Consider the following 144,179-nt stretch of genomic DNA (forward strand, 5'->3'; position numbering starts at 1 on the left):
ACTGCTGGGAGCACTTGCCATCACGGCAGTGGCGCATCGCTTAACCACTGCACCAAAAAGGGTACGAAGACTCCTGGTGATCTATGAATGTAAAGTAGAGAATTACCTGTATATATGAGAATTTACACATTACGCTATTAGAGGCTAAAGGTGAACATAAAGTCTTATATTCTCATATTTCCAGTATTCAGTGTGTTCTAGTTTACACCAGCAAGGTTCAGGTCACCAGCCATGATAATTTTACTTCCAAACATGTGCTTGAGTATATAATAGAGAGCCAAGATAGGTTCCTCCAAAATTCTAAAGTGTGTAGATGGTATCCATGCAAGAGACATTCTTGCAGATGCAGCTTGCACCACACAGCTTCAACACGAGGGACATCTGCCACTACAGAGGAAGATTCGCTTTCTTTCAAAAATGCAACACACCCTTCCATTGATTCTACTTCCCCGCACACAATCGCATATCCGAGTGGAATAACTGCAGTCTAGCTTGCATGGCAAAACGAGGTTGAGACTCTTGGTCAGACCACAACGTGGGCTGCAGTTTGCCTGAAGAAATAGATGCGTGTTCAGTAAAGGTTCGTCTTTGTCAGACCAGAATATAGTCGGCAGTTCCAAACCTGGCCAACGTAGCAAGCAGAAAAAAATTAAATTTTTTACATACTAGCCCAATTTTAACCCTTGTGCATACGTGCCTTCATATAAATACCTTGAAGCTTGGCATAATTAAAATCACCGCCGTACTCTCAGCTATCTAAAACGTAATCTTTGAGATGCCCTGTTAGCCACTTAAAAACTTGCATATCAGACTTTTGTTCTTCCCCAACTTGAATTCACGTTACCCATGTGGTCACCACACCAAGCCTATTTAATACAATCATTCAAGCGAATTCACACCTGCAAAGCACGTTTTGTGACCACAAAATATGAACAGCAATCTAGCATTACTAATGTGAAGTTATTCCTATCACTCACTAAAGTTACTTACAAACACTAGAGTTACGTACGAAGATTGTTTTGCTTTGTCTAATACATAAAACAAACCACAGTCAGGCATCCTACTAACCTTCCCCTAGCTGAACCACATTGTGCATCCCATAGTCTTTATAAAGACTGCAACTTTAGGCACTTATTCAGTCGCACCACGGCTGTTAATTTGACAGCCCTCCCGCAAGCCATAAGCTGCTGGAATGATATTTCTGATCACACCGCTTTCATTAATGACCCTGCAGTCTTAAATCACCAAGAGCTGCTATGCTTTTCTTGGTTTATTATGTGCTGTTTTGTACTTTGTTAGTCATGTTTTAAATGTTCCTTTAAACAGCAGAAATATAATGTGTTGTGTACTATTCTCCAAAGCCTTATATTGTACTACATATGATTTTCTGCACCACGTGCAGTTCTGTAACTTCTTTCCTACACGCTTGCCTTTTGTGTAACCCATATATGTTGAAGCTTCAGAAGTTCGAAAAAAAAAATGGAGAGACGATTATGAAAGTGGGTAATGTGAAATTTGAGTGCAGCTCTTCAAACGCCACTTGCTACCACTAGCAGGTGACGTGTTACGCTGCTAGCCACCTTCCAGTTGCCCATTCCTCCTCTCTCTCACTGGCAGGTGGTGTTTCGCTTTGCTAGTACCAAGCCAAGAGTGGAGGAATGGGCAATCAGTTACGCAGATGGTGCCAAAGACGTTGAATGCAGGAACATGCACTCAAGAGCTTCTCTCTAAAAAAGTGATGTCCTACATGTATGCTGCTTTTTTCTGTCTTTCGCTTTCTGTGTATGCCCTCCGCACATAATACTCTTATTGGAAACCTGTGAGTGTTTTGTCTAAATGAATCTCCTGTTGAGAATTTGCCATGGAAGGGCAATGATTGCTTTGGCTAGGTGCACAGCAATTTATAGCACAGCTACAGCATAGAAGTTAAATGCACGAGAAATTAAATGGCGAGGCAGTATAAGCAGCATCAGCCCTAATTCTTTTGCAGTCTAACGAATAAAAGGGTCCCAGATTAAGCGTTGGAAGGTGGTGGAAACACCCATGGTCGTATTAGCACAAATGTAATTGCTGTGCATTTTTTAAATGACAAAGTATGTGATTCCCACGCATAGCAATGTGTGAAAGAGTGAAAACTTCATTGCGCAGTCGATATGACAGTAGAAGTTCTTGGCACACTTAAATATTGGCACCTCACAAACAGTAGCACAAAACAGCCCATTATTGCCTTTGCAAAACCATGTTAACTGAGCCCATGATGCCAGAGGAATATCTGCGACGGAAAGGTGCTGTGGTAAGTGCCCACAGACATCATGGGCACAAGGTAATATCTAGCTATGTACTTTGGTTCGTAGTGGCTTTCTCTTTTATTTGCTGCCGAGAATTACATTGGTAGTGGGGCCTTGTTAGGCTCAGGCCAGCTGCCTTTGACTTGGCCGTCGAAGTCCATGCTCTGTGCAGTACTGTAAATAAATAAAACAAACAAATGCCTTCGTTTGAATGCGAAAAACTAGCAGGTCTACCAATATCCCGAACTCTCCGCGATATCCTGGCGTGATCGTTCACGTTGCGTACTAGTGAACGATCCTACAGTTTCGCTGTGGCACTATTATAGATTGAAGCCCAACTGAGCGCCGGGAATTCACATCCACACAACTTCCAGTGCAAAGTAGCAGGCACGCGTGACAGGCAAGGCGAAAGACTCGCTGCACAGTTCTTGAACTGAGACAACTTTCAGTGCAAAGTAACATGCAGACACGAGAGGCAGGACGAAAGGCTCATTGCAGTTTTTTTAATTCACACACAGAAATGTAACACCCAATGCTTGGTGTAACTCATCGGACCTGACGTTTAAAATTAATGAGCATCAGTGCCGTCAAAGGCTTGTATTTCGTGCACTGCTCATCTTCCACCATTTCAAAAACAGCCTGCTGGTACCTAATGTTCAAGTAAAAGCATAGCTTTCCTCCACTCTTGCGCTCGTTGCTCACGCACTTATCTGTCATGTAAGGCCAGCTACGAAACTTCAGTGCCATATTTCCAACAATCGTACGCAATGAATCACTTGATATACCTGAAACGTTCACCTACCTTTTGTAAGCTGACGTCTTGCGAACTATTCGCGACGTTTTGAAATGTAACACAAGCAGCATGGAGGCGGCCATCTTCTCTACCGCTTTTTGGTCCCCTAGCGATCAACGCAAGTACTGCCATAGCAAGCATATTTGAAAACAAAACAAAAACACATGTCGAAATGCATGCCAGCACTTTTAAATGCTTGCATTTTAGCTTTGATAACACTGAATAATGTACACACCGCAGGTGGCCAAGATTTCACAACTATAAAAATGGTTTTTACGTTTGTAAATTTGCAACACAATGGTTTGCAAACAAAGTTGGCTGCTGATGATGACACTAGCCCAACTACGCTTTTGGTATAATTGGCGCGGCGTTTGAAAACGTTTGCCCCATGCTCCATAAAACCATACATTAACAAAGACCGGCCTAAGGTGCGCAATCATCAAAGCAGTACAGACACATTTCGGCTGTATGTTCTGCGTAAGCATAAGACATAAGTGAATATAAACTGCCACGTAGAATATGATTAGATCTAGTAAATAATTCCAGTGAATTTCTTCTTATTCTGGTTTCGCTGTCTAGCATTCGAATAGCAAAGTGGACTAGTGCAATTATGTACACGTTACGTAGGCTTACAAAACCAATTAGAATTACAAAATATTTAGTCGGCATGGACAAAAGTGGCAATCCGTATCTACTTGTGTGCTAAGCACCGTTACCAATAAGAAAACATGCAACTGATGGTTTAATGTCCGTGCTTCTTCAGAACTTTGTTTTCCTAGTAAATGGTTCATTGCTTGCTGCCACATCGCCAAGCGTAGTCCTTCGAGGCGGTGTAATGTATGCTGAACGAAATCTAGGCCTGTATAGTTAGAAACCTGGGCAACGAATGTAACGCTTAAAATTGCTCCAGCCATACTCGTGGCATACCTGTGTCGTGCTCACACTTTTATGCAAATGGACAGTTTACTTCACTTTGCATGAGTGATATATGTGCATAAAAACAAATCAAGGGCCTTCATTATATTTATACTCTGTGGTGCTGTCATCAATATCGGCAGCTTCTCGGCACTACAACTATGTTACGCAGTGAAGTGATTTCACTGTATTGTGCAGGCACTGATTTAAGCATGCAGTCCTGATTGCCCTCCTTCTAAATAACTGGTTTTGATTTTCTCAGGCGTTTAATAGTGCATACCACCTTGCCTCGAAATTCTTCCCCCTTCCTGCTTTCTATTCCTTCCCACCTGGCCGTGGAAGATGCATGCATATCTGCAAGGCCATCCCCAGTTCAACCTTTCCTTTCACCAGTTGTTTTTGAAAACATCAACGTTCCCATTCCTGTATATTAACCTGACATTCACTGGCACATTTCAAGACGTGCAATAAATGAGTGTAAGTGCGCATTTACACAACTTTTAGTAGGCCGTTTCATTTTCCTGCAACTAATGCCACCTGCACTAAAATGAAACCACTGGTGCAGAGAAGAGCAGGCACTTAAAAACCTTTAGCCTGATAAATCGAGGTGCCTTTCCTTATGAGGCAAATTCAAAGGATAGTAATGGTGCTCAGCGGGAAAAAGAAGCACCTCATGAATGCCTAGAGAGAGCCACCCTGGGAAGTGATGAGTGAAAAATGTAGTTCTGAAGACATTACATGGCTCAGCACATTAAAAATTGTTTGTGAAACAACTATTTTCATTTGCACCAATTTTGTACTGCGCAGCATTAGATTTCATTTACTGCGCCTGGCAGCTAGGTGCTGAGTGACGAATTGTACAAATGGAAAGCAATGTATCATGAATGAATACAACATATGGTTTCTGAATTAAAAATTTTTAACTTTTACAAAAACACGCGTACAACCGAGAACTGCGGCACAGCTACATACTCCCAACATGTGCCAGTTCAGACAAAATATAAACACGCCACCACACACATCAATGTATATGCTGCCAAATGGTCACAAACAGTTTTGCTCAACATGAAGAACTGTGAAAGCCTTTACAATAAGAGCTGCAAGCGATTAGCATAAAAAAAAAACAATTTAAAATTTGTTCAGTGCATAAAGCTGCACTGAACATAATTTCAAGTTCGACTTGTACAAGGGTGCTTCCAGTGGTAGTAGTGGTGGGCTTGAAGAGTTGCACGAATCATGGAGTCCCTCCTCCATGGCACGAAAGCACCCGATTCCACGCCGTCTTATTGTTTTTTACATAGCATCTGAAATCAAGCTGCTGTGCAGTTGACCTAAGTGCGCAGAAAAATTTGAACGAAGGCAATGAAGACTACGTGCCTGCCGAGCAAACTAGCAAGGAGTGTGCTTGGTAAGAAATCGACGAAGACAACTTCTTCTGTTTTGTTCGGCGCTTACTATCTATGACAAAACGCCAAAGGACGAAGTGTTGCAGTATGTGATGTGTGGTTGTCTGTTGCTTTTCCTTTGGGAAATAGAAGACGACCACAAAGTGCGATTTGCTGGGAAAAATAAAGTGCTTTGCCAGCATAAGCGCATTTTGTTTATATGTAGCTGTTGCACAGAGGTGACCGCGGGAACCCACCCCCTCTGCGCACTAAACTAGCAGATTGCCTTCAACACCCACCGCACGCATATGCTTACCATCGGTTGTGTGATGCCGACGTGCGCCTCGTTACCAACGGCAGCTTAAAAGCCGCCCGTGGCAAATAACCGCAGTGCACATATCACCTGCCGTCACACCAACAGCGCGCTCGCATGCGCACCTCCCAGTTCATCGGAGACTTCGTCGTACAGCCACTCCACAGTCTGCTTCTACAGTAGAAAACGGCGCCGAAACAGCTCGTCTGGCAAGTCAAGCGCGTCTTCGTGCACCCTCCTTCGCCACTGGTCCCGCCGGGGTAGCCGCCTCAGTAGTATCGCAGCGTACACTGCCGCCATTTTCTGTCACAAACGCAATGGTGAAATTGACTGCCTCGAGATGATCACAAGAAACTGTCAATTTGCGCCTGCATAATTAGGTGTGCAACTCCATCACTTCTGCCACATCCGTGACGTAATCTGCAGCCACCCATGATGAAAAAAAGCAAAATGGCCGCCGGCCACGACACACCAATAGGAGTGAGGCTAACTGACCCGTTTTTGAGAAGTTTTTGATAACTTTGCTATTTGACAGTTCTGTGATACGGCCCCAGGAGTCTTGAAAACAGTATCAGCAGAAAGCATGGGCAGTGCCCAAGACCGTTCTGTGCTTGCATCTAGAGGGACCAAGTGATTTGGAAATGACTACATTGAGAACATGTCACAATGTGGGCAGGTGAAGACAAGCACAGTCATTGCCATAGCATCATTACAACGATAATTGGAGCATGACTACAAGGGCACTGGAAACGTCAGGCACTTAAAAGGGAATTCATTTCAGAGCTAACATGAGTCTCTACTAATATGGAAATATATTAAATTATGAGAATGACAAGGAGACTACGCCATGCTTTCACCTGTAGTGCTTCATGCTAACTAGTCATATTTCTCACAAGTTAGCTTAAAAAGCATAAAAGGCAGCCCAACAAAATTCAGCAGCAAGAAACCTTACTGGACTGTTTGAATTGCTAATAGAGTTTTGAAATCCACAGATGTAAGGGTGTGTCATAAGTGAAAAAGAAAGGAGGGATGAGTAAAACAGTGGAACGAAGAAAAGGCATGTTAATTGGCACATGGCACTTGAGAGAAAGAGAAGAGGGAAGAAAAGAGAGTGCAGTGGTATTTTTGGAAGAGATGAAGACGACGACGTCGAAACTGAAAACAAGGCGGAAGTAGAAGAAAATGAAGTGGACGTATAAAAGGAGGGATGGAAGTGAACAGGAGGAGGAACATTCTAGGAGCGGACATTGGCGCGCTGCCATCAGTTGCTGCAGGAGGTGCTCGATTGCGAGGCCTACTGACCAGGCGTGGTCCCCACCGGCTGGTGCACCGGTCCTGTGGATCGCGACGTTGACCCTGTCTTCGGAACATGGGCCCTGTGTCAACGCCTCTGGATCGACGACTCCACCAGCGGCTGTTGCTACCTCTCAGACCTCGTCACCAGTACGAGGATGCTCCAACGCCGACATCCAGCTAAGGCAACGTGGCAGCACCGCCTCCCTTCACCTAATCCTCCTCAACACTCCTCTCGTGGAAGAGCGGCGTCGCTTGAAACAAGGTACCACCTGGGTTTTTATCCGAATACCGCATCCAAGATATCATACGAACCACCCGCGTTTGGAAGCAAGACTGTATGAGTGCGACTTAGTGGTTTACGCCTGAGGACCATTAGTGTGATAGGACTACGGTATTTTCTGTAGCATTACCTTGGTGTATGTGTAGTGCGCTGCTTTGCTTGTTGTTCATTCATGTATAAAGTGCGTCTTGAGTTTCCCCTTCGAAGCCTTCTCTCTGCTTTATAGGCTTGCACACACAGAGCACTTACCATTCCACATCGTAAGCACACTTTTGTGTGACAGGGTGCAAGGCTTATAGGAACACATCTCTGAGCTATGTGGTCAGTGTAAACTCTAATGCACAGCAAATGGCTGCATAAGATTCCAATGCAGATCGCACTCAAAAACGCATGAGAAGAACCAGTGGGAATGTTACAGGGCTGACCAATACGTAAAGTATGGTTGGATGTGACAAAATCCTTCCTGAGCCCCAGTTTTCGATACCACTTTCCAAGAAGTCAGAGCAGCTCAGAAACTGTGGTGGCAGAAACACACTCAACATGTAAACACTTAGCGTCATATTTCTTGATGAACAGACATTGCCACGTACACAGAACAGGTAGGATCGTTCAACCAATGCTACCCACATTGACATTCCATAAGCATTACTTCTACCCTGCTATTTAACCCTTCTGCCTCTGCACTACAAAAAAGACATGAGGGGAGGAACTGGGTCAAGAAATGTGCAGAGCTAAAATTTTTGTATAAAAGGTAACACCTGCACACCATTACACTTGTACTCTTTAAGCAGTTTCTACAGTTGCAGTACAGACACAACAGTTGTAAACGTGCAGTCATTCACTAAGTTCACTCAGTACACATCACATCGCAACATGTCACAATAATTGAAGTGACCCCTCCTTCCCTTTCTGAAAAACAGAAGTGTAATACCAGCCTCCTTCTCTACCCAGGCAGTGACATGCAAGGCACCACAGCAGAATGGACACGGGGACAATGCTTGTGAACCTGATTCATATTAACCTTGAGAAATTCTTGTATCCTGGGCTCGCCAAATGAAAGGTGGTGCTGGTTTTGCAGACAGATTCCTAAGAATCTCAAGACAACCGGGGTACCAAGTTAAGAATAGGCATGTTCTTGGAGGCAGGTCCAGTACTGACTGTTCTGTAGCCTGAAACGTTGAAAGAGAAAATTGCACAAAACAGCTGCGAGCCATGAAGATCTTCTGAAAGGCTGCTATGCAGTGCAGGGAGCCAAAGAGGAAGTGGTGCTGTTGTACCTGACTGCCAGAGGCATTGATGCTTTTTCATTAGGCATCTATATACTAGGCAATGCTCTCCATGGCACTTGATTCAAACAGTGTCAGTCAATGATAGGCCTGGACGAAATACGTGTGCACCACAACATTGCAAAAGGGCGCAGTACCAGGCTTATTTTGCAGCAGGAGGCAGACCCCACTTACAAAGATGATGTGGCGGGCTAGAGAGCTGCAGCGGAGGCAGCAGTTTAAGTCTGCTATATCGCTCAGTTGAACAACAAACAGCTTCACGCTTGATCAGCCTGAACAAGGGAGCTGGAAAGGGCACTCACATGGCTGTGACTGCAACGGTTCACTCAAGCACAAGGTCTGGGTTGGCCAAGTCTGTACATAATGTGGAGCCATGTTACGGTCTGTGCAGACTGCAAGAAAGATGACTGATGATCAATACTCGTAGTGTCCAACAGGTGTGTTGGACATCTGTCAGTAATTTGCAGCTTGGTGTAAGCATAATGGCAGACCAGCAGACAATTGGGTTGTACCTTGTAATCAGCTGGTACTGCCAATGTGCTTGTCGTTGATGGATGCATTCATGATTGCACAGCTCCATGGGTCCCAAGCCAGGTGCCTGCTACCTTGTCTGATACCGGTTGTTGGCTGTTCCTCGAAGTTTACTGTCGGAAATGCGAACCACAAAGCAAACTGCAGCATACATTAAATTGTGATTCAGATGAACAGTTTGCTTGTGACAGTTTGTGAACAGTGGCAAGCTGTATGATACATGGTCGCTTGTATTTGTGGAAAATCTGGAACCAGGTGCTGCAGGTGACAACTTTGGTGAAAGGGCACTGCAAAGTTCTGCAAGTGCTTTGGCTGCATGAAAAGTATTCGACTAGTGGCAACATGGAGCACTACATGGTTGTGGGGTGCCGTTATTCCGAAGCAATGAAGACGTAGCTGCGCCATAAGTTTATAAAACAGCTTGCCATTCGCAAGGACATAGCTTGCAGGGAAGTAGAATTCCACACTTTCCAATTGTTCTTCCCATCCAAGATTTCCAGCTTGCCAATGCAGGCTGCCAAACAGGCCAGCACAACGTTAGTGGATGTGAATAATCCTTGTCATGCGGGGTTGAATGTCCCAAAGCTTCATACGAACTATAAGCGATGCAACAGTGGAGAGCTCCAGATTAATTTCAACCACAGTGGTGGGAAGTTCTGTGAAGATTAAATGCAAAAATGCCACCATGCTCTGTGGTGTCAATGCATGTCAGAAAACCTCAGATGATGTCAACAGATTCCAAGGAGCAGATTTAGCTCAGAAGCATAGCAGAAATAAGTCTCACTGTCACTACAGCACCCACTGCTATGAGCACTGCAAGTAGTAGTGCAGGTCCTATGGCCTGCAGCACTCGTAGCAGTCCCCATTCACATGGCCCTTTGTACCGCAGTGATGGCACGCGTAAATGATGTGCCTGGTTGGCACCCTTGAGAAAGAAGCAAGGATGCCTGGTCCATACACCTTTTCCAGGCTCCTGACGAGGATCTCAGCCAGCTCCTCCACTCCTTCACCAGCCGACAGATGGTATCCATCACCAGCAAAAAGGTGCTTCTTTGGTGCTTTAGCTGCATCCAGGAAGCGATGCTGAAAATAAAATAGAATTTGTTCAGAAATAGGGCAAATTGAGGCAATACGTGAAACATGGCATGGTATCTAGGGTTAATGTCCCAAACTGACTTGAGCTATGAGGGCTGCTGCAGTGGAGGGTTCCGAATTAACCTCGACTATTTATAATATCACACAGCAGCACATCGGTGCCATTTTGTCACCGGGCTCGGTGAGCGCCCTAGGCAGTGAGCAACCAGCGCGGGGAAACATTTAAAACATCACAACAGTATAGAGTTACAGTAAAATTTAACCTTTCTGGTACATTTTCGAAGTAAACAACACATGAACAGGCAGAAACAAAGCAAACCACATAAACACAGCACTTGCTTAAAACAGAATTATTTCAAACACGTGAAACTTCTGGCATATAAAACACACATCAGATCAAAACCTTAGTACGCCCGTCCCCTCTCTAACCCACTTCAGTTACACCTAACAAACATGCTCGAATAAATTCAGAGCCATGCCGTCCATTTGGTGCATCATGCATAATCTTATTCCATCAGCGTTTCATCTCTGGAGGACAGCCTTGAAAGCCTCTTACTTTGACGCCGCATTGCCAGCCTTTGTTTACATTGTGCATCGCACCCACGTATCTCACCCTGCTGTGTATCCGTTTCAGATAACTTGCCCTGTTGCTCACACAACAACATTTTCAGGATCTTTTTTCCCCCAAGTAATTGTGGACTGCAATGCCCTTCCCCATGAAGTCACCGCCATCACATGGCCATTTTCATTTCTCGAAGCTTTGACAATGCATTTGCAAAGGCAATGCTTGTACTTCCATTTTTTTTTCTCAAATATCTGTAACCCCCACCTCTCTGTAATAATACCTCCAGAGGTGGTCTTTGAGGAAAACGAAGTGAACATAAAATGCATTTTCACTTGTACTTCTATTTTTTTTTCTCAAATATTTATCTGTAACCCCACCCCTCATGTAATAATACCTCCAGAGGTGGTCTTTGAGGAAAACGAAGTTAATGGTTTATGGTTTATGGGGGTTTAGCGTCCCAAAGCGACTCAGGCTATGAGGGACGCCATAGTGAAGGGCTCCGGAAATTTCGACCACCTGGGGTTCTTTTACGTGCACTGACATCGCACAGCACACGGGCCACTAGAATTTCACCTCCATCGAAATTCAACTGCCGCGGCCACGATCGAACCCATGTCTTTCGGGCCGGCAGCCGAGCGCCATAACCACTCAGCCACCACGGCGGCCTGAAAACGAAGTGAAGATAAAATGCATTTTCAAAGGCAATGCTTGTACTTCTATTTTTTTCTCAAATATCTGTAACCCCACCCCTCATGTAATAATACCTCCAGAGGTGGTCTTTGAGGAAAACAAAGTGAAGATAAAATGTCCGAATATATATTCATGGCAGGTCACCAAGCAGGCATGCTAGGATAAATATTTTAATACCTGCATGTGCCCCTTAGCTATGTGAGCTCTGTGTCATGATAGCGAGCATGCACTGATACAGTCACCACCTCCTGCAGCAGTCTTCTGAATTTCTATAGTTTTCTGCTCCTATTTACCTTCATGTTTTTGAGAATGAATCTGCAAACCGACATATGCACCCACTGGTACTGCAATGTGCTGCCATGCATCCTTCATGGCCCTGCAGTTTTAACCTTGCAGGCAGGCCAACTGAGAGTTTTATGACACCAGCCACTCTATCAAACGTACTACTTGCCGTGAGTGAGAGACAAGACCCTGCACTCCTCTGAACACTCACTCAGTTAACAGATATCATGATTTTACATATGTTACCCAGCATTTTAGGTGCTGAAAAACCAATCTTAACATCGGTCAACTTCTTGAGAATGTGTGGCAGAGTGTGAAAGTAAAGAATGACAGCAACAGTGTGCTCTGCCCTCTTTTTTAAAGCTGTGAACAACCTGCATTCACAAAACGTGATGGCTGCAGCACATTTTCTTCAATGTAAATGAGAATATAAGTTGGGCAACTGGCGCATGTCACCCGCATACATAGCTGCTGAAAACTTTCGTCCATTTCGTCAGGGCAAGACCTCTTCAGAGAAATGTAAACAATACATAATCAATGTTCTTTTCATGACTTTGCAATGTGCGCAACTGGATAGTGAAAGTAGTCGTGTCACCATGCGTTATCATGAGTTGTTACTAAAAGTTCGTGAAGTGAGCACACGTGTGGTATACTGCATGCAATCATTTCTCATGCAGCAAGCAGTTAGTATATGCTTGCAAGTAGTTGAGAAAGTATGCCAACAAGGTGGAAACTGCTATGATGAAGGATGACTGCTTTGTAGTACCTGTGGGTGCATGCCTCAATTTGCAACTGTTTTGCTAAAAAAAATATAAAGTGCAACTGATAGAGTAAAATATGGAAGCTGAGATGACAGCAGCAGGGGGCGAAGACTATGTCAATGCATATGCTCAGTTTCTCTTTCACCAGAAGAGGCCGGAAGTTACAGCCACATGCGTTATACAACTTTTTCTAGACTGTTTTTTGTTTCGCCACGAACAAACGGAGATTGCCTGTACGCCAAATAAATGTTGTTGCAATCCAGCACCATGTTCATCTGGTCTTCTACTTGCCTTTCTGTGGTCTGTTCACTCCAAAGGCGTACAACAAGACGAGCATGTCGGTACTCACGTCCGGGTTCAGGATGAACACAGACGGCATCCGCTTAAGTGTAGCCGTCAGTCTGCGGTTGAGTAACTGGTGACGGCGGTTCAACCAGCGACGGCTCGCCTCGGCGTCCGCCGTGATGAACCAGCGTGGCAGGACCCCTTCACCACGAGAACCACAGGGACCACGTCGCGTAGCAGCTGCAGGATGAGGGCCTAGGATGCGAAATGATAATTCAGACTCATTCCTGAAATCGGCAGAAGTTCGACGCGTTGTACAACCACGTACATACCTTGATGTTGTCGCAAATCTCCTGCGGACTTGTGTTGGGCCTCGAGAGGTCGTTGCCTCCCACGTACACTATACACAGAAATCTGCGCGCAGCAGGTTGATGCGCCGCGCAGCGTTTGCAAGGCGCAAGGCGTCGTAGCCGCTGAAGCTGAATGTGCAGGTCTCGACCGACGGGTGCAACCGTAGACGAGACCTGCACAAACGCTTCAGCTGACAATCACCAACGAGCACTCTTCGCAACGCCATGATAGATCGTCACTGGGGGCCACTGAAGTTCGCGCGTGTAGAAAACGTGGAAAAACGCACACCAAACATTGTTTGGGGACATCTGAAAGGCTGCGTTTTTATGGAGGAAAAACGCTAAGGCGCCCGTGAGCTGTGCGATGTCAGTGCACGTTAAAGATCCCCAGGTGGTCGAAATTATTCCGGAGCCCTCCACTACGGAACCTATTATCCTTTCTTCTTTCACTCCCTCCTTTATCCCTTCCCTTACGGCGCGGTTCAGGTGTCCAACGATATATGAGACAGATACTGCGCCATTTCCTTTCCCCAAAAACCAATTATTATTATTATTATTATTATTCATCTGAAAGGCTACAGGGAACAGGCAGCGTCAGGTTTGGTTCAGCTAGGGACAGCATAGGGGCGGTTTGGAGTTGAGTTCAGCTCGGTATTCATTCGGACGCCGAGACACCGCCTTTCACTAACGCGCTCTTTGCACGCGATCGCGAGCCACAGACGCCTGCCTGTTACCTGGTGGCACGCGTTCCCAACTTCTATCACATAACCCCGAGTTTCAGTACCTGTCCCCCCCCCTCCTCAGGGAATCATCTTGGTAGCGTCCAAGCCTCTCCCAGGCCAATACGCACGTGTGGACGCGTCCTTCAACTTTTTAGGTGCTAAGCAGTTCGAAGAGAGTTCGCTTGTATAACCGACTGTGAAGATGCGCAACTTCAAATTGCGCCTCTTGAACTTCGAGGAGCATTACGCTCCAACGGCAACGAATGGTAAGCCTGCACCTACATGTTCTACTAGTTCTTTCTAAGCGTTAGCTGTTCAGTAGTACTGCTCACGGCTACAGGAAGGCATGGTTGCGTGACTCTGCAGGACGGCATGCATATTGCGCGCTGGCTGCACCGGGAACCTCACTTTTTCTTGGAACGTAGGTGAACAGCTCCGCCTGAGTCGTCCCCAAACAAAGGCTTATTGCGGGTTGTTGCAGACCAGCCGCACTAAAAACCGATTCCTAAGCGTTTTGTAAATAGCGAAAAAAGCTCGTTTCTGTTAGTCAGGCTTGGCAGACTTCCTCGCTAGATTACACGGAAGAAATTTTTTTTAAATTAATTTTTTGGGTAAAATGCGACCAGTGCTCAACACTGAAGCGACAAATGTGAGGGCTAGATGTTTTTGTACACTGTGTTTTTGCCCGTGTTTGTGGGATGCTGAATGAATTTTATTGCATCACCTTTGCGTGATAGAACCTCGGGATATTGACGCACATCCCATCTATGCTTTAGCCTGGACTCCATGTACGCGAAAACTCACGCGAACGCGAAGGCGACGGCGGCGGCGACGGCTGGCGTTCGCTCTGTCGCTTGTGGTCATCAGTTTCTTGTGCGGAATTGAATAATACATTTCTTCGATGTCAATCGAGAACCCGTACATTTCGGTCGTTTTGAACCCTTTTATCTCAGACGTTACTTCTTGAGACTTCCAGATTCTAAAAGGATCTTCTACCCTCAACAGGGAAAGTTGCTTGAACAAGTGCTCTTACACCAGCTTCTGCCACGTGTCTGCTTCTGAAACGATGGCGCGGAAGGGGGTACCGATTTTGTGTGTTTTTGCGTTGAAAAACATCGACAAGGTGCAAATCTTGGTAGATTCTACCTTGGAATACAAACGGCTCATATTATTCTGTTCAAGAAGCACCTTGACTCTTCTTTTAGCTTGCTTCAGTTCTTTCTTCTCGACCTTGCGAAAATTATTGTTGATGGCTTCTAATGCTCTTGTGTTGTAGCTACCGGAATCGAGCACTACAAAGCCGCCCTCTTTATCTGAAAGACATAACTTTAAGTTATTCTCCTTAAGCTCTTTTACGGTCTTTTCAAAACTATACTTACAATGTCCGCGTTCCTTTGAACGGGCCAAGACGTCAACACCTTCAGCCACAACCCGGCTAACGCCCTCTTCATTCGCTCTTGTTGCGACATGCCTGATAATGGCGAGCTTCTCTGCGGCGTGAAGTTTTGGGGGTAAGGCAAATTTAGGACCAAGTTCCAGTACTTCTTTTGAAGAACGTGAAAGCTGCACAGCTCCTATTGTAACTACTAAGTTCTTGCTTGTCGTATGCAAAATATGTATGCGTATGTCGTATGCAAAATATGTATGCAAGGCCGGAAGAAGCATGTTACGACAAGCAAGAACTTAGTAGTCCAGATCGCAGATGCCAGATCGCACACCGAACAAGATTCAGCGAGTGTGTTAAAGGTGTGGTTTATAATATCCCTCTGGCCTGTGGAAAACAATATATAGGACAGACGGGAAGGTGCCTTAATGATAGGATAAGAGAACATGCATCATCGCTATCAGGTGCCCCAAGCAGCAATCTAGCCCTGCATTGCAGAGATTACCAAAACACGAGAGGGCTGCAAACTAAAAGGGAAGCTCTCTTCGCGAATGCATACGAATGTGAGTACGACATTATGTGCCTGACGGAAACGTGGCTAAACTCATCATGTTCAAGTGCGTGTTATTTCTCAGATGAATACACTGTTTTCAGGGCCGATAGGGTGTACTCTGACAAGATTAAATACGGGGGCGGAGTTCTGATAGCCTGCCGTTCTGTGCTAAATGCATTTAGGAGACCAGACCTAGAGACATACGAAGAATGTGTGTGGTTGGAAATTCCAACGTGTGACAAATCGCACTATCTAGTCGGCTGTTACTACTTTCCACCAAATTCTGCTCCTAACGTTTTTACCGATCATTTTTTGGATATTGGGGAAAAAATTGATTTTTTGAAGTACAAGGTTCACATCTACGGGGACTTTAATCTTCCTAAGGTCGATTGGTCCACTGGTTTGGTCACTAGTGACTGCACAGCAACTCGAGAAAAAGCCGAATGTTTAATTGATTTTAGTAATTTTCATGGTTTATATCAATTTAATACAATGAAGAACTGTGCTGGAAACATTTTAGACCTAATTTTATCTAATGTGCCTCTTTTTGGCGTGCAAGCGGTGCGCGATCCTCTTGTTCTAGTAGACAAATATCATTGCCCGTTTACCTTGTCGTTCTTCTTGTCGTTTCGTGCAGTGCGTGAGATGGTGCCAGAAAAATTTAGATACGCGTATGGCAATTACCTTAGGCTGTACAATGATCTTCTGGCCTACGACTGGTCAGAATTGCTTGAGACTGAGGATGTAAACACAGGCGTTGAGCTACTTACATCAACTGTACAAGGTATAATGAAAAAATGTATACCTCACCGTAAATCGAAGAAGTGTAGATTTCCATGCTGGTTTTCGCACGATTTGAGACATTACTTGAAGAAAAAACAGAAGTATCACAAACTCTACGTGAAATCAGAAAGTGAATATTGGTACCAAAGATATTCATTGTGCAGAAAAATTGTGAAAAAACTGATTGCACGTGATGAAGCAGACTACTACAGACTTCTCGAACAGAACTTTAAAAAGGAACCAAGCAGTTTTTGGGATTTTGTGCACAAGCAAAGAAATGATAAGGTTAGTGCTGCTGTGATAAAGACGCGCGATGTCATCTGTTTTAAACATCAAGATGTGTGCCAAGCTTCTGCTGATCACTTCAGCTCTTGTTTTGTGCGCCATGATAACACAACTGCTGTTATCACTCTTCAAGACAGCGCTGACTGTTTAGCTTATGATATTGTCACCGAGCATGAGGTTCTTTCCGCGATTCAGAAACTTAAGCCAAAACTTTCAACAGGAATTGATGAAATTCCCAGCTTCATAATCAAAGGATGCGCTGACATTTCCGACCCTGTTTTGGCGCGTTTGTTCAACTTATCGTTGCGAACTGGTGTTTTCCCTCGTCATTGGAAGTTGTTAGTAGTTGTTCCTGTATTCAAGTCTGGCGATGCTTGTGATGTAAACAACTTTCGTCCTGTGTCACTAATTTGTTCTTTTGCGAAAGTTTTTGAAATGATTATGTGCGAACGCATGGGCTCATACTTCAAACAGAAGATCTCGATTCTGCAGCACGGTTTTTTGAAAGGTCGCTCTGTGGAAACGAATTTATGCAGCTTTCTTGATTATACTGGGCCACATGTATTTAATCGTGGTCAGGTAGATGCAGTCTACTTTGACATGACTAAAGCTTTCGATATGGTTTCCCATGAGGTACTTCTGATGAAGATGGAAAGATACGGACTTTGCCCCATATACTGCAGGTGGCTCAAAAGCTACCTTGGCAGCCGCCGTAACATGGTACGATTTTCCGGCTGTGTGTCCAACGAATTTCTGTCATCTTCGGGAGTGCCTCAGGGCTCCAACTTAGGACCGCTGTTGTTTTTAGTGTTTATTAATGATTTGCCGTTACATGTCAAGAACTCGAGAATTTTGCTCTTCGCAGATGATTTCAAATTATTCCGTAATATTGGAGATATTGAGGACTGCCGCCAATTGCAAGCTGACATTAACAACGTTGAGAATTGGTGTTTGATGAATCGCTTAAAACTGAATATTAAGAAGACTTCCGTTCTGTCTCTAACTTAGAAACGCGACACAGTTACGTTTGATTACACACTTTTGGCGGGTGAGATTTCTCGCGTGGCTCATGTTCCGAGACCTTGGTGTTGTTGATTCAAAGCTTGATTTTAGACTGCATGTAAATTCAATTGTGTTACGCGCATTGAGGCATATTGGTCTTATCTCTAGATTAACAAAAAAATTTCGACGGCACGAATGTCTACGCACTCTATACTGTGCCCTTGTGAGACCGCGTCTTAAGTTCGCGTCAGTAGCCTGGAATAGCGTATCTGTCGCCTATTGCACGAAAATTGAAAATGTCCAGCGTAAGTTCATACGCATCTATTATGATAGATATATTGGTCGCCGTCGTTTCTACGACAGGCGACGCATACGTGACATGCAGTTTCTGCAAAACGTCGTGCGCGGTTACATTAACTGTGGGACCTTACTGATGTCGCTGAATTTTCGTGTGCCGCATGCAAAAGCTGCAAAATGTTTCGACACATTTTATCCCGATTTGCACGCCATCTGTCCAATGACTCGTTTACAAATCTTATATAACAAAACGTTTAATGACATGGACATGGACATATTTGCCTAATTGCTGTTTTCGTGCCTGCTTTTAAATCTTTTGAAGTGGTGTTTTTGATGTATCTGACCTAGTGTGCGCTCGTTTAGGCCACTTGGCTGTTGAGGCACACTCAAATAAACATATCTATCTATCTAAACAAACATTGTAAAGAAAACAAAAAAGGCAAACAAGTGCGCAAGTGTGAGCCCAAGTTGCATGAAGTTAAAGTCATGAAAAGGTATGCAGACAAATTGACACGTGAGATCCTTGAGGCATTGGACAGCGGTGCGTCAGCACACCATCCATCTCTTTATCAAGAAATTTCCTTCTTGAACGAATCCCACGGGAGATAAAAGCAAGATCTTTTTGACAAGGAAACAAAAAGCGCGGTTTTTCCAATAAAAATTTTAGTTGACAGTCAGCCTCGTCTACGTTCTGTGTGTTCCTTTCTGTGTCTGCGTTTTGTTTTTTTTCGGCTGTTCCCACCAAGAAGTTGTATGGCTATGTTTGCGGTTTCGTGTCACCACGAGCTCGTTATCACGATAACGTTCGAACGAATTGAGTTGTAAGGAAAAAGAATGGTTGCATTAAATATAGGATCTGAAAATCTCGCAGTGAAAGTCATGAGGTGCATGTAGGGTAATAGTTAATTACAGCCAAAAATGTCCACAAAGAGGCCAGGGTCGGAGCAAAAGTGGCGCCAAATTTGAAAACACCAGAAGTGGGCGGAGCTAAAGTGTGGTGCCAAATTTGAAAAAGCAGATGATGATGAAAAACATTTATCGATCTGCTCCGATACATGTGAATAAGTTAGTGGTCTTCAGATGGTATCTTCTATCTTCCAGGGCTGGTGCCCTTATTCCAAGGCCCCACTGAGGGTAGCCGTCCTGCTTGCCCTACTAGTCCTACTAGTCCTCTTTGGACATTCAGGATGTCGCTGGAAAGCATCCTCTCCCACTGTTCCACACTTGGGTTATTCATTTTCCCCACTTGTTTTATTTTTTGGCATTCCCATGTTATATGGTATAGTGTCAGCTTGTTGCCGCACCATGGGCATATGTCCTTGTGTTGGGATGAGTAGATTCTGCTTAGAATGTGTAAGTTCGGGTATGTCCCCGTTTGCAGTTGCCACCAGGTGACTGCTTCCTTTTTACTTAGTTGTTTATGTGGCACTGGGTATCTCATCCTAGTGTCCCTGAAGTTTAAACCATCCACAAAAGTTTGGCCTACCGATTCTGGTTCCTCTATTTCGGCATCATGTCCGGATGCTCGGTATGTTGCGTATCCTCGAGCTATCCTGTCTGCCTCCAGATTTCCCTTGACACTCATGTGTCCCGTTATCCAAACTACTGCTTGTGTGTTTGGGTTGTTTTTGTTTGGGTCCTTCGAGCGGAGAATTCTCAATGCCTTTTGCCCAACTCTGCCGTTCATATAATTCTGGCATTCTGCCTGTGAGTTTGTTAGCATTGTTAGTGATTTCCCTAGTCTATTGCCTTCTGCTACCGCTAGAGCTACGGCCGCTTCCTCGGCTTCGACTACTGTGCAGTTCTTAATCGTTATGCTGGTGACCTCTTAGATTCGGGTCAACCATTGTTACTACTTTATGTTTATACCTTTCTTCTGCACTTGGACTCGAATATGTGGCGGCATCTACATATATACTGTATCAACTCGGGTAGGCAGCGTTCTTTGGACATACTCTGCCCTTGCCTCCCTTCTTGCTGCATGCAGGTTCGGGTCCATATTTCTGGGTTGGTGCTACCCTGGTAGTTCTCCGAACTTCGTCTGGTATTGCTGTCCTTTGGAGCTTCCTTAGGGTCGATTCTCCGCAGTACCTGACTATAAGTTCTCTTCCCGTCTTGGTTTGTTGTAATCTTTGGTACTGCGCAATTTCTTGTGCCTCTTGAAGCTCTTCAAAATTGTTGTGTGGTCCCAAGGCCAACAGTTTCTCTGTCGCTGTTGATTGCGGTAGCTGCAGCGCTGTTATCGGGGTCTTCCTTAGGATGGTGTTGATTTGTTGTACTTCGCCTCTGTTATAGTTCTAGTATGGTAGGCTTTATGTTACCCTGCTGACCATGAGGCTTTTCATTAGCTCGAGTGTCCGCCTCCTTCATGCCATATCTCTTTCTGGATACTCTGCTGATATTTCATTCTAGCCACCTGATTGGTTGCTAGAATGATCACCAGAGTATTCAGAAAGAGATATGGCATGAAGGAAAAACCGGAGGTGTGGACAGAGCGAAGCGTGCCGCCAAATTTGAAGACGAAGCTTGGTGCCAAGTTTGAAAACTCAAAATTGGCAATGATGGAACTTGATTAATTTAAGCAAACAGGGGAAAAGAGGGTGAGGAGGCATCAATACTTACGCATTCCTCCAATGTGGGTGCCGCAGTGATCTCATAATGGTTATAACAGTGGCAGCTGCTGCTGCCCATGCCACGCCATGCAGTTGTTTAAGGATGTAATGTTCAAGGGCGTTTCAAGGCACTTGACACCGGCTTAATGCGACCACACGCCCCGCCTGATATCACTAAGCGGGAAGCACGCGGCTATGGCTATGAGGACAAGGTTAGTCACATGATCAGGGGCGTTTTCGGCGCGAAATGATGCAGTGTGTTTCCCACTATCTTCTGCTAAACAGCTGCGGCTGTAATTTAAATCGTATCTGGACATTCTCTGACTGCCACTGATCGGTATATTATGTGCGGATGATAATATACTGATAATAATACATCACTGTACCAAATATAGACACAATGCACAGATATCTGACCTTCCAAAGCTCCATAGGGCTTCAGTGGCCGAGCCGGACAGGCAGTGGAACCGCACATACATGTACACAGGACATGAGAAGACATATTAAACATGCAATAATATTATAAATACAGATGCCCCCAGTCGCCGAAGTGTTTTCCTGAAAATATAAATGCGCACTTTTGTGCTAGCAGAATTAGAGCGCCTTTTTGTGTATCGTACTCGTGTCATTCAGCATGTATAAAACTGCACGAAGAAGACACAGAGGGAGGAGAACCCAATGACACGCACAAAACGCATCTGCACTTTCCGTAACAACTGGTGATGGCATTCGCTATGGCCAGCGTTGCACTGGCAGCAAAGTGCACGCTACAACTGTGCGCTCTGATTTAGATACGCACTCGATCACTGTGCGTCTATGCATAATGAGGCATTCAGTTTCCTTGGAACCGCTCAGAACAGCAAAGAAGTACAGGTTGCTTACTAGAAGATAAGTGATTTAAAAAAACAGCCATTTTTAGGCAAGAGTCATGATTCTTTCGCGATCATGGCGACGGCATTTATGGGCGCCTAAGCAGTTATGATAGAAGTTGACTTTAAAGTATGTGACTAAAATTTGCTAATTGACATTTAAATTTTAACAGTTCGGTGCTTGGCAGCAAGTAGAGAATTTAGCGGACATCAGGGCAGCTGGTGCTAGTTAGTAGATGTGTAAAGATGTAATTTCTTGTGGCTCTACGATGCTTGGAATTTCGGCCCTGCAGATGGATCCAAGGGGCGCTGGGCGGCTGCAGAGCTCGCATAGTCACCCCCACAAAGTGACGTTGGTCAGAGCGGATGCATCACGCTCCTTTCATGCTTTCCTTCTGGTTCGAGTGGCGGTATGCGAGGAATGCTCTGGCAGGGCCGGAGAGAGGTAGACGTGGCTGCGCTCTGCTTACGTGTCCCTTAGATACGTCTGAGCAGCTGAAATTACTCGAGTCACTGTACTAAGGGCAGTTTTATATTTCTGCACACCTGATAATTGATATCAGATGCCTTGACGGATAGCTCCAATTCACTAAATGCAAGCAACAGCCTAAGAGTCAATATATGAGTTCACTGACCTAAGTGTCTTAGCCTACAAATGAATTAAGGCGTCTACCAATTCCGTTGCTGTGATCCTAAAAGAATCATTCTATGTCAAAGAGCCGATCAGTACACTGGGTACAACTTCCCACCTCCAGAATTTCAAGCCAGAATCTATTGAACGCCATCCCTTCGGCCTTAGTTAGGAAATTGAAAGGCTTTTACTTGATACGTGAGAAGTGCTCAGTTTTTGTCTTTTACGCCACCTGTGTTGCCATGAATATCAAGGGGGAAGAGCGGACTTTGTACAATGCTCTATTGGGTTGGCTTGGAATTGTTTGACTCGTTTGTTCTACAAATTCCACGTATTAGAAAAATGTGCCGCCTGCTTTCATAACTGTGTACATTTTTTTTCAGAGCTTCGAGTTTCTTCTCGCTGGGTCATTGAGGTACTCAAGCCCTTTCAGGTATGGAGCTTGCATCGCCCGCGAGCACTCCTATTGCCTTTTGCTTGTCACCTGCAAAGTTAGTCATTGAATATTGTTCGTGCCTATTAACATTTGCATCCAAAAAGAGCAGTGTGACATGTCAGACACGTTATAAAGGGGGATCAGTATTTATAGCAGTCATTCGGGGTAATTGTCATGCACATAAATTTCAAGATGCTTGCAGTTCCTACACTGCATGCATTGAAATGCGGCAGCCGTTGCCCGGGGTAGGACTTGATGGCGGGAACTTCCACTTAGCACGTCGGCACCGCCACGACTTTGCCAGAGTGGCGTTAGCGTGTGTTTATTTATTGATTCAAAGCACAGTTCAAGTCCCTCTTTCGAGGGTTTTTCGTAAGGGGGGGGGGGGGGCGGTAAAAAGCAAATATTAGTCGCAACATAATACTGAAAAAAAGCCGACAAAAACAAACAGAATAACTAAATAAAAACATACATGCAATATTCTAGCTAATTGTGCAAAAAAATTTACAATGCTAGTATTATCACTACACTATGAAATGATAAGTACAGGTAAATCGCTGAAGTTAAACAAATGCATGGGCACAAAATTTTGGGGTGCATTTTGATTCATCGCAACAGGCGCATCTTCAGATAATAAAAATGTAAGAAAGAAAGGGTGACACCATTAGGACTGTGGGCATGGTGTTAGAATAGGTTAGGCATACGAACGAGTCTCACTGGTGCGGCGTGCCGCAGATCGTAGTGCGCCCGTCCTCCGGCAGGCGGCGCCCCAAACTTGGGGCCTTCGACGCAGCCTCCATGAACAATCCGCTAGGTTGAACGCGCGCACTGCTGGCTCCTTGCAATATATTAGGAGGGCCAATATAGCCTTAGTCGTAATAAGCCTAACACCTTGTGGTGCTTTATATTAAATGCTCCTCATGAAAATCGCAGGCCACAAAAGAGCTCTTCACTCTCGTTCGCTCTGAAAGTAAGAATTGGCGCGGGCTGTAACAGCAGCTATTCTGTGATACGTCTCAGTGTTCCTAATATTTTGTCCTTATATTTGGTTATAATGTGAGCGATGTTGCGTCTAATTATGCAAAACACTGTCTGTAAAACTGCCGACAGAGGACTTCTGGAAGTTGGCGTCCGGAAACTAGTGTCTTGTGTTTTCGTTTGCAGCTGTTATGTGCGCAAATTTCCGCGTAGGTTTCGGGCGCTGAATGTTGCTTTCATGCTTTAAAAAAAAAACAATGCTGCATCACCATTTATTTCACACACACATCTGCAGTCACAAAAGAGGCCAGCTATTACAGATTTTGCGTAACATTTGGGAGAGCTTCCGCAGCCGCTTTGTCTCATCAGATATGGCTACATTGCGCTATCTTCTGTTTAGTTCACACAAAAATGTGTGGCATAAAAAATATAGACGAATAAAGAATCATGTGTTACACAAGTTTAGCAAGCTTCCGCAGCTGCTGTGTTTTGTTTTTCGCATCAGCTTTTCTTTGCTTGCAGACCTGCCGCATTCACATTGCTATATAGTGATGCAGAAGACATGCCATCATTTCTTCTTTGTGTTCCAAACAAGGAAAAGAAAAATGGTAGCTTTCTAGCATGCTTTCTACTGTCAATTCATAGACATTTCTGTGAAAGGTGTGCTTCTTAAATGCAGTCTCGGCTGCTTGCAGTAGGTGGAAAATGGTCCTACTGGGGTGTAATAATCCACCTTGAGTTTTGCACTGAACTAGGGCACTTTCCTTTAGAGACTGTGCAGCAGCTTCCCCAATAAGGCACTCTCTACATTTTGAGCATGTTGTACTCTTCATAAGTTTTCGACACATAAAACCAGCGAGGTAATAAATTATACAGTCAATAACCTCTTGCTCTGTACATACATGATCAAAAACTTCTTCACACTCAGCTTCCGCGTCCAATAAGCCATCCAGATTTTGTTTTAGTAGCTGAAGTTGTGTCTTTTCTTTATTGTCAACCGTAAACGCAAGCTTAGTGTCAGTCAGTGTTAGTGTATGTGTATTATCGGCAGTTTGCACTTCGCATTTGCCAAACTTTCGCGGCTTGAGCAAACTATACACTGAGAGCATGTTATATAATTGCAGGAAAGTGGGCTTAAAGGGGTGGTCATTTTGGCCACCTACCTGTCGGATAATTCCGACGAAGCGTTCAAGCACGTCCTGATTGAACTTTCCCGTCAAGACATACCTGAACCCACACTCCTTGTGCAGGTACCGAGAGAGTTCCAGTGCAGATAAAATTGACACACGCAGTCCCTCTGCAGTCTGCTCGGTGAGGCAATTTTTACGAGAAATCTTTTCAGATAGTACATGTTGCTCCCACCTGTTTAGCCAATACAGTGAAGAAGCTAAAACTCTTAGATCTTTGCTCCCTACAGTAATGCCTTCTCGCGGGCAGTTTCGATTCAGGGCGTCAAAGAGGTCATTGAGTTTCATGGTAAACTCCACCGTACCTTTCACATTTTCTAATCCTTGCGTGCCTCTCCTCGAATAAAACTCCAGACCTTTTGCTACGCTCCGGCTGAACAACTGGGTCGCCAGCTCAACACGAATTTTTTTAGTGTTTGTTGGATTAATATGGGAAAATGTTAATTTAGGACAGACACGCGCCAGGCCGGGTTGCTTCGAATCTTCTACAAACAATCTGTCATAGTGCGCCCAGTGAACCCGTTCATCATTCACAACCAAAATCTTTTCTCGATGCAAGCGGTTCCGCACACATTTCAGGAGGTGAGGCACATCAGAAAAAACAAAAACATTGCGCTTGTTGTCAACAGAATGAGTAAAGGAGTGTTTAGTGTGCCGAAGAGCCCCACTCACTCCGAACTCTTTCCACATTAAGCGATTAGTAGCTGCCCCATCACACACAATCCCATCGACCAACGCGCCGGCTTCCTCCAGGAGAAAAATCGCTTTTAGTATGAGCTGTGCAAGTTTGGTGCCTTTTGTAGGACCCTTGCTCGCAAAGACAGCAACCGGCTGCGAGTTATGATCCCAAAATGCTCGAAATGTGAACACCAGTCCATGGTCGGCGAGGTCATCGCTGGTCGTCGCACTGTCACCAAAATCGCTTAATCCGCAATAAGTCATTGACTTTGAGTGCACTGTCATCTCTTTCCTTACCTGCACTTCATCGAACACTAAAATCTCGTGTCGCTGAAACTCGTCCTTGGTGGCCATTTTTTTTTAAATGCCGCAAAACATCGCGTGTCAAATCCGCACTTCACTCTCACCAAACTTAAATACTTTCGAACTGTGTGACACAATGAAGCGGTAAAACATCATTTGCTCGGAGGAAGGAATACGCCGATGGGCTGCGAATGTGCAGCAACAGACACAGCAAACGCCAGTCTTCTGTGTAGCGCCGGTTCTTTTTTTTGCGAGTTTGGCAGCTGCCAAGCACTCTTTCACTGCCGTCAGTTGTATTCCTGGTAGCTCAGCTTAGGAAAGCTTCGCTTCAATGTCTTCCCCAGAAGTTATCTGCAGGCGCTCACGAGCTTGCTTAAGCTCGACAGTGAGCATCTTCAACCGGTTGCAAAGGTGATTCTTTGATCTTTTGAGGGCATAGTTAGCACGCCTGAGCGCTGCAAGTTTTTCACGGTTTTGCAAGTTTTTCGCGGAGAAACGAGCACTACTGGAATTCAACTTCCGTTGCTTCTCCATTAGCCTCTCCTCGCGAATTCGGAATGTTTCTGAGAGGCTGAAGCACTTCTGGCAAACTGATCCACCGGCACTGAGGATTAGTGAACATTTCTTGTGGCGCCATTTATTATCAAAATCAAGAAACGCACTTTGCGGCTCAGCCTTAGGATACTCTTTGACGCTAGGTTCTAGGTCCTCCAGTACAAAGCCTTTGTCTGCATGCTCCAAAATAGTTTTAACGTCCTCCAAAGATCTCACAGAGCTTGTACATTTTAAATCCTCCAAAGAAACAACTTTGCCCATCACCACTACTCTCACCTCCATTTTGTCATCAATTTCGACCACCTTGGCAGCTATCAGAGAACCAGCAGGGCACATGCCGCCCCACGAGCACGTTGCTTCATTCATGTCTGATACGGTCATGTCGCCCGCTGATGCAGGATGTGAGGTAACCGACAGCAACTGGCTGGCAGATGTCTTGGAGCGTTTAAGTTAAAGAAAGACAACACTTTTGACTTCGTTCATTTCGAGCCGGTGAAAACCCCTGCATTTAGATGGCAGGCACGAGAGTGGAGGACTTTCGAACAAGCTTGCGAATGCTGAGATCGCCGCTGTTGCTGAGCTGCAATCGGATTCTTCTTCAACCGCTGTCACGTTGCACGCCTCAGCGGTAGTCGGCGAGGAGCTCATGTTAGCTTCTTCTGACAATTGTACACAAGGTTCGGCGCTCCTCATTTTTTTCGCTTCTAGCAGTTGCCTTTTGGCGAGTCGTTTTCTACTTTTTGAAGTCTTCGAAAGGTAGTCAGGGCAGTCAGGGAATTTCGTGGGCACCGCGTCCTTTGCCAACAACGCGCATCGCGGGACGCTTTGCAGCACATGCCAATTGTACTCTGCTGTCGAGGTTTCGGACACAAAACTGGGCTCAAAATGTCTCGCAAACGTAGTCAGTTGTTGGTAGAGCTCGGTCCTTTCTTGGTATAGCCCGCCGCCACAGCTGCAGCCGTTCGTCTTCTTTCGGCGCCGAAAACAGCGAAAACTTTTCCTTGCAGGATTTGTAGCCCGTATTGCAGCGTGGCACAAAACACTTTTTCCCCACACGCGAACGCAAAATGCACCAAAAACAAAGAAGCGTGGATATCAGCGAAAGGCACCGAGCACGTGCACAAGAGAAAAACGACGCGGACGACAGAAGAACTGACACGTTCCTTGCGGCAACCCGCCGGCCCTCAGCCACCTAAAGCAAAGCCCCCAACCGCCTCGCGCCATCTCTCGGCGGCCGGCGGAAATTCGTTCCTCGCTGTCGCCACTTGCTCTCCGTCGCGGGACGGCCCATTCACACACCTAACCTTTTCTAACACCATGACTGTGGGTTAAGTAACTTGTCATTCAAACCATGGATTAGCTCTTGAAATTTAGTTGTGTCCGATTCCGTACCTATATTTGATGGCAAATGGTTCCATTCGATGACTGTGCATAGAATGAATGACTTTCCGAAAAGGAATTCCTGCAAAATGTCCGGAATCTAAGCGTTTGAAGTTAAAGGCCAGCTTTTTTTATGGTGACAGAGTGACAGCGCATTCTTTGGATTAAGCTGTGTGGGCACCTGAGCCTTATATTGGACGTGCTGATTAGGAGGGAAGGGGTGTTTTTGAGAATAGCCTATCTCTGGATAGGCGACTTTGACATGCGAATGAGAAGGCAAGTGCAGCACAATCAAGGTGTGGTTATGACTTACTGCGTGTTATCAACGCTCTATATTTTCTGAAGCATCTGTCATTCTCTGACATTATGTTTTTTTCTTCGATGGATCACACTGTCCTGGCACTCAGTTCATCAAGCTTTCTTCATACTGTGAGGGATCGTACATTCTTGCATTTGATGTCTATTAGTGGTTTTTTGTACGGTTCATGTTCCACCCCAAATCAAGCATACACTTTCAATGGAAACATTAGGAAGAAACATTAGGAAGTGCCATAACACAAGCGTGTTGCAGCTTTAAGCTATGTAGCGCTATACACTTTTTGTGGACAGGAAGGAAGAGAAAGCTTCAAAGAAATCACTAAGTGTCGAGTACATGCTGCACCAGAGTCACCAAGGCCAGTTTGTCCGTCATCTGGTCCGATGTCAGCCGGGTGCGCTTGAATGGGGGTATGGAGTGCGGATTAAAGGGGATTAAATTGCTACATGGCAGGAATAAAGAATGTTTCAGATTAACGTGTGGTTGTGGGGAAATTGGAACATGCAGGATGGCGATGGAAGAATCAGGGTGCTCTCTTTGGCACCGAACGTTATTGATCAGCAAATACTAGGTTTTTAAATTTCATGTTTATCTGACATCGCGATTCCCCTAAGGCATGAAAAAAAACCAATGTTATGGAGAAAAGCATTTGAACTGAATGAAGCGAGAATAACCTATCTGATGTTTTTCCAGCTCCTGGAGCATTTCCGCTATGTATGGTATGAAGACAGATGTTTAGGGGAGGGAGCTAGTGGCAATTCTCGGCACTTACCACCTCCCCTTACAAATACAAATTACCTAGGATGCGTGTAAAAATATTTTAAACGTGATTTGTGGGAGACAAATGATGGTTTCAAGCTTTTTACTCAGTTCCTAATGCCAGCTTGTTTTAGACGGTGGGAACAGCAGGCTTGTACATCATTTCAAAGCATTGAGAGCCCACACACAATTTTTTCTCGCTCCCTGAAATCAGAAGGGCCCAAAGGCCTAGTGCGAAGCCCCAACTCTGAACTCGTTGGTAGTTAGGGGTCTTGAACCGTGTGCTCCGGTAAGCTTGGGAACACGCACGTGGTCTGATGACTTTCTGGAGCGTTGTTTGCGATGCTAAACTCACTCCTCTTATGGCGCCGCATCGCCTTATAAGCGATCAGATTCCAGCTAGGGCAATAACTTCGCCCCTATTCTATGTACACCCGTGAATTTCAGGTGCCCAAAGCTGCAGCAGGGAGCCAGAGCAGTAGAGTCCCTGGCAACGGAAGACCGCGTGCTGCAGTGGAACCAGCCTTGCAAGATGTGTGTCGCTTCGAGGAAGGTGAGCGAAAAGCTTCGCAGCGCCAGCTTTTCGAGCTGTCAGCGGGGCCGCAAGCTTGACCTTGGAAGTACCTAGAGTACAGCGGGGCCACAAGGTTGGCCTTGAATGTAGCTAGAGGTGAAACCATGAGCAAAACTGGTGGTAGTCAGGTTCGACACATGACGTCAGCTACAGAAGGCGATACTAGCTTCTGTTGCACCATCTATCTCAACTTTGACCTTTGACCTTGACTTTCGGTCAAGCGGAAAAGAGGGAAAGCATCTGCCGGCATCGCATGCGCAGGTCATGAAAGTGGATTCTGCATAAAACACTGCTGCACTTTGATGCGTTCAGCGGAACGTTAGGTCTGATCGATGCCAATCCTGCCATGGAGAGCGGCAGAAGTGCACTCAGCCACCGCGTTGCGGAGGGGAGGAAAGTAGGAATCCAAGGTATGCTGCCTACTCCCTGCCTCCCTGCGAGACGTCACACACCTTGACCGAGCGAAGCCGGAAAGCGGGGTCTTGAATCTCATGCGCAGGGCATCAAAGTTTGTTCTGCATAAAACACCGGTGAACTTTTATGCGTTTAGCCTAAAGCTAGGTGAGTGCGACGCGGAGCCTGCCATGGAGACCGCAAGTTCCTCAGCCACAAACGTAACCAGGGAGATGGAGCTTTTCGCTTCCAACCAGGGTTAACCAAGGCAAAACCATCAGCAGTTTTTTTTGGACTGGCAGAGATGCTCGTGTTAAGAAATATATACTAGGTGTCAATCAGACGGCAGCCATAGTAGGAAGGAGTGCGTGCGGGGCTGCGGCTGTCCTCTCGAACCTTTCTGTTGTTGTTGGGAAATACTTTCATTCTTTCTGTCAAAGCTGCCGTGAGGAACCCGCCCTAAGATGGCCGGGATGCTCTAATGCATCTCCCGGCACACAGCATACAGCATCACAAGCATACAGTGAGCTGACAGCCTGACCTGAGACAAGCGGCTAGTTGTGTGGATAATCGCTGGAACCAAGCGGCGCCTTTTAATGTGCACAAACTGCATGAACATTTCCTCTTGTTAATGACGACCAAAACTGGAATGAGCGGTAACAGTCGTTGGTGCCGATACCACGTCCTTCCTATGCGCCATTACCTATAGAATGTTACCCATAGCGGTGCCTGCCATTTTTTTCCCCGCATATCTTTTTGCATTTGCAATACCAGTATATACCTTTCATATACGTCAGTGGGGGGATGTCAGTATGTGCGTGTGTGTGGAATTTGGCTGCTTCAAGCGCAGCAATAGCCACGGTAGGATACTTCCGATGTTCCCGAGGTATAGCGCCAGAGAGCGAAGGCACGCTGAACACAAAGCAACGGGTTATACTTGATGCGTGAATTAAACCTGTCAGATTTGGCCATGGGAAGCGCAACCTTCAAGCATCGCACGCACCCCATGACAGGTGAATCTGCAATTTATATTGTCGACCGCGTGACAACTTTGAAATCTTCGCTAAGTAACCTCCCGGTTCGCGTTGAGATGGAGATCACCCAAGTACCCCGACCAGGCATATCCAGAAAATGCCTCATCGTTTCCCCTTGGTAGCAGCGCAGAGCATAATACAGTAGAATCTCGTTACAATGAACTTCATGGGACCGCCGTATTTAATTCGTTATTTTGAAATATCGTAGTACTGAAAAACCATTATATTCATGTCAGTAATGCATCACAATAACTAAAATTACGAACATTTGCAGCAGATTTATGTGTTGGCAAGTAAATAATAAACGATAACGCTGGGCGCAGTTTAAGTACAATTTATTGCTTGAAGAAGTCTGTTATCTTCTTCTGGCGAGTAGAGGACAAGCGCTGCAGGACAAACACCTCCACATCCTCGACCTTCCTGTGCACGTCATTGGGGACATCTTTGCAGCGCCCCTGGAATGATAGGGTCTTCTCTAGAAAAACTAGTGGTGAATTCCAATCGCAGGCCCGGAGCAGTCTGCACGCTATGTGACAGAGCGCCTGAATCCGGTGCAGAGCGCGCGACCTGAAATTGCGATTGAAGTACACTTGCTCTGGCCAGAGCATGTAGGGCGCCGCTGAAAAAGAACGTCACGTAAATTTCCGGTCGGATTCGCCGATTTCGGCGGAGCAGTCCCGACTGCTCCACGGAGCTATTTCGGCTCTGCAACCGCTCCCTGTCTGTGATTGGAAGACTCGATCCGTGCCTCAGATCTGCGTTTGGAATACATTTCCTCCGAATAGAGCAGGAAACGTTGCTCCAGAAGTGCTCCAACTCTGCGATTGGAAGTCACCATAGGACATCCGAGCCGGAAACAATCTTCCTCTTCTTGCGCTGATCCAGTGTCGGCATCATCTTCGTCGCTACTACATTCTTCTTGCTCACGCACTTGATTCACGATGTCTTCGGAGGTGAGCTCCGCGGATGTAGCTGCTGCGCTGTCGCTGTCCACATAATTCGAAAGTCGCTGTCCACGGTAGTTGCCCAGCCGCAGACGTTTTCTTGAGGGAGCCAGCTGCGACTCTCGATGTTGTTTTATGATCTTGTCCCGATCTTTGAGCATCGTTGCCATTGTTGACGGTGTGATGTCAAGCTCCCTGCGCAAGTCCACTTGCTTTTTTCCAGCATAACAGCTGCGACAGAATGTCTGCTTTTTCTTTAAGCGAAAACTGGCATCGCTTCTTTTTAACGCGGGGACCAAGAGAACTCATTGTCAGCAAAGCTAATGCACAACACAATCACAGCGCCGATAACTTTGCAGATCCTACCGTTCGCTGTCAACATGGTGACACTGCGACGATTGCGAGATTAAATTACATACGTTATTCTGAAATATTCGGTAATCTGAAATTCGTAGTACTGAAAGTTTTTTACATTGAAAATATAGGCATTTTGGCAGGGATTTAAAAAAATTCGTAAATCTGAAAATTTCGTTAATCTGATGTTCGTAGTAATGAGATTTTGCTGTAAAGGTTACTTATGACACCACGCGTGCAGTGAAAGCAAAACATCTAAAAGCATTGTAGGTTGTATGTCCATGATTTTTATCTCTTTTTGCTCTGCTTTTGGTGACTAAGTTGCGTAAGTCGATGCTGACTGCGACCCTGCAGGCGGGCTGTTGACCGACAAATTACCTGAATGAATCTATGGGCGGGTATAACTTGTCAGGTCAACTTCCTTAGTCTCTGTCCTCACCTGTGGTTTCGGCATTCGGTATGCTATACCAACCAGCCCAAGAAACATATGAAATGCGCTGGGGTGAGGCCGAGATACGGTATGTCGAGGGTGATGCAGCTGAGACAGCCGCGCTTCCTGATACAGCTGAGATAGCTGATGCAGCCGAGGATGATGCAGCTGAGACCCAGCCGTGCGCCGACTGTCTCTAGCAACCGTGGCTCACTGAAGTATTCAGCACTTTGGTGAAGTGTGTTTTGAAACCAAAAAGGTAAAAATGTGTTAACTCTTACAGAGAGTGCTACATTAACACAAGATTAGTTCCCCCAACTCAAGCAGCCTAATATCGTGAAAACTCTCCGCCGACCACTGCAAAAAAGGAGCACTTCGTCTCCAGACTGGTTGGCCAAGAAAGGAACGAAATGGGTACTTGTGGCAATTTTTACGCATTCATTCTCTAATTACAAAGTGTCGGATAATGTTATGTGTGATGCTTGAGAGCAGGCTGACATAATTGTATCTCCCTCTTTCCATCGCGTTGTGAGGGTCGATTGCTCCCACACTACAATACCTTTTCCTGGCGCCGAACACGCTCTGTTATGATCAGGTATGCTTTGTAGCGCTCGTGATTGGGCTGGACTGGGCACTTCAGGAGACACCCTAAATCAGAGGCCACTTAAGCTCCGTCTGAAGGCGAATGTAAGAAAGAAAAACCTAGGCACGCTCGTTCGTACAAACAGCACACAATATGCTGATGACTAAGCAGAAACGTGTCGTGGTCCCCTTGCCTCCCCTTATTTCGCACCTAGCCACTGAAAACACTAGACATCTGGTAAGAGACCGCAATGCAAGGACACTGGATCAAACACCTGTCATTCACTCGAGAAGAAATTGGTGTTTTTTTCAGCATTGTATTCAATATTTGATTGCTTTGAAACACCGAATGCATGAAACTGGCAAACAGAGCTGCGCCAAGCATAGGAACAAACAGCGCGCATTGGTTATATTGCACCCTCTCGGCGAGTCGGGGTGGTTAATTTAAAATGCTGCATACTAAATCGGAAAAGCAGACTCTTGCCCTTACGAGCTACTTTGAATGAACAAATTTTCGTTTTGTTTGCACGCGATACTAAGGGTCCATCTTGACAAAAATGTACTCGAAAGCGAAGGACTGGAAGTCAAATGGCAGACGCCATGTTTCGCAGTATATTATACATGGCCCTCTAGAGTTCCGCACTGATAGCTACATTGAGAACTCGCACCACTGTCTGCGTGAAGTTCTTGAGCAGTGCTTCATCCACATAGAGAATGCCAGAAGACGAGGCTTCTCATCTGCCTTCGCTAGTGTTCGGCCGAAAACGTGTATTCTGCCTCGGATGCGGTATGCATGTGGAGGCGTTGCTGAAATGCTGACCGCTGTACCCAGAATAAATTACTTCAAACGTGTAATTTTTCACTTCGATCAATTTAACGCCAGTGCCAATTAAGTGCCAGGCTTGTGTGGAATCTTTGACAGCACTTCTTTGAGGTTTCGCCGTGGGAAAGGTGGGGGAAGAAGGTATGAAGTTGGAATGGCGTTAGGATGGGGAGGGTTAATCTTGTCGAGGCGTGATGGCTGCTCAAGTCGATTAACCACCTGACCTGCAAAACTGTAGAAAGGAAAAGGACAGCTCAGGAGAAAGGAATCCTGTGGTGTGGAGCGTGGAGAGATAGTGCAGGATTGATAGGCTGTGTGTCTGGCTGCGTCAGGTGGCTTCAGGTGCCATCAGGTGGCTTGGTATATTTGGCTTCAACTCAGAAAGACGGTCTTGATGTTCATGCAATGAACGATAATCTGACAGCTATCATTACGGAGTGCGCAGTTGAAGTAGGTGGTAGCACGGTTCGGCAGGATACCGGCAAGTTTTTTCAGGTGACGAAAGATCTGATTAAAAATGCCAAAGCATAAGGGTGTCTAACCCTGCCGACTAATAGAACTGGCAGAGATATAGAAGTTAATAAATAAAAGGAAGGCAGCCGACATAAGAAAGTTTAATATGGAGGGAATAAGCGTGCTCTAAAGAACGGAGGTAGCCTAAAAGCGGTGAAGAGGAAACTAGGCATAGGTAAAAACCAAGTGTATGCGCTAAGAGACAAGGAGGGCAATGCAATTGGCAATATGGATAAGATAGTCAAACTAGCCAAAGAGTTCTACACAAATCTGTACAGCAGTCAGGGTAATCAGAACATTAATGAGAGAGTAGCGCATAGCAATGCGTCAACTGCCACTAGTGAAAGAGGAGATACAGAAAGCCTTAGGAGCAATGGAAAGGAGAAAACCAGCTGGGGAGTATTGGGTAACAGCTGATCAATTGAAGGACGGAGGGGAGATCGTGTTAGAAAAACTAGCCACCCTGTATACGCAATGTGTTATGACCTCGACCGTACCAGTAGCTTGGAAGAATACAAACATTATCTTAATTCACAAGAATGGAGACGCCCAGGACTTGAAAAGTTATAGACCGATCAGCTTACTATCCGTTGCCTACAAGGTATTTACTAAGGTAATCGGTAATAGAGTCAGGACAAACTTAGTCTTTAATCAACCAAATGGTCAAGCAGTTTTTCGTAAAAGATATTCCACAATAGATCATATTCACACTAACAATAAGTTGATAGAGAAATGGGCACAATATAACCAACCTCTATGTAGCCTTCATTGATTACGAGAAAGCATTCGACTCAGTGAAAACTTCAGCAGTCATACAGGCGTTGCATAATCAGTGTGTAGAAGAGCCTTATGTCAAAATACTGGAAGATATATATAGCAACTGCACAGCTGCTATAGTCCTGCATAAAGTGAGCAATAAAATTCCAATAACGAAAGGTGTCAGGCAAGGAGGCACATCTCGCCATTGGTATTCGCCTTCTGTTTACTGGAGGTATTATGAAGCCTGAGTAGGGAACAGTGGGGAATAAGAGTTAATGGAAAATACCTATATGATCTACGGTTCTCTGATGACATTCATTGTCTTGTTGAGTCACTCAGGAGGTGAACTGCAAATCATGATCAATGAGTTAGACAGGCAGAGCAGAACGCTGGGTCTAAAAATTAACATGCAGAAAACCAAAGTAATGTCGACAGTCTAGCAAGGAAACAGGAGTTCACGATAGGCAACTAGGTGCTAGAAGTGGTAAAGGTCTACTTAGGGCAGGTAATGACAGCTGATCCTGATCATGAGAGGGAAATTACTAGAAGAATAAGAATGGGCTGGAGCGCATATATATGGCAGGTTCTCCCAGATCATGAATATGAATGGCAATTTACCAATATCCCTCAAGAAAAAAGTGTACAACAGCTGTATCTTACCGGTAGTCACCTACAAGGCAGAAACATGGATGCTAACAAAAAGGATTCAGCTTAAGTTAAGGAGAATGCGGTGAGCCATTGAAAGAAAAATGATAGATGTACCATTAAGAGACTGGAAGCGGGCAGAGTGGGGAAGGGAACACAACGCGGGATAATGACATCCTAGTCGAAATCAAGAGGAAGAATTGGGTTTGGACGGCATGTAATTCTAAGGCAAGATAACCGCTCGGTCCTTAAGGGTAACAGATTGGATTCGAAGAGAAAGTAAGCGTAGCAGTAGTCGGCAGAAGGTTAGGTGGGCGGATGAGTTTAAAATTTTTGCAGGCAAAGGGTGGATGCGGCTGGCAAAGGGCAGGATTAATTGGAGAGACGTGGGAGATGCCTTTGCCCTGCAGTGGGTGTAGTCAAGCTGATGATGATGATGATGAATAAATTGTTCTGCCTTTGTCTTCTGTAGGCTCCTTGCTCTCAGCTCGATGACCATTTAGTCTGGTGCTCATTGATTGCCCGGTTTACTCGATATATTGTTTCGGACAAGAGGAGCATCGAAGCATGTCGATAACATTAGACGATGTGCAGTTAAAGCTTGCCTTTATATTGAACCTGAAGTCGCCTGTCGCGCCTCTAACAGTATTGCCACTTTTTAAATTATTTCATATGTCTTGATATTAGGATACTTCTACATGCCACGAAACGAGAGAATTGGCACTAAATGCTATCGCTGCGAAATCGCATTCTGAGCCTCTTTGCACAGGTACTCATCTATCAATACATGTCATCATGATCGAGAAGTGCTGTTATCTTCTTGATATTTATTGACATTAATAACCATTGTTATCATCGACATCATCGCTTTGTCTGCTTCCCGGAAAAGCTGCTCCCAGTAGCTCGCGGCATGTGGCAAAGGTGGGGCACTTGTTTCTCTTGAGTGGGGAAGGGAACACAACGCGGGATAATGACATCCTAGTCGAAATCAAGAGGAAGAATTGGGTTTGGACGGCATGTAATTCTAAGGCAAGATAACCGCTCGGTCCTTAAGGGTAACAGATTGGATTCGAAGAGAAAGTAAGCGTAGCAGTAGTCGGCAGAAGGTTAGGTGGGCGGATGAGTTTAAAATTTTTGCAGGCAAAGGGTGGATGCGGCTGGCAAAGGGCAGGATTAATTGGAGAGACGTGGGAGATGCCTTTGCCCTGCAGTGGGTGTAGTCAAGCTGATGATGATGATGATGAATAAATTGTTCTGCCTTTGTCTTCTGTAGGCTCCTTGCTCTCAGCTCGATGACCATTTAGTCTGGTGCTCATTGATTGCCCGGTTTACTCGATATATTGTTTCGGACAAGAGGAGCATCGAAGCATGTCGATAACATTAGACGATGTGCAGTTAAAGCTTGCCTTTATATTGAACCTGAAGTCGCCTGTCGCGCCTCTAACAGTATTGCCACTTTTTAAATTATTTCATATGTCTTGATATTAGGATACTTCTACATGCCACGAAACGAGAGAATTGGCACTAAATGCTATCGCTGCGAAATCGCATTCTGAGCCTCTTTGCACAGGTACTCATCTATCAATACATGTCATCATGATCGAGAAGTGCTGTTATCTTCTTGATATTTATTGACATTAATAACCATTGTTATCATCGACATCATCGCTTTGTCTGCTTCCCGGAAAAGCTGCTCCCAGTAGCTCGCGGCATGTGGCAAAGGTGGGGCACTTGTTTCTCTTGCCCTCTCCGTGTCTCCTCCCTTGGTTGTGTTCGGCATGAGCTTATGAGAAGTGCTACCGACATGCACCACACATTAGGTATGTAAGAGACTACACTTGGTTCCTACAGGTGGGGCTAGGGCATCGGGGCTCGAGCCAAAGAAGGTGAACGCCAGGTTTGAACTGTATTCAATCTAAACGGCGAATTGCGCAGAAACCGGTGCGGGCGCGAGCAAGCGGCGGAGAGGTAATGGTGGCGATGTGGCTCCGATACCGGTACAGCCTTTGTCCAAATTTTAGAGCACATGGGGTCTGCTTTTAATCTCTGTAGAGGGGCTTTTGTGGGGTCTTTTGAAGTCCGAATTTTCAGAACAGTGAGGTCTAGAATTACTATTCTCCCCACGAAGCCTGTTAATTTATAACAATCCACACTCCATGCATCAAAAGAGAGCTTCCTTAGCTGTAAACAGTGCACAGAGGGCATACTTCATCTCTGAAAGTTGCATCATTGCAGCTAGATAAAATTGACGCGATTTACGCTCCAAATTTTTGTATGTCGACAGCAGCCACTTGAAAGATGACTAGTGCGAGCGTTACCAGGACATACGTCCTAAGGTGTGCATGATGAGTTTCTCAGATATTGTGGTGCTCCCATACTCAATACTTTTTTTCGTCAAACGATCGCAGGGTAGACACAGGTGCCAACGATTAAAACGGCTTGCCTCCGTTCGTAACCTCCTCTCCTCAGGGAACCCCTTACCATGCTGCTGTCATCATCATTGCAGGAACTGTCATGTGAACTCGTGTCCTTTAAAGCATTGGGCTGTGCACGGCGATATATGCGCACAGGTGTGTTCCATGTGAGAAATGCTGCATTTGCTTGGATATTCAATAGAGACTCCCGCTTGGACTCTACTTTGCTTCACTGCAGTGGCGTCAGTTCACTCTTGACTGAGAAACTGTAGCTGCCAGGAAGCATTGGCACGGCTCATCATCAGGGCCGCATTGCATGCGTATTTTTTGTAATTTAAGGAAATACTTAATCTCGTGTGCGACATTTATCAATGCTCTTCTTTTGAATTCATTTTGTTTGCAGAAATGGCCACCAAAGGCTACTATCGCTGGAAGCCTGCATACTTCTCGGACTACACGAATGTCGGAAAAGATGGTTCAATTAAGGAAAGGAAACGTAAGTTTGTACTCGTTTTAAAAGTTAAATCATGTTAATTATAATTTCTCATCGCTGCTAGAACCTTAGCTGCGTTAGCATATGACTGATTTGTGGAAAGCTGTATCATCATTGTAAGATTTGTAAAATCAGGCGTGCAGTGCATCATTTTTATTGTGGGGTAGTTGAATAGCATCAAATTTCTAGCATGCCAAAACAGAAATTGGAGAACAGTTGGCTGTGTTTATACTTCTTGAAATGCGTGCTTTTTGGTTTTGTATGCTTTTGCCGACAGGAAGCCTAGTTGTGGCACTCGGCTTGGAGATGCTATGTGACCAGACATTGTATGCTCCGAAAACTTCTTATGCCACAAAAGAGTGTGATAAGGTCCGGCGACTTGAGTTGCTGACGCTGGCTGTAGCTCGGTGGCTCGGCATCTAGTCTGCTAAGGTTGTAAGCAGGAGGAAACGTTTCTCCGTCATCACTTCTGCCAGCCACGAGTAGTGTTGCAGTAGGAAGCACTGGGGAAGGCCCGAAGCGGAGGCGGGAGCAAGAGGTAGCGAGAGGGGGGGGACTGGGGGATTCGACATGCTCGAAACGGGAGTAATAGAGTGACTCTCCGCTTAATCTGTGGTCCCGGGTTCGTACCCCGGACCAGGATGAATTTTTCTTCAACTGCGAAGTTTCTGAGCAATTTGTATAGCTTTCCTTTATAGTCGTATGGCTGCGCATGGGTGGATGCCAGTAATGTACCCTTATTACAAATATACTCCACCTTCGGAGATTCCCCTAAAAATCTCAGCAGGTATATGTGTACTTTATTAATGAAACTCTATGCTGGAAGTTTCGAATCAGAAGCATACATAGCGAACACGTCTAAAATTGGCGCCTCCAACGCTGGTGCAGATTTTGTGGTTTCGGACAGCGACAGCGTGTCGTCAGCAATAAGATATAATTTATTAATGCTCATGACAAATTAGTTTTCAGGAAAGCAAAGGCGCAGTAACTTCATAACTTCCCAGAAGGCACCTGAACCTCACCAAAAGGAAAGGCAGTCAGGTGGGAGTGAAACAGGAAGGAGATAAGTGCGAACAAGAGCACTACATTTGACACCGTTGCACCGGATGTGTGAAATAGAGTATAGCTGCCCTTTCGCGGCAATCCGAAGCTAATGATGCACAACTTCATCTCTACCACCATGTGTTACGATGGGCAGACATTGGGCGGCCAGCCAACAGCGGCGCTGGAAAGCGAGGGTTCGCTTACTAAATACTGCGTGCGCCATTTTTATGCGAAAACATTGTTACGATAAATGATTGTGATGTATGTGTGTGCAAAATCCCAGGGATGGCAAGAATATTAGGGTGATGTCATCAAGCAGCCGTAAGACGCGCACAGCCAGCTGAGCACCACCACTTCAGACAATTATATACATGCCGTGCGCCTATATATATTCGCCTTTGTCCGACCACCATAAGGCGCTAGTTTTGCTGCGATTCGTGCCCAAATTGTAACGCAACCATTTGTCAAACAGCGTTTCGGATGGTGTCGTATGGTTTCTCGTTACATCTAGCTTGCATGTACTGGTCAATTTGGAGGCTAGCTTGCGACAGTGATTTGAACCGATGATGTAATAACCTTCAATTGCATGCCTTCCCAGACTTTCGTATCACAATTGTGGTGCCACCGCTCGCTGTGCAGTTCCTGGGGCTGTCTTAGACGCGCGTCTCTGTGTCCGGGAAAACACTAACTTATACAAAGGAACTTTATTACATGCATTAACACTGCACGTAAACATTGGACCCAGGCACAGTAATGCTTTTGCTGTCCAACACGTAAGCATTCTTAAGTACCTTTGCAGAATTTTTAGACACAAACAGATTATCGGGTATGTCAAGCAGTTTCATCAGTGTCCTGGCTTTTCCAACCTTTCGTTTTTCTTGTCGTGCAAGACCCAATCGCTGAGGCACACTGCAATAAAAAGCCTTCATACTTCACGTATGAAGGGTGCCCTGAGCTCTCTTAAGAAACCAAGATGCGGTGTTTGAACATCAAGGAGGATGTCTATATAGGCACGATCATGGGGAAAAGTACAGCTCTTCCCGGCCTCCTCTTTTTTTGTGCCCTGATGCACAGTGTTTAAACGCCCAATTTTGTAAGCGTAGGTTGTTCATTTGAGCCTGTGAAAAAGTCCTGGCTTGAGATAATAGGAAGAAAGTGGGCGTGCAATTATTTTCGGAGTAGTTTAGTCTCATTCCCTGCAGGGATCCAAGTTATCTTTGATGGATGTATTTGACGCGGAGATGCCCGTAACTAGCAGGAGCAATCTTTTCTTTATTCTGTCTGCAAGTAGTAGAAGCCGACAAGCCACCTGCGAGTCCGTCACAGTGTGGTAGAACAGGCCGGTAGCATTCCTGTACTGTAAAGCCAGCGATATCGCAGCCACTTCAGCCTCCAGTATGGTGCAGTTCTGTATGGAAAAGCTGACAAGTTCTTCATAGTTGGGTCCTTCTAAGGTAGCTACAGCTGCGTTCCCACGTGGAGAGGGATATAGGGCTCCGTCTACGTAGACTGCTCTACGGCTCCTTCGTGTGATTCGTCTTATGTAATGCACCATGGCTGTTCTTCGGCCTACATGTGAGTGGGCGGACATGTTCTTGGGTATTGGAGCTACTTGCATGCGAGCTCTATTTGTCAGAGGAATGAGGGTTGTAGTGGACTGTATCTGACTTTGTATGATTTGTCTGCCCGTTTCTGTTGTGACCAGACATTCTCTTTGGGGTAGGAGAACGGCCTCTTGAATTTCTTCAAAGGCGTTGGAAGCCCAACGCGTCGAGCTTATCGTTGGCAATGTATGGTGGCAGGCTGAGCGCATTCCTGATTGCTGAATGGATGATGGCGTCAATTCCGTTGCGTTCACCTTTGAGGAGCGGAAAGTTTGGGAGGTTGTATGAAACTCTGCTGATGATCAGTGCTTGTATGGGTCGCATAGTGTCCTCTTTCCGCACTCCCTTCCGTGTTCTTGTTACGCGATGTATCATCCTCGATACTTGGGTGGTTGATGTGTTCAGAAGTTTGAAGGCGTGTGACGCTCTGCGATCGGTCTGAAGACAGATTCTCAGGATTCTGATGACTGAGACTTCTGATTTGTGCCCCTTGAACTAGAATTTTTTTGGTTCTTCAGTGCAGTAGTTGTATCCTTTCATGAGGATGCCTTTGGATTTCTGCAGAGAGCACTGAGCCGCATTGCCTGGTGATATGCTCTACGCAGGAGGCAGCTTGTTGTAGCAATTATTCTTCTCGACGCAGTGATGTCGGCATACAGAGTGAATCCAATGTTTTGTATAAACTGTAATTTCCTGGCAACCGTTTTCATGGCGATGTTTAATAGGAGGGTTCAGATAATCGAACCTTGAGGCGTGCCTCTGTTCGGCATGGCTTGTGGATCCGGTCTTGTCTCCCCCATTCCTACGGTGGCCATGCGGTTCGATAAGAACGTTCAAGCATATTCGTAAGACCGTTTGCCGCAGTTGATGGTGGAGAACTCTTCTAATATTGCTTGGTGCAAAAGTTATCGAAGGCTCCTTTGAGGTCGAGTGCCATGATTAAGTAAGTGCTCCCCGCCTCTTGGGATGTTGGTTAAGACTTCTTCCTTGAGAAGGAGAGCGGCTTGTGTGGCAAGCCCACTATGAAGCCAATCATGGATGGGTGGAAGAGGTTTGTGGAGTTCGCTGACCTTTCCGTGAACTCGTTGGTCTTGTGTTCGCAAGGAAGACCGCTCTAGTGGGTCGGAAGTCGCCAACAAAGGGACCCGTCCCCGTCTCGGCCTCCCCTGCTTGCGGCGGACGTCCTCGTTTACTCCGCGCCGTCACGGGCATAGCCCGTCTTAAGCCTAGCCACGTACAGGTGTCGACACGCGTGCGTTGTCAAGGGGTTACTGAGGCTTCAGGAATGCACGAGATACGGCTGAGTATTAGCCGAGTGACCGGAAACCCACTATTCCCGTAACGACAGTCTTCTCTTGCATGCGGTGTGTTCTGTGAACAACTTTAGGGATTGTCTCGTCGGCATATGTTTGTCGCGTGTGCGAAAGAGATAACGGCTGGGCCGTGGGTGCCGTGGGAGAGGGTGGCCGCGTTTGTGCTGTTTGTGTATTTGATTGCAACCTCTCCTTTCCCAAATGTTTAATCAGCACTCTTTCCTCAATCTGGGATTAGTTGGAGGAAACCTTATTTTCCTTTCCCTGACCACTGATTGGTGAGGTGTGTCGCTTGTAATCTTATTGGTGGCTGTCCCCGCTAAGGGCGGAGACAGAGGGTTTAAAAACAAGTGCGCTGGGTTGAACGAGGGCTGAATTCGTCTGATCAACAGTTTAGTCATGTAAATAGTTTTCTCCTTGCTTTGTTTCTTCTTGTTTTATTTATGCTGTAAATAAATAGTTAACCTCCTTTCCTCGAGTGGGCCTATGGCAAGGCCATCCGGGCCCCCTGGTGGAGTAGCCGGTACTACTCTGCCAACCCCAAAGCAGGCTGCGCAGACCCCCGGGTCAGCGGGCCTCAAGACCTCTTCCCACAGGTTGAGGTCTAACTCAAAAGTCGGCGTGCATCCTGCACGGTCGTCCAGCGCCTCTGCTGAGGCGATGGATACGACCCAGGGCAGCCCCGTGCCGTCCTAATCGGACGGACGGCGGAGGTCTTTGGATCGATCAAAAAAATGTGAGGCTCTGAGTCAAGGGGCCAAATCAAAGTTAATCTAATTTATCTGCACACACGCACACAACATTAACATGGCTTTCATAATACACTGGAACTGTAGAGGTCTCGTAAATAACTATAACGGCATAAAAGACATTTTAAACACAATTTCTCCTATTGCTTTATGTGTGCAGGAAACCAATCTAGGCCCTCAGCACACAAAGGTGCTAAAGAAGCATACTGTCTTCCGCCGTGACCGAGAGGGGGCGAGCACTCTCGGGAGGCGTGGGAATCATTGTGCAACCTGGCGTAGCAGCTAGTGAGATCAAACTCAAAACTATGCTCGAAGCTGTTGCAGCCACCGTGGTTGGTTACAAAACCATTACAATTTGTAGCGTATATCTTCAACCACATCTCGAAGTAAGACAGCATGAATTAGAGTGCCTTTTACAGCAGTTACCAGAGCAATACTTGATAGTTGGCGATTTTAATGCACTCTTGTTTCTGGGGCAGTGAGAAAACCGATAGCAGAGGTGGGGTTATTGAGGATTTTATACTATCCAAAAATATTTGTTTATTGAACACCAATAAACCTACTTATTGCTCCCCTAGTTCAGGAAAAATGAGTGTTTTAGATTTGTCTTTTAGCTCTCGTTCAGTTTTTAACGATTTTAAATGGGATGTCTTAGACAACCTGTACGGAAGCGATCATCTCCCTGTTAAAATCTGCCTTTCATCCCCACCAAGTCACCCAGACAAAACCACGGTGTTGGAAGCTCAATTTAGCAGACTGTCAGTTGTTTAGAACAGCAGCCACGTTAGAGAATATTACGTTAGAAAATCTTAATGTAAATGAAATAAATGAAAAGTTCACAAATTGCATTCTTTCTGCCGCACGCTTGGCTATCCCCCAATCTTCAGGAATAGTACAATGCAACCATAAAACGTGATGGACACGAGATTGCAAAGAAGGAAAAAAACAACAAAATAAAGCTTGGAGTATATTTCGCTGATACCCCACACAGGAGAACCTTATAAACTTTAAAAAGCAAGAGCAAAAGCGCGGTACATACGTCAAAATGCCGAAAAATCATCCTGGCAGCGTTTCATTTCCTCGATAAACAGCCAAGTCTCTTCGAAAAAAATGTTGGAGGCAGTGCACAAAATGGATGGTCGCTACTCTCCATTCACAGCGCCTCTTCTGACCGCCCCTGGTGTACAAATATAAAAGAACAAGCAGACATATTAGGCGAACATTTTTCTACGATATCTAGTTCGTCTAACTAAATAGAATCATTTTTAAAATATAAAAACAGCCGAAAAAGAAGGACTGCCGATAAAGGGCAGTGCTCACGAAGCATATAATAGCCCATTTGCACTACAAGAAATTAACAGTGTACTTTCTTCGGGTAAACAGACTGCACCAGGACCAGATGAAGTCCATTACGAAATGCTTGCCCACTTGTCCGAACATGCTGTAGACTCGCTTCTGAAACTTTTTAACAAAATATGGTTATCAGGAGAGATTCCAGAGGCATGGAAAAAAGCCATTATTGTACCGTTGTTGAAGCCGGGAAAAGTACCTACCTCCCCTGGCAATTACAGACCTATAGCCCTAACAAGCGTACTTGCCAAATCCTTCGAAAGCATCCTTAACATTAGATTAAGGTTTATATTACAATCCCGTGATCTTCTTGACATCCATCAGTGTGGGTTTAAAAAGGCGTACTCTACAACTGACCATCTAGTCCGCCTAGAGAACACAGTTCGAGAAACATTTATACACAAGCAACACTGCCTTGCGGTCTTTTTCGATTTAGAGAAAGCCTATGACACCACATGGAGGTTTGGCATACTGCGGGACCTTGGAGACCTCGGAATCCGTGGTAGAATGCTAAAATGCTTGAGTGACTTTTTGACCAACCGTTCATTTCAAGTATGCCTGGGTGGCACTCTTTCTAAGAATTTCATTCAAGAGAACGGCGTGCCTCAGGGGTGCATTTTAAGCACCATGCTTTTTATAGTAAAAATGAATTCTCTAGCAAAAATAATCCCAAAGTCTATCATGTATTCTGTCTACGTCGACAATCTCCAGATTTCTTGCACATCCTCTAGCGTTACATCGTGTGAGAGGCAAATACAGATGACAGTAAATAAACTAACAACATGGGCAGACAAAAACTGTTTCAAGTTTTCTACGCAAAAGTCAGTAGCTGTTCTTTTTTCGCTTAGAAAAGGACTGCACACTGATCCCTCCCTGTATTTAAATGAAGTCGAACTATCAATTAAAGATGAGCACAAATTTCTAGGAATAATTCTTAGAAAACATAGCGCAAAAAGGACACGGACGACACAGAAGTGGACAGGACAGGCGCTAACTTGCAACTTTATATTTCGAAAAGCCACCACGTCTAATATATAGGAGCCGATCACCACCATCAAGCGATGAGCATGCGCAAAGAAGAGCACAATCAGGATTGCAGCGTGTGAAAAATAAGCAAAAAATTACGATAAAATAACAAAATGAAAACACGGTGCCGGGGGAACACTGAAAGAAAAGAGACATCGTGTACCGAAACTTGTCAATGTTAAGAACGCGGCAAAAAGGGAGATAAACAGATCGACTAAAAGATGAGGGGGAGTGTACAAGGCTCCCCACTGAGACAAGCACGTGGTGAAGAAAGACAGAATGACAATGGGGAAACAACATTGATGGGTCATGGCAATGGAAGTAAAAGATAGCAGAAATTTAGGCCAAAAACAGATAAGGGCTATGATACTATACATAATCGAATGAAAAAAATATTGAAAAAGTTTGAAACTAGGTTTTCTATGTTTTCTATGTTTTCTAAGAACTGTTACCAACTAGCCCAAACCAAGCTACTTCTAGGAATAACTTATGACAAAAAGCTCACATTCCTACCACACATAAACATACTCAAAAAGAAAGCTTCTAAATCTCTGAATATACTAAAAGTACTTTCATGAAAACATTGGGGTTCCGTTAGGACTTGTCTTTTACGGATTCATCGCTCTGTAGTACATTCTACATTAGATTACGGATGCATAGTTTATGGATCAGCGAGGCAATCTTACCTTAAATGGCTAGACCCAGTACACAATTTAGGCTTGCGTCTTTCCACCGGTGCATACAGGACGTCACCGATAAACAGTCTTTATGTAGAAGCCAACGAGCCATCGCTTACAGAGAGAAGAACCATGCTCACTTGCTCGTACGTTTTAAAAATCCATTCACTACCTAAACATATCTGTCACCAAATAGTCACAAAGTGCCCATCTAGAACACTATTTAACAACAAACCATTAGCTATAAGGCCACTTCTCCTGCGTTTTGAAGATATGTGCAAAAACCTCTGTGTAATGGATGCATTACCTGGCGTTGCTCGAAGACGTAGTCCACTGCTTCCATGGTTCAATTTTCCTCTAATCTGTGACCTCACTCTTGCACATTTCCGTAAAAAGCGAACTCCGCAGCAACATATATTACAAGAATTCCGTGCCCTTGAAGAAAAATACAGTAGTTTTACAGAATTTTATACTGATGGATCAAAAACAGATAGTTGCGTAGGAAGCGCAGTGGTGCGAGGAAATTCGGAGCAAATAGTAAGACTACCACAGTGTTCCTCCATCTTCAACGCGGAGTGCTACGCAGTATGGATGACCATAGAAAAAATACCAAGTGAGAACCTCAAAAATGCTGTTATATACACAGACTCCTTAAGTGTACTTAGAGCTCTCCATTCTAAAAATGCAAGCTCCCCTCTGCTTGGTGACATCATACACAACATAGTAACTGCCACAGCTCAAGAACAAATATAAAACTGTGCTGGGTCCCGAGTCATGTGGGAATAAAAGGCAATGAGAGAGCAGATGTGTGTGCTGGTAAAGCTCGTGGCAAGGAAATAATGAAAGTAAATATGCCGTTTAATGATTGCATGAAATTAGTAGCAAGGAAACTAAGAAAAAAATGGCAGTCGGCTTGGAACAATGAGGTCAAAAATAAACTACACTTGGTAAAACCAGTTTTAGGTGAATTTAAGTCGTGTGTGCACCAAGAACGTTTCAAGAAAGTGATCTTATGCCGTCTCCGAATATGCCACACGCACCTTATGCACAACTTCCTACTTACAAAACAAGACAAACCTGTTTGCCAAGAATATGGAGATGAACTCACGGTTAACCACATTTTATTTTTTTGTGTGGAACTGGAAGAACTAAGAAAAATGTATTTTACTGAATTTTATAATAAATGCATTCCTTTTCATCCCGCACTGCTTTTAGGAAATGATGCAATTGTTAATCTATCGTGTTTTTAGCTTTCTTAACGAAACGGGATTTCTCAAGAGGCTAAATTTTTTACCCACTGGTTTGTTTGAATTTTAGCACACCTCAGCCAATTTCTCATGCCTGAGAAGAAAGCTAAGGCTTTTATTTTGATTGGTTGGGAGCCTCGATGTCCTTCCGCAGCCAAGGAAGGCTATTGAGGTTACCCGGCCCTCTTTAAAGCTTTTACTTGTAGCCATTTATAAAATTTGTGTATGTTTTCACTGGGTAATAATAATTTTTGAGGGCCGCTAGAGCAAGGATGATTCTTGCATTTCTATAATATTCAACAAGACACTTTTCCTATACCTTGTTCTTGGCGCATGGTGGCCTCAGTTGCCTATGTGCCATAAAACACAACACTCCTTTCCTCGAGTAACGATGTTTGCGAGTTAGAACCACCGGGTCATCAAGAAACCCCAATTTCATCATCAACAAGGTGTTTCCTCTCATCACCCCTTGAAGGGGGAAACTCAACTAGGTTGTTGTGCTCGATGTAGCTCTTTAGTCTTGTCTCGTTTATCCGTTCGTAGTTTCCCCAGTCATGATGTTAGAGGTATGGGGCGTAGAGCCTCGATCGTTGGTTGTTTCCCTGGTTTGGGTGTGGCAATGGTATAAGCATGCTTTCACTCCTGGGGCATCGTGTTTTACAGTCATAAGGATTTGGTAATTCAGTGAGCTGTTTGATTTACTTGGTACTTAGGTTTCGAATCACGGCATTGATGATTTTGTCAGCACCGGCTGCGGTGTTCTTGGTACATACGCGTACTGCCGCGAAGACTTCGGATTCAGTTTGGGGGCGTCCAGCTCTCGGTTAGTCCGTACGGTATAAGGTAGTGTTTAGGGCGGAACGGTTGTGCCGTTTTTCCCGATGTATTTATCGTTCACGGCTTTCAGTAAGGTTTCATCATTCCCAGGCTAGGTGCGGGCGATGCGTCTCAGTGTTGTTTTTGCTTCCGAATTGGATTTAGCGGGGTGAATTAGATTCCTTAGGATGGCCCATGTTTTGGAAATGCTTGATATTCCTTTGAGTGAACTGCAGAGGCAGCACTGGGATTTTGACTGCCTAATTTGTTTTCCGCAAGCGAGTCATGATTTTTGTTTTAAACTCTTAGCAGTTACTGGTACACGAAGCCGCGTTGATTACACGCTCACTGTGGTGTCTGTGACGTGCGCGTTCACTGTCCAACACATCAGTAAAAAAAGACTGCGTTCTGTAAATCTTAGTGCCTCTCTTACAGCCGACGCTGGACCCCCTTCGTTTTTAATATGCTGCCGCGCTTCAGATAGACCAGCTTGCGGGCACAGACAAGAGTAGCATCGCGTTAAGTAGCAGGCCAATACATAGCTCGTCACTGTTCTTTAAAGAAGCACCCGATGCATTTCCTCTCTTTCATTCCTAAATATTATGGCTGTTCTGGCATGTTTGCTTTCAGAAGAGAGTACCCGCAGACCCTTCCTAAGGAAAAAAAAGCAATTCCCGGAAAGGCCACCTTCGAGTTCTGCCGATGCACTTCCGGACCACTGGGAGGCTCCTGCGAGCAGCGGTCGGAACCTGCCCGAAGAGCCATCCTCACGGGAAGAGCTCCACGACGAAAAACGTTAGTGTACGATTCGGGATTGACATGAGACTGGAACAGAGGCCTGCATGGAGGAGTGCATATAGTTATTGATACCGCAGTAATTAGAAGAACGAATATGCACAGGCCTCTAGCTGCTTGCTTCTCCAATCTATGATACATAAGGAGAATCCTTGTATTCATTCTTTTTGCGCACGCTGTTGCTCATGAAGAGGTGAAGGATTTCCTTGTGAGGTGCCCACATCGGAGGGCGTTCCTTCCCTATGTTGCGGCGACCGCGAATCACGTGACCGATGTTTCTCAATAGCCTTTAGTGGTGTGGGCAGGGTCCGGGCTGGAGTGTCACTTTTCTCTGCTAAGTGACGAAAGGTTGCTATCAGTATGAATAATTGTTCTGGTACATGCCTAGAACGTTGTGATATCGGCGGCAGAAGTTTGTGGGATGCATGCGTTCGAAAAAAAGTCACTATTTTTTAGCATGCCTTGCCACTCATTCGGCTCGTATCAGCGGATGGTGATGTACTATCGGCCAGAAATGGTTACGGGTTGCTGCTATACGGGAAAATTTTGTTTCCATCTAGTGCGGTACACTAATCGCGTGAAATGTCCGAAAGTGAGTGGAAAAGGCCACGTGTCATTAGCTAATACTGGGCGGTTGGGTCGTGAGCTGGTTCAACAGTAATTTTTTTTTTAGAGAACACGCATTACGAAAACTTTTGAGGCCGACAGTACCGTATTTACTCGAATCTAACGCACCCTCGATTGTAACGCGCACCCGTTTTTCGTGACCCCTCCCCCCGAAAAAAAAAGCTCCTTGATTGTAACGCGCACCCGTTTTCCTTCGCAAAAAAAAAGTACCACGCACCTCACGCTTTCATACACTAATACAACTTTGTCTCGTTTGGAAAAACAAAGGTTTAATCTCGATGCGCTAAAGTTGCGATAATAAAACACACACACAAAAGGAAACGGCTTATCTTGCCAAGATTGTTTTCACTCGTCGTCGCTGTCAGACAACTTCTTATCACTGTCGACGGACCAAAGCATTTCATCCTCGGTGCTGTCCATGACATTCGATATACCACATTTTTAAAGGCCTTGCTGACCATGGCAGACTGTATCGTGCACCATGCATCTTTCGCCCATCCAGTGAAGTCTTGCAGCGAGGGACGCTTAATTCTGTTGCTGGGAGTGAATTCATGGCTGCCATTCACAAGCCATTCGGTGTAGAGCGCCCGAATCCTGTCTATAACCGGCTTGTTTAAACAAACATCGAGCGGCTGGAGCTGCGATGTCATGCCGCCGGGTATCACGACAAGGTCGGTGTTGCGTACAGCGAGCTTGTCCTTGATGCGTTCGTCGAGATGGCACCTGAACGCGTCAAGCACAAGCATCGCACGCAGGCCCAAACTGCCGGCGGGTCTCTTGCGCCAGACGTGATCGATCGAGTCGGCGACCAAGTCCGTCGTCATCCAACCTTTTTCATTTGCGCGCACAATCACGCCACTCGGAAACACGATTCCTTTCGAGAGCGTTTTGCATCTGAATATAAGATACGGGGGCAGCTTGTGTCCATCCGCGGTGCAACAAAGCATTGCGGTGACGCATGTTTTTTCGTGGCCGGAAGACAACACGCGCACTTGCTTCGCCCCCTTCTTTTCAACAGTTGTGGTGGCAGGCATGTCGAAGTAGAGCAGTGTCTGATCGGCATTTCCAATCTGGCCGAGATGGTAGCCGTTCCTGCGGCGCAAATTCAAAACGTACTGCTGAAAACTGTGCAGATTTTCTTCATACTCCTCGGGCAACTTCTGGCATATCCCCGTCTGCCTTCGGAGAGAAAACCCTTTTCTCTTCATAAAATTTGACAGCCAGCACCTGCTCGCTTTGAAGTCGCTCCGCGTGAGCCCCCTTTGTAGGGCTAACTGCATCACCCGGACTTTGAGCAGATCAGTCGTCTTTGGCCGCTGCGCCGCTCGCTGCACTTGCACGTATTCTGCGAGCCGCTCTTCTATTTCGCCGAACCGGCCCTGCTTCGGTCCACTGAAACCCTTTCGTGTAGCCTTGCTGGCGAAAATCTTTTCCTTCTGCTTGCGTCAGTCCCGCACGCATGTTTCTGGAACTCCGAATGCGCGTGATGCGGCCCGATTTCCGTCCGTCTCTGCACGCATGATGACTTTCCTTTTAAATGCGGCATCATGATGAACTCGACGTATCTTCACTGTTGGCACGTCCATGCTGGTAGATCAGATGCAGAAGACGGGTAGACTAAGCACGAGGAGGACGCTACTGCAGCTAGGCTGGCTAGGCATAGACAGCTAGGCTCGAAGTGCGTATGAGGCGGCCATTTTGAAATGCCGATGGCGATATGATATCGGAGATTTAGTGTCGTACTCGATTCTAACGCGCACCCAATTTTTGGACGCGATATATCGGAAAAAGGTGCGCGTTAGATTTGAGTAATTACGGTATATATGTTTCCCCACAACTTCAGTTATGCGTTTTGGTCACGCGCCTTCACCAAAGGGTTGTGGTCCTTAGACCCGCATCCGGTAAAATTTTGCTTTCTGTAGTGAATTTCAGGATTTTTGAGCTGCATATTTGCTGCCACTTCTGAAATGCAAGTGTGATTTTAACAGTATTTTTTGGATAGACTTTGCTTTTTTAGTGGCAAGATAATTCACCAACACAGCTGCTACCCTTGCGCTCATTAACCATCTAAAAACATTCCTAAAATCTGGTCTTCTAGGTTACAACGGAAGCAGAATGGTTGCACGTGCTGACTGCACCAGCGACACTGCATTGGCCGACGTGAAGAGCGAGGTAAGCGAAGCATGCACAAACATTTACAATACTTTTTGGAGGGCTTTGACAGGTGCTTTCTATTTCTAAAATCTGCAATGACGGCCCAGAATGAACTAACCAAGCAGTAAAGCACTCACACCGTACGGCGAAAGGCGGCATTCGCTAATTGAAGGAGCATATGCGGGCAAGTAATAATGAGAGGGCATTAGTGTTTATGTAAGTAGCACAATCCGCCACGGACAGTGAAGTTCATTGATTGGCTGAGAGAGCTCACGTGACCTTGTGACGTTATCCCAACGTGCCCACCATGTTGTGAGCACAGCTATCTGCAGCTAGCAGTCTGAATATAACTGTTGATGAACTCACAATTTTTATGAAACTGATGCAAATACGTGAAAAATTTGCAGTATAAGTTGTGGCTTTAAAGCTTTAAAAGTGCCTTACGCTTCCCCATAGTTCCAATTTTTCCGTATTCTAACTGGCAAGCCTGTCAATGCATTTACTAAATACAGGTCTCCTCGCAGAATTCAGTAATGCATATATTGCGGATTCGTCGCCTCTATGCTTGATTGCAAGAAATTGAGCACTGACAAGCGGAGCAAACTTGCATTTCGACACCTTCAATGCGCCGAGAATCGCGAGACGATTGTCGCCGCCGCCGCTGCCTCCTTTCTTCACGGTACGAAGAGTTTTTTTAAGGCATACAGTTGAGCCTCGTTGTAACTAAGTTGAAGGGCCCGGCGGGTACTTCGTTATAGCCGTAGTTTCGTTGCAGCCCTTGTTGACCGAACTAACGACAGGGATCTTCATTACATCTCTATATCCATCGTTTTATTACAAACTGTTTCGTCTTTACGAGGTTCAACAGTATTTTGTTTGCTTTTTCGTGATATGCATGATATAAATTGGATCAATCTTGAAAAAAAAATGTCGAGTATATTTCATAAACATGGCGATACCTGCTTGAACGCGATACTCAATGCAAAAATGCATCACCTCGTGTGCGCGAAATCACCGGTAAGATCATAGCGCTACCCTCTTATGTTTTTATGTTACTTATTCACCACGCCGTGTACACGTTTTTGTGTGTTTTTGGCAGGTACGAGCTTCGGCCGATTCTATCTGCAGTACACTTCAGAAACGTCAACTTCACTCTTCTTGCGGGCTGCACGAGTCAGCCCATTTTCACCCGCGTTTTTTCCTTATTTGGGGAAGGGGCCCTACCAGTCCCTTAATAGCAAACGCGCGCCGGGATGACGACCGTGATTACGGCGCGAAACACTGCAATCCTAGCGCTAACAACCAGCGCAGAAAATGTAATGTGTGTGTGAAGGCCCAGTATGCTGTGCAGCGGCTGGTGAACACGGCGGAATAATATACGCAGGAGAGAAAGGAAGACACCAGTCTCATCGGAATGAGCATGTTCGAGTTCCTGACCTCGGGCAAGTCCACAGTTAAAGGTGTACCAGTGGGAGTGTTCACGTTGAAGGCGCTGGACAAGGGACTGCACTTTGGCCCGTATCACGGAGTCAAGGTGGACGTCAACGAAAATGGCGGCTGCACCTGGCCGGTGAGCTTGCCCGGCCAATGTGTGGAACACTCAGACTCAGGCTGTAAAGGCTCTTATAGACAACATTCGAAACACTTGGGCTGTAATTACAGTACGCTGCTTGCATTGTTACTCTGTCCCAGATTTGTAAGTGCATTCGAAGTGAGATTTTTCTTTGTGACAAATTATGCTGGAATGCGTACGATTGTTGTGTGAGAGGGAAAGATTGCGGCGGGCGATTACAATTGCAAACCGCATATCGGGGATTCAATGAACATCCGCACTTTCCAACGTCATTGTATTTTTCTGTACGCCTGCACTGATGGGCTGCGTTATTGTAATCTTAAAGGAAAAACAGAAAAAATGTGTAACGAGGCTCACCTATGGTTGTCAGCCTCTCCATATAGCCAAACTTGTTTGGCACACAAAACATGAGACAAAATCATTGTACATCGCTGAGTCCCCAGATCCATTATTAGGGGCCTTTTTTATGTTCCTTCAAATTTTCGCGAAATCTCGGGTATGGCTGCCGGTGCTTAGTGAACGCTAAACGGTTTATGTCCAGCTCACCGTACAGGAGTCGCACTCACAGGCCAAGCTGGAAGCTTTAGCATAAGCTGAATGCTAAGTTAAAAGGTTAAATACAGAATATTTATTGGTTAGAGCAATACTAATTACTTTTGAAATGAATTCCATTATCTTGGACAAGCAGAATGGAGTAGCATTCATGCACTTTTAAGGAAGCTGGTGTTGGTTGCTTTATACGGCTGACAATGGCACCATGTGCGCCGCAGTGTTTAATAGCCTGGGCTGTCCTTTTTTTCCCGCAAAATAAGTTGTCAGTAGACCAAAACACCTTGTTTCATAGCGCACTTTGGCCTCAGAAGCCCTTGTGCCATAAAAGTTCACTCTCATCATCATCATCAGGATGAAAATAAGTTGTATATTTTTAGTTCTATATTTTCAAAAATGATACTGCCCTGGTTTTATTTTATTCCCCTACGCGTTGCTGTGAGCGATCGTGTCCAAAAGCGCACAAGGCCACCGTTAGGAGGCCCTCGAAATCTCCAGAGTTCTGCGCTGCTCCGTTGACTCTTACCGGGAGCCCGCGCGCAGCCAATGCACATGCGCGAATCACTCTGACGGCACCAGATGGCGCCAGGTACCGAGCAGCCTGCGCGCATGCCTGCAGCATCCCGGCCATTCATCGCGTGCTCGCAGGCTATGGGCGGCCTTTTGGTATTTCGGTAACCGGAACAGGGTACACGGTACGGTAACGGTGTCTCAATGGCCACACAAGCCGTCCGTGCAACAACGTTTAGTAACCTTAAAGTGGATAGTCTCCTCGGTTCGAGGGCCATCGAAATGCCCATGTGACAGAGGTATCAGATTAGAACACGAGATACTGGCCCGTTTCCAGACACATAAAATTTACGCCTTGTTTTTTTTTTGCATCTGTTGTTTTATGTGACTACGGTAAAGAAAAAATTTGACTTGAGCGTTTAGACGGTTGAACTGTTGGGTTGCGCAGGTGCGCCGATGTGGAGAGTTCTTCGTGGTAGACGGCCGCCCAGAAGAGCGCAACCACTGGATGAATGACGTGAACTACTCACCCAGCAAACGTAGACAAAATCTCGTGGCCTTGCTCTCCAACGGAGACGTCTACTACCGCACACTAAGGAACATTTTGCCCAACGAAGAACTACTCGTTGGATATTCAACGTCGTTCGCCAAGAGTTTGCTAGGGAACCCAAGAGGACCAGGGGCGTTGAAAGAAGGTGAGGAGAAACTTCTGCACTTCTTAGCTGGTAGATAATAATCGGTTTATAGCGTATGCAAGCTGCGAACATGCCTGATTTATCATTATCATCATAATCCTGGCTACACCCACTGGTGGGCAAAGGCATTCTATGTCTCTCCAATTAACCCTGTCCTTTGCCAGCAGCGCTCACCCTATGCCTGAAAACTTCTCAATCCCCTGCTACGCTTGCCCTCTCTTGGAATCCAGTCTGTTACCCTTAAGGACTGGCAGTTATCTCGCCTTCGCATTACATGCCCTGCCCAAGCCCAATTCTTCCTCTTGATTTCGACTAGGATGTCATTAACGCTCATTTGTTCCCTCACCCACTCTGCCCGCTTTGGGTCTCTTAACGTTATACCTATCATTTTTTTTTTCATGGCTCCCTGCGTTGTCCTTAACTTGAGCTGATCCCTTTTCGTTAGCCTCCACGTTACTGCCCCGTAGGGGAGTACCGGTAATATACAGCTGTTGTACACTTTTCTCTTGAGGGATATTGGTAAACTGCCACTCACGATCTTAGAGAACCTTCCATATGCACTCCACCCCATTCATATCCTTCTAGTTATTTCCCTCTCATGATCCGGATCAGCTCTCACTACCTCTCCTAACTGGACTTTACCATTTCCAGCACCTCGCTGCCAATTGTGAACTGCTGTTCTCCTGCTAGGCTGTTAACCTGTTGAACATTACTTTGGTTTTCTGCATGTTAGTTTTTAGACCCATCGTTCTGCTTAGCCTGTCTCACTTATTGATCATGATTTGCAGTTCTCCTCCGAAGTGACACAGCAATGCAATGTCATTAGTGAATCGCAGATTAATTTGGCATTCTCCATGAACTCTTATCCCCCAACTGTTCCCAAATCATGCGTCGAAATACCTCCTGCAAACAGGTGGGGAATAGCATTGGCGAGATCGTCTCTCCTTGCCGGACGCCCTGTGTTATTGGTATATTCTTGCAGACTTTATGGAGGACTACTGTAGCTATGGTGTTCAGTGTTTCAATGTGTCTGTCTACGTTGGTGCGTCCCAAAGTTCACACTGGCCCAAAGATGGATTCATACCAACTGTCCCAGAGGAATGCCATTTTGTTCTATATAGCTTCCAGTATTTTAATATAAGGCTCTTCTGCACACTGAGTCCGCAATACTTGTATGACTGCTGAGATTTCCAGAGAGCCAAACGCATTATCGTAATCAATGAAGCCTGTATATTTTGGTTGGTTATATTTTGCGCATTTTTCTACCACCTGATCGGTAGTGTGAATATGATCTATTGTGGAGTATCCTGGAGTAGCCTGCCTGATCATTTGGTTAATTGAAGTAAATACCTTGGTAAACACCTTGTAGGCAGTAGGGATTAAGCTGATCGGCCTGTAATTTTTCAAGTCATTGGCGTCTCCTTATGAATTAAGATAATATTTGCGTTCTTCCAAGATTCTGGCACGGCCGAGGTCATAAGCCATTGTGTATACAGGGTGGTTGGTTTTCTAGCACAATCTCCCTGCCGTCTTTAATCAGATCTGCAGTGAAATGATCCTCACCAGATTCTTCTCCCCTTTGCATTGCTCTATAAGGCTTTCTTTACGTCCTCTTTCGTTATTGGCAGGATGACGCATTGGTGCTAGCTACTGTCTCTCTCATTAACGCTGTAATTGCAATGGCCACGGTATAGATTTGAATTGAACTCTTCGGCTACTTTAACTATCTTATCTATGTTGCTAATGTCATTGCCCTCCTGATCTCTTATCGCATACATCTGGTTTTTACCCATACCTAGTTTCCTGTTCATCGCGTTTTGGCTGCCTCCGTTTTTTTAGAGCATGCTCGATTCTTTCTATATTAAACTTCCTTATGTCGGCGGCCCACCCCCCGCACCTTGCACTCATTTTTTAACTTCGATAGCTCTGCTAGTTCAGTTCTGCCGGTAGGGTAAGGTGCCCTCATGATTTGGCATTTCTTAATCAGATATTTTGTCTCCTGAGATAGCTTCCCGGTGTCCTGTCGAACGGTCCTACCGCCTACTTCTACTGCGCGCTCCGTAATGACAGCTCTCAGATTATCGTTCGTTGGATGTACATTAAGATCGTCTTCATAAGTTAAAGCTGAATATCGGTTCGGCAGCGATATCCTGAATTCCTCTATTTTCCCTCTTACTGCTCACTCATTAATGAACTTCCTCTTCACTAGCTTCGTCCGTTCCCGCCTCAAGTCTAAGCTAATTCGATTATGCCTGATTATGAACACTTTGAATGTCAGCAGGGATGGTTGACCTTTCTGTTCGAGGACATCTAGGCGACAGTTGAAGGAACAGTGACATATTGCCTAATAAGCAGGGAGATTAAACTGTGCATAAAAGAGAACGGGTGCTTGCTTTTAATGTATATGTCCTTAGGGCCTAAAAAGGACCTCAGCGTTGTGAGAGAACTTCTCATTTGATGTCTGTGTACCGATGCGAAGCTGGTTGATAGCTCTTCCAGAAAAGGCACTGTCTTTTTATATTTAATGTTTCCATTACCTATTCACTGAATTGTGCGGGTTAGTACCGTTGCGCTACCTTTGTATTGCAAATAGGCAAAATATTTAATATGATCTACTATTCTATTACTATCTGAAGGAAACTACCATGCACCTAATTGATACAAAGGAACTGATGTGAAAAAGTACTACTGCTGGCCTTTTCCTCTCTGCCACGGTACACATTAAGAACACTAAATTCTCTGGCCTGTTTTTCACTCTACATGTGCTCATTCGCTCCTCCCACTGCTCGGTTCTTTTTCAGAGGACGTCAATCTCATTCCCTTGCACAGCCTGCTTTTCGCCTGTGAGAAGTGCGGCGACCTCTTCACTACGCAGTACAACATGGAAATGCATACCCGGCAGAAGCACTGTCAAAGCACGCAGGGAATCAGCCACTGCACGCACTGCACCTACACGAGCAGTCGCAAGTAGGCCTTAAACCGTTATATAGCAGCGTTCCTTGCTTCATGCCATCGTGGCTAGTAAACTGGAGAGATGTCTTTTCTGATGACGAGCCACCTTTTCAGGCCGTAAATATCCTAAAGAAGAACAAATCGTGAAGTCACCGTACAAATACACAATGAATGTTTGAATGCCACGGTTTTCGGACACAGCACAACGCAGTCATCAGCATGACTAGTAGCTGTAGCGCACCCGAAAGTGTCCCTTCGCACTTGTTGTACACGCTTTGTGTTCATTTTCCATTAAGAAACAGTTCCCGCTTTTTTCCAACAAGCTAACAATTACAGTCCAAACGAGCCTGACGGTCACCCTGATTGCGTTTGCTGTATCCGAAGTTCGTAGTGAGTGAACTTTTAATATTACACCCAAATTATAAAATCAGACGAACAATAGATATATCTTAAAAAAGTGGGTTTGTGAGTTACGTGCGTCTGATACTTGAAAGTAAGCCCTATCAATGTGCATTCTCATCTGTCCACGGTGGTCATGTGCTCCCCGCCGAGAACCTTGCTGCCAACCATCTGCTTTAGGGATGAGACATATCTAATTAAGGTATAAGTGTTCAAGGCAGGTAGCAATAGGTCGACCTCCGCGTAGTGATCTTCATAATGTTCCTGGCAGTCTGGGAGTGCTCGTACTTCGCGTACAATGCTTCATCAGTTCGTGGCTCAGTGATGTCGACGTTCATGACGTCACCCGTGCTGGCCAGATGCGCAGTAACGACACGTTGCCACAAACACCATGTGCGTCACCGTCGTCTGCCATGCCTGGGTCTATGTGGCCGTGAAGCAAGCACAAATACGCGCAGAACGTATCAACTGCACAGCCACCTGGGCGTTGTCTACTCACGGAAGCGCAGAATGTGGAGAGCCGATTGGGCTGGTGACGCTTATCATGTAACCGGCTGGGCAAGCTAGGCATGCCACCTGACTGCTATTCAAACTTCTCGAATTGCTACCATTGGTTGATTGCCTACCCCGCTCTAATTTCACTTGCACTTTAGAGGCTTTGCCCAGCTGGCACACGCTTACGCAGTGATTGCGTTGTATGCCTTAACCTGTCGGCGCGCGCTTTGCCGGCGAGTTTTTGTAGTTTTAATGCTGCCTTTTGTTGCTTTTTTTGTGTCCCGAAGTTCTTTTCTGAGTGATGTCACTGGGGCTGGGTGGTGCTGTTCGCCATCCCCGGTCACGGGAAGTGTGAGTTTTTAGAGAACGGAGTCGAGTTCACGATGCCTCTTTGTTCGTCTTAACCGAGTTGCATGGCCGCAGTTGTTTGTTATATCTGAGACGCGTTGCCATTCCTCTTATACACATTTTTATGGTAGCGCCACGTAAATTCGTAATAAGCGAGTGTGTTTTAGCCACGGCCATTATTTGCTGCTTCCCCTGCATAGAAATTGGTAGTCTGAAGCCGCTGCTGCGGTGTCAGAATTGAGCGAGTCTCCCAAGAACGTAATGGCCCGGCTGGTGCTTTTGGTAGCGGCCTCTCTCGAGGACTGACGCAAGTGTACGAGCCGCCCGCCAAATCTGGTTGCCTCATGCCCAGCCCATCATAAGCGCTGACGTTTATTGGACGCTAAAGAATTGACTGTGACATTGCGCATGTGGGTTCAGTACTTGCAGAGCTGAACTGAGGAGAGGTACCCCAGACACTCCTCAATAAGCCTGATTAGCAAGCATTACTGCTGAGTCGCTCACATTTCATCTGAAGTACGGGTCAACCAAGGTTAGTGAGGACATAGGAAGAAAATGTCAACAGTAACGGAAAGAGAGTAAGCATAAGATGTTGGCCCATGTAGAAGAGCTGCGTCAGAAACAGGCAAAGATGCGCCTGATACCAGCGGCAGTGATATAGATGGAAGGTGCGAACGTCATTGGCAAAATAGTAACATTGAAATAGATGTTCAGACATAACTATACACCTTTAGCCTACCGTGTACCGCGTTACCGTTACCGAAGTACCGGAAGACCACCACTTCCGATGAGCGCGCACTGATTGACTCCGATGATGCATGCGCACGCGCAGCTGCCGGGTACCTGGTGTCATCTGGCACTGTCATGTTGATGTGCAAATGTGCATTGGCTGCGCGCGCTCCCGGTACTACGGTACGGTACCGGTAACAAGGTACAGGATATGCTAAATGTGCTTACTAACAGAGGCACCCAGAAAAGATTTTCCTAGTCATGTGGTAATTCTGCTTATACCTACCCATCATGTACGCAGGTCTGATATCATCAGGCACGAGCGCACTCACGCTGACAACCGCAACTACGTCTGCAATTTGTGTCAGAAGAGGTTCTCCCGGCCGGACAATCTCAAGGTTCACATGGCGATCCACACTCGTGATAAGCCCTATGAGTGCGGCCAGTGTGGCAAGAGGTTCAGGCAACACATCCATGCAAAGCACCACGAGCAGATCATACACTTCCGCCGATACCCGCTGCACTGCCCCCGGTGCGGGGCTGGTGCCGAGAATGTCGCCAAGCTCAGGCGCCATACATGCAAGCCGCTGGGCACAACGGAGGGTAAAGAAGGAGTCAAGGGGGGCCGAGGACGGCCACGCTTAAAGGCAGACGGAACTGCGCCAACGGTACGACCGCGAAATACAACGGAGGGTACGCCGCTGCAAGGAGGAGTAAAGCGGGGCCGAGGTCGGCCACGTAAAGCAGTAGCGCAAGATGTGTCAACGCCGAGACCGTAGAAGCTTACGGGAGTTAACACTACCGTAGAGAGGAGTGAAGCCAGGTCAAGGTCGAGAAAGTAAAGAGGTAGCACAAGATGCGTCAACGATGTAGTGAGACGTAGCGTTCTGTACTGAATAAATAACCTTTTTGTTATACGCACTTTACGCCTCCTTTCCTCAAATGAAAAGCAAAAGGAAGTCAAACATCAATACAAAAGATGAAGCCGTAGACAAGGCCCCGGAATGTGATTACAACTGATCACAGCTTGTCTTGACAATAAAGGAAAGGTGATATGTGGAGCCTTCCAGGGACTCCTGAACTTATTGTTTTTAAATGGGGGGGAGGGGGCCAGAACTTCGAGCTTATTTTGTTAGTTATTTGCTGCTCATTTACATACATTTTTAATACTTTTTATTTTTCAATGTTCAAAAGTTGATGCAAACTGTCGGGACATGGGGACGACTCTCCATCAGTCAGGAAGGCAAAGAAAAGACTTCAAAAAGAGACTGTTTAAGTGGCTCACCCGCGCCCACTAAGAACTGAATGACTCGACGGCGGCAATACCCACAAGTGTGCTTGGTGGTCATCGAACTTAATGCTTGCAGTTCTTGGCAGCACTCAATTTAAAGGAGGCAAGGAACCTTCGAGATAATGAACCAAAAGCAACTACAACAATCTGGAAAAATGTGGAAGCATTCGCACCTAGCCACGATAAATGGAGGTCAGTCTGGTCGCATCTGGCGTTACAAAGCAAAATGATAAAGCCGCGTGCCGGTGGTTTTGAGTGCGAACGAACAAACAGTGCATATACAGTAGAACCCCGCTGTTACGTTCCTCACTGCTGTGTTTTCCCGGCTGTTAAGTCGTTTTCGTCTGGTCCCGGCATAGCTCCCATAGGATCCAATGCATTGTTTACCCCGCTGTTACGTTGTAGCTGTGAAAACGTTCCCGCATGATACGTCGCAACCTGGCACCCCGAACCGCCATTTTGACGAGTCTTGGCCAGGCTTGGCTACGGAATTGGCTACAAGACCATGGCCTCCGTGATCACCCTCTTGCACGCGCGTGCGTAATCTCGGAGGCCATAAAAAGCCGCACGCGAGTTGGAGAGATTGCCACTAGATGGCCACTGCCTCGTCAGCCGAAGCGAGTAAAACCCACGGGCCCGCAGCAATCCAATCTTTCTTGTTTGTGCAGTTCAACCCATCCGAGTTGTCCCCTGTCCTTCCGTCAACAGCTACGCTGCCTACGCCTCGTCAGGCCTCGCTAATCCAGTCTTTCTTGTTTGTGCGGTTCAACCCATCCGAGTCGTCCGTGTCCTCCCATCAGCACTGCTTCGCGCGGTGTGGCTTTCGCATGGACGGCGGACAGGAAACTGCCACGGAAGCTGAAGAGACGGAAGCAGCCTCTCATGATCAAGAGCTGAGTGAAGCTTTGCATGCGCTGGGTGCCACGGGAGTCACGTATGACGACTACGTCGCCGTGGATGCTGCTGTCGTGACGTCCGAGTGTCAGAGTATCGCCGAAATCGTTGCAGACTCGGACGCGAGTGAAGCCTCATGCTGTGATGACGAGGAGCACGAGCCGCATGATTCCGGGGAGTTGGCGGACCCGAGCTTTGGAGAAGCCGTTGCGGCTCTGGACCTCCTCCGCAGGTACGTCACACCTCAAAGCGACGCTGAGAGCAATGCGGCTTTCCAGGCCATCGAGAATTGCATGGCGTTTTCCAGCAAGCGGAAAAAGCGGCAATTGAACATTCTCGATTTTTTAAGACCTAAGCTCACTTGATGTCGAAATAAATTGTTTCAAGGCAAAGCTGCACTGTTTTCATTAATTTTCGGACCTTTCCTCACTGTTGCATTTTCCCGGCTGTTACGTTTTTTTTTCGCGGTCCGGTGAAAAACGTATGAACGGGGTTCCACTGTATTCATGGCAATACTAAATGAAGTAGAATGGGATGTTTTATAGAGGGGGAAGAATTACGCACGTGTAGTGATCAGTTGCATTAAAGAGTTTGTGCATAATTTGTTTAAATTCTGCTAATTGTGATAATGTACACAGTAGACTTCTGTTGGGACATGACTGCTTTATACGAAATGTTAACAGTTGGCTAACAAACCAATTAGCTCAGCCCCACTGTGCTTTGCATGAAAAGAGTCCTAGAACTGAAGTGTTTCAGTTGTCAGAAATCTGATCCAAGTGCAAGAAATTGGAGCCAGGGGGCGGGCGGGTGCTGCCCTTCTAGAAAAATGTTAGGAGGGGGAGGGTGACTGCCCCTCTTGACCCCCCTGTTTCGTGCTCCCTGGAGACTCCATAATGTTGTCATGCCGTCAAATAATTCGTCCATAGGATGGCGGGGCACCTGGCCACCTGGCCCATTTCTACATTTTATGCTCGATAGCTACAGCCCGTTGATGAGGTAGCTGGCGTAATCTACCGAAGCATCTTGACGCCAGACCTGCCTAGCGAATTAATTTTATTTAAGAAGATTTTTCTTGGTTTCATAAAGTTTTAGGTTGGCGGTTGTGTTGCAGATATGCCTTCTAGAAAGCACTATAATTCACCACGTAAAAAGAAAGGGCGCGTTTCGATTTTGTAACTTCCGCTCCACTAGGAAAGGAAGCTGAGCGGATTCTAGGGATACCGCCGCGGACCTAGCCGTGGAGGAGAAACTAGTCTCGAAAGCGGCCCACACTTTCAGAGGAACTGAGCCATTTCCGAGGACTTAAGTTTATTCGCCGAAATTAGCGCAGCTGCCAGCAGTCTTACACCTGCAATTTACTCTCGCCCTACCATAAGCTTTCCGTCCTGGTTAGCACAGTTGTCGGAGCAACTGCTCCGGTGAAGCGGTGGTCCCGGGTTTAAACCCCCGACCGGAACGAACTTAACCGAACTTTCTGAGTAAGTTGTACAATGGCATTCTTTTATAGCCATGTGGTTGCGCTTTGGTGGATGCCAATGAATAATTGCTCCCTTATTACCAACCTGAGAGGCATGGGAATTTACATTTTAGGCCATACATTACTATATAGCAATTTTAGTAATGAACAAAGGTCTTGCCGAGGCGGCGTCCTCACATGCAGAATGGGGGCCGGTTGGTTAGTGTTCATTGTAAAGGGAATTGTGCTGGACTGTTTGCAATACGACTAACACATGAACATACAATTATTCTTAATTCGTGCGGTCTTCGTTTTTAACCAGTTTAGATGGATTCCCTGTACAACGATGTGCATTCTTTCTACGTGACAGTGATCTGTGACACCCGAGTGAATGCGGCACACTTTCCATCCAGCCAGTATGTGGTGCTACGCATTAGGAATGGGCAAGGATGCTGCTCTCTTAATTTGAGGGTGAAAAGAAACAGTAAAACTGCGTCTTCCTGCCCCACTCAGGCATAACAGTATAAATCAGACCTCTTAAAAAAATAGGATCCAAAAGACAGAGCAGAATATATTTATTCACATATAGGCAAAGAATTAAAAAAAAAAGTGAAGGCTTCTTTTACTCCAAAGGCCAGAATCTACCAGGTAATCTATTGACATATAGGCGAAAAAGAAAAAAAAAGCCAGCGAAGGTTCCTTTTACTCCAATAGACCAGAATCTATATTGCATTATGAATGCATCAGCATCATCGTCGTTATAGTGTGTAGAAAATTCCCATTTAAGCGAAGCTAAAGTCTGCATCCGCAATGCCGGTACAGTGATCAAATATTCTAGTTTACTGCAAAGCTGACGCAATCAAGCGACTCGCACGTGCACATTGTGGCACGATGGATGATTCTCAGAAATCTGAGTGATTCCTTTGTAGATTTGCTCAAGGTCAGCCGAAAGTCATGGGCAGAAATTTCGCCGCAGAAGGAAAAGACACGTTGACGTTAGCCTACAGCTCTCTGCGTGTGCCGGAGCTGGTGCTGATCCAATGTCAAAGCAGTGCAACTAGCTACAGCGTGATGTGTGTGGCACCGAACGTTTTGTGCCCGAAACTGAGGGCATGCCGAGCCCTGGCGCCAGAAGTGAAGATGCTGAACCTGGGACCTCATCGGTTTTTGTAGATATAAACGCTTATTGACATCATCAGGACCTTTGTCCTCAGGTTGATCATCTTGGTCTTCAGACTGACTGAACCCACTGCAGAGCAAAGGCCTCTTCCATATATTTCCCTGTCCTTTGCCAGCTGCATCCACCCTTTGCCTGTACACTTTAGTCTCATCCGCCCACCTACCTTTCTGCCACCCACTGCTACGCTTACTTTCTCTTGGAATCTACTCAGTTACCCGTAGGAACAGCGGTTATCTTGGCTTCGCATTACATGTCCTGCCAAAGCCCATTTCTTCCTCTTGATTTTGACTAGGATATCATTAACCCGCATTTGTTCCCTCACCCACTCTGCCTGCTTCCGGTCTGCTAACGTTACACCTATCATTTTTGTTTCCATGGCTCGCTGCGTTGTCCTTAACTTAAACGTAACCCTTTCTGTGAGCCTCAACGTTTCTGCCCCATAGTTTAGTACCGGTGAGATACAGGTGTTGTACACTTTTTTTATTGTGAAGCCGGTCACGAAAACGACGACGAGGACATAGCAACTTTTCGGCACCAGCTTCAAACGTGGACAGTAGAAACTGGCTTTGGATGCCGTGGTTATGTCGCTTTTGGAAGTGCTCTGCAGCCACAGGTGTTCTTCTTCCCGACAAAGGGCGGAGGAAATAGCCTATGCACAGCCGAGACGGAATTTGAATTGTTTGGTATGTGGCCCGATATCATATCCGAATGCCAGCCCAAATAAAAATCATTCGGCTTGAGACCTCTGTCCAACCATCCAACGACATTGGCCCGGTAACCAATGGCAAGCTGTATTATGGCGGCTTTGTCTTGGATCCCTCTCCTTCTTACTCTTGTAAACTTGAGAGCTTCGTGGGGAATAATCTATATTTACACACTTGCATCCAGTGGCTTGCAGCTGGCTCATGGCCTGCTCGATATTGAATATCAATCAAATCCCACAAGCCATGCGCCACCTGGAAGCCACTGGAGGCGGGTGTAGCAACTGCTCAATTTTCACAGCGAATCTTTGCCACTTGCTTCAATGCATAGGCGCTGCAAAAAGCAAGAACCACGCAGGTTGAATGTCTACCTAACTATAAAAAGCTTTATTGCGCGAAGAATACAGCACTGTTGTGCACTGCTTTTATTTATGCGGGTAATGCACTCATTATGACAGCAACCTTTCACTCCATCACTTCGTTCATTCTGTACAACTTTCAAGGGCGATTTTTCACACCGCAAAAAAAGAATTCAACTTTCTTTGTACATGAGCATTGAAAGCCAGACAGAACAAGGTGAAGGAGGAGGCACAAGCGAATGCGCTGACATTGTTATGTATAGAAAGAAAGCCAGTGAAACCACCAAAACTCCTCCGCAGAGATGCTTCACACATTGCACAGTTGTAGCAAGGTGGGAATATTCTTCGTCCAATCGAAAATATCGGGAAAGGTGACATAGGAGTGCCCACATGTTCAATCTCCAACAATTCTGAAAACTTTAGAGTCAACAGCTCTGTGCAGCTTCTGAGTGGAAGCCAACATGACCATTAATCGTCTTCCTTTGCTATGTCACTGATCTTTTAAAGTAGCTTTACTCGCCACTCTTTGCCAACACCGGACATGACACAGGGTAACTAAACAGCAAATATAAAAAAAAATTAAAACGTAGTGATGCTGCTTGCCACATAGTTTACATGATGGTAACCCTCACTAGCCTGCACATTCATTGGCAAGGCCCTGTGGAGCGGAAAATTGTGATCTAAATACGGCTCCTTAGCCCCCTTTTCAAAAACGGCGAAGTGGCGCCAAGATACGGAATTACTCCTTTGATTCCTTCATGTTTTAGTTCATGAAGGTCTGCCCTATTTGCTTCACCGAGATTCCCGGGCACCTTTTCCGCTGTGAAAAAAAGTAACAGTATGGATATGCACAGCTTCTAGAGGAATCTGGCCATTGAGGTCGTCTCCTGTGAGTTAAGAAAATCAAGACGAGCTGCAAATAGTTTAATGCCCCGAAGCTGCATGAGGGTTTTTTGTGTCATGGTGCAGCGGAGAGCTTCGGATTAGTTTGGATAAACTGTGGTTCTGCATCTCGGCTGTGTGCGATGCAGCACTGGACGGCTCCAGGTTAGCTTAGACTACCTCTGGTTATTGAACGTGCAAAATGATTTGCACAGTACACGAATGCTTATGTGTTTCACCGCCAAGAAGGTGCTAGGACTCGCCTCGTATTGCGGCCTTGATGGAGACTAGATATCTAACATAAGAAGAGGAAGAGGGTGTCACTCTCTTCATAGTCGCTTCGTTGCAAAAATTTTCAAAAGCCACGCTGTCAGTTACGACGCGGTATGTGCTCGTAACCTGCGCCACCATCGAGACGTCATTTCCGGGGGTGGTAAAAGAGGCAACAATAGCGCTAGCACTCCCGCAGCCCAAAGTGGGAAGTGTCACTGACTCGCAAAAGGCGTATAACAGCCACAGAAAGAGGTGGGTTTCTATTGTGCCACTTGATATTCTCAAGAATAAACGCGATGTACCTGAAAGGAAAGTTGAGTTGATATGGACACCGGCTCACTCTGGGCTGGAGGGCAACGAACTTACCCACCAGTTACCCCGAGAGATAGAACACCGGGTAGAGGAAGGTGAACCACAGTCTATAATTAGTTATAGGGACATTATGAACCATTACAAGACGGAGGGGCGACGTTATCGCGATCCACACAAATCGCTTAGCAGAGAACAGCAAGCAATCTAGAGGCAGATACAGGCAGAATCCTTCCCGTACCTTTACCTTAAAAACAAGATGTATCCGGAAAGGTACGAGAAGGAATGTTATTTCTGCAAGACTCGGTAGGCAGGCATGCTGCAACACGTCATTGGAGTATGCGATTTTGTCAAGGCAATCCACCCACCTCTTACCGGCCCCACAACCCCGCCCCATCCCTCATCCTCGCTTACCGAGCGATGGGAGACCTTGCTATCCAGCCTCGCCCAGGAGAACCAGATCGTCGTGATCTCCAGGGGCCAGGCGGCTACTGAAGCATATGGGTCCCGTGAAGAGCGAACCACTTCCATCGAAAGCGTCTAAGAAGTCAAGCTGGGCTCAATAAAGTTGTTTCTCTCTCTGCTATTGCTGGCAGAAAAAATGATTAGGAAAGTGCAGGAGCCTGGCTCAGGCTGAGCCACAACCAACGTTGGCTACAACCCGCTGCTACGCTGCTCTTTCGACTCTTCTACTTTCAGCACGCGGCTGGTGTTTCGCTGCATATGTACCGTATGAATACGAGCGTGTGCCGAGACTGGTGCCACTTGAAATCACCATTTGTGACAAAATTGTGGACCATCCTTTCGGTGCAGAGGGTTTGGAGCGACGTCAAAGAAACGCCCAATTCCGCGCACAAAGTTGTCAGTCGAGTTGAACACTGGCTTGTGCGAGGGATTCGTACCAAACGTCCATTGGTCCTCAAAACCTTCATGAGGGGCGACCTTCGGAGGGCAGTGGCGGGCTAACTGGTGTTCGCAGAGAAATACGGGTGGTACCAAACGAATCGTCGTTTCGTTACTTCGACGCCTACCATGAGCAGCATCGGCACATGTCACGCAACCGCACCTGGCTATGGTATCACCTCGACGTCTCCCGTCAGTAGCACCGCCCCATATTATGCAACTGCACTTGCTACAGCTGACCCACGTCCTCGGAAGTCGGATATGTGGCGTACACCGGACCATAGGCCTCTGTGCTACGACTATGGGGAGCCCGGTCATCTCTACCAAGCCTGTCTGTACCGCCAAGTGGGTCATCGGGGTTTCCGTCCCGACGCACCTTGTCCTCAGAACGGTGAACTACCGCATGAGACTGCGAAGCATTCCTGGGCGCACCAGAACCGTGTTTACTCTGGAAGGCGCGAGTCTCGTTCGCCTTCGCCTCTCCGCTATCGCGCTTCCAGCCCCGGCTGCCAGAGTAGCTCTGCTGGCGGTCGCTTGCCCAGTCCGCGTCGGGAAAACTAACACCAGCGACCTCTGCAGGTAAGGCCGCTGACGTCGAGACGTGTCAAGATGCTGCACCGCGAAACCATCGAGCCGACGATATCTGGACAGAGAGCGGCAGCGACCGTACGTACCCCATACACTGCATCCGATTTGCAGGTGATAATTGATGGCACCGAGATTACTGCGCTGCTCGATATCGGTGCTGATTATTTTTTTATATGCCGTGTCTTTGCTGGAGACCTTAAAAAGGTTCCGACTCCATGGACGGGGACCTATATGTACACTGCTGGTGGCCACCTAATTTCCTCTGTTGGCAATTGTGCACGGCTAGAGTTGGAATTCGTGGTTTCACGTACGTTGGTGAATTTGCCGTGTTCTCGGAGTGTTCCAGAGATTTGATTCTGGGGATCGACTTCCTGCAGGCGAACGGCGCTGTGATTGACTTTTAGGACGCACGTGTCACGTTCTCGACCAAACGCCGTGGCCTGCTCTGTCTCCCGAGATCGTTGCAGCAACGCTCTGCGCATTGTCGAGAATGACGTCACGGTGCCGCCGCGGTGCAGTGTTTTGTTGCTCGTGCGGAACGACCTATTTCACGACTACGAGTGCGTGGCGGATGGCCATACTCCACTGCTGCTTGAGCGGGGCCTTGTCGTTGCCCGAGGCCTCGTCCGACTACGTGACGGCCGTATCCACGTCCTCCTGACCAACTTTTCCAACGAATATCAGCATCTTGTCAAAGGCACGGCTATTGCCTTCCTTCACGACGTTGCTGAGGTCCCAGGTTTGTGCACCGTGGGAGGACGCACTCCAGACAATGCTGGCCCACACCACGTTCTTAAGTCAGTCAAAATAAATCTGGCCCTACCATCGGTTCACAAGGATCTGTCGGACCTCTTGGCATACTTTGCGAACTGTTTCGCTACGTGTACGAAGGTCGGCCGCACTCCGCTCGCCAAGCATCGTATCATCACTGATGAGACTATATACGCGACCCGTCTCCCAGCACCCCTACCTTGTTTCCCCGATGGAGCGAGAATCCATTCAGATTCAGCTTGCCGAAATGCTTGCGGACGATGTCATTCAGCCGTCCACCAGCCCATGGACATCGCCTGTGGTTCTTGTAAAAAAAAAGACAAAAGTCTGCGTTTCTGTGTTGACTAAGAAAACTTATCAACGTGACCAAAAAGGACGTTTACCCACTGTCCAGTATAGACGACGCGCTCGACTGATCGCAGGACGCCCGATACTTCTCGTCATTAGATCTTGAAAGCGGGTACTGGCAAATCGAAGTGGACGAGAGAAACCGGATGAAGACGGCTTTCTTGATGCCTGACGGCCCCTGAGTTTAAGGTGCTCCCATTTGGTCTGTGCTCAGCACCAGCCACGTTATAACGCATGATGGATAACGTTCTCCAGTGCTTGAAGTGGCAGTCCTGCCTGGTGTACCTGGGTGGTATCGTTATATTTTCGACCACGTTTGTCTAACACTTGGAGCGGTTGCGCATTGTGCTTCATGCACTCAAATCCGCACAACTCACTATCAAAGCCGAGAAATGCAATTTTGGCTTTGAGGAACTTCGCTTTCTTGGTCACGTTGTCAGTGCACAAGGTGTTCACCCGGACCCTATCAAGGGCGCTGCGTCTCAGGTTTTCCACGCCCAACTGACAAGAAGGCCGTTCGCCGGTGTTTGGGTCAGTGCTCGTATTATCGGCGCTTTGCTCAAAATTTCTCGCGAATCGCCGAACCGTTAAACTCGTTGACTCGCGACGACAAGCCCTTCGTGTGGGAAAGCGACCAAGAGGTGGCATTTGTCGAGCTTCGCAGCCGTCTACAACGCACTCCGATACTCCCCAATTTCGATGAACACTCTGCCACGGACATCCACATTGATGTCAGAAAAGTTGGCCATGGCGCGGTACTGATCCAGTGGCAAGATGGTGCCGATCGGGTCATCAGTTATGCCAGCCGAACACTTACGCGCTCCGAGACAAATTATTCTACGACAAAGAGTGCCTTGCAGTGATATAGCCGGGCCATCAGCAAGTTCCGACCGTACCCCTACGGGCGATCCTACCGTGTGGTAAGCGACCACCACTCTTTATGCTGGCTGGCGAGCCTCAAAGACCCCTCAGGACGCTTGGCTAGATGGAGCTTATGCTTGCAAGAATACGACTTAACAGTCGTCTGAAAGTCGGGCCGTAAGCATCAGGATGTGGACTGTTTGTCGCGCGTGTCTATCACAAGCGGTTCCGAACAATCCGGCGATTTTCCTTTTCTGGGCATTGTTAGTACCACCCAAATAGCGCAACTTCAGCGGGCGGACTCGGAGTTCGCGCCGCTCATCGATTACCTCGAAGGCGTGGACGCTCGCATCCCGCGTGTTTTTCGTCGTGGGCTCCACACCTTCACTTTAAAATCTGGTGTTCTCTACAAGCGCAAATTTGCCAGCAACAAAGAAGCATTCCTGCTTGTCGTACCATCGCAGTTGCGGGCAGAGAGTTTTGAGTGCCTTTCATGATGCACCCTCCGCCGGCCATCTCGGAGTAAGCCGTATACTCGCGCGGATTAATCAAAAGTAATATTAACCCAGGGTACTCCCATCGGTGCAGGCATGCTTAAAAACATGCCGTGACTGCCAACAGCGGAAGTCTCCGCTGATACCAGCCGCTTTTCTTCACCCCGTCGGTACACCGAAGACCCCTTTTCACCAAGTGGGCATGGACCACCTTGGCCCTTTTCTGAAGTCCTCGTCTGGAAAGCGTTGGATCGTCGTTGCCGCCGACTACCGCGTCCCTTGTCAAAGGCACTGCTGCTGAAGTGGCGCAGTTCTTCCACAACATTTTCCTGTGTCATGGAGCCCCCGCCGTTGTTGTTACTGACCGGGGAACTGCATTCACAGGCCGCGATGACTATGACGCACACCAGCCATCGACGTGCTACGGCTTATCACCCATAGACAAGCGGGTTGGTAGAGCGACTCAACCGCACACTAGCCGACATGCTTTCTATGTATGTTGACATCGAGCATCGAACTTGGGACACCATTCTGCCGTACGTAACGTTTGCGTACCACACCGCCCTGCAGGAGACAACCCGACTATGCTATGTTGCCCGTTGACCCCTACTGTGACTCTGACGCTGACCTCGACGCAGACACCTTCGTTCAGCGTGCTGAGGAAGCACGGCAATTGGCATGCCTGAAATTAACCGTCAACAGGAGACTGACGCCGCTATGTACAACCTCGGACGCCGCTTCGTCAGTTACGAGCCTGGCGACTTGTGGGTTTGGACACTTGTTAATCGCCGCTGCCTTTCTGAAAATTTGCTGCGCAGATACTTCGGCCCTTGCAAAGTAGCGCGCCGCATCAGTGATGAGACGTATGCAGTTGCTCCCACCCAAGCGGCTTGCTCATCGCGCCGGTCGCACCGTACTGAAGTCGAGCACATTGTTAGCATGAAGCCTTACCACGACAGACTACCTGACTAAACAGCGGTTCACTGGAGCTGTGTTTCTGCTGACATTTTCAGCATCGTGGCAGTGCCGCAGAAGAGGGGGCAGTGATATGTGCCACTGTAGAAGTAGAAGCGCCTGCATTCGTAGAGAATTGTTCTCTCGCTCGCGCGCTCGCACCACTTAGGGACCTCCGCAGTTTTACGTTTCTTCTCCGGAGGTTGTCCTTGGAAATGCTCGTAACAATATATATATATATATATATATATATATATATATATATATATATATATATATATATATATATATATATATAGGCAACGTCGATTTAAACAATATTTCAGCTGAGGAAAGCAATGCGATTAAAAGATTGGCGAACAACTGCGACATAGTCATCAAGCCCGCCGACAAAGGTGGTGCGATCGACATTATGAACATCAACGACTACGTCACGGAGGCTGTGGGGTTGACATGGGGAGATAAGTACTTTCTCCCCACTCAATCGCGGCTGACACGGTTCAAAGCCGCCCGGACCCCACCCCGTGATCGCGTACGCTACCGAGCGCTCGCCGACCACGGCGGGCCTTGCTCTGGGGGAACAAAGGAACGACACATTGACTGACTCAAACAGGCATTTATTGCTACAGAAACAATAACGCCAGCTAGCAACAAGGTACGCTAATGAATCGAGGGCGTCCGACTCACCAGCAAGGTTCCGAGCGAATGTTCGCCCGCGCTAGGGCAAGGGATATAAACTCCGCAGGCCGGACGGGACGAGTACGGGAGCCTGTCTCCCCGTCGCTTCTTCGCCCCGTCGGCGAAGAGCGGAGCCCCGAGCGACGCGTCCGCCCAGGCTCATTATCCCGGCCGAAGAGACCCCATCTCCCGCGGGCAGGCTTCAGCAGTCTCCCGCGCAGCGACGCTGGCGCCCTCTCTTGCCAGTTAATGTAACTGACAAGGGAATCCGCTCAGCCTCGAGGTGAGACCGCCGCTGCACGGTGCCTCGCGGGAAAGCAAACTCAGGGGGCTGCAGGGCAGGTCCCCACAAGGCTCAAGGGCAATTGGCTGATTCTCTGTTCTATAATAAACTGGATATCAATCCCACTGAATAGTTCTATTCCATAATTAAAAGAGAGGTTGAGAAACTATGTAAAGAAAAAAGAATCACTGATAACGACAAGCGCTCCATTCTTCAAATAAGCCCGATTTCAGGCAGATTCTATCTGATGCCGAAGGTACACAAGCCTGACTTTCCTGGACGACCAATTGTTTCAGGCATAGGAACTGTAACAGAAAACCTTTCTGGTTTTGTTGATTCCCTGATCAGCCATATCCCCTCTGCATTTTCGTCTTACATAAAAGACCAACCACTTTTTACGCGACATAGCTGATATTCATATCCCTTGCGACTCTTCTCTTTACCTTAGATGTGTGTTCATTGTACACTAATATACACCACGAGGACGGTATTCAATCCGTAAAACAAGTCTATGAGACTTTGTGCATTAACAATCGTGGCGATGGCGGAACCCTTGCTGCTTTGCTGAAATTAATCCTTGAGCTTAACAATTCTGAATTTAATAGCGATCATTATGTTCAAATCATTACATGGGTGCAAAAATCGGTCCTAATTATGCAAATATATTCATGTTTGTATTAGAAAACAACTTGTCCGGTCGCTCACTCAAGCCTTTTTATTATAAACGCTACATAGACGGCATATTCCCAATTTGGGAGCATGGCGAGCCTGAACTACTTTCTTTAATCGCTGCTTTTAATCACGTACATAATTCGATATCATTTTCGCACGCTTACGCAACTGATCGTATTAACTTTCTGGATGTGACAGTACTCCTTCGTGATGACAAACTAGTTACGACGCTCTACAAGGAACCCGCTGATAGACACCGGTACGTTCACTTCCATAGTAGCCACGTAAAGCCCTACAAGACCAGCATTCCCTACGGCCAAGCACTCCGCTACAAACGGATCTGCTCTGACCAATCTGATTTCAACCATAACTGCATGTCCCTGAAAAAGGCATTAACAACACAAAAGTACCCCGCTTCACTAGTCGACGACGCGTTTGCACGTGCTGACCAGCATGACCGAAAAGCGCTCTTGGACACATCCCATCGCCCTGACTTGGTTCAGCAAACCAACTTGATTCTGACTCATTTAGCTTCTATTCTTAACGACACCGGCATTCTTCGCAAACTTAACATCATCAGACAAAGCCAACGCCTTAACTGATATTCCCAGACCCACCCAGAGTAGTCTACAGACGGTCGAAAATTCTACGTGACTTGTTATTATTATTATTATTATTATTAACTTCAAGAATTTCACACCACGTCTCGGAAGGCTGTCGCCCATGTAATAAGCCAAGATGCAGAATCTGCGCACATATGAGTACCTCAGAAACAGTCGCCAGCAACGCTTCTATCATATAAGAATTAATGGCACTTTTTGCTGCGACACTTCAACCGTAATCTATCTGTTGGAGTGCTCTGTGTGCAACAAGCAGTACATAGAGCAAACCGAAACAGCCTTCTGTTTACGCTTCAATAACCACAAAGCTCACTGCACCTCTCTCCCCAACTTTCAGCTATCTAAACACGTCAGAATTCCCGGTCACTCATTCGACAAAATAAGAGTTACCATTTTACAGGCAGGTTTTAGGACACATCATGATAGAGAAACCCGTGAGTCATATCTCATTTACAAATTTGATACTGTTTCTGCTGGTTTAAACGAAAGTCTTGGTGTACTATCTTGTATGCCCCGCAAACAATTTTGTTGACTACATGTGTGTGCCACGTTTTAAATTACCGCTTTATTGTATCTTTCCATGTCATTCCTGATTGTATCCACGCAGCCACATGCTTTCTGTGCTTTGTTACCAGTCGTGGTAAGTTCTTGATATTCTGAGAGTTGCTGGCTTAAAAGCCTCCTGCCAACAACGATATTGGTTACCCTGACGAAGGCCGGACCCCCCGGCCGAAACGTTAGTAATGAAGTGTTGTTTGCCCTCTTATGTATATATATATATATATATATATATATATATATATATATATATATATATATATATATATATATATATATATATATATATATATATAGCTGCAAAAACATGAGGTATGACTGCTTAAAATAATATACATCGAAGTATATGCTTCATTTAAGAAAACATTTTTATTTGACTCGACGTTTCGATCGGAGGACCGATCTTTTTCAAGAGTGACCATACAGTGCATGGGCGCGTGTTCTTATAGCATGGGACTTGACACACAGAAGGCTTAAAAAGAAAAGAAATAAATATTTTCAGGACACGAAAATCTGACCCACCCAACCTCACAAAAAAACGTAACGCTTTAAACTCACTCGGGAAACGAACCGACATCGTCATTAAGCCCGCCGACAAGGGCGGAGGTATAGTTATTTTGGACAAACATGATTATTTTCAGGAGGCCAACCGCCAACTCAACGACTCAAAATTCTATAAGAAACTATCATCAGACCCCACCTCTGAACACCAGAGGATCATAGCAAAAACTGAATAAACTAACCGATGAAGGTGAATTACTATGGCGAATAAGTAAGGCGCTGACGCCAAAAAATGCCTCCACGGGGCGCTTTTAGATGCTTCCGAAAATACACGAAGAGAACCATCCGGGGCGACCTATTGTTTCTGGTGTCGGCACTCTGACAGAACCGATCTCCGATTACATCGATTCCCTCATCAAACATATACCTCCGAAACATCGATCTTACATACATACTAACCAATTTCTGAGAGAATTATCCGATGTCACCTTACCTCATGGCGCTTTCCTAGTTACCCTGGACGTGGTGTCACTTTACACTAACATCTCCCATGCCGACGGAGTACAGGCCATGGTCGGAGCCTATAAAGAACACAGAATCCTAGACTCTCCCAGTCCAAGTGCCATCGAGACGCTTGCAAATTTGGTCCTTAAACTTAACACTTTCGAATTCAATAACTTATTATCTTCAAACGAGTGGTACGGCTATGGGCACAAAAATGGCTATCCGATTCAAACGCATTTGCTCTCGATCAGAAGATTTTCAAAAAATGCTAAGCACATGGGCGAAATTCTAAAGAAACAGCGCTACCCGTCTTCAATCATCAACGATGCCATTAAAAGGGCGGAAGTTACTAACCGTAATCACATCCCTGCGGAATCCCCGCCAACACCGCATCGCTCTAATCAAGTACTGTCATTCACAGACAACCTACCGAATATTAACAAAATCCTTAAAAAACACTTCAATATCATAGAACAAAATGAGCGGCTCTCAAAAATTTTTCCAATGGTCCTCCAGGTAACATACAGAAGGCCAAAAAATTTACAAAACCACCTTGTGCACTCAACGGTTAATAAACCGAGGCCGGTGGGTTGCACACCTTGCGGAAAGAGCAGATGCCAAGTTTGCAAACACATGCAAACCACAGCACTGGCTAAAAGTACCCATTCAGATTTCAAACACGTTATCCGAGAGGACTTAAACTGCGATTCCAGTAATGTTGTTTACATGCTCGAGTGTGGCGAATGTCAGATGCAATGCATTTTCCAAACAGACAATTCCTTCCAATTAAGATTTAATACCCACCGCTCACATACTCAATCTCTCCCTGGCCTCCCACTTTCGAGACACCTTCGCGAAAAAGGCCACGAGTTTGATAAACTTAAAGTAACGATATTGCAGAGTAGCTTTAAAAACACTCGGGAGCGCGAACAACGCGAATCATACTTTATTTTCGAATTACCACAGTGCAAAAGGGCATCAACGAAAACCATGGCACCCTATCGTCTCTTTCGATGGCAGAAACCACAGAAAATTTCAACCCTAATAGACAAAGTACCACCACTGACTGAGTCGTCTGAGGTCATACCCCTGTTGCATGTCAGTTTTGGCTTGTTTCTATCTGCCATTCAACTCATTCTTTGGTCCCGCGAGGGCCATATGTCCCCTTCTCTTTCTTCTTTTTTTGTCATATATATATATATATATATATATATATATATATATATATATATATATATATATATATATATATATATATATATATATATATATATATATATATATTTATTTATTTATTTTTTGAAATTTCTCTGTGCTATATTTCTTCTTTTTTGCATTCCTGTCAACAAGCCTTTCCACCTGGTCCTCCTATGGGAAGCTCATCTGGTTTTAGCGGCTCGCGTGTCACCATGTGGGGCCACGTTGGGCGGTCTCAACCTGTTCCACTTCGTCCGGGCCATCTTTCGGAGTCGCACGGGGCCACACATACGCGGCCAGAGGCATACCGAAACCCACAATTGGCGGACGCATCCCTTCTTTTGTTAAGCCCCACCACGTTTCTTCTTTCCTTTACCCTTTTTCTCTGCTTTTGTTTCTCTCTCTCTCTTTTTCTTTTTTCTTGTCGCAGTAGCCGCGTGCGCACCAAGCCCGGCCACCCTCTTCTGCCTCGTGTGTGCGTGCGTGCGTGCGTGCGTGTGTGTGTGTGTGTGTGTGTGTGTGTGTGTGTGTGTGTGTGTGTGTGTGTGTGTGTGTGTGTGTGTGTGTGTGTGTGTGTGTGTGTGTGTGTGTGTGTGTGTGTGTGTGTGTGTGTGTGTGTGTGTGTGTGTGTGTGTGTGTGTGCAGTGAGTTCATGGGTACGCGACGCGCCACCTTTGCTTCCCTAATAGGCCATAGGTGTCTGTTGTGTTCTGTTCTCCCGGCCGCCCCTCCCCCTTTTTTTGTCCTTTATTTTCTTTATTTCTTTTCTTTTTAAGCCTTCTGTGTGTCAAGTCCCATGCTATAAAAACACGCGCCCATGCACTGTATGGTCACTCTTGAAAAAGATCGGTCCTCCGATCGAAACCTCGAGTAAAATACAAATGTTTGCTTAAATGAAGCGTATACTTCGAAGTGTATATATATATATATATATATATATATATATATATATATATATATATATATATATATATATATATAATAAAAAAGAAACATTCCTCTATGCACCTTGGTTTCGGTGACTGTTCGCTTCCTTAATATGTTTGTCAAACGAGCCCCTCACTTCATTTGCCTTGTCTGCTAATAGCTTAACGGGGGTCTCGGTTCTGGCAGTCTTGATGCCACAGGTAGCATAAGAGGGCTCGCGCACAGTTTCCGCCCTCGCCGTTAGATGACGTTCTACGTCACACTTGCGGTATTACAGGACGTGCTACGTCTGCCGCTATGGACGAGGGTGGCGCTGGTGAACACTCTCAAGGTTCGCTTACACGCAAAACATAAATACCCACGAAAGCAGCAGATTGGACAGCCGTCGCCGTAGCTCAGTTGGTAAGAGCACCGGACGCGATATTCGGAGGTCGTGGGTTCGGATCCCACCGGCGGCATGGTTGTTTTTTTCTGCTGCTTTATAAGTAATTTTCTTTTAAAAAACTAATTGACTGGCACTAGATATTAAAAAAAGAAACATTCCCCTATGCACCTTGGTTTCGGGGACTGTTGGCTTCCTTATTATACACGCACACACAGACACACTTGGGCAGGTTGCAAACCACATGCAGGGAGATAAGGAGACAGACAGACAGCGACTAAATGCGGGTTATCACCGCTGTAAATAATAGCGCACTAAAGAGGAAAACAATTGAGAATTGCCAAAAAATGATGGTTGATTTGTGTCGTTAGTCCAAAGGCAAGTTTAGTGCGCTAGCAGTTCGGCTTTCAATTCCGGTGATGAGATACAATGTACACGGATGGCAGTTGTTCGGATAGCGATAATGGATTAATGTTCATATATGGCATATTGATCGTTCTTCATTCATAGATCAATCGCAGTTTTGCTGCCGCTCCTGGCGCAGTGGTGCAACGGGTAAGCAATGCGCCACTCCCCTTCTATGGCAGGTGCTGCCATCGGTGGGACTTGGGTTGCGATCCAGGTTGGTCTTCCCGGGCAGCCTCTCACGATTAATTCAGCTGCCGCCTGACGCGATGGGCAGGCTGCGGCTCCTTACCTGCCTACCGCATATACCGGGGAAGGTTGCCCAAACCCCTGTGGACAGGTAAGCAGCCTGCCATAAAACCGTATTCAGACAAACAGACAATCAGACACACAATGAAAAAATGCAGGCAATGTCCACTATAAGTTCTAGCGGACAAAAAATTGCTGATTGCTTAGCTCTGTTAGCCCGCGATATACGTAGCGAAAGCGCGAAGACTTCTTCATCGCAAGAGTGCATTCACTAGATGCGCCTTTATTCACGGTTAAGTCTTGTGACGTCGTGGCGGAGTTCTACTTGCTTGAAGGACACGTGGTCACGCGGTGGTTTCTCAGTTTTGCAAAAATGGGACTTACTTAAACCAAAAACATTGCTATTGAAGGGTCAGCAAGAATCGCGTTTTTGAAGAGACATCACCTTCGAGAGCTCTGCTGTACTTTGGTTGAGGTACGTGAGTCAGAGAGGACTAGCCCAGGTGCCTATGTAGAAGATATCACTGCCGTAAAAGCAGAGCTTCAGCAGTTTGAAACTGAAAGATACAAAGGGACGCTGATAAGATCTAGGACCCGTAGAGAGAGGACAAACGGAAAGGCAGGGAGGTTAACTAGGCAGCGCCCGGTATGCTACCCTACACGTGGGAAGGGGAACGGAGGGAGAGATAGAAAGGGGAGAGAACAAAAGGAGATGATCACTTATCCACATGTCCATTGGCCAGTACTTTCAGGGTACACGGGGCACACACTGATAGTTCACTACCTTGCACTCAGTCCTGACTCCTTCAAAAACTTGAAGCTAGGACCCGTATATTTCTGGATGAGAAACCATCTCGTCGGGCCCTGAGTGATGAAAGACAGACTACTCTAGCTAAAGAAATATTGCAAATTCAGTATGGGAGTTGTACGTACAGCGATGGTCCTGGTGTTATTGAGGCTTTCTTTGACTATTATCGGAAACTGTGTTTTTTGTGCGGGCAAAAATGTGACATCATATTACGGCCACTTGTTCGAAGCCTTGCCCCGACTTGTCGATGAGCAGCGTGCTGTAGAGGAGGGGTCTATCACTTCGGACTAAATTAAATCTGCCATTTCTGACCTGACGCCTCAGAAATCTCTTGGGCCAGATGGCATTACTAGCGAGTTCTATGAAACATTTTCTACTTGCCTAGCGCCTGTCTTGATGGAAGATTTCCAGGCTTCTTACGATGTTGGGTTTTTGCCCGCCACTTTCTATTCCTGGCATTATATATTAATTCCAAAAAAGCACAGATTCAAATCGCTTGAAAACAGTTGAGAGATACCGTCCAATTTCCCTCTGTAATGTAGATTACGAACTTTTTGCAAAGGTAATTTGCAATCGTCTGCAGCTAGTTGTCGCTCAATAAATAGGCACGCATCAGATCTGTGGTATCAGAGGCCGCAGCATCCAAACCCATATTCATATTGCACGTTCAGTAGTGGCGACAGTTTCAGATGAGATCGGACAAGTCTCTCTAATTCAGATTGACCTTGCCGCGGCCTTTGATAATGTTTGTCACGATTTATATTTTGCGGTCTTAGAACACGCAAATATTGGAGATGTTTTGCTTAGGGGCATAAGACTGTGCTATAAGGAGTCAAATACAAGGCAAATTGTTAACCATGAGCTAACCAAACCTATTCCATCGAAATTATGTGTTCGCAAGGCTGTCCCTTATCACCTTTGTTGTTTGCCCTATATCTTGAACCACTTTGCCTCAGTATTATTAACATCATATCTATGCGTAGTTTCTCCGCTGGCGCAGGTGAAATTAACATTTTAGCCTATGCAGATGAAGTCGCCCTCTTTTGTTCAGACAAAAAGAGTGTGCTTGAGGCATTGCATTTGACCGAACAGTTTTGCGAGGTTTCAGGTGCGGCTCTTAATCTAGATAAATCCCCGGAGTTTTCGTTGGGCTATTGGGGTACAACGCCAAGTCATTATGGCGGCATAAGCTGGGACTGCGGGCCATTTCACTACCTAGGGGTTTCTCCTCACCGAATTCGCAACAGTGGAGCCTACTGGGATTCACAGATAGCCTCCATGAGGCGACAAACCCAGGCTTGGTTGGGTAGGGAACTATCAGTGTTTGCTCGGGCTCAAGTCTGCAACATTTTTTTATTTGCAAAACTTGCCTATGTGTTACAGGTTCTCCACTGCGCGAGGAAGAAACTGCAGGTGATGCATAGAATACGTGCTACATTCGTATGGCGTTCCCACTGAGAACCCACGCGTCGCGATAGCCTATTTCTTTCTCTAGAGTGTGGTGGCATCGGCCTTGTTCACTTATTCGTGCATCAACTTCTTTCGCGTTTTTTTTCTTTTTCAGATCGTCAAACCACCCTTTTTTAGTAGCTGTGGTTATTAGGCGTCTCTGTGCTCATTTGCCTTTCCTATTCGCACCGACAGGACACACTCGTGGAGGGCCTTCAATTTCCTCACTGTGATATTCTTTAGACTACCTGTACAGCCTCTCCAGAAGGGAGATGAGTCCTGCACTTACAGAGTATTTGTTCCCAGTACCGTTGTATCGGTAACCTCTTCTGGAGTTCCTTGACGCCAGCGTTTTAAAACGTGTTACGCGAATGTGCATTTGTTCTGCCGGGAAAACATTCTTTTTTATGCTGCACACATCAACGCTGCCTGTGAAGGCATGCCTTCATGCTGAGAAGATGCTTTCCCCATTGACATTGAATTGCCGCCTTTGCAGTATACCAGAGACAATTGACCATTGTTTTATTCTGTGCATTGATGCTAGATTCTTCTGGGACATTTTACAACGAACAATTAAGAAGGACTCCGACATCACACCCTACAGTATCCGTTTTTTGCCTATGGAAAAAAAACAGTGTTGTGCCATGTGATCTATTTATGTTGTTAGGGCTATTTAAAATAGTCTGTGGAAGCGCCGCATGATGGACCGCCACGTCGAATCACCATGGTCGTCGAAATCTTTGTTTCGTTAACAATGCGCTTTGGTGCGGGGTGTATATGCTGCCCTGCAAGAGCCGCCTAGCTGGCTCCCCTATCTGTATTCATGTGTGTGCCTCCCAGTCTTTTGATGTTTTGGAAGGGGTCATGCAGGGGTAAGGTGGCCTGATGTTTTGTGGTGTAAGCTTGCTTCGACTGTTCTTTTCGGCACTATTTCCACGCAATAAAGAAAAAAAGTGTCATCGTGGCGGAGTGGTAGCGTCTCCGCGCCAAAGGCTCTGGTTCGATTTCGAGCCTGGGCACAGCTTTTTTTTTTATTCAGTGAGTATGCGGGGGTTTCAGTGGCTCCCATAGATGCCGCCGCCAAATACGTTGGTTAGCGGTTAAGCGCAGGCTCTGTTAAGGCGAGTTTATACCTCGGCGTAACGGGCGAGCGCTGCGCGGCGACGTCACGTCAGCCAAAGCGAGACCCTCTGAAATCCAACTGCGCTTGACCGCCGACGCGTTCTGCGGTGTGTTTTACGTCACTGCACGTTGAACATCCCCAGGTGGTCGAAATTATTGCAGAGCCCCCACTACGGCACCTCTTTCTTCTTTCACTCCCTCCTTTATCCCGCGCCCTACGGCGCGGTTCAGGTGTGCGCCGATATGTGAGACAGATACTGCGCCATTTCCTTTCCCCAAAAACTAATTTTCAATGGGTTTTTTTGTCCCACAGCGGCTGAGGCTATGAGTGACGACGTCGAGAAGAGCTTCGGAAATTTCGACCACCTAGGGCTCTTTACTGTACTGAAATCACACAGTACAGTTAAATGAATTTGATTATGCTGCCACTTCTTCGGCTAAAGCAACTTTACTAGTTTCACCATGGCGGTAGCGCTGGCAGCCGCTCACTCCGACGCTACGCTCATAATACCTGATTCGCAAAAAGCTTGTCCAACTTGTATAAAGAGAAGAATAGCTCCACTTGCCAGCAAAATTTTTGCAAACGCTCAACATCGCTCATTGCAGAGAACAAAACAATTGGTATGGGCTCCCGGACACCAGGGAATAGAAGGGAACGAGGCTGCTCACACAGCCGCCCGAGCGTTTCTTCGGAGTTCCACTGACTTCCCAGACTCTGTCTGGACTGCTGTATCGAATCCGCTTACCACATATGGGCTCTTTGCACGCGCTCTCGAGCCACAGACGCCGGCCTGGTACCTGGCGGCACGCGTTCCCAACTTCCATCGCACAGCCACACAAAGCTGCCCCTGAGTTTTAGTGCCTGTCCCTCCCCTCAAAAAATCGACTGGGTAGCGTCCAAGCCTCACGCAAGCCAATCCCCACGTGCGGACGCGTCCTCTCCAAACTCTTTCTCGCGGGCGACGCGTTTCGGTGTTAAGCAGTTCGTAAAGCGTTCGCCTGGAATTCAGACAGTGAGCGCATGCGCTGCAACGATTCACGACTGACGTGACAAAAGAGCCGGTGTTGTCAGTGAACAATGATGCCGAGAAGTCAGCGTAAGGGTTAATCGTGGGCTATAAGTAATATTTTGTGTAGGACGAGGTGGTGTGTGTCGTAAAGTTTCGCTTCGTCTTTGAATTTCGTGCCATTTTTGCTGTTTGACATGTACACAGAAGAAACATTAGCGCGCAAGCCTCCGGACTTAACAGAAAAAAATATGACGCGCACCCTCAGTGCACTTCAAGAAGCACCTCTTCAACCTCGAGGAGCATTGCGCTCCAACGGCAACAAATGTTAAGTCTGCATCTGTTCTACTAGTTCTTTCTAAGTGTTAGTTGTCCAATGGTATTGCTCACGGCTGCAGGAAAGAAAGATCGTATAACTATGCAGGACGCCGTGCACATAACTGTGCGGTGGCAGGACCGGGAACCTCATTTTTCTTGGAACGTAGTTGAACAGCTCTGCCAGAGTCGTCCTCCAAACAAAAGTTTATTGCGGATATTTGCAGATCAGCCGCACCAAAATGCGATACCTAAGCTTTCTGCGGATAGCGAAAAAAGCGCGTTTCTGTTAGGCTGACTTGGCAGACTTCCTCGCTAGATTACACAGAGGGAATTTTTTAAAATTATTTTTTTGGGTAAATTACAACCAGTGCTGAACTGTGAAGTGAAAAATGTGAGCGCTAGTTGTTTTTGTACTCTATTTTTGACTGTGTTTGTGAAAAGCTGATCGAATTTTATTGCATCACCTTTGCTTGATAGACCCTTGGGATATTCACGCACATCCAATCTATGCCTTTTGTGCCAAGCGCGAGCGGACCTATAGAATTTCTCCTCCATCGAAATGCGACGTGAAATTGCAGTGTGTGATGTCAGTGCACGTTAAAGAACCACAGGTGGCTGAAATTAGCGGAGATTTCCACTACGGCGTCCCTTATAGCCTGACTCTCTTTGGGATGTTATACCCCTGTCACACGGGCACTTTCGATCCTCATTGAGTCAATGCTCATCGAACTCAATGCAGATCGACGGTTGTCACACGGCCACTTTCAAGCGCAATCGAGCTCGATCCTGCTTGACTCGATGCCGATTCCTCAAGAGTGCTTGAGGTTCCAAGCACAATCGAGAACTCTCGCTCTCATGAAGCTATAAAAATAAACACAAGTTAACAAAACCAAAACACAATTGTTGTTGTTGTGATCGATTAAAATGTAATACAGAACATTTTTCAGGTACTACGCCTGCTTATATGCAAACATTTGAAAGTAATCTCGACACCACGCTCCAAGCTTCGCCGTCAGTGTAAACAAAGATGGCGTCCTCCTGCTCGTCGGAGCGGAAACTGTGGAGCGAGCGCGAGACAGCCGCTCTCATCGACTGCTGACAGTACCGCCTAAATGATTTGCGGCGCCAGTGGAGAAACGCTGCAATCTATGCAGAAATCACGGAGGCGTTGCGGGCCCTTGGGTTGCATAGCACAGCAGCAGAGGTGCGCCACAAAAACCTGGCGTAGATACGCAATGTACAGATTTGGCTACGGATTTGGCTGCCGCTGCCCCCGACTGCACAGTGTTGCCGGACATCGCCATGTTATGGCTGTCGGCGGAACATTTGGCGCCACCTAACACACATGAGGGAAACTTCTCAATGAGCATTGAAAATGCCCGTTTAGCAACGGATGTTTCGAGCGTGCTCGAAAATCTCGATGCAGATCGAGCTCAATGAGGATCGAAAGTGCCCGTGTGACAGGGGTATTAAACCACATAAACCAAACGAAACCAAGCCAACTTCGATGTCCTGGACTGCCTGTTGCCTATCGGCGCCGAACTGTTGTTTGCTCGCTTTGAACGCTTCAAGCCAAGAACGCGGTCAAGGACGTCCTATCAACGAACCCTCTTTGCCGTCGCAGAGACGCCAACCTGTGCGTGTTGCTTATGCGCAGCATCCCTGGCTGAGGTTCCTGCACGGGGCCGTTGCGCCTTAGGTGTTGTCATCGCGAATGTCTTGGCAAAGCGAGACACTCCGTCTCTGCATTAGGTAGCGCGTCTCTATGCATCGCTGCGCTATTCACTGCGCCGGTGCCTCACGTCTGTAATTGGCCGTCCACAACGGTGTAGCTGTGGCATCGCACCAAGGGCAGGTGGCTCTGTATTGTGTCGGGAACATCTTATTAAGTATGTTTAGGACAGGAAAGGAGTTGGTCTGTAATCTGCCCCAGCCGGTCGCTTCCTCCTTTGTTAGGGCTTTGTGTGGTGGTGGATATCTAATCTAGCTCCCCTATGCAAGTTCAAGGTCTCTGCGTATCCCCCCTCGCAAGCCTGTAGGCGGAGCTCCGGAGCATTTGACTGCCATGCTCGGAATGCGTTACCTCGAGCTAGGCTGTCTGCCCTTTCGTGCCCCCTATGCCCGCGTGGCCCGGGATCCAGATTAGGTTATGCCTGGGTTTTTTCTCGGCGGAGGTTACCCCGCTGAGTATTCTAAGGGCTGTTCTGCTGATCCTGCCCCTCGTGTAGCTCCTGCACGTCTCCTTCGAGTCCGTCAGTATGTTGAGAGATCGGCCCGTTCTGTAGCCTTCTGCTGCCGCCAGCGCAACGGCAATCTCTTCCGCCTCCGCTGTGCCGGCGACCTTTGCCGTGGCACACGTGGTCATGTTTCCTTCCTTGTTTACCACTACCGTCGCGGCTACGCGTTCTCTCTCGCGCGGATATACGGCAGCGTCCGTGTATACGGTGTTGTCTAACTGGGCTAGCGTTCTTTCTACGTACTCGGCCCTCGCTTTTCGTCTGTTTTCGTGAAGATTGGGGTCCATGTTTTTCGGCAATGGTCCCACGTTAATGGTTTTCCTAAGGTGGTCTGGTACGTCCGCGTATCTGTCTTCTAGTCCGCTCGTGTCCCGACCCAACCTTCTTAAGAGCGCTCGTCCCGTAGGGGTGCCTCTGAGTCTCGCGGTTTGCGTTCCCAGCAGAGCTTCGGCGACCTCGCTGAAGGTGTTGCTAAAGCCTAGCTGGAGCAACTTTTCGTTCGACGTGTTCTTGGGTAGGTGCAGAGCAGTCTTGTACGCCTTCCTGAGAATGGTGTCGGCTTGCTCTCTTTCCGCCTTGGTCGTCGCGTGGTACGGCAGGGAGTACGTGACTCGGCTGACAATTAGGCTGTTGACTAGCTTGAGAGTGTCTTCTTCCTTCATTCCGTATCTCTTTTGGGAGACTCTGTTGATCATACGGCCCACCTGCTCTGCCGCCTTGCTCAGCAGGCTGATGGTGTGGCTGCATTTCCGGCTTCCTTGCAACCACATGCTCAGGATCCTTATCATGTACTTTTCCGGGATGTTCTGTCCCTCGAGAATGACCGCCAGTGTCGCTTGGGTGGGATGCTTGCCGACACTTAGGAGTTCCGACTTCTCCGTCGAGCATCTTAGGCCCCTCTGTCTGGTGTAATTTCCTACGCAAGTTGCCGCTTCCTGTAGTTTTTCTTGCTTCTCCCCGAGTGATCCTTGGGTGACCCATATCGTGACGTTGTCGGCGTACATCGCGTGTTGGATGCCCTGGATCTCCTTGAGCCGTCTTGCGAGTCCAATCATTGCCACGTTGAAAAGGACGGCCGATATGACGGATCCTTGGGGTGTGCCTTTGCATGGCGTGGGGAAATGAAATGAAACAGTAACTGTCTCATATATCGGTGGACACCCGACCCGTTCCGTAAGGGAAGATATAAAGGAGGTAGTGAAATAAGGGAAAAAGAGGTGCCGTAGTCGAGGGCTCACGTGCAATGTCAGTGCATGTTAAAGACCCATGTGGTCGAAATTATTCCGGAGCCCTCCACTACCTGTATCCTTCTGCGCGGCGTGTAAAAGTGGCGAAGGAGCGAGCACGAGCGAATGCATGCACACGGGAAGGGAAAGCATGAGGGAGGGTGAAAAGCAGAGAGCTGCTTTCTCCGAACGCACATGACGCTCGCTTGACCTTACCGATCACTGACGAGAGCGAACCCATTGGCGCTGCTGGCAATTTTGTTCTTCCGTTTGGTGTGGTGTGGTTTTGTTTATTGGGCTTAACGTCCTAAAGCGACTCATGCTATCAGGAACGCTGTAGTAAAGGGCTCCAGAAATTTTGACCACCTGGATTTCTTTAACGGGCAGTGACATCGCACAGTACACGGACCTCTACAATTTCGCATCCATCGAAACTCCTTACTTTAATCCGGAGATTGGGCGTGGAAGTATCTCATCTCGTTTGCACGTCCCGTGCCCTTTCACTATCACTCCACGTTGGCTCGCTTTGGCCTCACTACTTTATTTTCGGTACATTCAGGCGTTACCCAGCCTGTTTCATTTGCGTGATATATATAGATATATAGGGCTCAACGATAAAACTTTGCAAGCTGTGTGTTGGACTTTATTTCTTTACGGTCAATGTGGTGTGAAATGCTATGCCCCGAAAAAACCGCACCAAGGCAGTAAACACTCGAAAAAAAGTCATTTCTTTTCACGGCGGGTGCACGTGAAGACAATGATGATTGCAGCTAAGATCGAGCAGATGAGTGCTAGCTTGTCAGCATTGCTTTTGAACTTGCTGTATTTGATTTTAATGGTGCGGTCTAACATGATTGGGTGACGATTGCTTTGTCGCTCTGGAGGAGTTACGAGCGCTTTGTAGGGTGAAAAATGTAGTGGAGTGGACTTGAACATATTATCGTGCGGCGCTTTTTCCTCGAGCGCCCTCGTCGAGAGAGCAACACACGTACAAAAGCTGTGTTGTGGCGCTGGTGAGGTGTCCTCTTGCGTTGATGGAACCCACACGCAAAAGCATGCATATATGCCATGAGCATGCGCTTTACTGCCTGCACACCGAATCATTCATTGCTGCTCTGGCAGGTTAGTGTCGGACAGTGCAGCTTTCCAATAGCATATGGCTTTTGTTCGACCCGCCGCGCGGTTCAAGTCCGAACCACAAGGCAGCGTTTCTTCGGCGTCGCGTCAGTGTTTCGGCTACTGGCGTCGCCGGAGGCGTAGTTCTGGCGCTTAGAGCAAGCCGACGCAAGGAGTCGCAGATATCTGGCTAGGCCAGTTGTCAGTGTCGGCACCGGAAATACCTTGCAGATGAAGATTGGTGGAAACTAATGTCTAGCCGCGCGTTAGCAGCGACTTGCAGATCAATCCACACAACTGTGATGGCACCCCCGCCCCTGCAGTCCCCGTGCTATTATCCCCCTTGCCCACGCAGTAGCTACGGACAGAGGATAAATGAGTGGCTTTATCCATGATCTCCGGACATCCTCCTCTGGAGACGTCCCAATGCCGTCATGTGTTTGGTCGCCATCTCCCGCGGCCGCCGGTCGACAACGCCGGTAGACCAGACGCTGGCGCGACGCGGAAGAAATGGTGCCTTGTGCACTCCGGCGTATGTGTAGCGTTCAGACTTGGACGCTTCGCATCGGAACATTCTTGGCGCTCTCGTAGCGCGAATCATGTGTCACTTCGCTGCTAATGGCTTTATTAATGTGTATGCCTTGTATGGCTATGTTTGCGGTTTCGTGTCATCACGAGCTCGTCATCACGATAACGTTCGAACGAATTGAGTTGTAAGAAAAAGAATGGTTGCATTAAATATAGGATTCGAAAATCTCGCAGCCGAATTCATGAGGTGCATGTAGGGTAATAGTTAATTACAGGCAAAAATGTCCACAAAGAGGCCAGGGTAGGAGCAAAAGTGGCGCCAAATTTGAAAACACCAGAAGTGGGCGGAGCTAAACTGTGGTTCCAAATTTGAAAAAGTGGATGATGATGAAAAACATTTATCGATCCGCTCCGATACATGTGATTAAGTTAATGGTCTTCAGATGGTATCTTCTATCTTCCAGGGTTGGTGCCCTTATTCCAGGGCCCCACTGAGGGTATCCGTCCTGCTTGCCCTACTAGTCCTACTAGTCCTCTTTGGACGTTCAGGATGTCGCTGGAAATCATCCTCTCCCACTGTTCCACACTTGGGTTATTCATTTTGCCCACTCCTTTTACTTTTTGGCATTCCAATATTATATTGTATAGTGTCGGCTTGTCGCCGCACCATGGGCATGTCCTTTTATTGGGTTGAGTAGATTCTGCTTAGAATGTGTAAGTTCGGGTATGTCCACGTTTGCAGTTGCCGCCAGGTGACTGCTTCCTCTTTACTTAACTGTTTATCTGGCGCTGGGTATCACATCCTAGTGCCCCTGAAGTAGTTTAAAACGTCCGCAAAAGTTTGGCCTACCGGTTCTGGTTCCTCTGTTTCGGCATCATGTCCGAATGCTCGGTATGTTGCGTATCCTCGAGCTATCCTGTCTGCCTCCAGATTTCCTTTGACACTCGTGTGTCCCGGTATCCAAACTACTGCGTGTGTGTTTGGGTTGTTTTTGTTTGGGTCCTTCGAGCGGAGAATTCTCAACGCCTTTTTCCCAACTCGGCTGTTCATATAATTCCCGCATGCTGCCTGTGAGTCTGTTAGCATTGTTAGTGATTTCCCTAGTCTATTGCCTTCTGCTACCGCTAGAGCTACGGCCGCTTCCTCGGCTTCGACTACTGTGCAGTTCTTAATCGTTATGCTTCTGCAGAGTAAAACGGCATCCTCACGGCATCTCTGCTTATCTAGTGGAGAGTGGTGCTCTTAATATTAAGGAGCACAAACCATATGTGCACCAATTCCATGAATTCTACTGTTGGCAGGCAGTCTCCAAAGCCAGGAGCTCCAAGGCTCTGTCCATGTTGTTGCAATATTCGCAGGACTGTGGTGACCTAAACGAGAATAAAAGTAAATGATGATCATTCCTACAATATGGCTAATCACCCTGCTTAATGCTGCTAAGTCGAGGAGGAAAATGTTATTCAGTGAGTGCAGTAACCCAGAAACTGATCCTTTACATTTGAAGCGTGCATCCTTTACACAGCCAACAAACCATATGCTTGCATACTTGACCTGTGGCGAAAAAACCTGAACAGCCCTGTTGACGTTCATTTTTTCGATATTTGTTGGCCACAGGTGCTTTTTGGTCAGGCACCTCATCAATTTGTAGGCACCTTGCTTTTCCTGAACCTTGTACAGCAGCCTGTAACAAGGCAAAACATTAGTCAAGTTTGAATACCTAAAGCAAAAATGTCATTTTTTGTACCTTAAGAAGTCTGAAAGGATGAATTTTTCATTTCTTCTGAACAGTCTCTTCACTTCAAGGAACTGGGATCTGATGTTTTTCATTATGTGGCAATAGTCAAAACACAGGAAAAGTTCACGATCTTAATCCAGATTTTTATGGAGGAAAAACGCTAAGGCGCCCGTGTGCTGTGCGATGTCAGTGCACATTAAAGATCCCCAGGTGGTCGAAATTATTCCGGAGCCCTCAACTACGGGGCCTCATTCTTCCTTTCTTCTTTCACTCCCTCCTTTATCCCTTCCCTTACGGCGCGGTTCAGGTGTCCAACGATATATGAGACAGATACTGCGTCATTTCCTTTCCCCCAAAAAACCAATTATTATTATTATTATTAATCCAGAGGGTGCCTGAAAAAAATTATATTCACAGAAATTAACCTAGCTGTGGTGAAAGTTCTAAATGACATACTTACAATGAAGGCATGCACACGTTTGAACTAGCATTACTTAACAACATGTTGTATGGGGCCACCCGACAGGTTCGAGAAGAACTTGGTGTTTGACCTATGGTTATCTCCAACAAGGCGTACAACTTTGAATCCCGATTCTTCAACACACTGCATTACCTTTAAGGCAAGAAGCTGAAGTTGCTCTCCTGACAAGGCCTTTGTGAAATAGTACCCTACTGGGAGCCTAAAGGAAACAATAGTTGCATTTGCAAATGAAATTCAAGATACATTTCTGTCTTGGTTTAGCTAAAGAACTGCTAACCCAGGTGGAATATTAATTACCTGTAGTGGCTAGAGAGTCCTACGAACACAAAGCACAAGAGATGAGTTGCCAGTTGATCGTGAAGCCCGAAGTCTACTTCTGCACCTCCCAGGTCAACAAAGCCATGCACAACATCTGACGGCTTTTGATAGGAGGTAGATTGCTTGAGGGACATTTCGTCCATCACCAGGGAGCCAAAGCGTGACTACAAATGTTAATATCCAAATGTGACAGAATCCTTTTGATATATTGATATAAAGTTAAAATATTTCGCCTGCTCAGAGTGTAGTTTTGCCTCCATATGTAGACGTTGCTTTATAAGCGACGACTCCACTTCTCCAGTGCAAGCACCAATAAATCTCTTCAGTGTTGAGTGGCTTGGCAATCACAGAACCTCAGTTTCTCGAAGCAGGTTGTATGCAGATGGGGACTTTGGGTGTCATACGACACAGATGCGGATGGTTTCCTCCCGCCACCGACCCTTCGGTTCGCTCAAAAATGACAGCTGTTCTTGCAGGAAAAGAGCCTTTGCATCATCTTCCTGGACCTTTTCCTAGAAAAGAATGACATTCGTTAATATTTGCAGATTAACCTGAGTACTCAAGTTAGTTCTCAATGCCATGCATACCTGAAGAATTGCCAAGTTGGACTTCTTCATAGCAGTTGCTGTCATTTTATCCTGCTGTCTAAGCACAGAAATCTCAGCCTGCAGCTCATCCCGCTTTTTTACGAGCCTACGGCATTTGCGCTTCAACGTGTCGATTTGCTTTAGAAGTTTCGTCATGCGTGGTAGCGTCAATCTTGTTTGCACTCCGCGCATCATTGTGGTCATTTTTGTACTGAAAGTGGGCTCAGGGGAAACATCAGGTGAGGGCTGTTGCACAAGCTCAAGTGAAGTGCCTTTTGTAGATGCCAAGAATGCATCCAGAGAGAGTTTTTGAGGAATTACTTCCAGTTCATGGCTGTCAGCTGCTTGCATCATAGTGGTAGTGGCTGTTGGTGCTGGAACCTCTGCCATAGTGACCGAGATCTCGGCTAGAGAGCCATCAGTCATATTTGCATCCAGCCTGAAACATTGACATTATACTGAGGTTTTATTTACGTAGAATGTAATTAATGAAAGAAAGCAAAGGAAAATTATTTTTGACTACAAGATTTTTAAAAGCAACTGAATTGAGCAATATTTCTTGATGAAGATAATCGCAGTTGCCTCGCTGCCTTGGCATCTCTCCCTGTGGGCGAACCCGGTTTTACAGCATTACGCTTTAAAGGACGCCTCTCCTATTTCGCCCCCTGCTGCAGTTACGTCGGGTATTGGGGAAAAACCGACGGCACAGCGTCTGGCTTCAGCTTCCTTATCTTCAGGCCTTCTCTGAAGTCGTCTCCTTTAAAGTGCAGGCTGCAAACTTTACTGCGGTCGCTCGGAGTCCATAGCGCTTTGCCAGGTCCTGCAAATTTCCGTCGATTGTAAAGAAAGCACAAAAAGAGAGCATCGACTGAAACCCTGACGACGCGGAGTGCGCACTGTATGCAGTATGGAGTTTTGCAGTTGAGAATACCAAAGCAAAAATGACAGGAGAGCAAACAAAGGTAGTAGTGGGGTGAACATTTATAGCACAAAAGAGGCCCGCTGACTAGGACGCATTCCATGTGAAGCGTGAACGTTGCAGGTGTATTTTTTTTTGCCGTCACAGCCGCGTAAAATATATATGGTTCCCACTGCTTACCTTCTGCTTGGCGAGAAATCTCTTGAGCCACTGGGTCTGCAGTTCTCTCACGGGAAACTCGTGGAATGGGATTCCTTTTGCTGTGCGCCCGCTTGATTTACAGAGCGGATCGCAGCAATACATCATCGCGGGCGATCATTTTCACGGCCTACGAATAAACACAACGAAGAAGCCGCGACGGCTACCGCACGCCAGCCCGCACTTGGTGTGGGGGTAAGTTGTGGCGCCACAGAGAGCAGCGGCGGTCGAGCGAACTAACAAATCGGGGGCTACGGAAGCGGCGCCGGTTAACAGGTCTCCAAGTAATAAAGCCGGTCGTGGTTACACCACTCGCTCTTACTTATCCCGGCTTGTTTGAAAACATCGCCTCAAAGTCGCGGACAACGTTTTTCATGTCTTCTCGTTGATTTTCTGACAAACGTGGCTCTTTGTCGATTAAATTTAGCAGCTCATTCGCTGCCTGCTCGTCCTCATGTATGACATAAGGTATGTCTGAGATCTCTTCCTCTGGCATGTTTAGCGCCATGTTAACGATGGCCTGACGCTGCACATAAGGCTTCATCAAATTACTGTGGATTATCCCATTGTGTTTGTTCTCAAATTTGACCTCATAGTTGGTGTCCGAAAGCTTGGACACCACATTAGCTGACCCTTCCCATTGCACCTCAAGCTTGTTCCTTTTTGACGGACGCAGCAGCATCACCTGGTCACCAGGTTGAAAGGTGCGCTTGCGTGCCGATTTGTCGTAGTACACTTTAGACAGTGACTGAGCTGCTCTGACATTTACTTCCACGAGGTCTCTGATTTTCCCAAGTCTTTCCAGTAGATTTAGAACGTATTCCACTACACAGGGATCCTCTCCGTAACCCTCCCATGACTCCCTTAGCATGCGCATTGGGGTCCTCAAGTCACGCCTGTAGACTAGTTCAGCGGGGCTAAATCCTGTGCTTTCGTGGGGGACGGATTTCATTGCAAAGAGTGCTGCTGGAATGCAGCCTTCACAATCTCCCTTATGCTCAAAACACAGAGACCTAAGTATCTGCTTTAGCACTGAGTGCATACGCTCGACTGGATTTGACTGAGGGTGGTGAATGGAACTGCGGATTATTTTAATCCCACACCGTTCAAAGAACGTTGTTGTCAAGCAGCTTGTGAACACGCTCCCGTTATCGCTTTGTATCTCTGCAGGGAACCCCACGCGAGAGCAAATTGACAATAGGGCGTCTACAACACATGCGGAACTTAGCTCCTTCAAGGGATTGGCCACGGGAAATTTGGTTGCCACGCACAGAGGTCAGAATGTAGCGACAGCCAGAGTTGGACGCTGGCAGTGGGCCGACAGTATCTATTACAAGACGCCGAAAGGGCTCTGTAATAATGGGAACTAGTGTCATGGGTGCTTTCCATTCATCCATCGACTTTCCGACCCGCTGGCAGGTGTCGCAAGATCTAACAAGCTGTTCCACATCCTTCCAGCAGCGAGGCCAGTAATATTCGAGGGCTAATCTAGCTTTTGCTTTCTTTATGCCCCGGGTGGCCCGCCCTTGAATTTCCGTGTGCGAGCTCTAGAAGCTGCCGCCGGTACTTCTCAGGCACTAGGAGTTGCTCATATGCGCGTCCCTTTGAGTCGCAGTATTTCCGGTACTGAAGGCCTGATTTCTCATGAAAGCTGATGTTCTTTCTGGCGACTCCCTCGCTCACCTTATTGCTTAGAGCTCTTAACGATGGATCGTTTTTCTGCTCTGCAATTAGTGCTTTCCTATCAACTTTAGTCAACTCCTCCCAACAAGTCGAAGCAGGTGTTAATATCGAACCCTTCGCGTTGGTTCCTGTTGCCCCATTCTCTACGGAATCGGCAGTTCCTTGGATTTCATGAGCTACCGCTTGTTCGGGAACACCTTCACGGTCATGCTCATGTGGTTTAGACGGATCAGTTTTTCTGCACGGATCCCACGGCAGGTCGGGAGAGTGGTTCGGTGCCTGCTCTAGTGCGATGCACTCCATTACCTTGGCATGACTTCCGTGCACCTCAGCGGTCTTAAGCCACTCGTTTAGGCTGACTTTAACCCGGTACGCGAAATCAGTATGCGACTCTCCGCCTTTCTTTGCCTGCCTGAATCGCTGCCTAAAGGCTTAAGCAGGAAGCCGGTACTTTCTAAGCAGTGCGCTCTTTACCTTCTCGTAGTCATCACACTCTTCCCGTGAGAGGCGAGCCACCACTTCGGCCGCTTCGCACGGAAGGAGAGGAAGTAACTTCTCAGGCCAAGCGCTCTTGTCGATGTGCACCTTCCCGCATGCACGTTCGAAATTTGCCAAAAAGAGTGCAATATCGCCTCCCACGCGGTATGGTGAGACGAGATCCTGCAATCTCTGCCTTCCTTGCTCCTCTACCGAAGCTACAGAGCTAAGACGTGCCATATTCCCTCCGTTCGACGCGATTTCGAGCTCCTTCATTTTTCGAGCATGTTCTCTCGCTTCTTCCTCTGTCTCACGGACCTCCCGTCTCTCTTGAACCAACCGAAGCTCTTCTTTTTCTTTCTGCTCGCACAATTCCCGTCTTTCTTGAGCCAACCGAAGCTCTTCTTTTTCTTTCTGCTCGCACAATTCCCGTCTCTCTTGAGCCAACCTAAGCTCTTCTTTTTCTTTCTGCTCGCACAATTACCGTCTCTCTTGAGCCAACCTAAGCTCTTCTTTTTCTTTCTGCTCGCACAATTCCCGTCTTTCTTGAGCCAACCGAAGCTCTTCTTTTTCTTTCTGCTCGCACAATTCCCGTCTCTCTTGAGCCAACCTAAGCTCTTCTTTTTCTTTCTGGTCGCACAATTACCGTCTCTCTTGAGCCAACCTAAGCTCTTCTTTTTCCTTCTGCTCGCACAATTACCGTCTCTCTTGAGCCAACCTAAGCTCTTCTTTTTCTTTCTGCTCGCACAATTCCAGTCTCTCTTGAGCCAACCTAAGCTCTTCTTTTTCTTTCTGCTCGCACAATTCCCGTCTCTCTTGAGCCAACCTAAGCTCTTCTTTTTCTTTCTGCTCGCACAATTCCCGTCTCTCTTGAGCCAACCTAAGCTCTTCTTTTTCTTTCTGCTCGCACAATTCCCGTCTCTCTTGAGCCAACCTAAGCTCTTCTTTTTCTTTCTGCTCGCACAATTACCGTCTCTCTTGAGCCAACCTAAGCTCTTCTTTTTCTTTCTGCTCGCACAATTCCCGTCTCTCTTGAGCCAACCTAAGCTCTTCTTTTTCTTTCTGCTCGCACAATTCCCGTCTCTCTTGAGCCAACCTAAGCTCTTCTTTTTCTTTCTGCTCGCACAATTCCCGTCTCTCTTGAGCCAACCTAAGCTCTTCTTTTTCTTTCTGCTCGCACAATTCCCGTCTCTCTTGAGCCAACCTAAGCTCTTCTTTTTCTTTCTGCTCGCACAATTCCCGTCTCTCTTGAGCCAACCTAAGCTCTTCTTTTTCTTTCTGCTCGCACAATTCCCGTCTCTCTTGAGCCAACCTAAGCTCTTCTTTTTCTTTCTGCTCGCACAATTCCCGTCTCTCTTGAGCCAACCGAAGCTCTTCTTTTTCTTTCTGCTCGCACAATTACCGTCTCTCTTGAGCCAACCTAAGCTCTTCTTTTTCTTTCTGCTCGCACAATTCCCGTCTCTCTTGAGCCAACCTAAGCTCTTCTTTTTCTTTCTGCTCGCACAATTCCCGTCTCTCTTGAGCCAACCTAAGCTCTTCTTTTTCTTTCTGCTCGCACAATTCCCGTCTCTCTTGAGCCAACCTAAGCTCTTCTTTTTCTTTCTGCTCGCACAATTCCCGTCTCTCTTGAGCCAACCTAAGCTCTTCTTTTTCTTTCTGCTCGCACAATTCCCGTCTCTCTTGAGCCAACCTAAGCTCTTCTTTTTCTTTCTGCTCGCACAATTACCGTCTCTCTTGAGCCAACCGAAGCTCTTCTTTTTCTTTCTTGCGTCCAACAATCGTTTCCAAAAACTCGTCAACCTCCTCAATAGTCAACTCCTGCCGCATAACCTCGAGAATTTTTTTCTTTTCGCAGAACGTAGCGAAATACCGAGCTCCTGGCAAATTTCGAGCAGGTCCTGCACTTTTAACTTCTCCATCCTGAGTTCCACCATGCGTTAGCAAGCCCACTAAAACAAAAGCCCTAGCTTGAATTGGACAAAGCAGTTTCCCTAAATCAATTTCCCAGACAACAGGAATCCGTACCTAGCACCTGCCTGTGCTAGTACGGTCTGGCGAAATGAACGGAAAACATTGGGCACTCACCCTGTCAAGGTATAGCTGACGCCTGTCAGTCCCGTAGCTGCCGAGGTCCGTCGGAGCCGGTAAATTCACGGGGACGTCCCACAGCTGCCATCCAGTTGTTAGGTCTCAGGTAGCAGCGTCCCACCGCTGCCACCTGTTGTTGGGATTCATGTAGCGTGACTGGGCCGGAGAAGAGACGTGGACGATCGGAGGAAGAAAACTAGGAAAACTTTATACAAGGACTATTTACATTATGTACAAGCACGGGCAACTGAGAGTGCTTCTCAGTAAAGAGAGCTTCTTAGGAGTCGGGAGTCTCTAATACCTCTCAAGAAGGGGGCTCTCTTGGCATCAAACCAGCAGCTCCTTAAATACTCTTCGTATTCCCCAGATCCCTAGCTGGGAATACAGTTCGAAGAATGATGTCCAATCACACGATGGCACTGATGGTACCACCCACGGCAGGGCGGTCCTGATGCTTCTTCACAGCTCGGTCGAGGGAAAGGGAACATGACCCGGTCACGTTGTCGTCCCCCGCGGCTTCCAGGTGGCCGCGCACGTGCGTCCGCAAGGCAGCTGCATGACACAGGAATGCTGGCTGTCTCCCCGCAGGTGTCGAAAGATCCTGCACTGGTGACCGGAACGAATACGCTTATGGTCGTCGCTGGCATTCCTGGTGAACACTATCGTTGCTACGGGGACGCTATCGTCGCTGCTTCCGGCATTCCTGTTCGAACACGTGGGGACGCTATTGTTGTCGTTCCCTCTGGCAGTCCTGCAGTCATGTCTCTTCGCCGAATTCCACAGCAGGAAGGAAGCGCGATCACAACACCAGTATGGTGCAGTTCTGTATGGAAAGGCTGACGAGTTCTTGTTAGTTGGGTCCTTCTACGGTAACTACAGCTGCGTTCCCACGTAGAGAGGGATATAGGGCTCCGTCTACGTAGACTGCTCTACGGCTCCTCCGTGTGATTAGTCTTATGTAATGCACTATGGCTGTTCTTCGGCCTACATGTGAGTGGGCGGACATGTTCTTGGGTATTGGAGCTACTTGCATGCGAGCCCTATTTGTCAGGGGAATGAGGGTTGTAGTGGACTGTATGTGACTGTATGATTTGTCTGCCCGTTTCTGTTGTGACCAGACATTCTCTTTGGGATAGGAGAACGGCCTCTTGAATTTCTTCAAAGGCGTTGGAAGCCCAACGCGTCGAGCTTATCGTTGGCGGTGTATGGTGGCAGGCTGAGCGCATTCCTGATTGCTGAATAGATGATGGCGTCAATTCCGTTGCGTTCACCTTTGAGGAGCGGAAAGTTGGGGAGGTTGCATGAAGGTCTGCTGATGATCAGCGCTTGTACGGGTCGTATGGTGTCCTCTTTCCACACTCACTTCCGTGTTCTTGCTACGCGGCGTATCATCCTCGATACTTCGGTGGTTGATGTGTTCAGAAGTTTGAAGGCATGTGACGCTCTGCGATTGGTCTGAAGACAGATTCTCAGGATTCTGTTGACAGACTCCTCTGATTTGTGCCCTTTGAACTATATTTTTTTTTCTTCGGTGCAGTAGTTGTATCCTTTCATGAGGATGCCTTCGGATTTCTGTGGGGAGCACTGAGCTGCTTTGCCTGGTGATATGCTCAACGCAGGCGGCGGCTTGTTGGAGGAATTGTTCTTGTCGATGCAGTGATGTCGTCAGCATACATGGTGAATGCAATGTTTTGCATAAACTGTAATTCCCTGGCGACCGTTGTCATGACGATGTTAAATAGGAGGGTTGAGATAATCGAGCCTTGAGGCGTGCCTCTGTTCGGCATGGCTTGTAGATCCGGTCTTATCTCCCCATTCCTACGGTTGCCATGCAGTTCGATAAGAACGTTCAGGCATATTCGTAAGACCGTTTGCCGTAGTTGATGGTGGAGAGCTGGTCTAATATTGCTTGGTGCGATACGTTATCGAAGGCTCCTTTGTGGCCGAGTGCCATGATTAAGTGCTCCCCGCCTTTTGGGATGTTGGTTAAGACTTCTTCCTTGAGGAGAAGGAGAGCGGCTTGTGCGGGCAAGCCCGTTATGAAGCCAATCATGGATGGGTGGAAGAGGTTGTGTGCTCGATGTAGCTTTTTAGTCTTGTCTCTTTGGCCCGTTCGTAATTTCCCCAGTCATGATGTTAGAGGTATGGGGCGTAGTGCCTCGATCATCGGTTGTTTCACTCGTTTGGGTATGGCAATGGTATACACATGCTTTCACTCCTGGGGCATCGTATTTTACAGTCATAAGGATTCGGTAATTAATTCAGTGAGCTGTTTGATTTGCTTGGTACTTAGGTTTCAAATCGCGGAATTGATGATTTTGTCAGCACCGGCTGCGGCGTTCTTGGTACATACGCGTGCTGCCGCGTATACTTCGGATTCGGTTTGGGGGCGTCCAGCTCTCGGTTAGTCCGTTCGGTATCAGGTAGCGTTCAGGGCGGAACGGTTGTGCCGTTTTTCTTGATGTATTTGTCTTTCACGGCTTTCAGTAAGGCTTCTTCATCCCCAGGGTAGTAGCGGGCGTTGCGTCTGAGTGTTCTTTTTGCTTCCCAGTTGGATTTAGCGGGGTGATTTAGATTCCTTAGGACGGTCCATCTTTTGGAAGTGCCTGATATCCCTTTGAGTGAATAGCAGAGGCAGCACTGGGACTTTGACTGCCTAATTTGCTTCGCGCAAGCGAGTCATGATTCTTGTTCTAAACTCTTAGCAGTTAACTGTTACACGAAACCGCTTTGATTACACGCTCACTGTGGTGACTGTAACGCGCGCGTTCACTGCGCAACACATGAGTAAATAAAAGGCTGCGTTTTGTAAATCTTAGTGCCTCTCTTAATACCGACACTGGACGCCCTTCATTTTTAATATGCTGCCACTCTTCAGAGAGACCAGACTGCGGGCCCACACAAGAGTAACATAGCGTTAAATAGCATGCCAAAACATAGCTCGTCACTGTTGTTTAAAGAAGCACCCGATGCATTTCCTCCCTTTCTTTCATAAATATGTTGGTTGTTCTGGCACTTTTGCTTTCAGAAGCGACTATCTACAGACCCTTCCTGAGAAAACGGACGCACTTCCCGGAAGAATATTTGTTTCAGTGGGCGGAGCACATCAACAATCGATTCGAGAACCTCTATAAAGGTTACGCTCCAGTGGCCAAATTAGGTAAACATGCTCTTGCCTTATGAAACCCTTTTCACAGCGGAACTGTAATAGTTTGTTATAAGCCATTTAGGGGGTACAACGGCAGGCGTAGAGCGTAACGTTATGCGGGCAGCTTTTTGATCATGTGCATTTCTCGTTGTATCCTCGTTGTATTAGTTTGTAAATAGCATTCGAGCGTGCGTGTGCGGTGTTCCTTGCATGCGCACCTGGCCGCGTTCGCCCGCGTGTCTGCTCGTGTTTCATCTCTGGCGGAGCTTCCTGAGCCCCCGCAGCTCGACGCTGCTGACAGGCCGCGGCCATGGTAGCCGAGTTTTAGAGCGAGCGCTGTGCTCCTCGGTGTACAGCGTCCGATTTCGATACGGATGGGACTTAACTACGTGGTGATATGGCCCTAACTATGGTAGTATGACCATTTGTCATATTACTATGCCCATTGCGTACCTGACTTTGACCTTTGATTTGAGACACTGAAGACAATATTTAACATAGCTCTTGCCTTTATAATTACGTTCAAGCGTCGTTGAACCCCAGGCATTTTTTAATGCGAACGCATTTCTTGCCTCATGAGTGGCGTGGACAGGATGTGTCACCAAGGGCGCTGGACAGAGCGTGTCCTCATGAACTGTCGATCTTCTAGTAAGCATGTAATTCGGATTTGTAATGATTATTGTAAATTCAATTAAAGGTGTAAATGACCAAATTACTACTGAAATTATTGATTAAATAATGAGGGAATTATTTTCGCTAATTACTCCGCGTAATGAACGAAATTAGTGAATTACTAGTAATGCCTGTAACTGAGCAAAGACCAACAGTTGTAATGTAATTACTGGATACTGAGTAATAAACTAATTATTTGATTACTTGAATGATCAATCAATTATTTCATGAAAGTTGACAAAAACAACTTTTGTATTATAAATTGACTGACAGAAAACTCTCAGTTAAGCGAATCGAGAAAAATAACCATAAACAAATAATTACATTACCAAGTAATAAAGGATGCAATGGAACTCGCAAAGCTTTCGCATTTCCGCATGTAGAGATTTAAGTGCACATCATTTTTTTTACATTGAGAGCTATAATAACTTTGTACAAGCGATTTAGTAAAAGCAATTTAAGCGGTACGACGGCAGCTGTGTAACGCTTAACGCGGTAGGTGATCACTACCGCCTTGTGCCAGAAAGCGCTGATGAGGTGTCCACTGGCTCAGGAGAGAGCTAGTAGAGAGTGTTCAATTTTTCTGGATGGGACATTTGAGCGAGGCCCCGCCCGTTTGGTTCTTGAACAGTTGACACTGTACCTGAAAGGATTCAGAATTTTTAGGATGAGTCTCTTTTCGCCTCTCCTGATTCATCTGTATTCACACTTTGTTCCAGCTCCATCCAGTGACGAGCCAGAGATTGTGGTACTGGATTACAGTTCGGTAAGGATTGCATTCTGCACTCCTATCGCCTAGGTGTCGTGTTACGTGTCATGCGCCTACCTGGCCGTAAGAGATAGTGGGTAATTGGTAAAGTTAAATAAAGTTATGGTTGACAAAAACAATATGATATGAGGCACAATACGTTAATTTAATAATACGAATTCACCTTGAACCAGCTACCCTTCCTGGAGGTGTACCGAAATACCGAAATTTTAGTGCATAGGACGTGGCGAATTTCATGGTGATGCCTTGGGCATCGCTGTAACTGGCTCCGTAGAGGGTTCTCTCGACTTCATTTCCGTTTAAAGCGCGGGAAGAAAAACGAAGAGTGATTTCGATAAAAACCTCTGCCGTGGGACATAAACACATCACTTCATCCGTATAGAGTTTCAACTAGGTCTCCGTTGTAAGCTTTATGACTGTGTTCGGACAGACAGGTACTTCGTAGTTGCTTATATGCCATATTTACTCGCATAATTTTTTCTGGAAAAATATCTGAAAATTTTAGGCGTTTGCGTATATTACGTCGAACAATATATTCAGAAACAAAATTGAAAGGGATAAAAGCTGAGCGGAGCTGGTGGAATAAGCACTTCATCCGGCAAGACTCAGCTTCAGAATAAAAAAAAACTCTTCAGCCAGGCTTCCATAGTCAGGAGCGTAGTCGGCCACTTATACCTTAAAACCGAGCCTATTAACTCATGTGGATGCCGATAAAGAAGCTCCAGGTGAGGTATGACAGCCTCGACAATCGACAGATACGCCTTTTATAGTGCGGCGTAGTTCTTTTGGCATTCAGATAGAAGCGCCCCCTGGCATACGCTGCTGCCATCAGCAGGCCGTGCACAAAAAGAAGGGGCACTCTCTTGCGTGAAATAAAAAAAGCAATTTTGCAGCCAAGGAAGGAGGGGCGCACATTTTGCGAGAACATCTGTTATGCGAGGAAATACGGCACTTAAAGAAAACATTTGCATAGACCACTAAATTTTGGCGCGTGTGGCAGTTACCCAAGATTCTATGTGCGTGACTACAACGCCGCTGTCACTTAGAGTGGGCTTTTTGTATACGCCTCTCTCTCTTTACGTTATTTAGATAGCTAGGATAACCCGCGTTATACAACCTGCAAAGTATTGGCAATACAGAGGGCAAACCGTTCGCACCGCCAGAGCCAGAATACCAGGTTACTCCTTTGGAACCACGCTTCGAGATTAGACAGCATTGTGGCTTGCGAAAGCCGCAGCTCATCTTATCTTCGCACACTTTTCAGCCTTAATACCCGTTAAAAACACAACAGAAAAGTTTGCGCCGTCACAACAGATTTTTAATGCTTTCGCCCGAACACTAGAAAAAGCAAAATATTTTTTCGATCACAAGAAGTGCATGGTGTAATTCGAGAAAGTACTACAGAGCTACAGACAACAGGAAAGAGCAACAGAAAAGCTGCATTAATTACTGCAGCAAAGACTACAAAACAACACAAAGTTTGCCGTTACGACGAAACTACACACCATTCTGTCGTACTTTTCACATGGTTGCGACGATTTTTTTTTCCGAGTAGGATGGTCTGTCGCCCCCACAAAAACTTTTCCCTCTCCGTAAGCGCGCAGCTTTCAGCTATCAATCTTCGTGGTTCGGTGAATTGGACCTTCACCAAACTGCTTGCTGCCACTTTTTGCATGCGCGTGTAACGCAGTCATGCGACGTAGTTTCCAACACCCTCAACGAGAGTCCGCCTTCGAGTCTCGATTCTGTAATTCTAGTCAAGTGGGAGAAGGGTACCAAGAGCTGCAGGCCGGATCTAGAGCAGGAAGGAGCCTCAGAAGAGTGGCTGCGTTGCGAGCAACGTGAGTGTAATCTGCCTCTCATTGACATGCTGCTGGAACATGTACAGGGGCCATGGAAAGAAACGCCGAGGGGATCCCAGGAGCTTCGCTACTCGCATTTCTTTTTATTACGCTTTTATTTCGGTGGTAGCAGAAAGACGCTAGAGTCGACCGTGCTGCACTATAAAACAACTCTAACGTCTTTTTTAATCTAAAATCGTGTCTACTCTAGGTAAAGGAGTAGTCGTGTAGCCCGGAGGACGACATTGAACGACCTTCAGCCCAAAAAGGTTAGCCGTGTATGACCATATGTGGTCCAATTATGGTGTCGAACCGTTGACCCCTGACCTTGACCTCTGACCTTGGTTGACCTTTGACTTTGAGTTGACCTTTGGCAATGGGTGATCCTTGGGTTGACCTTTGACCTGAATGACATCGGATGGGTGGTGTGAAGCCACGTGATGACATCCGATGGAGGGGGCGTAATACCACGTGGTACCACGTCATAGCCACGTCGTCGCGTTGGTATGTACAGAACGGCTGTCACTAGCGAGTAGCGGAGCTGCCATGGACGAGCCTGAGACGCTTAGCAAGCCTGCTTGCTTTTCGCTCACCTCCTGGCTTAGCCTAGCCAGCCGCGGTGGCTGAGTGGTTATATGGCGCTCGGCTGCTGGCCCGAAAGACGCGGGTTCGAAACCGGCCGTGGCGTGTGCTGTGCGATGTCAGTGCACGTTAAAGAACCCCAGGTGGTCGAAATTTCCGGAGCCCTTCACTACGGCGTCTCTCATATAGCCGGAGTCTCTTTGGGACGTTAAACTCCCATAAACCAAACCAATCCTGGCTTAGCCAAGTTAAACCATTGTCAATTTTTTTAAGACCGTTAGCTTTTACTCATCACGTTTCGAGATTTCGTGAGGTCTGCTACCACCCTTGATAACAGCGCCATCTGTGGCAGATGCTACTCACCACGTTTCGAGATTTCATGAGCTCTCCTACCACCCTGAGATCAAAGCACCATCTGTGGCTGCAACTAGAAAACAGCGCATAGCTCATTGAGACCTGCAGCGCCATCTACAATAGAATTATACAAACAACCACGTGCCAATGATGACGTCATGGTGCAATGTGGGTATGACGTTTCGGCTTCTCTAATCCAAGATGGCGGCCAATAAAATTGTTTGTGTGAGTATGACGTTTCGGCTTCTCTAATCCAGGATGGTGGCCAATAAAATTGGTTGTGCCCTCTCATCCCTTTTCTCCCTTCACCAAAATATATCCTAAAGCGGATAGGAAAACTGTCCTGCTACGGGACCGCGACTGTTTTTTTTCTTTTTTGCATGAATATACACATCAATAAAATATCGTAGTTGCCATGCCCCCTGGCAGACAACCGTGTCTAATGGACTTCCATTACAAGTTGGTCCATCAGACTCAATACATCATCCGCATTGTCCTGCTGCTGCAGGACTTCTCTTAATTTATACATATGTTCGACAAAATAATCAAATACCGATCGTGCATCTAAGTCACAATGTCTAAAAGCCATTCTACTCCTCCAAATGCTGTGAAGGCCCAATAACATAATCTGGTCATACTGTGTAACATCACTTTCAGTGGTCAGGTACCGAATTCCGCGCGGTGTCAATGGCAAGTCTTTTTTTAGGGTTCTTTGCAAAACATCCCAGTAGAACACCGCATCCAAGCAATCCAGGAACACGTGTTCTACCGTCTCTGGCTTTCTACACAAGAGACAGTTTGAGCCCCAAGGAATAAAAAGGCCCCTTTCCACTAGCCATGTTTTTACTGGTAGGGTTCCTGTATGCAGTTTGAAAAAGAATGTTTTAACGCCAGGCGCAACCGTCATCTTCTTAACTCGTCTGAGAACGTCTTTTCCAGGGCCTTCACAGTATAAGGTCCTGTACAGTGGAGCTGGAAACAACTGCTCAAGAAGATCCTTGTATAGTCGCTTCGGCGTTACACTCGCTAAATACTCTAGAGAAAACCGCACTTGCAAAAACCTGAATGACCGGACCACCTCTCGCAGGAAGCGAGACACTGTGTACCTCCGAGCATTGCACGAAGAGACAATGAATTCTGGAAATGCACTAGATAGCATGGTTTGGTTTGAATGTTCGCAAGAAGGCGTCATTTTGGTCACGCAAGAAACAAAACCTTAAAACCACCTGCCGTACATATAGATGCATAAGACAGTCCTCCGACCTTTACCCTCCGGAAGAGATTATCTCTGCGACTTCGTTCCCAATTGGACGCCCAAATAAAAACAGCAAAAACCCGATGGAACCTTTGGATATTGCTTCGTGCACAATATAATACTTGGAGTATACATGATCCTTGCAACAAGAAAGGTGTTACATACAGTGCACGCACGAAAATCGAAAGGTTACGGCCCATCCACCCTTTCGTCCTGTCCCACATTTCTTCTGCTTTTTCATTCCAGTAACTGGTATTCTCCCCATATTTGTCCAGCGGGACTCCCAAATAAACTCCGGGAGTTGTAGCCCATCGGACCCCGCAGAACATTTCTGGCTCTAAGTCCCATTGCCCATGCCAGACTCCGAGACATTTGTCTAAATTAACAGCGCTGCCAGTTTGCCTGCAAAACCTTTCAGTTATCTGTAACGCTTCTATAACACTTTTGCGGTCTTCACAAATGAGCGCTACGTCATCAGCGTATGCCAGTATTCTCACCTCACACGCTGCCAACCTAAAACCTCGGATGTTTCCACTCGCAGTTATCATCCTGCAAAAAGGCTCCAAATAAATTGCAAAAAGGAGAGGGGACAGTGGACATCCTTGTCGAACAGATGCCCTTACATTAATTCTTTCAGATAACAGTTTGTTTATCATAAGGCATGTCGAGCAACATGCATAAGCCATTTTGTCCCTTTGAGAACAACTGAACCAATACCAATATCTTCCAACAAACAGTAGAGTATTTCATGAGACACGCGATCGAACGCTTTTTCAAAGTCAATTTGAACCATAGCCACTTTCTTATTCAGAGCATCGCAGCACTCGAGCACGCTGCGTGCTACATGAATATTTTTAAATATGCTTCTGGTTTTTATCCCACACGTATGGTGAAGTCCTACAATATCCTCTATGACGTATTGCAATCGCTTAGCAAACACTTTCATCAGAATTTGTTAACGTAATCGGTCTATATCCTTTAACCTTTACCAGTTTGACTGGGTCATCTGTCTTTGGAATTAAGACCGTATGGGCACTGTTAAACGAAAGTGGCAGCCTACCGACCTCAAAGCACTCCTTGAAAAGCTTAGAAAGCATAGTGGCAAGGTCATATATAAAGCTCTTATAAAAGGCCGCACTCATATCGTCAGGTCCCGGCGACTTTCCGGCATTCAGTTCATCAATTGCTGTCACTATTTCCTCAATACTTAATTCCTTCTGTAGTTCTTCAGTGATCTCATTTTCTAATATTGGCATAAATGGCAAAAAGTTCTCCCGAAACCCTTCTTCACTTGGTGCTTTGCTTGCAAACAGCTCACAGTAATGTTCCACGAATGCACTCGAATTCCAGTTTGATCACTCAGGATTTGCCCTTTGTATTCGATAACTGAGATCTCGTTCGAGCGCGCGTATCGCTTTTCATCTGAGAGCGCTCGTTTTGTTGGCGTTTCGCCAGTATGCCATTTTTCCGTGCGTGCTCTTATCGCTGCCCCTCTGTACTTCTGAGCATCTAAAGCTTCTAGCATAACTTTGACGCCCTTTATATCATGCATGAACATGCCCGGCGTTTGTTCCTCTTCGCGCCCTAAATTTGCCAGAAGCTCTCGCAGTTGCTTTTCTTCTTTTTTTTCCTCATACTTTATTATGCTTGAACGCTCAATGGCATGAATTTTCACCTCCTGCTTAAAGCGTTCCCAAGATTCAATACATCTTGCTTCACTATTATTAAACATATCCATGCTTTCCTTGACTTTTCTTAAATATATGTCGTCTTCTATAAGCCTTGAGTTTAGCTTCCACATATCCCAGTTCATTTTTGTTTTACGCTGCTTCCTTCCTCCCAAAGTTACCGTAACTAGGCAGTGGTTACTAAAGGACACTTGCTTCACTTCATACTGCTCACAGGAAGGCGACAACTCCGGCGACACGTATATTCTGTCGAGTCGTGCGTGGCTACTCCCTTGAAAATGCGTAAAATGCACATATTTATGACTTTTCGTCAGGTACATTACGTCCTCTAAGCTGCACTCGTTCAGGACACTCTTCAACAAATCAGCACTCGGGTCTTTTACATTTTTTTCATTTGAACGATCTTTAGGGTCCAAAACACAATTGAAATCACCCAATAATATGAGCACTCGACTGCACTCAAGGAACGAACCTAACTGTTCAAAAAATACGCGGCGTTCCTTTTGCATCGTAGAAGCATACAGGACAACAACCCTCATCGCGAGTGTTTCGTATGTGAAGTAACACACGATAAACCGCCCCCTTGCACAAGTTATTTGTTCCTCTACTATGCCTATGTTTTTCCTCAGGAAAGGACAGCATCCCGCCGACAAACCATGGCTTACACGCATGGCTTACACAAACATTGAATCGTGTCCGAAAACCAAGCACCATGTTATCTGTTTGCTGGTCATCCTCAACTTTTGTTTCTTGAATAGCCGCGATATCTAGATCTAACTCGCCGAACAGTCGGCTCAACTGCACTTGCTTACGCTTCGAGGCAAGTCCTCGTACGTTCAGAGTGCCAACTTTTAATGGTTTCTTCAAGTAAGCCATAGCGTACACACAGCAAACAAACAACAGTGCTTATAACGCTCACTTCTTCGGTCTCTCGTCGCGAGTGAGCGACGAGGACCGTGACAAGGCTAACTTGCCTTTCTTGGCTCCCTCCCCTCTCCAATGCCTTTCTAGCCAACGAAGCTCTCGGTCCGTAGCCGGTGCCTTTTCGTAGTCACGAGGTCGCTTAATGGAAGCGACTGTCGCATCCATCGGCGCCTCGGAGTCGTTGTCGCCTGTAGTGCCCTCCTTCGTTGGCTCTTCTGGCGGCGCAGCAGCATCCGCCTTCTTGCCAGTCGTTTCTGCGGCGGGTTCACCTTGCGACTTCTCGTTGCCAGCAGGCAGCTCTGGCTGCTGGAAAGCAGGGCCGTCGCTGAGTCCTGAAGGGGGCGGGGCTCCGGCGTTCTCCAGTTCCTCTTGGTCCATAAAGAAGCTCGCTTCCGTCGTCTTGCGGCGGAGCAGTACCCGTGGCCACACGCGCGTACGTGCGGACGCATCCTTCCCGTTCGTGTCCGAAGGACCGACACAAGCTGCACCTCGGCGTGCGACAGTCGCGTCGAATATGTCCCGTCCTCTTGCACCGTAGGCATATTGGTGGACGTCCAGGCACCACCAATAACACTTTCCCTCCGTGAAACTTGAACATGTGGGGTAAATCATCGATAAAGAGCCCCTTCTTCAGAACCATACGCACCAGCCGGGTTGTCGACTCGACGTCTTCGAAACCCGGACTGTTCCACTGCTCACAAGTGACATCTGTCACTTCTCCGAACTCTTCAAAAGCCTTCTGCACAGACTCATTCGACACATAGAAGGGCACCCAGTGCACCCTGAAGGCCAACTCACGTTTGTTGAGTTCAATGACTGCACAATAGCGTTTTTCACTTCCAGTGCTCCTTCTGTCAGCAGTCGTTCCTTCGCTTCCGCAGTTTTCAGCTTTAACATCCACACATGCGACATTTGAAAGGGCCCAATGTCAGCTACGAAGGGTAGAACACCGGCAGTTTCCAATGGCTCGCGAAAATCCTGTATGCGATAAGGCCGCCCGGCAATATCGCAGTGAAGGAAAACCGTAGTCTTCATCGCGTCTCCCGTAGGCAGCGTAGGTAAAACTAAGCGATAGCCCACTGGTGGGCGTCGCTCACTGAAACCTCGGCCAGGCATGACCAATAACGAAGCGCGCTTCGAGCTTCCCATCACACGTCCGTACGCTGCGGCAGCCGGAAACGGAATCTGACCGCGACTATACAAGCATACATTTGTTCTGCTATTTACGACCTCGGGCAGGGCGGCTGTGAGAGACTCGGCCGCCCGATAGACACACCTAAAGAACCTCGGCTGCTGTTCGGCTCAAGAACCTGTTACTTGATCAAAAAAGAGGCGCCACGACGTCCCAAGAAGGTAGGCGAGAAGTCCCCTCCCCGGGTAGTCGGTGACGTTGACCAGGTCGCGGACGCCTCGGACAGCTAGAACACTGCACATCGTGTTCAAATCGGGTAAGCTGAACCCGCCCATGCTCGTGGGAAGGCGGAGGAGCGCGCGAGCGACGGTCTCCGTCTTTCCCGCCCAGAAAAAAGCGCCACAAAGTGTGGCCAAACGACGCGTGAATGTGCGCGGCGGACAGGCGACGCGAGCTGCGTAGAAGAGTGGCGCGCACACAGATAATCTAATAATAAAAGCCCGCTCAGACAGCGCCAAGCGAAAACGCGCTGCCACTTCGAGACGTCGCTCTGCGGTCGATCTTAACTGCGACCACGACTGGCGAGCTACCTCTCCTGGGGAGAGGGACAGGACGCCAAGAACCTTAACCGCCGAGACCCACTCTACGTCGCCCAGCAGGTTTGACGCCAAAGCACCAAAGCGCAGAGCTTTGCTCTTGCCGCTGTTAAGCAGGGCGCCGGACAGCTCGCTGAACTCGCAAAAAGCCGTAAGAACGCTGCGTAGCTGTCCTCGTCCCGCAAAAACAGGGACACGTCGTCAGCGTACGCGGACACCTTCACCTGACCTTGGCCAGGCTAAGGGAACCCGCGCACTGATGGACACTCCGCTACGCGGCGTAGGAGTGGGTCTAAACACAACACGAATAGCATAGGTGACATGGGACAACCCAGTCGTATGCTGCGCTCGATATTGAAGCGTTCGCTGAACGAGCCGTTAAAAAGCAACCGAGCTGTAAGGTCGGAATACAGCCGCTCTAAACGCGCCACGAACTTGGGCGGAAAGCCGAAAGCCCCGAGAACTCCAAAAAGGTAGTGGTGCTCAACTCGGTCGAAGCCTTTAGCCCGATCAAGTGACAAGAAACAACCTGGTATTCCCGTTCTCGAGGTGAACGTGAACAAATCACGCGTTAGTGCAAGAGACGAGAACACCGATCGTCCGGGCACACTGCATGTCTGTGCAGGGCTTATGAGCTCCGCTAAAACCGTACTCAACCTTTTAGCCAGCAGTGACGCCACAATCTTGTAATCTGCATTAAGCAGTGTGATCGGGCGCCACGCCTGCCGGTCAGATGGGCACCCGCCAGGCTTAAGGATGAGCACAATACGGCTCTCTCTGAAGGACTCCGGCCTCTCGCCGTCCCTGACGAAGGCGTTCACCATCCGGAGAAGGTGTTCCTACAGGACGGTGTAACACCTCGCATAAAAGCTGATGGGAATGCCGTCAGGGCTTGGAGCTGAGGCAGCGTTCATGCCTTTAACTGTAGCAAAGAGTTTTTCTGAGCTCACCGGAGCGCTGAGCTGTGCGCCTACATCGCTCGGCACTTGCGGCAACTGGCCTAAAAAACTGCGTGAAGCGTCCGCAAAGGAGGCGCCATCCCGCCGTCCGGCCTCAGAAACAAACAGCTGTGAGAAGTGACGCTCAAAAGGGGCAGAGATGACAGCCGCGCTGCTGCTCCTGGAACCGTCCGGCAAAACGACCTCCTCCACGCGAACCTGTCGTGTCTTATCAAGACTACCTGCGTGCACCTGCCGCAACACTGTTGGATCTGACACAGGTCTACCCTGCACTAGTGCCTGACTTGCTGCCCGCGAGGACTGGCGTAGTAGCATGTGGTAGCGCGTTTTTAACAGGGCGAGGCAACCGCGCATGGCAAAGGTAAGCGGCGTGCCGCGCTGCACGACGCGGATACAGGCGAGGGTGGTGTTTATCTCCTCCGAGATACGCTTCCTGCGCTGGCACCCTTCTCTGACTAAAAGCGCCCGCCATGCCGATTTGAGTTCATCCCAGGTGTTGGCACTTTCAATGCCTCCAACCGGGCCTCCCAACGCCCGTTCAATAGATGTCACGCTCGACTAATCTATCAGCAGAGATGGATCCATACGCCACGCGTCCACACGGGGGGTGCCACCGCCCATGTCCAGTACTGCTGACAGAGATCGATGGTCGCTAATACGTGGGGTGCCCGGGGGAAACGCGAGCATGTCACACGAAACCATACAACAATCCAACTGGCGTGGAAACAGGAATTTGTCACGACGACTAGCCGACCTGCCCCTCTCCCAAGTAGCACCAAAACTCTCACCATGTAGTTTTACCCACGCGTCAGACAAACAAAATTGAATACAAATATCCCACAGTGATCGTGCCCCGGCGTAGGGTCACCCCTGGCCTGGACCGCGAACTGGATCTAAAGCACAATTGAAATCTCCGACAAGAAAACAAGGGTAACAGTCTAACAAAAAAGAATCTAACAAATTAAAGAAACTAGACGAATCAGGACAGCGGGCTGGTGCGTAGACCACTACCGCCCTGACACGCCTGCTACCCAAATAAAAATCCACCATAAGTGTGCGACCGTCTATGCCGTAAATGCAGTGCGCGCCAGAGCGAAAAGAGCTGTTGACAAAAACCACACCAACACCGCACGAAATAGAAGTAGTTAACGAAAAAAAGGCACGAACACAAAACCTGGACTTAAAATAGGAGACCTCGCGTGGGTATATAACGTAGGTTAGTTTACTGCAAAAACAGGATGTCGGCGCCCTGCGCTCGGGCGAAGTGCATCACCTCTATCTGCTTGTCCGGCGACCTAAATCCCTGAACATTCAGGGAGAGAAGGTGCACCAACGCCATGATGATGGTACAGAGCGTCGACGTTGGCACTACTCGTTTAGGGAGCCCCGCCATATGAGCGGAGCTTGGGGCAGACTGTTTTGCCTGGGGCGGGACAGCGCCATCGGAATTATCATCGGCGTCCCTCGCGTGCTTCCCCGCTAGCTTTCCTGTGTCCATTTCGGCCAGTGCTCGTAGATCGAGCGGCTTGCTCACCGTCACGTGGTGACTCAGCGCTCCACTCGACGCCGCCAGAGTAGCGACCAGCAGTGTTGGCGACAAGCCTCCACCGGCTGGTTGCATCTCCTCCTCTTCCTTGTGCTGGGGGCGGGGCGCATGACAGGGCAGGCCTTGGTGTACCGAGGTGGAGAGGGCTTGGCGCTGCTCGCAGGTCAGGTCCCCGTCAGGCGCAACACTGAACCGCGCTCGATCGGCCCGTCCTGATCCGTCAGGGACGAGGTGGACTTTGAGTCCTTGCTCGACTCGTCCTCCGAGCCGAAAGGTGCGAGGGGCTCCGGCGAGAAGGCGCCCGTTGCATAGGAGACGGCGGCCGGGGACGAGGGGGAGTCAAAGGAGAAGAGCTCCGAGAAGCTCTCTGGCGGCGCGTCGATGGTGTGGTCCACGCTGGGGTGGCACGTGGGGATGGCAGCCGGGGGGTTTGCGCTCTGCTCCTCTCAGGGGGTGTCATCCGAGGTGTTCGCAGTCTGATCCTCCCCGGGGGGAGGCGATCAGAGGGTTCGCGGCATGGTCCTCCATCGGGGTGTTGACCGGGGGGCTCGCGGCCTGGTCCTCCCGGGGAGTGTCAACCGGCCGTTGCTCGGCGGGGGCCTCAAGTTGTCATTTCCAGGTCCCTTGGCCGGCCCAGGCCGGGGAGCCCCGGGCTTCCTGGCGGCGGCCGCATCCGAGTACGAACGCGGCCGCAGCCAATCCGCCGCCGCGTGCGGCCCACCGCACCGCCTGCACACCGCCCGACATCCGACCGTGTCGTGGCCGAAAGCCTCGCAACGCAAGGACCGCGGTGTGCGGCACGCTGCGCCGACGTGGCCCTCCTGCCCGCAGCAGGAACTAACTTTGCGGACGCCTCTATAATCGCACATGGCGCGGTGCCCCAGGACAGAGATGAAATTGGGTACGGGCTTCTGCATTTCCATCCGGACCAGCCGCTGACCGTTGTCGACATGCCGGCGGGCCCTTCAGGGTTGGGTGGGTGATCTCAAGCACTTTCCCGTAAGGGCTGAGTGCCAAGGCGAGCGAGGCGTCACCTACGAAGAGCGGCAGCCGGAACACTGTGACGTTCACGACCGCAGGACCCACGCAGGAGACCGGGACTGAGATGCCGTTCATAGGGAAGGCACCCGCTGCGAGAAGCTTGTGAGCAGCCGCAGCCGAGGCTACGGCGACGCAAAACTTGTAACCGCCCTGGTGCTGGAGCGACTCCAGCCCCTTCGGACCGACAACAGCCTCGATGCCGTCGACAAAGTCGTCCGCCGAGACCTCAGTCTTCAACGAGAAGTTAAGCAGTGCGCCTTCGAGGAAGGCGCGCGGAAGGTTGGTTCCCCAGCGGGACCGATACAAACCATGCTGGAGCCGGGCCGAGGACCTGGATCAGCAGATGGGCAGCGCGTAGAGGGTGGGGAGCCGCGTTCAGTACCTCCACCAAGCTTCTGGGTAGGCTGGGCGGCCGGAAATCCCGGGCGACCGGCCAAAAGACCGGCGCCGGGACGACGATCCTCCAGGGAGATGGGGCCTCCTTCCGGGAGCGGGGCCCGGGTCCGCTGCGCTCCAGGCTTGTTGGTTTGCCTCTCCGAAGACCAGGAGCCTGGCGGCTTTGAGCTTAGCCAAAAGGCCGAATCCAAAAGGAATAAAAAAACAGCTACTTCGAATGGCTACGCGGCGTGAAAGCTGACTCACCAAACCCGCGTTGAAAGGACTAGTCTTTCAGACGCGCCCGCCAATGTGGCGCTCTTACTGATTGTACTGCTGTCCACCCGTGACAAAAAACTACTGAAAACACCTATTCCTGATTGCCACTGTCATCCTTACAAAGCCTCGACGCGCTCAGAAGCTATTGGTAACCCATGCAAAGGTGAGAACCGACACTGGGTAATGTGCTGGGACCAGCCCAAGGAGATACTGTTTGATTTCGCCACAAGCCCGAAGTTCGGCTACCCTTTCGCCCTGCGCGCTGCCTAGAATACAGCGCGGAAAGTTAAGGACACATCTTCTCAAGTGCGCGCGCCCGACAAGCCTGTATGTGTGGTCTCTGTACCACGATGCATACGCTCGCATGCGCCGAGTGTCGCGCAACTCACAGCGTTCTGATGTCTTGGCCCGTTTGCCTGGTGTCTCACCGCGATTTTGTCAGGCGTGCGCGGTCTGAGTTTTCTTGCAGGCCGATGCCCCTTAAAGGGAAGCTGAAGCACTTTTCGAAAAATAAAAATGAGTTCTCTACGTCCTTTTATAGCGTTTAGTCCGCTGAAAAATATCTCATTAAAAAAGAGCGGAAATAAACGCAAAAAGTTGTTTTTTAGAAGAAAACGCGCCCCATCGCCTCAGGGCGCCGAGCGAACACCGCTCTTGCCCGCGATTGGTCGGGACCGTCGTGACGTCATCCACGGGGATCTCCGGCCGGCACCGACGGCGTTGCTGCGTAGCGCGTTGCTTCAGATGGCTTTTAAGGACTACTTTTTGGAAATTATGGATAATTCAAGCAGTGTTGAACAGTTTGGACTTTCGACATACATTTTCGAGCCATTAGCAGCTTTAGAAAACGGCGGAACCGACGATGCCGCGGAATGCGCCGGCAGCGAAAGTCAAGTAGCGACATTTCCACGTGTTGGAAATCTCTACTGGATGGAGGGGCGGATGGCAGCTTTTATTTCCACCGGAAATGAAGACCTCACCGCCCCCGGCACGCAGGCCTGGAGGGCGGGGGCCGGAGCCTCCGTGACTAAAGGTTAACAAAGAGATTTTATCTCTTCGCGGCATCAGCCGCTAGGTGGATTGGCTTGTTCCTGCCGAGCTGGTTCTTCGCTGCGCAGCAGGGCTTCCCAGCTTTCTATGCTGTCAATATCTTCGTCGACTCCGGTGTAGTCGGCGCATTCCTATATTCTCTGCTTCCGGGTAACTGTGGAACCGCCGGACTGTCGGAACCTGAACGAGCGCGCGCAAACCTATTCCGAAATCGTTGAGAACTACAGACTAAACAGAAAACTGGTGCCACTGTCTGATAAGAAGCTAAGTAATAGAGAAGAGACCGCATGGCGGCGCCTGCAAGCCGGAAATTTCGTTAACTCAGTATGGACCTTTCACGTCCTACCATGGTAACACGAAAACCAAATCTCGACTGATACGTATGTTTTGCGTAGTTGCATGCGCGTGCATATCTTTTGTGTAGGTGCAAATGGCAATAAAAAAAAGTAAATTGCGTCGAAACGTTTTTGCGTACCGCTGCTGCATAAAACCTGGCCACCAACTTCTTGTAACGCCTCTAAACATGATCTAAGTCAGATCACCATCAAGTTTACACGAGTCACGCGAGGTAAAGCATTTGTTTGTTCATTTATTTATAGTTGCTTCCCTAATTACTCCCGAACGCCTTTTAGAACTACAAAAGAATGCCAAACTGGATGAGTTGGAGTGGGTTCACTGCTGTACTGCAGCACGATGAGACGAGGCGACCGGGAGGAAGCTCCCGTGTGCGCTTTCCTTCTTTCGCATGTTCGGGCTGCTGTTCAACCATGACTCTTCTGCACTTACCCCCGTACGTTGTTTTTTTTTGCATTCTGAACACGCTCTTGAACAAAAATTATGGCTGCGTTTCGGAGCTCGCAGTGCTGCTCATCAAAACTAGTGTGCTGCGAGATATAGTTGCTTGTGGCAGATATATGCGTACCGTGGCTCGACAACTTTGCCGTTCTGACTCAAGGACAAATTTGTATGAATTCTGGCGCGATTGTTGACCGTCAGCCATGACCAAGCGCTCATGAATGCAAATGTTTGCTTTGCTCAAGAATACTAGGCTTATATAATCGTTTTTTTGTTCAGGTACGCGCCGCTGCATGTGCTCCGCGCTGATGAAAGATTAAGAGAATTGCTTGTGCTGCCACGAGGTGCAAGCAATCAGGAAAAAGCCAAAAGGCACACAGTGCGTAACGAGCTCAAAATAGTTCAAGACTGTGTGCCTTAAAGACAGTGCTGGAAGTGGCCTTAGCTCAGCATGGATGTCAACCAGCTGGAAAAGGCAAAGCGTTTACAAACAGGTAAGAAAGTAATATAACTAAAAGAGAAATATTGACACACATATTTTGTGCAGGCAGTTTCGACATGCTGCGTACCACCAGATTGTCTGGTTAACGTGGGAGAGGCTTGGGGAGAACAACCGGCGGACTCTACCACGCTGCGTGCTGAGCGCTGTTCGAAAGAAGTACCATGCCAAACTGGTTGATATACAGGCTTCCAGCATTACACGGAACGCCCGAACGAGAGAAAGTAAACGGTACTGGCAGAAGATTACACTGATCTGTGGTCCCCCCACCCGGCGCTTCCGGAAGCGACGAGGGCGTGCCGGCGGAGGGTTTTTAAGAAGCGATTGCAGCTCTGTTCGCGGATATAATCTGGAAAAAATTTACAGACATGATTTTCAAGGTCCTTTCTGCCCAACCACAGCGTTTCATGCGATTTGAAAACCGTTTCAGCTTTCCTTTAAGCATTATGCGCCTGCTCTGGTCGGAAAACGCGCTCTTTCCTTTCCGTTAACCCGCCGGGGTGGCTCAGTTGTTAGGCCGTTCGGCTACTCATCCGTAGTTCCCGGGTTCGAACCTTACCGCGGCGGCTGCGTTTTTATGGCGGCAAAACGGTAAGGCACCCTTGTGCTGTGCGATGTATGTGCACCTTAAAGATCCCCAGGTGCTCGAAATTATTCCGGAGCCCTCCACTACGGCACCTCTTTTCTTTCACTCCCTCCTTTATCCCTTCCCTTACGGCGCGGTTCAGGTGTCCAACGATACATGAGACAGATACTGCGCCATTACCTTTCCCCCAAAACCAATAATTCTATTAACCTTTTTCGTTGCTGCGGTCCACTTTAAAAGCACCTGCGCGTACCGCCTGACCAGTAACTGTAGCTGCAAGATAACAAGGTCCAATGCGGGAAGGATTTTCTTTCCCTTCTGCCGAATTTCTATATGTGTTAACATTATCGCCTGTCTGCGCAGCTGAATTTAGGGCTTGACTATCAATCCGTTTTTTCTCGGTCCTTGTCCTTTTCCTTTTATTTCACATGGACTGTTCCGTGCGCGTCTCCTGACATCGCAAAGCTCCTGAGTTCCGTTTTCGGCGCGCCTTGACGGCTACGCGTCGATGCCGTGCCTGTGTCGGCATGCTGTTGGAAGGCACGCGCGGCTTCCCCTCGACTCCTGAATCACTAGGCGAATACATCAATGCCTAAAATGCAAGGCACTGTGGATCCTCGCTTCGAACACCGCCTTCAAGTAAGCAATAAAAATGTTCAGAGGCTCTTTATTGCAGTAATAAAAAAAAGGCTTTGTACGTAACATTAATCTAATACTTAGTAAAGTTGTCATTAACGGCAATTACAGCAGCAGCTCGTACGAAACGGAGGTAGAGCATCTGTAGAACACAGAGTTATATCACACCAAGCTTTGCGATGCTTGCTCTCCTTCGTCGCGACCGTCAGCTGCAGAGTAGCCGAACGCCGAACTAGAATTTTATCAAGCGCGATAAGCACCCGCGAGCGAGCGAGGGTGAAGTTTCACGTCACTCGGGGCACTCTTGCAGCGAGCGTGCGACGCGAGCTAGCAGCGCCGCGGTGCGGCCCCACAGCCGCTCCCGCGCCCGCAGCCGTGGTCTCTTCACTTTTGCCCACGGCTGTACCTTGCGGAACACGATATGTTCTGTCATTTTTGCAAACGACGAAAGGGTACCCTGCAGCACGTCTTGGCATAGTGCACAAAACACAAGACCCCCTCCTCCCCTTCCCGCCAACACCCCCAATCCTCATCCCCTTGAGCGATGGGGGACTTTGTTATTCCAGCCCCGCCATACCGATTCAGCTCGCACTGACGGACAGGAGCTAGGAGCTGCTAGAAACATATGGGTCCCGTAAATAGGAAACCACCCCGTCTGGTGCGTGTGTGCACCACCGATTTATTTCGGGCTTCATAAATGTTGATTCATCATCATCATCATCTGAAACGCACTGCTCATATAGAATTGGGTTCCATCGAAACGCTGTAGAACCCGACCGCGACGGCTGCGTTTCGTTGGAAGCGAAACGCTAAGGCAACCGCGTGCTGTGCGATGTCAGTGCACGTTAAAGATCCTCAGGTGAGGAAAATATTCCGGAGCACTCCACTACGACACCTCTTTCTTTTTCAGTGCCTCCCTTGTCCATTCCCTTACGCATGGTTTAGGTGTATGGCGATATGTGAGACAGATACTGCGCCATTTTCTTCCCCCAAAACAAATTTTCAATTTCGCACCGGGGACGCTCAATTACGGCTAGACATTGATTTTGGTCAAAATCGGTACGGTGAAATTTCTGGAGTGGCCCAGACAAGTTTTTTTGAAATGGTTTATGGTTTATACGGGTTTAACGTCCCAAAGCGACTCAGGCTATGAGGGACGCCGTAGTGAAGGGCTCCAGAAATTTCGGCCACCTGGGATTCTTTTTTACGCTCACCGAAATCGCACAGCACACGGGCCTCTTGAGTTTCGCCTCCATCGAAATTCGACCACCGCGGCTGGGATCGAACCCGCGTCTTTCGGGCCGGCAGCCGAGCGCCATAACCACTCCGCCCTCGCGGCGGCTTTTTTGGAAATGACCCGGGTCGAAATTCTAGGTTGCCGTTGCGCCGGGGACGCTCAATTAAGGATGAACATTGATTTTGGTCCAATTCAGCCGAGGACAAATTTCGGGGGTTGCCGGGGTCACATTTCCGGAAATGACTCGGGGCACATTTGGAGGACGCAATCGTATCGGTCACGGTTAATTTTGGTCGGATATCGATTTTGGCCCAAATTGGGCAACGTCAAATTTCGGGGGTAGTCCGGGCCAAGTTCTTGCCACTTGCTGCCACAGTTGCTAAGGCAACGAGCGATACACAACGCGTGCCCATTAGGTCCGGAAGTCTAGGGCTACCCGCCGTGGTGTCTCAGTGGTTAGAACGCTTGGCTATAAGCACGAATACCGGGTTCTATCCCGACCGCGGAGAGGGGAAAGGGCTTATCATGGTTAGAGGGGCGTGCTCACACCATGTGGTAGACGTCCGAGAACGCGCATCCACAATGCGGGCGCTCCCTCTTAGAAGACGGATTTAAAAAATTCGGTTTGCTTTAGATCTGGTTAACCCTAGTTCAATTGCGAAAGCTTCGTTTCCTCCGCACGTCGTCTACGCAGCGTCTCGTTCCGACACTTTCGAGAACTCGCAGTGGTGTTTTCCACAGTTGAGGTCACTCCAGAACATGGCGCGACTTCTAGACGCATCTTCATTAGACTCTTCTCGACGCGTGCGGCGCGTTCTTATACCGTATCTTGCTCGCTTCGTTCTTTCGTTGATGCCTATTTTTCGCGATCTCCATAACGGCTAGAATCCACTGAGGCGAAGCGCATATATATATATATATATATATATATATATATATATATATATATATATATATATATATATATATATATATATATATATATATATATATATATATATATATATTGTAGAGCGGTTTATTGGCACGATGGAAGCGCCGGCCACGAAGACCTTGGCACAGGCAATCTACGAGGCAGAGAGCCAAGAGACCAGACACAAGCGGCAGTGTTCCATCCAGCACGAGCATCCAACCGGCGGCGCGAGCGCTTCGTCGTCGTTGGCTTCGGGGCTGGTTCATCTTCATTCCAAGTGCCCCGGCGGAAAGAGGGAGCCATCCTGGCGACTCAAGGAGAGGAGACTACGAGGGGGCTATAATCAACACCCTCTAAATACTTTCTTCAGGCCTCTCCAGGCCCTCCTTTCCACACGCGCTACGTCACGCCAAGTGTCCGGTCAGGCTGCTCACCAAGCGCGGCTCCGCTCCGCTCGGTTGTCTCCCTCGATGTGCTCGCGCTTGCCCGGGCAAGCACAGACACGAACGCAGTCTTGCAGTGAGCGTCTAGCTGCTGCTTGAGTCTTTCAGCCTGGCGTTGGGTGCATTTCCGTTCGCTCCTCGCACGGCTGTGTCTGTTTCGTGTGGCCGTTTCTTGTGTGGCGTGCGTACCTGTGCTAGCGCACGAATGGGAAACTGATTGCCTGCCGTGTAGCGAGTGCAACTTCGTGAAACATGGGCCGGTGCTGTGTTCCCGGGTGCCGCGGGAACTACCAGAATGGTCCCAAAGTACGTGTTTATTGCTTCCCAAGAGACGAAGTACGAAGAAAAGCCTGGTTGCGAGCCATTCCACGGAAGGATTTCACACCTACAGAGCATTCGAGGGTAAGACTCTGAAATATTGCTTAATAGGCGCTGGTAATTATCTTAGTTGTGAGCTGTCGCTCCCGGAAAGGCATGCTGTCTTTGTAGGCAATGATATCACTTCTTACACTTATGTATGAATTGTCCAGGAAGCATTTAGTTCTGTGGATGTGCATAAGGCTTGTGTAAAAGCTGTGTAAATATGTAAAAGCTGTTCACTATTCAGACTCTTTTTACTTAGTGTTTTAGGCAATGGAGAGTCATGGCGAATGGCCTTGCTTCATTTTCTCGTGCAGGTGTGTGAACTGCACTTCCACGCAGGCGACTTCATTACGACGTTGTCACACCAAGATGAACTGACAGGGAAAATAATAGAGGTGAAGCGTGACAGGCTACAGTTGAAGATTGATGCTGCGCCTTCTGTTTTTCCAAACTGCCCAAAATACTTGTCCTCAACGCCTGGACGGAGTGAATCGCCAGAGACGAAAAAAGCAAGAAGGGAAAACGCTGCTTTGCAGGAGGCTATGAGGAAGTCACTTCAGTCTAATGAGCTTGAACAGAAAAGAAACAAAGTTTCATCTTACGAGGAGTTCAAATCTAAGTTGCCTGGAATCTGCAACACGAAATTCTGGACCGTTTCTGTCGATGAGCAGTGCGTTAGGTTCCTTCTCATCGAGAATGATCCTTCACCTAATGTGAAATGCGCCTTGGTAGTTCTCCCTGATCTGTCACTTTCTGTTTTCTTGAATGGAGTGAAGCTTCTGTCGCTTCCTTCAGGCAGGATTCTGCCAGCTCAAGTATGCGACACCTCCAGCCTGTCCTTGCTGCTAGAAGAACTCGAGATAGGCTTGCATAATATACCTGAGGTGACGAAAGAGTCGAAACATACTAAAGTATTGCAGTTTGTCGGTTCACTGCTTGCAGACCTCATTGAGGACAGTGATACGACGAAAGAACAGTCTTCTTTGCTGAAATTTCTGGTTGAGCAGATAGAGCTTCTCCTCGCGAAACAGCATGTGTATAGCGCAGAGCTGCTGGTATTCGCCAGTATTTTGAATTCAATTTCTCCTCACGCATATCACTTCACAAGAGCTGCATCAAGAATCATTCTGCCCCATCCTTCCACACTGCGCCGTGTTTGCTCAAATTACAAAGCTGACCCTCTTGTGGAGCAAAATCAACCGCACTGTCTCTCCTACATCCGAGAACGAGTCAAATCAATGAAAGACCACGAGAAGACAGTGACCCTGATGATCGATGAGATCCACATAAAACCATACTTCGACTACAAAGGGGGCACAATAGTAGGATCGTCGGTTCATTCAACGGAACCAGCAACAACAGCCCATGTGTTCATGGTACAATCACTCCTTTCTGCAAACAAGGACGTCATTCACATATTACCTGTGAGCAAACTGAGCGCAGAAATTTTGCACGAGCATGCTAAGAACATAATCATTAATGTTGAGAAAATGGGGCTCAAAATTATCGCTGTGATAACGGACAACAATGCTCTGAACCGCAAGATGATGTCGTTATTTGCTACAAGTCCTCAGGTGAGCATTGTCTATCCCCATCCAGCCGATAACGCTCGCCCTCTTTTCTACGTGGTCGATCCTGTGCATCTCTTGAAGTGCATTAGGAACAATTGGATTAACCAGAAAAACCCTGGAACATGCCTCTATTTCCCTGAAATGGACTTGAGTGGAGCAATGCCCGAAGGGCCTCCTCGTATGAAAGCTGCTTCTTTCGCAGCTGTGCGGCAGCTTTATTCTTCAGAGAAGACGTCGCTTGTGAAGGCTGCTTACAGACTGAACGCAAAAGCCGTGAATCCAACCTCAATGGAGCGGCAAAATGTAAAGCTCGCTCTCGACGTCATTAATCAGTTTGTTTCAAATGCCCTCAGGACACATGGTTCCGCGTTCAAGATTCCTCAAGCTGAGTCGACTGCTCTTTTCATTGACGTTATCCTCACATGGTGGCAAATAGTCAATGTTAAGACCCCTTGCAAAGGCCAGAGGCTAAGGGACAGCATGCAAGACCCTGTAAGGTCTGTTGATGACACACAGTTAGCTTTCCTGAGCGGCGTTGTGGACTGGTTGGACGCTTGGGCAAGAATAAACATCACCAGTGGCTCGCTGACGAAAGAGACTCACAGTGCTTTGCGACTGACATGCTATTCTCTGGTAGAACTCTCGCGCTACTGCTTAGAAGAACTTCACTTCAAGTACGTACTGCTGGGCAAATTTCAGACGGATGCGCTAGAAGACCGGTTCGGCCGTTACCGCCAGCTGGCAGGATCACAGTACCACATTTCCGTGCGTCAGCTCTACGAATGTGAGAAGAAGCTTCGTCTTCAAAAACTTTTGACATTTCCACGCGAGGAAACAGAGTTTGAAGACGTAAGTGAGGATCTTGTCCCATGCAACTTTTCTGTGGCTGTCAGCGACGACGATATTACACACGCCCACTCTGACATGGATGCTATTGTCTACATTGCAGGATACGCTGCTCATGCTGCTTTAAAGAAGCTTTCATGTTCTGCTTGCTTCAGCACATTGGTGATTGAAAATCGAGAGATCGAAGCGGAAAATACTGCCATGATAGCTAACCTGTCGAGAGGAGGGCTGAAGTTTCCCCAGCAATGCACAGTTCACATGGTACTGATGACTAAACTAGTTGCAGAGAAGTTGTCTTTTGGAGCAACCGCGGAAGATTTTCTCTCCTGTAGAAATCAACGTGGTGTCGTGATTTCACAGACGATTTCCCTCCTGGACGAACACGACATTGAGACATGTGAAAATGGCCACACTGCACAAACTCTCCTGCGCTTGGTAGTACGCGTTGCAACCAACGTTGTTCTAAACAACTTTTGCAAACTAAGAAATGATGCCATACAAGACAATGCGCAGCAGAAGGCCGCAGCCCGGAAAGCAGCAACGCTTAAGAAGAAGTAAGTTTTATTCCCAAGCAATAAAAATGCTTTGCGCACACTTCATTGCTGGTGTCTCGTCGTTTTTTATTGTAAGGGTCAGATTAGCTGTACAAATACTCAACAGCGCAACATTATTGTGAGTGTCATTATTGCTGTGTGTGAAAGCTTTAAGCAAAACACAATACAGAATAAAACTAACACAATGCGCAGTAGACGGTGTTTTTTTTTCAATGTTCACGAACTTCTACTTTAACAACTAGATATACGCATGTGCGGTCTGTGCGGATGGATTTTACCGCACGGCAGACATCATGTACGTGATAGAACCTAATAATTAGATGATTAATTGAAATTAACTAATCAATTTTTTATTATAATGACCAATAATGCGAAATTGGCGGCCGTATGCTAAATTGTTTATTATAAAAAACTGTATTAGCAGCTCGAACTTTCTTGACAATAAGGTGTTCTGCAATAAAAAAAATATATAAAGCAGATAAAATGATAGCCTAAGGCGCGCACAAACTAGCGAATTTCTTTTCTGCAGCAACGACAAAAATGAAAATGAAGGAATCACTTATAAGGCAGCTACGTACGGCAGTACCCGAATAGTGCAGACGGGCGCGGCGCGCTGAAATCGCGGAGCGCGGGGCCTGCACGGTCCCTTGGCGTGACGTCACGCGGCCGGTGGAGAGGCCTTAGCATTGAGAGGGTGTTGCTATAATACGGCTTCAAGCGGCTGACGTGAACGACGTCGCGGCCACGGCGGCGATGGTCCGAAGAAGGTGTCACCGGTTCGATAATGTGGTTGACCGGTGACGTACGCTCCAAGATGCGGTAAGGGCCGATGTGCTTGGCCGAAAATTTGGACGTATTCGGAACAGAGAGCCAGACCAGTGAGCCAGTGGAGAAGTGAACCGCGGGAGTGTTTTGATCGGAAGCATGGGTACGGAGACCTTGACGTTCGGCGGCGAAGGAGCGAGCCAACTGGCGGCACTGCTCAGCATGGCGGGTGATGTCAGAGAGGGAAGCATATTCCGAGCTGTCGGGGTTGTAGGGAAGGATTGTATCCAACATACAAGAAGGTTCGCGTCCGAATAAAAGAAAGAATGGGGAAAAGCCGGTGGTTGTTTGAGAGGAGGTGTTATATGCATAGGTGACGAACGGAAGAACCTGATCCCAATTGGAGCTGTCGGAGTGAATGTACATGGCGATCATGTCCCCAAGAGTACGGTTGAAGCGTTCGGTGAGGCCGTTAGTTTGAGGGTGGTAAGCAGTAGTGGTGCGGTGGACTATGTGGCGCGCAGCGAGAAGCTCGTGAAGAACTTCAGACAAGAAAACACGGCCGCGGTCACTGAGAAGTTCGCGAGGAGCGCCGTGACGCAGGACAAAGTGATGAAGGAAGAAGGCTACATCGCGAGCAGTAGCCGCAGGTAGGGCAGCGGTCTCAGCATACCGAGTGAGGTGGTCCACGGCGACTATGATCCAGCGATTCCCAGCGGTCGTGAAGGGAAGTGGCCCATATAGGTCGATGCCCACACGATCAAAAGGGCGAGCCGGACACGGTATTGGCTGTAACGGGGCAGTCGAAGGGCGAGGTGTCGACTTCCGCTGCTGACAGGCCGTGCAGGAGCGAACGTAGCGACGAACGAAGTTGTACATGCCCCGCCAATAGTACATCTGGCGTAGTCGCTCGTACGTTTTCAGCGAGCCAGCGTGAGCGCTCTGAGGATCGGCATGGTGGTGTTCACAAATCTCAGTGCGGAGATGTCGGGGAATCACGAGAAGCCACTTGCGGCCATGTGGACGATAGTTGCGCCGGTACAGAAGACCGTCGCGAAGGGCAAAATGGGAAGCCTGGTGACGAAGTGCTCGAGGGAAGAAGGCCGTAGAGGGTGCACGAAGTACGTCGAGCAACGATGAAATCCATGGATCTTGGCGTCGTTGATGGGGCATGTCCATGGTAGTGAGCGCTGCGAGTAGGGATGAAGATATTGGCGAAGAGGGCGCAGGAGAGGGCAGTGGGGAGCGGGACAAGGCGTCGGCGTCGGAGTGCTTGCGACCCGATCGGTAAACTATACGGTGATATCGAATTCCTGAAGACGGAGGGCCCAGCGGCCTAGGCGCCCTGAGGGATCTTTGAGTGAAGCCAACCAGCACAAAGCGTGATGATCGGTGACGACGGTGAACGGGCGGCCATATAAGTATGGGCGGAATTTTGTTAGAGCCCACACTACGGCGAGACACTCCTTTTCCGTCACGGTGTAGTTCGACTCAGCCTTGGTGAGGGCACGGCTGGCGTACGCAACGACGTATTCAGGAAATTCGGGCTTGCGCTGGGCAAGGACAGCCCCGAGGCCGATTCCGCTTGAGTCGGTGTGCACTTCAGTAGGGGCACTGGTGTCGTAGTGTCGAAGGATAGGTGGTGAGGTGAGAAAACGACGGAGCGCAGCAAAAGCGTCGTCGCAGGCCGAGTCCCACGTAGACAGGTCGGCGGGACCATTAAGAAGTTTCTTTAGGGGCGCGACGATGTAGGCGAAATTGGGAACAAATCTCCGAAAATAGGAGCAGAGACCCACAAATCAGCGCACTTGTTTTGTAGAAGTCGGTTTAGGGAAGTCAGCGACAGCACGGAGTTTGTCAGGATCGGGCAGGACGCCGTCTTTGGAGACGAGGTGGCCGAGTATTGTCAGCTGCTGGACACCAAAGTGACATTTTTTGAGATTAAGTTGAAGGCCAGCATTGGTGAGGCAGCTCAGTATCTGGCGCAAGCGCTTGAGATGCGTCGGAAAATCGGGTGAAAACACGACAACATCATCTAAATAGCAGAGACATACAGTCCGCTTCAGGCCGCGCAAGATGTTGTCCATCATTCGTTCAAACGTTGCGGGAGCGTTACAGAGGCCGAATGGCATCACGTTGAATTCATAGAGTCCGTCAGGGGTGACGAACGCCGTTTTAGGACGGTCGGACTCAGCCATCGGGACTTGCCAATAGCCGGAACGGAGAACTAGGGAGGAGAGCTCGGCGCCTTGCAAGCAGTCAAGGGCGTCGTCAATACGTGGTAGCGGGTAGACGTCTTTGCGCGTAATTTTGTTGAGCTGGCGATAGTCCACGCAAAATCGTATCGAGCCATCCTTCTTTTTAACCAGGACGACTGGGGACGACCAAGGACTGGCGGAAGGTTGAATAATGCCGCGTTGTAGCATGTCGTCAACTTGTTCAGTTATGACGCGGCGCTCGGGAGGCGACACACGGTAGGGGCGCTGACGGAGAGGAGCATGGGTTCCGGTGTCAATGTGGTGCTCGACAGTGGTCGCACGGCCCAAAGAAGTCGACTGGTGGTCAAACGATGAGCGCAACTGGTTGAGCAGGGCAAGGAGCTGCGCGCGGTGAGCAGTGTCGAGAGCGCGGTCAATGCAGCGGTCGAAAATGTCCGATGACAAAGCTGGAGTAGCACCACGTGGGGTGAGGGCAGCGACTTCGGCACTGGAGGAGGTTACATCAGTGTCGAAGGAAGAGATCAAAGCAGCGGTTTCAAAATGGCCGAGGCACTCACCACGGAGCAGGGAGAGCCTGGAGAGTGAGTTGTTAGAGACGAGGATGGCGGCAGCACCGTGGTGAATGTCGATGACGGCGAAGGGAAGACATAGGTGTCGGCGAGACGCAAGTACAGGGGAAGGCATGAAGAGAACGGTGGCGTCAAAAACTGAGGCGGTGCAAACAGGGACAAGCACGGCACTGTCAGGGGGAATGTCAGTGTCCTCGGCGACAACAAGCTTAGCAGCACAACGAATCGGAGGCTCGTCGAGGAGCGCATCGCAGAGTGGAGAGAAGACGACGTGCGCACGGGCACAGTCAATGACGGCACTGTGCAGGGAGAGAAAATCCCATCCAAGGATGACGTCATGGGAGCTGGCATGGAGGACTAAAAATTCGACAACATACAAAACATCGGCGATGACGACGCGTGCTGTGCAAGCGGCAGAGGGATGAACGGTATCGGCGCTGGCGGTACGGAGTGAGAGTCCAGAAGATGGGGTTGTAACTTTGCGAAGCGAGCGGCAGAAGTTTTCGTGAATAACAGAAACGGTCGCCCCAGTGTCCACAAGCGCAAGTGTCTTCACTCCGCCGACAAAAACGTCAAGAAGGTTCGGCGGGGAAAGGCGAGGACTTAAGCAGGGCGATGAGTGCGCAGTTCGTGCCCCCGGAACTGCGGCTGCTAGTTTTCCGAATCGGCGCGGACGTTGCGACGCCTCATGGGCGACAATGAGCGGCAGCGAGGCGAAGGTGAGCGGTGGGAAACGTAGGGCTGGCGACCGTGCTCGCGGTCAGGAGAGGTCTCCTGAGGTTGTGGTCCGAAACGTGGGCGAAAGGTACGGTCTGCATCAGGGTAGTCTGGCAGAGGGTGGACAGGCGCATGCAGAGTACGTCGACAGAGGCGCGCGACGTGGCCCGGAAGACCGCAGGCGTAGCATATTGGTCGATTGTCAGCCGTTCGCCAAGGGTTGTAGGTAGGGGGCGTGAAGCGGGTCCGTGGAGCAGCAGGCGCAGGCACCACTTGAGGAACGTACGTATAAGCCTGCGGTCGCGGTGGTCGCGCGACAGCCTCGGCATACGTGAGAGGCACAAGAGTGGGGGCAGGCGGCACTTCAACTGGAGGACCGTAGCTCAACAGAGCAGCAACAGGCGGTGGCGGGGTCGGGGGAAGGCCGACCTGGGGATCCAAGGGGGCTGGTTGTGGAAGAGGAGGGAGGGCTTCAGCGACCGCCTGCGTGATGTCGTGCCAGATCTCAGCGCTGAGGGGGGTCGGTGTCTGATGTTGGCGAGATAGGAGCGAGAGCTGCCGGCCGACCTCGTCCCGCACAAAGTCTTTGATGGTAGCAAGTAGATCTGGATTGCTGGCCAGGCCGGAGATGGGGTCGGCAGGCGGAGGAGGCCGACGAGCGCAAAGACGTTGCTTGCGCAACTCGTCGAAACTCTGGCAAAGGGTATACACCGAGGTAACGGTGGTGGGACTCTTCGCTAACAACAGCTGAAAAGCATCGTCATCGATACCCTTCATGATGTGTTTGATCTTGTCAGCCTCGGACATAGCCGGATCAACACGCTTGCAGAGGTCTACTGCGTCTTCAATGTAGCTGGTGAAAGTCTCATCCGTGTGCTGAGCTCGGACGCGCAGGCTTTGCTCAGCGCGCAGTTTCCGCACTGCAGGACGGCCGAAAACCTCCGCAAGGGTGCTCTTTAGAACGGCCCAAGTGGGAATGTCGGCCTAGTGGTTGCAGAACCAGAGGTTCGCGACATCGCTGAGGTAGAAGATGACATTGGTGAGCTTGACGCGGTCGTCCCAGTTGTTGTGGCGGCTCACCCGTTCGTGTGATTCCAGCCAATCTTCCACTTCCTGGTCGCTATGGCCGCTGAAGACAGCGGGGTCGCGCTGCCGGACGGCACCGGTGCAGATGACTGGCTGCGACGTGGCGGCGGGCTGTTGACTGGCCTTGGTAGTGGACATCGGGATGGTGCGGCTGCGAAGGTCCACGGTGATGGTGAAAAGGGGAACACAGCAACCTCCACCAAATGTAGAGCGGTTTATTGGCACGATGGAAGCGCCGGCTACGAAGACCTTGGCACAGGCAATCTATGAGGCAGAGAGCCAAGAGACCAGACACAAGCGGTAGTGTTCCATCCAGCACGAGCATCCAACCGGCGGCGCGAGCGCTTCGTCGTCGTTGGCTTCGGGCTGGTTCATCTTCTTTATTCCAATATATATATATATATATATATATATATATATATATATATATATACCCCCGCGAGGCAACACCTCCTCTCCCTCTACCCCAGCGGAGCACATCTGGTGTGGAGTGAGCGCGACGGCTGCGGCGTCGATGGCGGCGCCATCTGTTAAAGCGCAGCGGCGGCGTTGCTAGGCAACGGCAGTTCAAGGTCGTTCGTGGGCCACAGCATACGGCATACGACAGAAGTGCGACCACGCGACAAGACGAGCTGGCTGCCTATCTGGCGTAGTGTTGCTTTCGCAAGAATATTGCAGCACTGCCGGGCACAATACCGTGTTGGTATATAAGCGAAGGAGCCAACGCTCCTCGCTTTTGCATATGAGACAAGTCCGGACCCCGTAGAATATCTGATACGGGTCCCAATTGGGCTTATTTTTGGAAATGTGGCGGAAAGTTTGAAGGTTGCTTCACTTCCGCCACCGGTTGGCCCGGTACTGCACTGCCTCCGGGATCGGCCTGGGTCTCTATACCGCGTGTCTTTACTATCCTGTCTTTCTATCCCATCTTTCAACTCTCCTATTATCTGCACGTGGTAGCGATTGTGGCTCGGCTTGAGCCAGTGGGCAGGCCTGTGCACTTTTCATTTTTCCGGGCAACAACAGAAGAAGTCCTCGCTTTTGGTTAGCCGTTTCGCAGGGGGTGAAAGCGGCTATGCTTACCCCCTTTTCTCCTCACCTACCCGAGCGAGCTGGGAGGCTGCCCTGCTCGGCTGCCCTATGTTAGAGTGCCAAATATCCCTCGTCGCTAGGGCCTGAGCTGCCGCGGAAGCCACAGGGCTCCCGCACAAGAGACCTCTCCTAGAATTTCGAAGGGGCAGTCTTAAGGGCAGTCGCCACTCTCTCCTGTAAACAGCCGTAAATAAATGTTTTCCACCACCACTACCACCGGACCGCGGCGGCGGCGTTTCGATGGAGGCGAAATGCAAAGGCGGCCGTGTGCGATGCCTGTGCACGTTAAAAACCCCCAGGTGGTCTAAATTATTCCGGAGCCCTCCACAACGGCACCTCTTTCTGTTCCTTTTTTCACGCCCACATTCCTGCCTTCCCTTACGACGCGATACGGGTGTGCACCGAGATATGCGAGACAATTACTCCGTCATTTCCTTTCCTCAAAAGCCAATTCTTCGCATAGGGCTCAAGACACCCTTCTGGCTACCTTGTGTGTGGCGATTCAGCAGCGACAGCACATTTTCTTGGCACTTTTCTCGCCACTTTGCGGGATTTTGCATTAAAGAAACGTGACTTTTGATGCGATGAGTGACGCGCTGCATCGTAAGAGAATTTTCTTGCGAATCGTCCTGGAAAACTTTCAGTAAAAGCTCCCAATACCTAGTGCACATTGACGGTTTCTTTCTACAATACTATGCAGGAATGGCGATTGTGGCTCAGCTTGAGCCTGTGGTCATGCCAGTGAACTTTTTCATCGTTCCTGTCAACAACAGAAGTTTCCCCCCGATTTTGTTAAGCAATAAATGGGCTCTTTTTTGGCGTGAGTGATAAAAATGCCTTTCTCAGGATATGTTTCCGGACTTTCGCCAACATAAAAGTGGTATGTGTTGATGTGGAAACGGCGGCGTACCTAAGTGCTTCACGCTAGGAGCGTTCCGTATTTCGTCGCAATGGCATTGCGGGCTCCCCAAGAGCAATAGTCTTAAGCGGTGCCGCCGTGCCTGCGAGGACCAGTCCAGATTGTCGCAGACGGGCAGGCCTGAATACATGGTTTGCGCGAAGTTTACCGTGTCGAGCCTATGGGAATTACCGAGGTATGCAGCGCGTTTGCCGGCAGTGCGGCTCCTCGGACCACTTTCGGGCGCAATGCTCGGCGCATTCCTGCGGACGCCGCGCTGTCCACAGCCACCAAGACGCTGCAGTGATCACCAGCCGACTGTGACGTATTCTCTGCGCCACTGCTATTCAGATGAGCCCACTGGCGCCTTCCCAACGCTCGAACCCGCCACGGATATTGGGCTAGGTCGACAACGAACCGAGAGGAGGCCCAAATGGACTCGGCGGAAGCTCCCTCATTAGGCAAACTGCCGCGTTCGGCACTTTGTGCGGAGACGGATGGAACGCCCAGTAAAGACGTCGCGGTCCTGAGCCTCGCTGCTGTGTCTGTCTCCGCAGTTGATCCAATGGTTGCCAGTGCCCCCCCCCCCCCCATTTAATTAGGTGGGCAGTGTACAATCGAGGTGGTTCCTGCTGCCGCCACGTCGGCGCCTCCTGCACCCCTGGGCACGTCTGCGGAGCTCGCGTGAAAAAGCTGAAGTCGATGCCTGTGGCTGCGAGTACGTGCAAAGTCCGTGGTGCCTGGGAAAACTGATGGAGTCGTGAAAATGACAACGCACGCGGCTGCCGGCCTCGAAAAAATTCGCGGTGCTCTGGCGAATCAATCGGGACGCGTGAAAAAGCTGCCGGCGTAGCGCAAGGAGCCCCGCCGCGGTGGCTCAGTGGTTAGGGCGCTCGACTACTGATCCGGAGTTCCCGGGTTCGAACCCGACCGCGGCGGCTGCGTTTTTATGGAGGAAAAACGCTAAGGCGCCCGTGTGCCGTGCAATGTCAGTGCACGTTAAAGATCCCCAGGTGGTCGAAATTATTCCGGAGCCCTCCACTACGGCACCTCTTCCTTTCTTCTTTCACTCCCTCCTTTATCCCTTCCCTTACGGCGCGGTTCAGGTGTCCAACGATATATGAGACAGATACTGCGCCATTTCCTTTCCCCCCAAAAAACAATTATTATTATTAGCGCAAGGAACTACAGGAGCCACCAACGGCAGCACGCCAGCTTACGCTTGAGAGCCCAGAGCGCGACTTGGATGATTCCAGCGGCTCATTCGAGTTTGGTGAATGAAATTCCCCAACACTGACTGAACTTACTGAGTGCGATGTAGAGATGGGATTTCTGTGGAAGGTGAAGCGTTGGGTTCAATCTGCGACCTCTGGTTCTAACAGAGCGATAGACGGAAGCCCGGAGGAGCAGCCTCCTAAGAAGTCCCCTCCTTCCTCTGGAGGGCCGGGAAGCCCCGCTTAATGTGAGTGCGCTGCGCCGTAGTGGTGCTTTCTCAGGCCGCACGTCTTCCTTACCGGGCTTCAAAATTTAAAGGCGAAAGCTTTTATAGGCTGATGACTCGCCAACGGGGATGTACCCAGAAAAGTGTGCAACCAAATCTGTCAATAAATCTGATGACGTCATTGAGATAAGCCACCAAAGCAACTACAACAGTCTCAAACAATGTGGAAGCAGTTGCGCGCAGCCACAAACTGGGGATAATGTGGGTGTCATCGCACAGAAAATGATAAAGCCGTTTGGCTGATGAGCATGTGACGTCATTGGTCTCTCTCTGGTCCTCACAAGAGGGTCGCAAGAGCTCTGGTCCTCAAAAGAGGGCGTGGGTTTGAACCCCACTTCTGACAACGCTTCTACTTTACCTTTTGCTCCTTTTAGACCTACAGTGAACGTTGCACGTACGCAGCACTAACACACTTTTTTATTTAGCAGCACTGTCATGTTTCTTTTGAAGCGAAAAGGTTCACTGCGCCAGATTTTAGAGATTTCAGCCGGGTCGCAAGTTTTACCTTGAATTTAGCTAGAGGTCAAACCAGATGAGCATAACTGGTGGTAGTCAGGTTCGACACATGACGTCAGCTACAGGAGCGGCACCAGCGGCTGTTACACCAAATATCTATACTTTGACCTATGACTTTGGACCTTGACCTTGACCTCCGGTTAAACGGGAAAGCGTCTACCGTCATCGCATGCTCTGGTCATGAAAGTGGGTTCTGCATAAAACGCCCTACCCGCCACGGTGGCTCAGTGGTTACGGCGCTCGACTAATCCGGAGTTCCCGGGTTCGAGCCCGACCGCAGCGGCTCCGTTTTTATAGAGGCAAACGCTAAGGCGCCCGCGTGCACTGCGATGTCAGTGCACGTTAAAGATCCCCAGGTGGTCGAAATTATTCCGGAGCCCTCCACTACGGCACCTCCTTCTTCCTTCCTTCTTTCGCTCCCTCATTTATTCCTTCCCTTACCGTGCGGTTCAGGTGTCCAATGAAATATGAGACAGATACTGCTCCATTTCCTTTCCCCAGAAACCAATTATTATTATTATTATTATTATTATTATTATTATTATTATTATTATTATTATTATTATTATTATTATTATAAAACGCCCGTACCCTTTGATGCGTTCAGCGGAACGCTAGGTGTGATCAACGCGACGCCTGCCATGGAGAGCGGCAGATGTGCGCTCCGTCCCCGCGTTGCAGAGAGGAGGGAAGGAGGCATCCCAAGTGTGCTGCCCACTTTCTCCGTGACGTCACACTCCTTGACTGAGCGGAGCGAAAGAGGGCCCTGAACTTCACCTTTCTCTGCTTCGGATGCACGGGGAAATTGTTGGAGCGCGTAGTCCAGACAAGACTAACGCGCTTTATGGAGCAAAACGGCCTGTGGCAGCACGAGATGGTCGGCTTCCGACCGGGCTTGTGCACGCAGGACGTGATGCTCCGACTCCAACATGACATAATCGACTCGCGTTCTAGAGACGCCAAAGTAATTCTCGGCTTGGACTTGACAAAGGCTTTTGATAATTTTACACATGAAGCGATCCTCCGCGGTCTCCAGGATATCGGAGTAGGCGCGCAAACATACGACATCAAAGACTTTCTGTCAGACAGAACTGCCTGCGTGAGGTTCCAAGACATTGAGTCTCCCACACTGAACTTAGGGAGCAGGGTCACGCTGCAGGGCTCGGTTCTCTCCCCGTGCCTCTTCAACGTGGCGATGCGGAACCTCCCCGAAGCACTGAGGAGCATATAGGGGCTAAATTTCAGTATGTATGCGGATGACATCAACCTCTGGATTAACTAGGGGAGCGATGCGAGCATCGAGGAACGCCTGCAGGCGGCGGCGGACACTGTCGTGGACTATGCTGCCAGTAGGGGTCTCTCATGCTCTCCGCGAAAATCAGAATTACTGATCTATAACCCAACATCGCTCCGATGCAAGCGCAGCTGGGAATTTAACATTAAAGTAGCGGGTAAACCAGTTCCCGAGGTAGATAAAATCAGAATCTTAGGACTATTCATTCAGAAGAATGGATATAATGATGGGGCGATCAAAAAGCTAGAGGGATTTGCCACCCAAGCCCTTGGCATTTTTAGAAGGTTCGCGCTCAAAGGACGAGGTCTGAAGGAACGAAGCTTTCTTAAACTAACCCAAGCATACGTAATAAGTCGCGTGAGCTATGCCACGCCTTACTTAAACATCAGGTCGGAGGAGAGGAGGAAATTAGACTCACTCATTCGGCGATGCATAAAGACGGCCCTGGGCTTGCCAATTAGCACCCCCACAGAGAAGCTCCTCTCTATGGGAGTGCACAATACCTGGGACGAAATAGCGGAGGCTGTCAGAATTTCGCAGCTCGAAAGATTAAGCGGAACGACCACGGGCAGAGCTATCCTCGAAATATTAGGCCTGTAAACAGATAGGGGACTACGAGACAAATCGAGCATCCCGCAGGACTGCCGAGCAAATCTAATCATTTCCCCCCTCCCTCGTAACATGCATCCCATATTCAACACGGAGAGAAGGGAGAAGAGAGCAGAAGCACTAATCAGACGCTTCGATTCGATGGACAGCAAGTCGGTTGCGTACGTGGACGCAGCAAGTGGCAAGAAGTCGGGTGCGGCGGTCGCCTCGGTGGTTGACGGCCGAGGTGCTCCCGTATCGGCTGCCACCATTAGAAGCCGAAACACGGAAACGGCGGAAGAAGTTGCGATAGCGCTCGCTTGCGTTGGAACGGAAGCCAATTTCATAATCAGCGATAGCAAAACAGCCATCTGGAATTTTGGAAAGGGTAGGATCACGCCGGAAGCGATAAGGATTCTGGCCGGTAGACGCCTCAACAGAAAAATCAGTCTAATTTGGACCCCCGCACATGCCTCCGTTCCTGGCAACGAGGCGGCCCACGAGTTAGCCCGAGCTCTCTACTTCCGGGTGGCTGTGGAGCCGCCCGACTGCCGGAATATGGATGAGAGTCTGCAATATTACACGGAGATTGTTGAAAATTATAGGTTATGCAGGAGACTGGTGCCACCACCGGACAAAAATCTAAACAATAGGGAAGCAGTCGCATGGCGGCGCCTTCAAGCTGGGAACTTCGTAAACCCGGTCTGGGCTTATCATATTCAGACGGGTGATAGAAAAAACGATAAGTGCAAGCACTGTGGGGAGAGAGGGACCCTCGACCACATAATTTGGGAATGCGCTAGCTCCCCAGGGGCTAAAGCAAACATAAATTGTAGAGAAGCCTGGGAAGCCCTGCTGCGGAGCGAGGTCTCTGCTCAACAGCAACAAGCCATCCGCCTGGCGACAGAAGCCGCGAAGAGTCAAGACCTCTTTGCCTGCTTGTGATCGCGGAGGTCCCCGCCCCCATCCTCTAGGCCTGCGTGCAGGGGTCAGGGAGTAGGGGGCCTCCTTATCTGGTGGAATATTAAAATTGTTATCATCATCATCATCTGAGCGGAGCGGGAAGCGTCCGCTGGAATCGCATGCGCACTGAGCAGGGCATCAAAGTGGGTCCTGCATTAAACGCCGGTCCACTTTAATGCACTCAGCCTAACGCTCGGCGTGTTCGATGCGACGCCTGCGTGGAGACCTCCAGTCGCTGGACAACAAATGTAGCAAGGGAGATGCAGCCTTTTCCTTTCGACCACGGTTAGCCAGAGCTAAACCAACATCATCTAAACCAACATCAGCTAAAAAACTACGACTTATGTAAGCCTCACCTCGTGCTTTACGACAGCATGCCGAAGTGCGAAATTCCTCGCCACGAAATTATTCCGGAGCCCTCCACAAAGGCACCTCTTTCTTCCTTCTTCCAATCTCTCTTTTATCCCTTCCGTTACTGCGCGGTTCAAATGTTCGCCGATATGTGAGGAAGATACTGCGCCATTTCCTTTCCCTAAAAAAAAAAACATTTTTCATTTACATGCTTCCTGCTTACTTTTTATCCGAGGAAGAAGAGCGAGGGCGCGGGCTTACGTCGCCCTGTTTACACTCGCAGCCGGGGAGCAGTGGCCAGCGTCCGGGACCGCAGAGCCGCAGCTCGGCTGAGCCCGCTCCCGCTGACTTCGCAGCTCCTCAGTTTCTTTTGGCAAAGACGCTGCATGCACACACACTTGCTCAGAGTGAGTATATGTTCGTAAAAGCAGCCGCACCGTGGTCTGAATGGCGGAGCGGTCTAAGGTGCCAGATTTAAGCTGTGGCCCTCTCAAGATGGCGTGGGTTTGATCCCCACTTTTGACAATATGTTTTTTCCCGAATTAAGCCAGAACATTTTTTCCAATCTGTCAGCGTGCCTTACAACGTGGTAGTTTGATTTGAGATATACGGTGTTTTGAATAAATGATCTCCGTCCCGCCGTTAATATTCCGTGGAAAAAATGATCCCTTGCTTCTGGATTCCGCAACGGCGTTTCATAAGGTACCCATTCTCGTCCAATGTTGAAACGCAGGCTCTCCACTCTCCCCCGACATTAATAACAACTTTACTAACTGCTAATGAAAAGTGACCGAAAACAAAAGAGGATTTTGGAGGCAGCAGAAAAGATTGCATCAGTACCGCTTCCGTGGCTTTTACCGGAAAAGAACAAATGACACCATCGCCATTTTTGCCACTCTTCAAGCTGGACCCATCAAACTGTACTTCATCGTTTCGCCTTTAACTAATTTTCTGTTGTTATCTTTCGCCGTTTCTGACATGTGTTCTGTTCTGTCTACTCACGTTTTAGTTCTTACTGCGGAAGTCTTACTTCCCGGGGTCGAACCCAACCAAGAATCTTGCGGCGTCCCTGACCTCTAGGGCGCAGAAATGAAATAAATCCTGGCGTGACTGGGTTTCGAAGCCGTGACGGCCCGAACATATTAGCTTAGCCGGCCGCTGATGCAGACCATTATGCTATCGCCGCAGCTTCCCCCAGCATGTGTTAAACTGCAATGGACTCTCGAGCTGTACACTTATACCCTAAGCTCTACACTGAATGGCACCCGGAAGCGTTTAATCCTAGTTGTACGCACTACAATAGCATTGTAGATCTATTCCAGATGGTCTGGGTCTGCCCTTCCTACAACGATTAATAAAAAATGTAGAATCCTCAGAGACATAAATACTCAACCGCGAAGCAGACGAGCAACGCAAAGCCATCGGTCTCTCCCTGACCGCAGCCGAGTCCCAAGGGATTCCGACCAATGGTTAGAGGCATGGAGGAAGGAAAGAACTCAGGAGAGGCGGTTACGTCACATTTCTTGAAGCCTCTCCACCCTGCTTCCCCGCCCCCTTCCACCTGTTTGGCCGCCGTCTCGGCGAGGTTGCGCATGCGCAGCAGACAATGTAGCAGACGGCGCCGATGCGCTTAGCGTTACCATTGGCCGCGATGTAGGCCAAAGACTCCCAGTTGTCCTCGAGAAAGTTCGTGACTTCCAGCGCACTTTTTGGCGCGCAGCTCAGATAGTGAGGGCCTCTCGTGAGCCTTCCTTCCTCCATGGTTTGGGGAATGAATGTGGTGGTAGGTAAAGCCTTCTCCCCCGTCTTATTTTACGTGTACGAATAACAGTTATCTTGCTCTCTCGCTCTCTATATAGCTGTGCATTGCTAATCGTCGTCTTCATCAACTGCCATCAGCGCCGCGAACAGACCACATAAGCTCGACCTCGGTCAGAGCTTAACTCTAATATCGTCGCGAGACGTGCCGACGACCCTGCAAATCAAAATCATGAGCCAACCAGTCTAAACACATGCTTTTGCACGTCTACTCGGTTTAACTACGTTGAAACGTAGCCATTTTTTTTACCGTTTTAAAATTGTTTTGCGGGGTTCGGTCTTTACACCATCCGGGTTTTAAGTGGTTTTATATTTTTGCCCTGCCACGTGAACCCTGCAGACCACGTACAAAGGGCAAAAGGCTTATCTAGAACACGTTCAGGGCGTGTTTCGGACTGAACACGCGATATCTAGCGATAACACTTGGTGAAAAATGGTCTTGATGTAAGCATGTGCAGTTAAACTCCTACAATTTCATGGTCGTTTTTTCTTCCTGGTCGCGGCGGTTTTGGGAGCTGCGCAACACACAGCTCGGTGGTTCGAGACATGTGTTGTGTCCTCTTACGAGAGCACCCTAACGAAGACGTATGCGCTCGTACGTGGTCTGCAATGCAACATCAACTTGCCTTTCAGTCTTCGCTTCTGACGTGAACACGTCTGAGTCCTCGCGACTGCACTATAATCCATGCCCCTCCCCCCCCCCCCTCGTCCGCGCCTTTGCCTATATCAGTTCTTGCATGCGTAAATTGGGGGAAATTTCCCCCACGACTTTCCCTTTGGTTTGCTTTCCCGCGGTGCACCCTCCCACTGGTTCGCCTCGAGGAGGGGATGAACGTATTTAACTCCCCCACTTCAAGCCCAAAATCTATGCCGGCCTAGTTGAAAATTTGAAATCGTGTATCTCGGAACACAGGCGTGCTAGCAGAATTGTACCAAATGGTACAATATATATATATATATATATATATATATATATATATATATATATATATATATATATATATATATATATATATATATATATATATATATATTTTTATATATATATATATATATATATATATATATATATATATATATATATATATATATATATATATATATATATATATATATATATATATATATATATATATATATATATATATATATAAATACCGGTGCCTTTAAGGTTTCGATGCATTTTAGCTAATATTGATTGATGGTGAAAACTATCCTCTCAGTTTGCGTCGGCCTGGTCACAAAAACTACGCCCAAAAGTGGCTTCCATGTACATTTCTCATTGTTTTACTGTTAAAAATCCTGAAAGTCTAATTTTGTACGCCTGTATATTGTCACGGGTCGTTCAGACGACGTGGGTCGAAGGCACGATGGGGGACCAGGAGCACAGCAGCAGGAACCAGAGACAAGTCAAGCGGTCGCGGCCGGGCCCACGAGCGACTTCTGCCGAGCTTCTACCTCTTCACCGTCGATCGGCACCCCGCTGATTGAAGATAACGTTAAGTGCAAAATGAGGGAATAATAACACACACGACACTGCTCCCCTCCCGAACGGCGCGTCGTCCCGATGCGCAGAGAGGCAAAATTAAGGCTGAAAAACATTTGTAGACCGCGAAAAGTTACACCACGTGCTCTTAGCGGCCACAGTACGCTTTCAGACTAGCTACATGAACAATTTAGGAGGCAGGCGGGCGGCGGGACGCCCGCGTTACGACCGGCAGCACTTCATAATTTAACTCGCCTATACGACGAATCACTTCGTACGGGCCAAAGTATCGTTTGAGCAGCTTCTCGCTAAGACCACGGCGTCGAATTGGAGTCCAGACCCACACTCGATCACCAGGATTGAACTGAACATCGCGGTGGTCTTGGTAGTATCGGCGAGCATCGACTTGCTGGTGGGCTTGGATGCGAAGGCGGGCCACCTGTCGGGCTTCTTCCGCAAGTTGAGCGACGAGTTGAGCATCGGCGTGAGCGTAGACGTCTGGCTGATGGGGCAGCATAGCGTCGAGCATGGTAACGACTTCCCGGCCATGCACCAGGCGAAATGGCGGAAATCCGGTGGTTTCTTGAACTGCAGTGTTGTACGCAAAAGGTACGTGCGGTAACACTTCGTCCCAGGTTCGGTGCTCGAAGTCGACATACATTGAGAGCATGTCAGCCAAAGTCTTGTTAAGGCGCTCGGTCAGCCAGTTTGTCTGCGGGCGGTATGCGGTAGTTTTGCGCTGGGCGGTGTGGCTTAAGCTCAGTATCTGTGAGATACGTTGTGACATAAATGCGGCACCACGATCAGTGATAAGGACCTCGGGGGCACCGTGTCGAAGAACGACGGTCTCGACGAAAAACTTTGCCACATCCCAAGCCGTTGATGAGGGCAGAGTGCGTGATTCGGCATAAAGCGTGAGGTAGTCCGTCGCAACAACGATCCATCGGTTGCCCGATTGCGACATTGGAAAAGGTCCGACTAGGTCCCTACCGATTTGCTGGAACGGACTGAGCGGTGGAATGATGGAGTGAAGGTGTCCCGCAGGCTTCACGGGTGGAGTCTTGCGCCGTTGACACTCGCGGCTGGTGCTGGTGTAATGGTGGACGGCCTTGTCAAGTTGTGGCCAATAGTACTTGGAACATACTCGCGCGAGCGTTTGACTGAACCTCAAGTGTCCCGAGGAGGGGTCATCTTGAGACGCTTCTATAATTTCATCGCTTAGATCAGTGGGCACAACTTAAAGCCATGACCTCGGGCTCAGGGGAAAGTTCTTATAAAATAGGTTGTCTCGAAGGCATAAACTACGTACTCCGCGTTCAAAAGGACGAGGAAATACGCCTCTTTGACCCTCCATATGTGCGATCATGTCGCGAAGGTCGGGATCGAGTCGCTGCTGCGCCGCCATATCATCGCTACTTAGAGCTCCTAAGAAGACGTCAAAGGCGTCGTCCGTATCAGCAGGCGCGGATTCAATGGGAGCACGGGAAAGGCAGTCAGCATCAGTGTGTCTGCGACCAGACTTATAGACGATCGTAGCGTCGAATTCTTGCTGTCGAAGGGCCCACCGCGCAAGTCTGCCTGCAGGGTCCCTTAGATTGGTCAGTCAGCACAGAGAGTGGGGGTCTGTTACCAACTGGAACGGACGTCCATACAGATAGGGTCTGAACTTTGTGATCGCCCAAATGACTGCGAGGCATTTTTTTCGGTGGTGGGGTAATTGGTTTCCGCCTTCGACAAAACACAACTGGCGTAGGCGATGACACGTTCGATGCCGTTCTGGTGTTGGATCAAGACGGCCCCGAGGCCCATGTTATATCGTCAGCAAACTGGCACTTCGTAGGCTTGAGGGTGAGGCCAGGGTCTCTGATAGCCTGCAGGACTGCTTTTAAGCGAAGAAGATGTTCTTGAAACGTGCTGGAAAAAATGACCACATCATCAATGTAGACAAGGCATGTTTGCCATTTGAGGCCGGTGAGCACGGTGTCCATAACGCGCTGAAAGGCCGCTGGAGCAGTGCAGAGTCCGAAGGGCATCACCTTGAACTCATACAGTCCATCCGGGGTGATGAAAGCCGTCTTTTCTCGGTCGCGCTCATCGACTTCCATCTAACAATACTCACTTTTAAGGTCGATGGGTGAAAAGTAACGGGCATGGCACAGGCGGTCAAGCGCGTCATCGATGCGCGGAAGTGGATATGCCCTTCTTCGTGACTCCGTTGAGGCGCCGGTAGTCAACACAAAAGCGAAAGGAGCCGTCTTTTTTCTTCACCAGCACCACCGGAGCAGCCCAAGGGCTGTGACATGGTTGGATAATGTCACGGGCCAACGTTTCGCGCACTTGATGTATCGTTTCACGTTCTTTTAACGAAAGCCGATAAGGTGACTGACGATCAGGATGGACATCGTCGTCGGTAATTATTCTGTGTTTTGCGATTGGCGTCTGGCGAACCCCGGCTGACAAAGAAAAGCAGTCGTGGAACTCACCGAGCAGAGCGACGAACTCGTCTCTCTCCTGAGCAGAGAGTTGCGGGGCAATGCTGACACCTAAAGGAGGCACCGAGGCTTGGGGAGGAGGCGGTCAAGAAGGAGCCACAGAGAGGGTCTCAGCATAGACAGGGGCGCCGAGGCGCTCGATGAGGCCGATTACTGTGCCCTTGGGGAGGTGCTGCGGAGCGCCGCATAAATTGGTGACGAAGACTTGGGCGCAGCCAGAGTGAAGCCGCGTGACACCTCTAGCAACACCAACACCCCTGTCAAGAAGTAGCTGCACACTGCTTTCAAGAAGAACTTCGCCAGAGGCAACCGGTGCGGACTCGACCAGTAGAAACACGCTCGAGTCAGGCGGCAAAGTGACGTGGCCCGCTAAGATGGGCGCCTCGGAGAACGTCGGCTCGGAGGTCGGCGGGTCAAGGGAAGGTCGACGAAGGGCGAGGCGGCAGACGGCGCGGTCGATAACAGCGCCTGCATCGCTCAGCAAATCCATACCGATAATAATATCTCTAGAGCAGCGCTGCAAGGTAACGGGGCACGTGAGACCGTTAATCTCAACACGAGAAGTGCAGCGGCCGACTGGGGTGACGAGGTGACTTCCGGCGGTTCGGATTTGTGGGCGATCCCACTCCGTGAGTACCTTGCGAAGGCGGCGGGACAGCTCCCCACTCATAACGGAGTAGTCGGCGCCGGCGTCGACGAGGGCCGTCGTGGCTCGGCCGTCGATAAGTACGCGAAGATTGTTGTACACCGGGCGAGCAGAGGTGGCGAAAGCATCGGCGGATAGGTCGTCGTCGGTAGGTTAGGGGGAGCGGGACGTCGTACGTAGGGGCTCTTTTAGATTGGTGGTCGGCAACGCCACCTCCAGGTGTCTCCGGGCTTAGTTTTCCCGACGAGAAGAAATGCTTCCGCGGCGGACGCGTAGAGGGGAATCCAGCCGGCGCGGCGGCAGCGAGCGAAACGCACGACGAGAAGGCCGCTCAGGCGGTGGGGAATTCCGCAAAAATTCCTCAATTTCACGAGGCTGCTCGCCGTACTTGGGGCGGGGCGCATCTTACCGGAATCCGCGAAGACCGAGCTCCCTCCCGATAAGGGCAGCGGCAAGAGATGCGACCGGCCTCCCCACAGTGGAAACACAGCGGACGGTCATTGGCAGTCCTCCACGCGTCGACTTTGCTTG

At 48.1% G+C, this 144,179-nt stretch overlaps 2 protein-coding genes across 2 annotated transcripts; one reads left to right on the forward strand and one right to left on the reverse strand.

Moving 5' to 3' along the window:
- Positions 1-2,339: 2,339 nt before the first annotated feature.
- On the reverse strand, positions 2,340-13,737 carry LOC144124143 (uncharacterized). The gene is made up of 7 exons (XM_077656828.1): positions 13,695-13,737; positions 13,098-13,289; positions 12,830-13,020; positions 9,069-10,170; positions 5,698-8,948; positions 3,091-3,206; positions 2,340-2,462 (listed from the first exon to the last, which is right to left on the reverse strand). Exons 1-4 carry the CDS (start codon positions 13,735-13,737, stop codon positions 9,922-9,924), a joined length of 675 nt encoding a protein of 224 aa, XP_077512954.1. The 3' UTR covers positions 2,340-2,462; positions 3,091-3,206; positions 5,698-8,948; positions 9,069-9,921.
- On the forward strand, positions 13,734-63,115 carry LOC144112391 (uncharacterized). Its single transcript, XM_077645236.1, has 10 exons — positions 13,734-14,103; positions 22,637-22,686; positions 29,293-29,398; positions 38,714-38,806; positions 49,260-49,424; positions 52,150-52,223; positions 53,590-53,775; positions 55,286-55,532; positions 58,334-58,499; positions 60,757-63,115. The coding sequence occupies exons 1-10, from the start codon at positions 14,040-14,042 to the stop codon at positions 61,232-61,234; spliced, it is 1,629 nt and encodes a 542-aa protein (XP_077501362.1). The 5' UTR covers positions 13,734-14,039; the 3' UTR covers positions 61,235-63,115.
- The last annotated feature ends 81,064 nt before the right edge of the window (positions 63,116-144,179 follow it).

Source organism: Amblyomma americanum, chromosome 1 (assembly GCF_052857255.1).
Source record: "Amblyomma americanum isolate KBUSLIRL-KWMA chromosome 1, ASM5285725v1, whole genome shotgun sequence".
In the NCBI taxonomy this organism is placed as follows: domain Eukaryota; kingdom Metazoa; phylum Arthropoda; class Arachnida; order Ixodida; family Ixodidae; genus Amblyomma; species Amblyomma americanum.

Coding starts and splice junctions, on each gene's coding strand:
- LOC144112391 (XM_077645236.1), top strand. CDS start 14,040: ATGCGCAACTTCAAATTGCGCCTCTTGAACTTCGAGGAGCATTACGCT. Junction 38,807..49,259: donor TTCAATTAAGGAAAGGAAAC/GTAAGTTTGTAC, acceptor GTTTGCTTTCAG/AAGAGAGTACCCGCAGACCC. Junction 49,425..52,149: donor AGAGCTCCACGACGAAAAAC/GTTAGTGTACGA, acceptor CTGGTCTTCTAG/GTTACAACGGAAGCAGAATG.
- LOC144124143 (XM_077656828.1), bottom strand. CDS start 13,737: ATGCTGTCCCTAGCTGAACCAAACCTGACGCTGCCTGTTCCCT. Junction 13,021..13,097: donor AGATTTGCGACAACATCAAG/GTATGTACGTGG, acceptor TTCGCATCCTAG/GCCCTCATCCTGCAGCTGCT. Junction 10,171..12,829: donor TGTTCATCCTGAACCCGGAC/GTGAGTACCGAC, acceptor TTTTATTTTCAG/CATCGCTTCCTGGATGCAGC.